General features: G+C 38.6%; 8 protein-coding genes and 1 pseudogene across 12 annotated transcripts; 4 read left to right on the top strand and 5 right to left on the bottom strand.

Moving 5' to 3' along the window:
* Positions 1-2,553: 2,553 nt before the first annotated feature.
* LOC121803547 lies at positions 2,554-7,329 on the bottom strand (annotated as a pseudogene).
* Positions 7,330-36,227: 28,898 nt separating this feature from the next.
* Positions 36,228-44,271, top strand: LOC121804537 (scar-like domain-containing protein WAVE 5). Its single transcript, XM_042204121.1, has 9 exons — positions 36,228-36,631; positions 37,128-37,291; positions 37,509-37,632; positions 37,708-37,840; positions 39,914-39,981; positions 40,122-42,999; positions 43,103-43,192; positions 43,676-43,783; positions 43,925-44,271. The coding sequence occupies exons 1-9, from the start codon at positions 36,477-36,479 to the stop codon at positions 43,970-43,972; spliced, it is 3,768 nt and encodes a 1,255-aa protein (XP_042060055.1). The 5' UTR covers positions 36,228-36,476; the 3' UTR covers positions 43,973-44,271.
* A 3,287-nt stretch (positions 44,272-47,558) lies between these two features.
* On the top strand, positions 47,559-48,188 carry LOC121803183 (cyclic dof factor 4-like). The gene has a single exon (XM_042202882.1). The coding sequence runs from the start codon at positions 47,635-47,637 to the stop codon at positions 48,076-48,078; it is 444 nt and encodes a 147-aa protein (XP_042058816.1). The 5' UTR covers positions 47,559-47,634; the 3' UTR covers positions 48,079-48,188.
* Positions 48,189-50,231: 2,043 nt separating this feature from the next.
* Positions 50,232-54,881, top strand: LOC121801876 (putative lipase ROG1). Its single transcript, XM_042201327.1, has 11 exons — positions 50,232-50,578; positions 51,468-51,636; positions 52,376-52,443; positions 52,684-52,754; positions 52,971-53,213; positions 53,301-53,464; positions 53,533-53,588; positions 53,674-53,726; positions 54,166-54,334; positions 54,419-54,516; positions 54,598-54,881. Exons 1-11 carry the CDS (start codon positions 50,419-50,421, stop codon positions 54,703-54,705), a joined length of 1,359 nt encoding a protein of 452 aa, XP_042057261.1. The 5' UTR covers positions 50,232-50,418; the 3' UTR covers positions 54,706-54,881.
* A 280-nt stretch (positions 54,882-55,161) lies between these two features.
* LOC121803077 (senescence-specific cysteine protease SAG39-like) lies at positions 55,162-56,290 on the bottom strand. The gene is made up of 2 exons (XM_042202786.1): positions 55,861-56,290; positions 55,162-55,769 (listed from the first exon to the last, which is right to left on the bottom strand). Exons 1-2 carry the CDS (start codon positions 56,288-56,290, stop codon positions 55,180-55,182), a joined length of 1,020 nt encoding a protein of 339 aa, XP_042058720.1. The 3' UTR covers positions 55,162-55,179.
* A 3,821-nt stretch (positions 56,291-60,111) lies between these two features.
* On the top strand, positions 60,112-64,569 carry LOC121803075 (uncharacterized protein YNL011C-like). The gene is made up of 14 exons (XM_042202785.1): positions 60,112-60,430; positions 60,802-60,918; positions 60,992-61,124; positions 61,275-61,371; positions 61,896-61,939; positions 62,157-62,313; positions 62,436-62,507; positions 62,751-62,834; positions 63,002-63,103; positions 63,259-63,306; positions 63,548-63,673; positions 63,868-63,960; positions 64,080-64,274; positions 64,359-64,569. Exons 1-13 carry the CDS (start codon positions 60,190-60,192, stop codon positions 64,197-64,199), a joined length of 1,434 nt encoding a protein of 477 aa, XP_042058719.1. The 5' UTR covers positions 60,112-60,189; the 3' UTR covers positions 64,200-64,274; positions 64,359-64,569.
* Positions 64,570-64,822: 253 nt separating this feature from the next.
* LOC121805468 (probable LRR receptor-like serine/threonine-protein kinase At3g47570) lies at positions 64,823-67,353 on the bottom strand. 5 transcript variants are annotated; one of them, XR_006051488.1, is made up of 3 exons: positions 66,811-67,353; positions 65,475-66,643; positions 64,823-65,376 (listed from the first exon to the last, which is right to left on the bottom strand). XR_006051488.1 is itself a non-coding variant. In XM_042205338.1 (3 exons), the coding sequence occupies exons 2-3, from the start codon at positions 65,509-65,511 to the stop codon at positions 65,027-65,029; spliced, it is 387 nt and encodes a 128-aa protein (XP_042061272.1). In that variant the 5' UTR covers positions 65,512-65,618; positions 66,811-67,352; the 3' UTR covers positions 64,823-65,026. The 5 variants fall into 5 exon arrangements, 1 of the variants encoding a protein (XP_042061272.1); XR_006051487.1 differs by having other exon boundaries at positions 65,475-66,666; positions 66,811-67,352; XR_006051485.1 differs by having other exon boundaries at positions 64,823-65,067; positions 65,238-65,376; positions 65,475-67,350.
* A 729-nt stretch (positions 67,354-68,082) lies between these two features.
* LOC121803753 (putative receptor-like protein kinase At3g47110) lies at positions 68,083-68,664 on the bottom strand. Its single transcript, XM_042203367.1, has one exon. It carries the CDS (start codon positions 68,662-68,664, stop codon positions 68,083-68,085), a length of 582 nt encoding a protein of 193 aa, XP_042059301.1.
* Positions 68,665-85,775: 17,111 nt separating this feature from the next.
* On the bottom strand, positions 85,776-88,968 carry LOC121805626 (protein CHUP1, chloroplastic-like). The gene is made up of 5 exons (XM_042205557.1): positions 87,435-88,968; positions 86,818-87,131; positions 86,625-86,736; positions 86,085-86,219; positions 85,776-86,025 (listed from the first exon to the last, which is right to left on the bottom strand). Exons 1-5 carry the CDS (start codon positions 88,668-88,670, stop codon positions 85,924-85,926), a joined length of 1,899 nt encoding a protein of 632 aa, XP_042061491.1. The 5' UTR covers positions 88,671-88,968; the 3' UTR covers positions 85,776-85,923.
* Positions 88,969-101,478: the final 12,510 nt, after the last annotated feature.

Here is a 101,478-nt window from a genome sequence, read left to right as displayed (position 1 = left end):
AAACTTCTCATATTGTAAATGTATAATTAGATCTCTGATTCCATATTCAGACTACGAAAGACGAGTAAAATATCATGTCAAATGAAATCTCAACGGCATAAAAAGATTCAAATTTTTTTTTGTTATAGGGATGTATTTTATTAACACCAGCGAAGTAAATACTTGGTTATAGTAAAATCATGCTAATAGTGATGTATTTTGTTAACAACAATGAAGCAAAATCATTCTAATAGTGATGTGTTTTGTTAACAACAGTGAAGTAAAATCATTCTAATAGTGATGTGTTTTGTTAACAATAGTGAAGTAAAATCATGCTAATAGTGATGTATTTTGTTAACAACAGTGAAGTAAAATCATGCTAATAGTGATGTATTTTGTTAACAACAGTGAAGTAAAATCATGCTAATAGTGATGTAATTTGTTAACAACAGTGAAGTAAAATCATTTTAATAGTGATGTGTTTTATTAACAACAGTAAAGTAAAATCATGCTAATAGTGATGTATTTTGTTAACAACAGTGAAATAAAATCATTCTAATAGTGATGTGAAGTAATTAATAGCAAATCCTTCATACACCACAAGCCCGATGGAACGGTTGAGTTCAAGAAGTTGGATCCGAGATACAGTTTGCGTAAGGATGTCACATTTTGTAAACAATCAAGAATTGCACCATGCAACTGATTCGCACTGAAACTGAATAAAGACAAGCTTTGTAAATCACAGGTGATGAAGCCTGTGATGGTTGTTGAATGCTAAATCCAACGCTTGGAGATTGACTAATCTGTTTAATGTACGTGGAATGCTCTCAGCGAGGCGATTGTCGTCTAAAGCGAGCCTGATCAAATCAGATAAATTGCCCATCTCTGCAGAGAGCTTCCCTTCAATCCGCATCCATAGGCGTTGAACTGTTGGAGACGGGGAGATAAGTTTCCAACGGAAGACGGAAGAATGCCGCCGAGAGGATTGTTGTTGAATCCCAAATTAATCAGTTTGTCAATGAAGTAATGAAACTCAAATCGGAAGTTGAATGCCGCCGCTGCAGCCGTCGTCGCCGCCGCATTTGTACAGGAAGCGGAGGGACGGAGCCAGTGTTCAGATGCTCGAGAGGGAGATTGCCTTTTTAGAGGTGAGTTTTTTTCTCCCCAAAATACCCCATGCAATTTTTATTAATAGAAAATGAATACTTAATTTAGTCATTAGATTAAGATAATGAGTGGCTGAGATTTGTTCTCTAGTTATACACTTAATATTAGTTATACTTTGATCATCTCCTTATATATATATATATATATATATATATATATACATATGATATCAGTAACGAAACTAGTAAGGGACAAGCCCCCGCTCCAGCGGGTCCTATTTTTAAAATATTAGTTTTATAATAAAATGTGAGTGAGAATGAGTTAGTGGAATGTGCGGCCATTACCAAAAATGGTAAAAGTGAAAGGTGACAAATTTTTAGGACGGACGAAAAAAGAAATAGGTGATAAATTTTCAGGGACGGAGGGAGTAGTAGTTTTATAATATAATGCGAGTGGAATAGTTAGTGGAAAGTGAGGTGTACCTACCATTTATAGTAAAAGTGAATTGGAATTCCTAATGGTCGACGGACTAAAATAGTAAACCGGGACTCCTAATGACGGACGGAGGAAGTAGTATTCTTTATTCTACTTTTTAAAAAAAATAAAATAAATAAAATTATTATTTTATTTTCAGCATCGGCTTATTTGATTTTCTGGTTCCGCCACTGTATGAGATAGAAAAAAAATGAATAGTACAAGTGAAGTTCTCAGCACGACTTGTAGATGTTAAGTAAAATGCTTACAGATAGGTGCATGGTGTAGTTGAAGTGTTCAATATTGCCTTTATATGCTGTTGATACTTTTAGTATTATTAAATACTTTATTAAATTCATTTGTATACTAAAATGATGATTTCAAGTAAATGATGCTATATCTTTTAGAATGATTAAATCATTAAGAATAAGTTTACCTCTATGTACTCTTAATTTGTATTCCACTAGATTAAACCTATAATTTGTTCATCTAACTATGTGTCGCTTATTTGTTTAATTTCTTTATAAAATGGACATCGTGGGATTTCAATTAAAATATTCGAAGGGAAAAATGTAAAAGTATTCGAAGGAGAAACGTATACTCCCTGATTTAGCACTCTGGCGTCATAAGCAAATAAGTATATAGTAAATAAACTAATGGTAAGCCTGAAAGTTATTTACAGGGGCCACTCAAATTAAATGATCTGATTATTTCGATAATAAAAGTTTACTAAAATGCTTATTTGTCTATACATAAATAGCAGATACTACGTAACCACACTACTTGTGCATAACACAATCTGCCAGATAGTCATCCGGTAGATTGTGTTATGCACAAGTAGTGTGGTTACGTAGTATCTGTTATTTATATATAGACAAATAAGCATTTTAGTAAACTTTTGTTATCGAAATAATCAGATCATTTAATCTGAGATAGTTATCCTCCTGGAAATGGCAATGAAATTTATGGCAACAACATATTACTACACACATATGTTCGGATTTGTATGTTGCTTGTTATTCAGAACTTGATTGCATTAACTCGATGGAATCCAATCAAGCAGAATCCAATTTTGATACAAGGCAATTCAAAAATGAAATACAAGATATATAAAAAGAGATTCTTGACGTAAAATTAAAATCTATGGCTAAACTAGAGGAATACTCTAGCCATAAAATTAAAGGATAAATAATTACAGCAACCTTTATTGCTCTTGGTTATATAGCCTGCAAATAATGAAAAGATTGAGCAATGTTATATTAATTCAAAAGTATATGTAATGAAGATACATGATTAACTTATTAAGTCATGATCACATGAGGCAATACCACTTATGATAAAAATGAATTAATTTCAAAATATATTTCGTTTACCAATCAATACATGCGTTCTACTCCACATGACGACACAATACTGAGATAACATCATAGAAACAATCACTAATTCTGATGAAGAGGGTATAAAGCAATTACATCAAAGAGGGCAACAGATTCAATTAATTATGTTTCAACTTTTATGTAATACAACTGTATTTGTTCACATGAGTTACACACCAATCTGAAATTTCTAATATTTCCATTTTCAAGCTTGTAAAGTTCTGTTACTCCAAAATACTTAATACACAGTCAAGAATTTAATTCCGTGATGATTAGTAAGTTTGAAACTCTATGGGTAATTGTAATTATCATGAGTTTAAACTATCATATTCATCCCTTTTAAAAAGTTTATGAAATGACAATGTTCGAGGAATATAAAAATATTAATGCTATGGATGTTCAAATACAATATAATATGATGGCACAATGCATCTTTTTAATCTTTAAAAAAATAATTTATATGATTTCAGCTGAATCACTTATTGCTACAAGTTATTGTTCTGGCTGCCTCACTGTGTATTGAGGGATATATAGGAGTATTAATTTGAATTCATCTTTATCTTAAACACCAATCTTCTTATTTTCTGTGATGGCCCTACAGGTCGGATCCTTTAATTATTGCATAAGTGACGAGTGTGCAACATTTTCGATTATACTAACTACTTTAATTTTTATGAGTTAAGGAAAGTGGAAAATCTAGGAAATAACTAATGACATGAGTTTAGTCATCCCACAAACCACAAATACCCAAACTACCTAAAACAAAAATGGCTCATCTGCAAGCCAAGTGAAGCGAAATTAGTCAAGATAAAGTTCAGCAGTCTAATTATATGATAATTATAAAAATAATCAGTGCAGATGATCAGATAATCATCATATTTAGTATCTCCACTACTTTATATTGAGATAGTTTAGTCTTAAAGTGGCTGCATGCTTCTCAACGTCTATACTCATGTGGGATATGTTGAAAAAATATTACTACTATAAAAAAGTATTCTCTTTACTTTGTTAATATATTGATCATTATATTAGCTAGTACAATATGTAGATACAGTCGGCCAAAAGTGTAATAATCTTTTTTATCTTAGAAGAAGAAAAGAGTAAAGACGGTATATGTATAAATAGATGTAAAAATATTAGTAGTCCATTTATAATGCAGAATGATGCTACGGACAAACGACATACTCGTATATCTGTTTCTATGAAAAAAAGAGGAAGATTGACATTAATGTTATACATTATATAGGCATCTTCAGACAAATGTACCATAAACTAAGGACTAGGTACTGTCAGCAAACATCTAGTAAAATATGTAAATTAATTAAAAAAAAATTTCTGAACGGTCGTTGTCTACCTGAGGGTCACACATACACATATTTGAAACATCAGTATGTGTTTTCCATGTAAAATCAGAGGGACATTATGATGTTTACCAGTAATTTCATGGGGTTCACAAGATCTCCCCGAATCCCAAAAGAGCCAAATTAATATTACTATTTTAAAAGGGCAAAATAGATCAACAGTGAATTGCATTATTTGAGCGAGAGAGAGAGGTGATACATTCCATCATATCAATAAACAATTCCTTTTTTTTGGAAATATGAAAAGACTTAAAGCAAATGTTCCCACATAGGTAAGGTCATCCACGGAGCTGCACTACATCATCCCTTAAATTACTATTCACGGGCTCCACTGTACTTTTTTACTCCATTCCTTAACTAAGGGACGGAATCTGCAACCCTCCGTCCCTTAACCGTCTCTTGAATTACTATTCATTCAATTTCATTTTATTTTTATTTCCAACCAAATTCAATTAAAAAAGCACACTTCATTAAAATAAAATAAAATTACAACATAAAAATACAACTTAAAATTCAAAAAAATAAAAAAAAGACATAATTAAAATCCTAAAAAAATAAAAATGACATAATTTAAAATACAATTTTATAGAAAATAAAAAAACTCCGCCGGTGAATCATCCCCCAAAGGCGGTGGAGGTGCACTGAAGCCGTGAGGAGGCGGAATGCCAAGTTGTGCTGCTATAAACGTAATTTCGTTAAGTCAGGCTTGGTATTGGGCGGACGTCATGCGGGAAGTGTCTGCCATTGTGGCGGTCATGTACATGGCCATAAGGGAGTTGGGGGGTCCCCCCGAGCCCGAGCTCGCCTGGCTTGATTCGGCTCGGACCCTACTCCCTTTAGCCGTCTTCGCCGCATTTCTCCCTTGCGCCCGACGGCGCCCACGGGAGGATCCCCCGGCATCGTCTGCCGGGGTCTCAACCTTCTGCGAGGCAAACTCTTGTGGTCCGCTGCCCGAACCGCCCTCACCAGACGAGTATTGGCCACACGTCGTGTGCTTCGTGCGCTTCGAGGTCGAGCCCGTGCTGGACCCCACACCGTCGGCCCACCTTTCCTCGTCCTTGACGACCTCCCAAACATCGACATATTTGAATTGTTTACCGGTGTCGTCGAAGTAGACCCGCAAAGCCGACCTCAGAATGTCGGCTCCCGTGGCTCCGCTTTGGTAACGAGCCGCTTCATTCTTGTGGATACCGCAGAATCGTTTGACCTCTCTGTCAACTCGGTCAAACTGAGCGCGGAGCATCTTATATGTGCGGCGGAGGGACCCCTTCGACTTAATCTGGTGGTAGGCCTCGGTGACCTTTTCCCAGAAGCACTTCCGGGGTTGTTGATTCCCGACGATGGGATCGTATGAGATGCTGATCCAGGCGTTGTACACCGCCAGCGTTTCTTTGGGGCCGTACTGATGCAGGCCTAGATCCTCCTCATCCTCCTCGTCCGCCTCTGCCCAGGAGCTTCCACCGCCTCGGCCTCCTCCCCCACCTCGGCCTTCTTCCGGAGTGGGTTCAACGGAATAATTCTCCCGAATCTGGGATAATCCATGCGAATACCGCGGGGCGGAGGGACGGGCGTATACATCCTCGTCAAAATTGGGTGGTTGGTACCCCCGGCGTCGACGAACCGGAACCACCCAATGTGTTGTACATGCTCCCCCAGTCGTCGAACGCTTTGAGATCCCACCCGCCGGAGCCGCCACCGCCAGAGTTTCCGTCGCCGGACATTTTGTGATGAGATGTTAGATGAAAATTGGAGAGGAAATGGAGATGATTAGGGAAGAATATATGTGTAGTTGTGTGTGAAATGAGGATAAATTAGGAGTATTTATAGAGAAAAAAAATAAAAAAAATGGAAAACGACTAAAACATTACCGTTTCATAATTTTTAATTTTATTTAATTCAAATTTTTTTAAAAAAATGAATTATTGCATCAGCGTGACGATGCCCACTCGCGGGCCGGTGAGTGGGTGTCATGCATGGCGCCGGGGCGCGCCACGTCGCCTCGGTGCGTGGCGAGACGTCTCGCCATTCATCACGCCGTGACGTAACACGGAACGGGCTAGGGACGAGACGGGGGGCCGCAACGCGTCACGCCGCCGTCTCGTTCCTTCGTGACGGAATACGGGCCACCTGCGTGACGCGTTGCGGGTGGTATTAAGTTTTTCACTAAACACTCAGACATGGCTCAACAAAAGCCCTCACAAAATTTTAGGGTTTTCTTCCCATATTTTGGGGATTGTCTGATCTAGGGTTTCTTGTTTTGTTAAACATTCTTAAAAATATTTCAATTGTTCTACTGTGGTCCTGCCCTTTCTTCATGTCTAAGCTTCTTCCCTCATTCATTTGTCTCTACATAAATAGTCCTAATTTTAACTCTTTTAGGGTAGATTTATAAATACATACTCAGATGAATTGAATCAGTACCTTAATCAAGAAGAATTGTTGATGAAGCTGTCATCATGCAGCTTAAGAGGGTGATGAACGACCCTCTTCTTCTTCTTCTTGTAAGGAATCCCTCTAGCTTTGGCTTGGGAGTCCTTGACCTCCTTCAAGAAAACCTAATCGCGGCATCCGTGAAGGGGTTGTTCTCGGGGGAGGAGGCGTGCTCGTCGAAGGCAGCCCTGAGGCGGCCAATGAGAGCATCGAGGCTGCCCCAGGCCTGCTTGAGGGGGCAGGCGCAGGGGGCGGGGGGGTCGGGCTGGCCGAAGAAGACGCAGGGAAGGAGATGGACCTTGGTTTTACCAAACTGGTCGAGGTAGCGGAGGAAGGAGATGACTTGGGTGGAGTTGGAGAGGGAGATGGGGATTGGAGGCCTCTGGTTTTTGAGATATTGCAAGAAGGTGTTCCAATCTCTTCTTTTTTGGGACTCGTAGCGGCTCGGGTGCTGCTGCTGGCTGCCGGATTCCTTTGACATGGTTGGAAAAAGAAGGGAAGAGAAGAGAGAGAATTAAGCTTCTTTTTAATTTGGGTGAGTGGAGAAATGAAGATGGAGATTTTTCACAGTTTTATTGAGGGGACAAGAGATGGCCCCCTCTTTGGAGGTGCTTTTCTTCCAGTAATAAATAAAGACTGCTTCATTATGTTATGGGTCTCTTAGCTAGGTTTTGTGATCAATAAACCGATAATTAACTATGAGATAGTTATTGGAATAATAGTAATCTATGATGAGTAACATCAAGAATTTAATTCGAGAAGATGAATTTGCGATCACCCAAAAATAGGGATCGATTCGAGTTACAATACCAAATAAACTACTGTATAAATATGTATTTAGTCGTCATTATTAAAAAAACACGGTGTTCAAATTATCGCTTAGGACTACTTAATACGGCAGTTACTACTACCTTTTGAATTAATATGTGGTCATATTTTATTTTTATTAGCATATTTAATTTTATAAGCTTATCTAAGAGTGATGTGGTAGGGTTTGGAATTTTGGATGGTTGGCTTTTATATCTATATGTGTTAAAGTCGGTAGAAATATTCATTCTTATTCACCGAATAGTATAATACACAGTTACATATTTATAGGCTAGCTATTCTTTATAAAAGGTAAACCTAATTTACAATGAATGATACTCTATTCTTGGCATGATATACTCCCAAATCAATTACATATTATTTCCCTGATTCTATGCGATCTCATTCCAACACTCCCCTTCAAGCTAAGTGACGGAGTTCCCGATACTTAGCTTGCACAGTATTTCTCGAAAAGACTTCGAGTCCAACGTCTTTGTCAAGATATCGGCCAGTTGATCTTCAGATTTAACACATGGCATCTCCACCACTTTTGCTTCAAGATTCTCCTTTATAAAGTGTTGATCTACTTCCACATGCTTTGTTCTATCGTGTTGAACCGGGTTCTCGGAGATACTTATGGTTGCCTTGTTATCACAGAACAATTTGCAAGGAAGGACCGATCGAAGGTCCAATTCCGTCATAAGTCGTCGTAGCCATAGAATCTCCGTTAGTCCACTCTTAATCCCTCTGAACTCCGCTTCTGCACTTGAAAGTGCTACTATCTTCTGCTTCTTGCTTCTCCATGTCATAAGGTTACCTCCTACAAAGGTAAAATACCTAGCACTAGACTTCCTATCATTCGGATTTCCTGCCCAATCTGCATCAGTGAAACCATGTATCTCCAAATGTCCGTGTTTTCCAAATAAAAGTCCATGCTCCGTTGTTCCCTTCAGATACCGAACAATCCTCAAAACTGCTTCCTAATGTTCCTCTTGCAGTGCATGCATAAACTGACTAACTACTCCAACTGCATACGCAATATCTGGTCTAGTGTGAGATAAATAAATGAGCTTTCCAACTAACCTCTGATATCTCCCCCTATCGGCCAATTTTGCTCATTCCTTCATTTGTAATCCGTTATTTTGCACCATAGGAGTGTTTGCGGGCTTGCAATCGACCATCCATATCTCTGCTAGCAAATCAAGTATATACTTCCTCTGATTTATGAAGATTTCCCTTTTTTATCTCAGTACCTCTATTCCTAAGAAGTACTTAAGAAGGCCTAGGTCTTTCATCTCGAACTCATGAAATAAATTCTTCCTTAGTCTGGCTATCTCCTCCTCATCATCTCCAGTAATGATCATATCATCTACATATGTAATCAAACAAGTGATCTTCCTATTTTTTTTCTTGAGGAACAGGGTATGGTCTGAATTACTCTGTTTGTACTTATATTTCTTCATTACTTCTGTGAATCTCCCGAACCATGCTCGCGGGGACTGTTTTAGCCCGTACAGTGTCTTCTTGAGCTGGCAGACTTCCCCATCTGAAAACTCTTCTGTGAATCCAGGCGGTGGTTCCATGTATACCGATTTTGATAACTCTCCGTGTAGGAATGCATTTGTCACATCGAACTGGTGGAGCGGCCAATCCTTGTTAGCTGCAATTGAGAACAACACCCTCACGGTATTGATCTTGGCAACTGGTGAGAATGTTTCAGCATAATCCACACCGTATGTCTGGGTGTATCCCTTCGCCACGAGTCGTACCTTATATCTCTCGATAGTCCCATCTGGTCTCTTTTTTATCATGAACACCCATCTACATCCGGCAGTTCTAGCTCATTCGGGCAATTTGTTCTTAACCCACGTACTGTTTTTCAAGCTTTCATTTCTATGAGCATTGCCTCCCTCCACTTCTTATGCTTCATTGCTTCTTCCGCTGACTGTGGAATCTCATCTTCTTCGTACAGTGCAGCTTCAAAAGCCCAGGCAATTTTTGTCGGATTTCTTTGCACAAAGTTTGCCACCCCATAGCAACTCTTTTTCCCTATCTTTTCAGGGGAATATCGCTTCGGCGGAATTCCCCGTGTACTCGTGGCAAGAAGCACATATCTCCCGGTGTCTCCATCCACGGTGTTATCTTCTTCTTGGCTATATCCACCGGATTAGTAATAATTGGACTTTCAATAGTACTTGGTTCAGGAATCACCTCGGAAATCGTCGGAGAAGGGTTGCTAGGGGGCGGATAAGAAGGCTCTTGTGGCAAGACTTGCTCGGTAGCAGTGACTATCACTGGGTCTGTTGGACCCTCGATCAAGGAGCTTGGCAATGGCACAACCCAACTTAGATAGTCCTCGGAATTATCTGGACCTTTCCCCCCCTAAGTACTAAGGTGGGTGTTATAGAAAAATTCGGTTTCAAGGAAGTTGCAGTTCATAATGGTGGTAATTTTTCGAGTGTGGGGATCGAAGCATCTATACCATTTTTGGTTCACCCCATACCCCACGAAGACATATTTGGTTGCACATGGTGACAATTTGGTTCTCTCATGCTTTGGGATATGGGTGTAGATGGAACAGCCTAAAACTTTGGGCTGGAGGTTCAAGTGTTCGGGTATCTTGGCTTGTTTGGACAGGGTATCGAGAGGGGTTTTCATGTTCAAGATCTTAGTGGGAAGACAATTTATGAGGTAGATGGATGTAGAAATTGCTTCTGGCCAAAAATATTTGGGAACTTTGGAGTCGATCATTATAGCTCGGGTCATTTCTAGGATTGTCCTATTCTTCCGCTCCGCTACCCCATTTTGTTCAGGTGTATAGACACAAGAGGTTTGGTGGATCACACCTTTTTCTTTGCAAAACTGGGTCATTTCACTGTTAACAAATTCTCTCCCATTATCTGACCTAAGGGTTTTGAAGGTGGTATGGAATTGTGTTTGGATTATTTTAAAGAAAGGTAAATCTATCAAACACATCAGATTTATTTTTTAAAAAATATATCCATGTCATTCTAGTGTAATCATCAACAAAACTCACATAATATCGAAAACCATTCCCACCAACAATTGGTGCAGGACCCCAAACATCAGAATGTACTAAAGAAAACATAGATTTCATACGAGTGTTAATAGGTTTAAAAGACTGTCTGTGGCTCTTGGCCAAAACACAAGTTTCACATGAAAAATCAGAAGAAATTGAAAGGTTCGGATAAAGCAATTTAAAGTAACCAGGAGAAGGGTGTCCTAGTCTTCGGTGCCAGAGCCAAGTTTCCTATTTTGTGGATCCGTGAGCCAACATTGCACTGCCAGATTGAGCTATCTCGTCCACGTAATAGTGTCCTTGCTTCTTAGTGCTACACCCAAGAATCCTCATCGTCAGAATATCCTGCAAAATAAAAAAGTTGGGATGCATCAGGAGTGTGCAATTAAGCTCTTTAGTCACATGACTAATAGACATCAATCTCTAGGATAAAGTGGGAACATATAAACAGTTCGTGAGCCGGAAAGTAGGCCATATTTCAATAGTACCCGACCCCACAACAGTGATAAACTCCCCATTTGCAGTCTTAATATATGATCTAGTGATATCATGTAGATCAATAAAATCACTCCTATAAGGTGTCATGGTATCGATTGCCCCACAGTCAAATATTTAATCCTTAGTATTTGTATTACTAGAAACATGAAACGCAGCGAAAATCTCTCGTAGGGGTGCAAATCGATTAACAGACACAAAATTGGGGCAGTTATGCAATTTCTAGACATATGTGGTTTTATTTTTGATTTTCAGGAAGTCAGGGGGTTCGATTTTAATGGAATGGGGTCTTTTTTCATAATATTCATTCTCTGGGGGGGCCAATACTAAAATCATATAAAGAGTAGTTAGGGTTTGGTTGTGCCCCCAACCCTTTACCTCCTTGTCCGCCGCCAGTTGGCTCAGTCCACTCTACAAAATTCCCACTCCGTCAGCCGGTGGACTCGCCTGATGCTTCCTAGTCCTCGGTCCAGTCGTTTCCCCATGGTTACCTGCTTCAATTCGTCGCGGTGCTCCATCGTTGTTCACTCCGACGGCCATCTTCGCCTGAGCTTGGGTAGCCCTAGCCTTCTGCATGTCCTTCCACCATTCTGGGTAGCCCAATCGCTTAAAGCAGGTCTCCCATGTATGTTTTTGCTTCCCACAGTGGGAGCACCATAATTTTGAGGTGTCGGGGCGATTTCCCGTCGGTCGGCTGGTGGCTGCGGAGCGCGGTGGTGGTTGGCTATTGCTGTGTGACGGGCGGTGGCTCTGTGCGGCGAAGTCGTGTCCAATTTCTCCCCAAATGATGAATCGGTACCTCCACCGTTGGCTTCTCCGGTGGGTGAGGACGACGTCGGTGGCATGATGCGACGTCGAGCCACCTCCTTCTTCACCCACCCATACGCCGCTTCCACTGATGGGGTTGGTTCCTCCTTCAGGACGTCCCGCCGGATCAAGTCATACTCTTGATTCAATCCGGATAAGAACTTAATCAGACGTTTACAGTTCGAATGGGTTCGAAATTGATCGATGCCCTTATCACAGCAGTTGATAGGTTGTTTCTGACAACGATCGATATTGATCCATAGTCCATGGACCCTCCGGTAATATGTCTCTAGATCAAGATTGCCCTGTTTGATGTTGATTGCCTTTTCTTCTAGGTCGTAGATGAGGTAGCGATCCGCCTTGTTCTCGAACGTGACCGCAAGACTGTCCATAAAGCCTTTGATGTCAGGTGATGCGCGAAATCGGCGACAATTTTGTTTTCAATGTTGTCGACGATCCACGAGAACACCACGAGGTCGTTCTCCTCCCACTCGTCGAACCCCTTACTGCCCGCTTCTGGAGGTTCATTCCTGATGTAGAAGTAAGCCCCTCTGTCCCCTATCTTGACCTTCATCAGTCGAGACCATAGGGGGTAATTCTTCCCATTCAACTTGAATGCTACGGTGATACTCTTGCTATTTCGTAAACTTTTCGTCTGATCTGGATTGGGTTTCGTCTCCTCCTCTGTATCTGACATATTTTTACTGTAGGGTTTGGTTTCTGGATTTGATATTGGCTGGAAAAAGGTCGAGAATTGGTATTGGCTATGATGAAATTTTTCTGAGCCTAGGATCGTTTCTGCTCTGATACCATGTTAAAGTCGGTAGAAATATTCATTCTTATTCACCGAATAGTATAATACAGAGTTACATATTTATAGGCTAACTATTCTCTATAAAAGGTAAACATAATTTACAATGAATGATACTCTATTCTTGGCCTGATATACTCCCAAATCAATTACGTATTATTTCCCTGATTCTATGCGATCTCATTCCAACAACATGAATTGTTAAAGGTGCTGAACATTTAGATTAAAAATCAATTCTCCTAGTTTTAATTTCCATTTTCCCATTGCATAGAAAATATTTCCACCTTCCCACAAAAGATAGTCTATTATCTTAATCTGAATTGTCTTAAAATTTTCTTTTACTATGTAGTCGTATATATGTTTGTGAAATGTCAAGTCGCAATTACTTGCGTTGGAAAATTTCAAAAAATAACGACAATTTAGGATGAAAAAAAATTGTTCATAAATTAAGAACAAATTAACTTAATCGTTTATTTTTTTTAGTCCGCTTCCATTTGCGTCATCTAATTTTATTTGGAATGCCAACAATAAAGACAATTTTTGAAGTGATAATTGTATATTTAGAAACACAAATTAGTGTCCTTAATTGCGTTAAAATTGTCTAGTGTATATATGTGACACAACATTTGATATTCATCATATATATTGGAAAATGTTACCGGATTGGTTTTATAATTTGATTGAGTAATTAACATGTCTGGCTTCTTTTTCAAAGTACAGAATATTAATGAATACAAACCTTTAGGCCATGTTTGATTGTCAGGATTCTGTCTGGGAAAGTAATCTGATTTCTTAAATTTTAAATTCTTATGTTTGTTTTGGTTTTTAATCAAACTGGGAAAGTAATCAAAATCCTAAAACAAAGAAAGTTAGTACAACTTTCCAGGATTCTGAATCCTAATTTTTCTTAGGTATTCTTTTTCCCAGTTTTAGGATTCTTACATATTTAATGCAATATAGTATAGTTTTATTATTATTATTATTATTATTATTATTATTATTATTATTATTATTATTATTATTATTATTATTATTATTATTATCATCATCATCATCATCATCATCATCATCATCATCATCATCATCATCATCATCATCATCATCATCATCATCATCATCATCATCATCATCATCATCATCATCATCATCATCATCATCATCATCATCATTTATTACAATGTTTTAAAAATAATTTAAAAGTATAAACCATGCCTAATTTCAGGATAATAAATAACTATAATTCAAATTATCATAATTATAACTATATTATTAATATTTATATTTAATTTTTATTATCATAATAATAATAATAATTTATTAAATAATTAAAAATAATTATAATTATATAATAATTATTACTTTATAAATTAGTAATTAACAATAAAATTGTAGTAAAATTTTAAATTAAAAAAATTATTCAATTAAAAATTTAGTAAATATAATAACAATAATCTTATTTATTATTATATTATTATATATTATGATGTATAATCCATATTTAAACTATCCATCGTAATAATAAATATAATAATATAATTATTATCATTTGTAATTAATAATTTATTAAATAATATGTATTATTATTTTGTATAAATAAAAAATGATAAGTATATTTTTAGTTTAGTATTTAAATCAAATATAAACTTTAAAATATTGATATTTTTCATACACGGGAAAGTAAAGTTATTAGGAATCATATTCTCGGGATTCATTTTTCCAGGAATCATTTTCCTTGCCAACTTTACTTTCCTGTCAACCAAACATGGCCTTAAAGTCACATCTAGTTACCCATAAATTGTTTAACTTAATAAATTGATGAGTTTCAGCTGTTTTAAACCACCGACAGGAAGGCAAGTCTTATATCTTTTCCTAAATTAAGGTTTATAACAGTTAGATGTAATAATAATGGTGCGACGCAATATAACTATAATTGAGCGTCTTTAGATATTTTTATACCTCAATCAGGGATGAAATAGACATCCAAAATTATCTCCGTTTCCAATAATTTCCCGAACGATTTATTTGCTTTAAAATTAACAAGCATTATGTCATTTCTTTGTTTCATCATGATTTATCATTACAATTATAAGACCACATATATTTAGGATTTTTTTTTATTTGAAACGTACGTAGTAAATCATTTCCGGTGCAACGTCAATTTTTGAGACCATCTTTAGATGTTGTGACACTGGTTTTATTATTACTCATAAACTCGCTAAATTATCTATTTTGATGCTAAATCGTCATACCACAGCAATGCTGAGGTGGCTTGAGTTTGAATTCAGAGTAATTTTGAAATACATTACTCCTATTTATATATTTAGCATCAATTTTATAGTAGTAGATAACCCAAAAAAAATTTTAGTAATAATTTGTACATTTGCAGTGAATGAACTTTTTTTTTAATAATACTTGAATTTTATTCGTAGTTATAGTTAGTTTCTATTTTATGTTATCTTGTTCAGTTTCATCCACATGATTGATCACTTACGCAAAATACTGGTTAAATTTCAATGCTATCAAAACTGTTGAATTAGAAATTAGACAGTCAGATTGGATTTTCATGACATATCAGTCTTAGATGCCCAAAACCGAAAACTAGTCTATTAATTATTGTATAACTTATCTACATATTAGACTGAAAAATAAGAGCAATATTTTAAGAAAATGGAAACCCTTTTTGGAGGAATAAAATTGGAATTTCCCATATCTAATAGACAATTAATTAAAACGTCACGCTAAACCCACACCTATCATGAGAGAGGCTATAGTTTATGTACGTAATATTTTCTGTGCATTTATCTGCTGCTTTAATATAGTTAATTTATTTACAGAGACTGACTCGAGTTAATCTCAAACACAGTCATTTTCAAAATCATCAAATAATGACGAAACACTTAACTCTAACACACACATATGTGTGTGTGTTTATTTGAATACTATTCAAACCATCACTATTGATCATATTAATTATATATGTACCCCATTCCGAAGTACAATATTGATTTGTCCTTTTCTTGCAATATTATCCAGAAATTTACACGAAGAAATGAGTTGTACCTTTTGCCATAGTGCTTCAAGATTTTAAGCTTAGAAGATTTGGTGAATTCTATTTGCATCAAATGAGTCGATAAATTTGCATGCACCATTTTTGAGTACGTGATGTGGGACTCCCAACTTTAATTTCTCAATATGGTATTTATGTTTTTGTATGTTTTCCATTTATTTTTAATGTTTTCGAGGAAAAGGTATTGTGGGTGAATTATTGAAGAAAGTATTCTTAGAGAAAGTATGCAAATATATGAATCAGATTCAGGAGAAAGACTGAGAAATTGGAGTCTGCAAAAAGATGATCATGTAGGAATATTTATTCCTATATATGACCTATGTAGAGATTGGTTTAATATTAAAGATCAAGTTTAAATGTATCAATTGGATTCTAACATGAAAGACGATACCGTGATGGATCGGTCTCGATAAAAGAGTTAGAATCGGGCGTATTGATAGCCCTCTTCTCTTGCCTTGAATAGATGATACATTATGTGTATATAAGTATGTAAATAAGATGGAAAAGCTGTAGGAAATATGTGGATAAGTCTGATGCATTTATGAAAAGATGTGAACGAACGGACACGACCCTTCGGAATGGTTGTGTGTTTGCCTATAAATACATTCAGAATTTACAGCTTTTAATACACAACAATTCTCTACATATTCTATATACAAGAATAAAGAAAAGTCATATACATATAAGATTCTTCTCCATCAAAAGAATCGAGTAAAGGAAGGCCAAGAGACGATAACATCAACCGCAGCTTATAGGGGAAACATCAAACCGTGGAATACTACCCTACATCAAATTTAAGCTATGGATGGAGGTTGGTAAATCATCTCTTATGTGTTGTATGTGTTATGGTTGAATTACTACGAATCTAGGATATGATCCCGGTATAGAGATCAATAAAGAATGGCTAACAGTTGGTATCAGAGCCAACCTAGATTTGTTTAAATCACCATATTGAATGTTCAAAATCAAAATATGAAAGTATATGTTTCATTTTGTGTTGTTTGATTCCGCTGCGCATTGGGTGATTGTTTCATGAAAGGTTGAAACATGAAAATCGAAGGGAGAAAACAGAGGACAGACGATTCGCCCGGTCGGGCATCATTTCGCCCGGTCAGGCGTTTCGAATGGGCGTGTCGTTTGAAACAACGCCCGGTCGGGCGTTTATGAGGTACGAAAATGCCCGACCGGGCGAACTTTCTGGAAGGTCGATATCAACGCCCGGTCGGGCATTTTGAAGGTATAAAATCACCCGACCGGGCAAACTCTCGGAACTCACCAATGCCAAAACGCCCGGTCGGGCGTTGTAAAGGTATAAAATCGCCCGACCGGGCAAACTCTCTGGACAAATTCGTGCATGTCAAATTTTAATCCTTTTAAGTTGCATGTTAATGTTATGTGACATGTTAATCACCAAAGTGGTCTTGTTATATGACATTATGATTATAGAAATGATGTAAAGTTGTTTAAATTATTGATCATGATTAAAGGATGCTAAATGACAAGAAAGTTGATTGATCAATAACTTTATTAGCTATATACTTGGAGATCACCCAAAGGTGGATCATTGTATGTATGTTAATAAAACGAAAAGGATTAATCTTGTCTACAGTATCACATGTAGTATGTATACCCAAAGGCAACATGCTTATTTGATATGTGTATGATATGATTGATCATTAAAGTATATTATAGCATCAAAAATAAAAGTATATGTGTTTAAGTATTGCCCAAAGGTTGCTTGAATACATGTTATTACAGTTATCTGAATCGGTGTTTAAAGTTCAAAGCTCTAATTGTAAGCATGTATAAATGTTGCAGCTTCATCTAATATATATGCATCTGCAAACTCTGTCGTAAAGTTCAATGGGCAGAACTATGGTGAATGGTCAGAACAGATCCGATTTTCACTGGGTGTTATGTCACTTGATCATGCCATACTTACGGAAGATGAGCCTACAGCCATTACAGCAGAGAGCTCTGAAACGGACAAGTCTCGTTATGAGACTTGGGAGCGATCTAACAGGCTAAGTCTCAATCTTATGAGGATGACGATGGCAGAAAGTTTCAAGCCATCTATGCCTAAGACAGAGAGTGCAAGGGAATTTATTGAAAAGATAAAGGAGTGTTCACAGTCGGAATTGGCCGACAAGTCAATTGTGGGAAGCCTAATGAGTGAGCTCACTACAAGAAAGTTTGACTGGTCTAAACCGATTCACGATCATGTAACGCACATGTCAAACTTGGCAGCAAGGCTCACGACCTTGGGAATGGAGGTTCATGAACAGTTCTTGGTTCAATTCATCATAAACTCTCTTCCTATTGAATTTGGTCAGTTCCAGGTGAATTATAACACCATAAAAGATAAATGGGACCTTAAAGAACTAAAGGCCATGTTAGTTCAAGAGGAAGGGAGACTAAAGAAGATGGGTGACCAAGTTGTGAACCTAATGGGTCATGGAGGAGCAAGCACCAGTAAGGGAAAGGCAAGTAAAAAGGACAAGCGTAAAGATTCTTCTTTTCCTAAAGGCCCCGAAAAGAAGATCCAAAAGGAAAGGAAGTGTTTCTTCTGTAGAGAACCGGGACACTTCAAGAAGGATTGTCCAAAAAGGAAGGCATGGTTCGATAAGAAAGGTAAACATGATAGTTTCGTTTGCTTTGAATCAAATCTTATTGAAGTGCCTAATAATACTTGGTGGTTAGATTCTGGTGCTACTACTCATGTGTCTCAAATTGAACAGGGATTCAGTACGATCCAACCTATAAAAGGAAATGAACAATACTTGTTCATGGGGAACAGGATGAAAGCACAAATTAAAGGCGTCGGGACCTATAGACTGATCTTGGACACGGGATGTCATATAGATCTTAAGGAATGTCTCTATGTACCAGATTGTGCTAGAAATCTTGTGTCTGTTAGTAGGTTGGATAGATTAGGATTTAAAATCAAATTTGTAAATAGTGTATTTACATTGTACAGAAATGATTACTTCTATGGAAGTGGTACATTGTTTGATTCACTCTACAGTTTCAATCTTGATGCAAAGTTTTCTGAATCATTGTTTAATGTTGAAAGTAGAGGCACAAAACGTAGTGTGTCAAGTGAAAATTCGGCTTTCTTGTGGCATCAAAGACTAGGTCACATATCCAAGGAAAGGATGATGAGGTTGGTAAAGAATGATATTCTTCCTCAATTGGATTTTAGTGATCTAAATGTGTGTATAGATTGCATAAAGGGGAAGCAAACTAAACATATAATAAAGAAACAAGCCACAAGAAGTTCTCAACTTCTTGAATTAATTCATACTGATATTTGTGGTCCGTTTGATGCACCTTCGTGGGATGGTAGAAATTATTTTATCACTTTTATTGATGATTTCTCACGGTATGGTTACATATATCTATTGCGAGAAAAGGCTGAATCCGTGAATGTCTTAAAGATATTCATAGATGAAGTGGAAAGGCAATTAGATAGAAAAGTTAAAGTGGTGAGATCAGATAGAGGTGGTGAATTCTACGGAAAATTTAATGAATCTGGACAATGTCCGGGTCCATTTGCAAAGTACCTCGAAAGCAAGGGCATTTGTGCACAATATACAATGCCCGGTACTCCGCAACAGAATGGTGTAGCGGAAAGGCGGAATCGTACTCTTTTGGATATGGTTAGATGCATGTTAAGTGGGTGTAATTTACCTCTTTCGTTGTGGATTTATGCATTAAAGACTGCAACGTATATGCTTAATCGGGTTCCTAGTAAGGCAGTTCCAAAGACACCTTTCGAACTGTGGACGGGAAGGAAACCGAGTTTAATGCATTTACGTATTTGGGGTTGCCCCGCAGAAGTAAAGTTATATAATCCGCATGAAAAGAAGCTGGATTTAAAGACGGTCAGTGGATATTTCATTGGCTATCCAGATAAGTCGAAAGGATATACATTCTATTGTCCTAACCATAGTACGAGGATAGTTGAGACGGGTAATGCTAGGTTCATTGAAATTAGTGGGAGTGATGAACCTCGTAAAGTGAACTTTAATGAAGTTCAAGAAAAGGTTGTTCATCCACCTTTTGTTGCACCTAAGATTGTTGTTCCTATTGAACAACATGAAGTGCATAACCCACCTATTGAGATTGAAGATGAACCAGTCATAATTCAAGAACGGAATGATGAACCAATAGAACCTTTAAGACGATCAGTAAGGGAACGACGATTGGCCATATCGGATGACTATGTGGTATATTCCGTTGAAAGTGAATGTGACTTGAGCATTGATAAAGATCCTATCTCATTCCAACAAGCCATGGAAAGTGACAATTCTGAAAATTGGTTAAATGCAACAAAGGATGAGATGAAATCCATGAGAGATAACAATGTTTGGGACTTAGTAGAATTGCCTACGGGTTTTAAAGCCATTGGTTGTAAATGGATTTTTAAAACAAAACGTGATTCGAAAGGTAACATTGAAAGGTACAAGGCTCGCCTTGTTGCCAAAGGATTCACTCAAAAGGATGGCATTGACTACAAAGAAACCTTCTCTCCAGTTTCAAAGAAGGATTCTTTAAGAGTTGTATTGGCTTTGGTGGCTCATTATGACTTGGAGCTTCACCAAATGGATGTAAAGACGGCCTTTCTTAATGGAGTACTAGAAGAAGAGGTATACATGAAACAACCCGAAGGATTCATGATAGAAGGGCAAGAAGACTTAGTATGTAAGTTGAGAAAGTCAATATATGGACTCAAACAAGCTTCCAGACAATGGTATATAAAGTTTAATGATATCATTGTTTCATATGGCTTTGTAGAGATCATCGTTGATAGATGTATCTACATTAAAATCAGTGGGAGCAAGTTTATCATATTAGTCCTATATGTTGATGATATTTTACTAGCCGCAAATGACATGGGTTTACTACATGATGTCAAGAAGTATCTCTCTTTAAACTTCGAAATGAAGGATATGGGTGAGGCGTCTTATGTGATCGGAATAGAGATATTCCGAGATAGATCACAAGGATTGTTAAGCTTGTCTCAGAAAGGCTATATCAATAAAGTTTTAGAGAGATATAGAATGGATAAATGCTCCGCAGGAATTGCTCCAATTCAGAAGGGAGATAAATTTAGCTTAATGCAATGTCCGAAAAATGAATTGGAGCGTAAGGAAATGGAAAAGATTCCCTATGCATCAGTGGTTGGGAGTTTGAACTATGTTCAAACGTGTACACGACCAGATATCACCTTCGCGGTTGGTATGTTGGGTCGTTATCAAAGTAATCCCGGTATGGACCACTGGAAGGCTGCAAAGAAGGTTCTCAGGTACTTGCAAGGCACCAAAGAACACATGCTTACCTATAGGAGATCCAATCATCTAGAGGTGGTTGGATATTCAGATTCAGATTATGCCGGATGCGTTGATACCAGAAAATCGACGTTTGGATACTTGTTCCTTTTAGCCGAAGGAGCAATATCATGGAAAAGTGGAAAGCAGTCTGTCATTGCTACTTCTACTATGGAGGCAGAGTTTGTGGCGTGCTTTGAAGCCACAGTTCACGGATTGTGGCTGCGGAACTTTGTTTCGGGACTTGGAATTGTCGACACCATAGCCAAGCCACTGAAAATTTATTGTGATAATTCCGCAGCTGTCTTCTTCTCAAAGAACGATAAGTACTCGAAGGGTGCTAAGCACATGGAGTTGAAATACTTATCGGTTAAAGAAGAAGTGCAGAAACAAAGAGTGTATTTTGAGCACATAAGAACGGATATGATGGTAGCAGATCCGTTAACTAAAGGACTACCACCCAGTATGTTTATTGGCCATGTAGAGCGTATGGGTATTATAGATAAAGCCTTGCTATTTTAGTTGTGGACTCATGTATTGTGTAAACACTCTTGTGAATTCAATAAAAGTTGTGTTTCTGCTTGTTTATATGTTATCATTAAAGTTGTATACAGTATGGTTGTTTAGATAACATATGTTGTATTGAGAATTAGAGTACATCTCAATGAAAGGTTTGTTCATATAAAGTTAGAATTGATTTGTGATACATGGAAGGAATCATGTCGACTAAATGAGTGTGTGACCTCCATGATCCAATTGAATCTAACTTTATAGGTATTTAAAGGATATATGAACTTGGTTGTAAAGTGCGCAAAAAGGTTATTAAACCATTGAAAGCTACAAAGGTCAAGTGGGAGAATGTAGGAATATTTATTCCTATATATGACCTATGTAGAGATTGGTTTAATATTAAAGATCAAGTTTAAATGTATCAATTGGATTCTAACATGAAAGACGATACCGTGATGGATCGGTCTCGATAAAAGAGTTAGAATCGGGCGTATTGATAGCCCTCTTCTCTTGCCTTGAATAGATGATACATTATGTGTATATAAGTATGTAAATAAGATGGAAAAGCTGTAGGAAATATGTGGATAAGTCTGATGCATTTATGAAAAGATGTGAACGAACGGACACGACCCTTCGGAATGGTTGTGTGTTTGCCTATAAATACATTCAGAATTTACAGCTTTTAATACACAACAATTCTCTACATATTCTATATACAAGAATAAAGAAAAGTCATATACATATAAGATTCTTCTCCATCAAAAGAATCGAGTAAAGGAAGGCCAAGAGACGATAACATCAACCGCAGCTTATAGGGGAAACATCAAACCGTGGAATACTACCCTACATCAAATTTAAGCTATGGATGGAGGTTGGTAAATCATCTCTTATGTGTTGTATGTGTTATGGTTGAATTACTACGAATCTAGGATATGATCCCGGTATAGAGATCAATAAAGAATGGCTAACAGATCAATCAAGAATCTAGTCCAATTTGTGCCACAAACTAATTTTAGCGGTTGTACATATCATGATAGGATATAGTTATCCTATTGTTAATGGAGCACACGAATTGGTGATGAAATTGAGCAAAATATAAAGGTTTGTTGAGAGTGAGAGCAAAACAGAGAAAAAAAGATGTTTATTCTTATTTCACAACTACTCGATCTAATGTCCTCCTACTTGATTCGGACTTATGACTTGGGAAAGAATCAATAAGAAAACCCAAGAAGATTTGAGTCTACCTTAATTAAATATTCTCAAATAAGTAAATATTCAAAAAAAAAGGAAAATATAAGATATGGTAAATCGGACTAATAAGGAACAAAATCTCCATAACGATTTGGTGGATTCCTCTTCCTTCTCGGACGTCCTTCCTCAGCTGTTCATCGTGTTCCAGCTCTTGGTCCTGCATTTCCTCTTCATCTCCGGACTCCTGCGAGCTCCTATCATAGACTGGCAATGTATCTGTATCGGTGTCCCTATCAGGCCATCTGCAACGCTGTCTCTTATCCGTTTCTTAACCGTCTCTTAAATTACTATTCTTGAGCCCACTGTACTTTTTACTCCATCTCTTAACTAAGGGACGAAACCTGTAACCCTCCATCTCTTATCCATCTATTAACCTACATGATGTCGACCATACTCTCCATAAACCACGTACGAGCCGGGGCTTTGATAATGTTGAAGCGCGCTTGGAGAACCCCGAACGCCCTCTCCACATCCTTGCGAGCAGACTCCTGCTTCTGCTAAAAAAAGCCAGCTTTGCGTTCACAGGCCTGTTGCACGTCTTCACGAAGGTTGACTACTTTGGGTAGATGTCGTCGGCAAGATACTACCCCATTTTATACCGCCGGTTGTCAGCGATGAAGTTGATGGCCGGCGCTTTACCATCCAAAACTTTGGCAAAAGGTCGGATTGGTGGAGCACGTTTACGTCATTGTTCGATCCGGGGACCCCGAAGTACGCATGTCAGATCCATAGCCGGTAGTCGGCAACGACCTCGAGTATAACGGTGGGGTGGGTGCCTTTGTGGCAGCTCGTGTACGACCCCCTCCACGCCACAGGGCAATTCTTCCATTGCCAGTGCTTGCAATCGACGCTGCCAATCATCCCGGGGAATCCGTGCACTTCTTCGTGAAGGTGGAGCAGAAACTGGTGTCGTTCTTGGCTTTCGGAGAAATTCATCGGTGAAGGCTGCCCGGACGCCTTTGCAAAATTGGATCAAGCACATTCTCCCAATGCTTTCTCCAATGTGGAGGTATTCGTCGAACACATCCGTCGTTTGTCCAGTCGCAAGCTGACGGATTGCTGCAGTACATTTCTACAGCGTCGTGTGGCTGGAACGGCCGACGGCGTCGAACCTTTCTTGGAAGAACTCTTCCCGGGCTGCCAATGTATTTGCGATGTGGAGAAATAGCGGTTTCCGCATGCGGAAACGGCGACGGACGTAGGTATCTCCCCAAACCGGGTTATCGCAGAAGTAGTCGCGTACTAACCTTGCGACAGCTTCCTCCCGGTTACGATGGATGTAAGTCCGGGAGCGTCTTTGGGGCGGCGCGGCTTCCTCCGCTTCCCGGCGTCGATCTTCTTCAAGTGATTCTTTCATTATTCGACGCATTTGCTCATATGGATCCATTAGATCTATTAACTTTGGGGGAAGAATAAAAGAGTTGATTTGAGATGAAAATTGGAGTGGAAAGAGAGATGATTTGAGAAGAATAGATGTGTGTTTGTGTGTAAAATGAGGATGAAATAGGAGTATTTATAGAGTAAAAAAAATGTGAAAACGGTCACCGTTTTCAAATTTTAATTTTTTTTAATTAAATAAATCATTTTTAAAATGATTTATTGCGTCAGCGTGACGAAACCCACTCGCGGGCCGACGAGTGGGCGTCACGCATCGCGTCGGAGGGCGCCACGTGGGCGTCACGCTTCGCGTCGGAGTGCGTGGCGAGACAGCTCGCAGGCTGTCTCGGCGGGCTGGGGACGAGACGGGACGCTGCAATGCGTCTCACGCCAGTCTCGTCATGGAGGGACGGGATTTGAGCCACCAGCTTAACGCGTTGCAGGTGGCCTCGTATCATATGTCAAACGAGGGGTAATAGGAGTAATGATTATTTTTTTAAAAGGAGTTTTCATTTAATAATATTCTCGAAACACACATATATGTCTATACTCGAATCATGATACCTTTGGGCCTAACATGTGCTTTTTTCTATTCGTCCAAGAACTCACTGGCCCAGTTGAGATTGCCTTGTGTTTAAGCCCTATGTTGTACGGCACTTTATAGAGAAGTTAAATTAACTTAGTTGGTAAGAATGATTGTCCTTTGGTTAATAGATCGGAGTGGAGGAGTTAGCATAACTACAACCTAATATTAATCCAAATAAATTTTAGTGGATGATTGATTGATCAAATCATAAAATTGCCACTTTAAAATAACACAGACGATTCGACTATGAAGTTATATTCTACCTCATTAGATAATATTTTTTATAATGGAGTACTTAATTAACATTTAGAAACATGTATTACATGAAATTCATTGTCGGAATGTGATATTTCTGGGAATAGTAAAAAATACAGTGTTAGAATACTCTGGAAAAAATAGATTAATATATTCTCTCTTTCTTAATTAACTTTAATTGTTATAACTAATTTAAGGCTTCAAGCCTTCAACCATACTCATTTGGCTCTCTGCTTTTGTGTATATTTTTTGGAGAAATTACTTTTAGTGTGGAAATGTGGATATATGATTCTTTATATTTTTATTCTAGAAGACTCGGCCCGATAACAAAAGGCCCAAATACTTTGCTACATTTATCTCATACTCATGGGCCGGGTCCGTAACCTTATAATCGGCCCTGACAATGACATTCATGTGACTCTTCTGGTTCAACTCATAATTGTAGGAAACAATAAAAATTTACTCCATAATTAGAACTATTGAAATAATAATAGTCACAAATTTTGTTACCAAATTTACCATCAAATCTGCTAAGATTATTGGGTTTCTGTTCCAAATTTACTCTCAAATTCCCAAATGGATAATCAAAGTACAATTACGGCTTCGTTTGGTGATTGTCGGACAATTAATAGAAGCATGAAAGGTCACCAATCAGTGTACCGCAACAAATATCGCAATCGAATTAATGAGTACTTTATAGGAGTAGTATATATTTTTTTGTTAATGTTCAATAAAAGTCATATGCTTAATAAGTAAGATAGGTAATTCAACAAATTTGGACTTTTATAATTTCAATGGTCAAATGAATAGATTATAATGACCTTGACATAAGAATAGGATTAAATGATTAATATTCCGAATACTAACACTGATTTATGATATGATATGATACGATTTGGGGACATCCAATTATAATGTTATCAAAATCTGGTCCCTAATTTCTACCTCAACGACCTAACATTAAATGTGAATAACCAACCCCCTTGGTGTGGTTGCCCGCAGGGGCGTAGCGCAGTTGGCAACGGAGGGGCAGATCTTGCTACTATGAGCCTGAGTTCGAATCTCACTGCTGTCATGTAGTTGCTTCCATCTCTCAGGCACAAGTGTGAGGCATTGGGAAATGAATCTCACTGCTGTCGTGTAGTTGCTTCCATCTCTCAGCCACAAGTGTGAGGCCTTGGGAGATGGGCTTCTGACAACCAGTGGATTAAGGTCTCCCCCTTAACGGGCTACTGCGTACCCTGATTGAACCCCCTCACATGATGTCGGCCGGAGGTTAAGGGGCCGGAGGTCTCTCCCTTAACGGGCTACTACGTACCCTGATTGAACCCCCTCACATGATGTCGGCCGGGGTGTGGGGGCCGTCAAGGCGACAGAATCGCCTTTTTGCTGCAATGAATAACCACCCCACGTGCTATTAGCTATTGCGTTAAAACTTATACTCTCATGAGTAGTATTTTTCCTCCTTGAATAGAGTATAATGAGTTTGTTTTCACAAAGTTTTCCGAATATGATTTATTTCTTTTGTGTGATTCACAGATCATTATGATCCAAAGTGCATCCTATGGTAACGACCGTGAGCTTTCTTTGTCATCGTATCAATATAGAAAGCTCGATTATGATCGATTGCGAGCTTAAATTGATGCTAACATGTTAGAAATTTGTATCTTTCAAAGAAATATAAAACTAACAAAAAACATCAATGCAAAATATTTTTCCCATTAACATGTAATAGTTCCTAGGGCTAAGACTAAGACCATAATTATAACTGACAAAACATATCATCCAATTATTTATTACATTTTTCAATTTAATTAATTTCTCTTTTTTTCTGGATCCTCAATATTCATTCAATTACCTAATTATACATCATTTTAATGGTTTATCAATCTCCACTCAACCACATCATTGTATATACTCCATCTGTCCCATTAAAAATGAAACGTTTTCCTTTTTGGGTTGTCCCATTAAAAATGAAACGTTTCCTAAAATAGAAATAACTTTATCTCTACTTTTCTTTCTCTCTTACTTTATTCTCTCTTCTTTAACTCACAAAACAACACTACATAAAATCTCGTGCCGAAAAGCAAACGTTTCATATTTATTGGGACGGAGGGAGTATATTTTTATATTATTTTTTACTGATAATATAATTACTTTCAATAAAGGTGATCAAGGATTATATTGTTGCAAAATTTATAAAAACAAAATATGACAAAATATAAAATATAAATAAATAAATCAAAAACATAAATTATAATAATTAATATATGAATTATTGAAAATGCATTGATGCTAAACATAAGATGCAATTTACATATTCGAGTACCATTTTTGAATTTGTAGATGAATTGATGATTTGGAAATGAGAGAATGAGTAATTTTAATCTTCTATAGTAAATAAAAGTATAGTACTAAAAAAAGAAAGATTATAGGTGGATAAAAGAGATTTCTGTATGTGTAAAACTATAGCAAATTTTATCTCTGTTATAAAGTACTAGTATGAATTTTGGCATAATTTTACTCCTTTTTAATACTACTATAATATATAAACAAAATGTATGAAATAATTAATACTCCCTCCGTCTCAGATTACTTGAGTCATATTCCTTTTTGGGTTGTCACAAGTTATTTGAATCATTTCCTTTTTTGACTAAAAACAAAACATATAATCTCACAAAACTAAAAACAATTAATGACCATAACTATCTCCTTATCTTTATTTATAATTACTTATAATTACTCTATAAAATAAATATTAGTATTACTATGGTCTCTCTATCCTCAACTCAAGTTAGCCACCCAAGAAAATTAGGTTGTCATCCTCTCTCTACTACTCTCTCCGTCCCACGTTACTTGGCATTTCTTTTCGCCACATGATTTAAGAAAGTTATGTTTAGTGAGTTAAATAAAATAAGACGAGAGAATAAAGTAAAAGAAAGAAGAGATAGTAAAGTAAAAGAAAGAAGAAAATATGTGAGATTAATAATACTTAAGATAGTAAAACGGTTATATCCAAGCTGTCATCAAACAAATTGGGTATATGGAATTTTGTAGTATTATATGATGGAACACATTATTCATCCACATTTAAATCAATGTACGTTTACACATATTTATGATAGTTATTGCGAAATGTAGCTCCAAAATAAGATAATTAAAAGACTTTGTATTATGATATAGAAATTAGTTAAGAAGGCTTAGATCATTGGTGGACGAGCTCGCGGACGAGCGACCGGCGAGCCGCTAGTCCACCATTAGGCGCGGCGAGCAGCTCGAGGACGAGCCAGACGGACGAGCGCTCGTCCGTCGTTTTTTTGCTCGTCCTCGCGCTCGTCCACCACTGTTGGTCCTCGACGGACGAGCGCACGAACGTTCGACCATTTTCGATTTTCTTTTTCAATACTCTATATATACGGCTCGTTGTACTCCATATTCATTTGCACCACTTGTTTTTTTAACGAGCTTCTCTTCTTTCTCTCTACATTTCTCTCTGATGGCTAGTGGTAGTGGTAGTGGTGGGGATGCTGATGACGTTAGGCGGCGAATTAACGAAGAGTTGCGGGCCTATACGTCCGCGGAGATAAATCGGTTGATACAAGCGCAATTGCAGCTGGCACAGCAGGCGGCGGTGGTACCTCTCCCCATCCAACATCGAGCGTATATACCCCGCGACCACGTTGCTGCACACCAACGGTTGTTTGACAACTATTTCTCTGAGCAACCGCAGTTTGGGGGCACGTTTTTCAGGCGGCGTTTTCGGATGCACCGGACTCTATTTATGCGTAACGTGAACGCTTTAGAGCGTCGGTACACGTATTTTCGGCTCAGGGAGGATGCGATTAGCAGACACGGTCACTCGCCTATACAGAAGTGCACTGCCGCAATCAGGCAGTTGGCCCCTCCGACATGTTCGATGAGTACCTCCAAATAGGCGAGACGACTGCCCACGAATGTCTCATGTATTTTTGTCAGGGCGTCATTGAGATTTTCGGGGGTACGTATCTCCGAAAGCCTACCCCCGAAGACTGATTTTAATAGATATGCATGGGTCGGTGTACGGGTTTCCCGGGATGTTAGGCAACATAGATTGTATGCATTGGGAATGAAAGAATTGTCCCACCGCCTGGAAAGGGATGTACACGACCGACTTCAAAGGCAAGAACCCGACGATGATCCTCGAAGCCGTGGCTGACTACCGACTATGGATTTGGCATGCGTATTTTGGGGTAGCCGGGTCGAACAACGACGTCAACGTCCTCCAGTCGTCGCCCCTTTTCAACGAGCATTGCATGCGTGTTGGTCCGGCCGTCAGTTTCATCGCCAACGGCAACGAGCACAACATGGGCTACTATTTGGCGGATGAGATATACCCTAGATGGCCCGTCTTTGTGAAGACGATCAGATGCCCATTAGATCCAAAGAACATCTACTTTGCAGAACGACAAGAGTCGTACCGCAAAGATGTGGAGCGGGCTTTTGGTGTGCTCCAGGCACGATGGGCGGCGGTGAAGGGTCCAATACGTTTGTGGTATGAGAACTGCATTGCTGATGTCATGTACGCATGTATTATCATGCACAACATGATCGTCGAACAAGAAGGTCCAGAACTGACTAATTGGGCTAATGAAGATGTTGTCGCTGCCGGTCCAAGCCATGGCGTGGCCACCGCCAATGTACGAATGGGGATGCCTCATGATGCAGCCGGACGAGTCCAAGCATTTGACGACATGCGCCAACAAGAAGCCCATATTTGACTCCAGAAGCATTTAATTGAAGAGTTGTGGTCGCGTAGGGGTGCACGTTGATAGGAATAATGTAATTTTTTTTGTTGAACTATGTTTTAATTTTTTTAACTATGTTTTTTTTAACTATGTTTTTTTTTATTTATTGAAATTATGAATACATTCCCCCCGTATTCGTGTCGAAATTTAATTCCGTATTTGTGAATTTGTGAATTTGTTTGTTGGGATGTCCTAGTGCTTGTCCACTATTGTGCAGTGGGATGTCTTTATGACATGGCAGTGTAGTGAGATATCCTTATAACGTGGCAGGAGGTGTTTTTGGGATGTCCTAGTGCTAGTCCATGGAGATATCCATAGCACTGTGGATGCTCTTAGAGCATTAGTAATGGAAGGGCCCTCCCAGGCCCTTCTATTTTTAGTTATTTCCACATCATCGAAGGGCCCTCCTATTTTCATTTCATTTCCACATCGTCATTTTTTAATTAAAATATATATATATATGCAAACGGCCTACGATCAGCCCTTCCTCCACAATGGAGGGCCTATCAAAGGCCCTTACTCATCGTCCAATGCCGATATATCGGCCCACATGGAGAGAGAAAGAATGGCCTATCATAGGCCCTTTTTCCATTATGGTTGGCCGATGGGGGCCGATCGGGAGAGCCTCTCCATCGGCTAACCATTGCTAATGTTCACCCTACTACATGTTCCTTACAACATGAAAAAAGGTGTAGTGTATGTACAAACAAAGAGCATAGAATCCAGGATTCCTGGAAATAATAAAAGCATATAAATATATTTGTTGAAAAGACAAGATGAATCGAACGATCAAGAACAAGAACAAGTATTGAGATGAAGAAGAAAAATATTTGTGAGAGAGTTTGAATCCAAATCTTATTGAATGACAATCCGAGAGGTGTTTACAAAAATGAATGAATCACCCTTCTACAATGAGCTAACTACACTACTTATACAATCACTGAACTAAACTAGTGAATGAGGACTTCACTCAAGAAACGGTTGTAACCGAATTACTCAAGACTCCAACGGCTAGTAGCCGTTAGCTCAACTAACTTTCAAACTTCTTTCTCGATTTAGTGGTGTGCTCTCCATCTTAAGCCTCCATGCACTTGCATTGCTATGATCAGCCATTCTTCGTAACAATATTGATGCTTATAAAACGTTTTCATTTACTACTACTATTTTTTTCCTTGAGTTGTTATGCGGAGGGTATTTCATTGTAATTTATTAAGCTTGGAACTATTTTTGCATTTGTGATTTCCTTCTCGTGTAATGAAAATGATCAAATTCACTGAATATTAAAAGTTGAGCCTGATTTGCAACAATGCCCAAAATATGATTAGAAGAATTAAGTATGGCTAACCCAGGCCAGATTAGTGTTTTGGGTTTTGAGCTAATTAATTGCAGTGGTCATTGACTCACAATTCCTTGTATTGTTAGGCCATCCACAACGCTGTTCCTATACCGTTCCTATACCGTTCCTTAAACCACTATTTGAGGGCCCCACTGTACTTTTTTACTCCATTCCTTAACTAAGGAACGGAACCTGCAACCCTCCGTTCCTTAACCGTTCCTTAACCGTTCCTTAAATTACTATTCATTCAATTTCATTTTTTTTTATTTCCAACTCAATTCAATTTAAATAAACACACTTTAAAAAATAAACACACTTTATTAAAAACACACAACATTAAAAAAATTACAACTTAAACGTAAAAAAATAAAAAGCACACAATTAAAATCCTAAAAAAATAAAAGTACACAATTTTAATAATTTCATCCGCCAAAATTTGCCCAAATGTGCTCAATTAGATCATGTTGGAGTTGGGTGTGGGCACTAGAGTCGCGTGTCCTTGCACGAATAGATAACCGTTCTTGTATAGACGGATGCGCTCCACTTCGAGGCGGACTACTTGCGGTTGAGCTTCCGGAGGATTCGTCGTCGAACCAATTTCCCGCCTCGGGTCCTTCGTCTTGGACAATCATGTTGTGCAAGATTATGCACGTATACATGATGTCGACCATGTTTTCCATGAACCACGTACGAGACGGGGCTTTGATGATGTTGAAGCGCGCTTGGAGAACCCCGAACGCCCTCTCCACATCCTTGCGAGCAGCCTCCTGCTTCTGCGCAAAAAGAGTCTGCTTTGGGTTCGCAGACCCACTGCACGTCTTCACGAAGGTAGGCCACTTCGGGTAGATGCCATCGGCGAGATAGTACCCCATTTTATAAAGCCGGTTGTTGGCGACGAAGTTGATGGCCGGCACTTTACCATCCAAAACTTCGGTCAAGAGGTCGGACTGGTGGAGCACGTTTACGTCGTTGTTCGACCCGGGGACCCCGAAGTACGCGTGCCAGATCCAAAGGCGGTAGTCGGCAACGGCCTCAAGTATAACGGTTGGGTGGGTGCCTTTGTGGCCGCTCGTGTAGGACCCCTTCCACGCCACCGGGCAATTCTTCCATTGCCAGTGCATGCAATCGACGCTGCCGAGCATCCCGGGGAATCCGTGCACTGTTTCGTGAAGGTTGAGCAGGAACTGACAATCGGTCGTGCTTGGCCTTCGGAGAAATTCGTCGGTGAAGGCTGCCCGGACGCCTTGGCAGAATTTGAGCAAGCACATTCGCCCAGTGCTGTCTCCGATGTGGAGGTATTCGTCGAACATGTCGGTCGTTTGTCCAGTCGCAAGCTGGCGGATTGCTGCAGTACATTTCTGCAGCGTCGTGTGGCTGGGACGGCCGACCGCGTCGAACCCTTCCTGGAAGAACTCTTCCCGGGCTGCCAAAGTATTCGCGATGTGGAGAAATAACGGTTTCCCCATGCGGAAACGGCGACGGAAGTACGTATCTCCCCAAACCGGGTTATCGCAGAAGTAGTCGCGTACTAACCTTGCGGCGGCTTCCTCCCGGTTACGATGGATGTACGTACGGGAGCGTCGTTGGGGCGGCGCGGCTTCTTCCGCCTCCCGTCGTCGATCTTCTTCAAGTGATTGTTCCAATATTTGACGCATTTGTTCATAAGGATCCATTAGTTTGATTAAATTTGGGAGAAGGAAAATATAGTTGATTTGAGATGAAAATTGGGGTGGAAATAGAGAGGAATAGATGTGTGTTTGTGATTGAAATGAGTATGAAATAGGAGTATTTATAGAGTAAATAAATAAAATAAAAATTTAAAAAAAAAATAAAAAACGGATATAAAAAAAACGGTCTCATTACCGTTGAATTTTTTTTTTTATTAAATTCGAATTTAAAAAAAAATAATGAATTATTGCGTCACCGGACGAAGCCCACTCGCGGGGCAGCGAGTGGGCTTCACGCGTCGAATGGGAGGCCGCCACGTCGCCTCGGCGCGTGGCGGAACGTTCCGTTCCGCGTTCCTCCGGAACGGAACGCGGCACGGCATAGGAATGGCGACGGCACGGAACGGCGACGGAACGCACCCCGCAACGCGTGCCGCCGCGGAACCGTTCCGCCGGAACGGCATAGGAACCGCAACGGCACAGCGTTGCGGGTGCCCTTAGTATCAATAAACAAAGTATCTTAGCTATTAAAATTTCAGAGTGGGTGACATTAATGACAAGATTCCAAACAGCTAAACTATGTCTAAGAAATCTCCAATTAACATAACAGTAACACAGTCAAAAGTCAACTATGTACACTGACTGACATACTGCTGCTGTCTCGTTTTATAATTTTGTTTAATTCATTACTAATAATAGTAATATTTTTCTAATGTTAAATTAGTTAGAGTCAGATCTGTTAATCTAGTAGTGACTAGCTACGGCATGTGTGCCTGGATCCAAACAAGAGCAAATAGTACAAGATCTGATCCATCCTTTAGTTTTAAATTTTGCAGAATTGATAGTTGCAAAATATTTTAATGGGACAGAGATCTATTGATATAAAATAATATTCCCTGTGGGTCATTATAGACAAAATAAAAAGTATCAATATGTATGGCTTATGTGATTCTTTATCTTGCCTTAAAATTTTTTAATTTAATTATCTTAGTAATAGTAGGTGAGACTTACATACATAAATCTTACAAATGTTACTACGTATTAGATTTAAGAAGATGATGTTATTTGGGATAATAGACTAATGTGACCTCCATTTGTCGAATTTGATGTTTAGGGTTTAAACACTTCCGTTAAAAAATTTCAAATAAATTAAGTTACGTTGAAAGACTTGCGAAATATTTGAGTTAACAATAGAGATAATATATACATAAATACGACAGACATTTTTTTTCAATTGGAAGAAGACTATGGAGCAATATTTTATTTTGACTTCTTGATTAAGCCGTTAGGACCACTTAATTTTACGAGGACTTTACAATATTCTATTTTAAGATTGTTTATGAAGAGTGGTGCATCACGGAATTTTGGTTTTTTTTATAAGATAAATAATTAATGATTTGGAGCCTTTAAAACCCGACAGGTCATCTTCTTTTTCTTGAATATATTTTAGTTTTTTTTATCATGAAACTTCATGGTATATGAAATGTGAATTACTTAGTGTTATTACTTAATTAGATGAAAAAAAAATATCTATCTTTATGTTTACACTAAAAGTATACCAAAACCACTTTTTATAGTTTGAGTTATTGCATTTAAGTCCAAATCAATTAATATTTATCAAAATAGATGAAGAGAAGGAAGAGAAATCAAAATACAGAGAAAGAAAAACTTACAGAGAGAAGCAGCGGCGGGATGGAGAAGAAGATGTGATAATAACCTAATCTTATTAATATTTGGTTAGTTATTAAATAGTGGGCTAGCCCATATTAGTATTATTCAACATAATTGGAAAAAAATAATTTACTTGTTATTTTCTTAACAAAGAGCCGTTCCGATATAGAGAAACAAAAAATAGTTAATTTATTCAAATTTATTCAAATAGCCGTTACTTTATGCTATCAAATATAACAAAAAATAGTTAAACATCAGTAATTAAAACGATACATAATATGGAAAGTCTAAAATAGAGAAACATAAGCCAAATATATAATATTTTTTAATACTATTTTTATTGTATTTAAATTTTCTAAATTTTATAATTTATTATTAATAAATAATAGATTTCATATTTAGTTATATTAATTAATAAAACTTATATTATACTATTTAATTTAATTTAAGATATTGATAAAGTGTCATGGGATTAGTGTATAATTTAGATAAAATATATAGGTATGATTGAAAAGTATAAAAAGTTAGTGGGTGAAGAATATTCTTTTGGGTTTGAGTTTAATGTAAATGGTTGGAGCAAAATCAATATTTAGGGTGTCATTTACACTAAAACGGGTTTGAGTATAGTGTAATGGTTGGAGATGCTCTAAGCATGCAAAATTGCATATTATCAGATAATTTCCAAAACAATTCACAAGTCATACATATAAATCAAAACTTACATAGACGGATAGATATTGCACCAATAACCAGAAACAACGATGATATTTTTGTATAAAAATATCGAAAATGCTTAATATTATGATATCTAAAATGGTCGTCAACTTGATTTGATTTAATGACCTAATGGCCCCACCTATCTCGATTAGAGATTTTCGAACGAAATTTTGTTTTTGTTTGCAAGATTGAAATGTCGTCAAAATTAATTTGAGATTCGTTTTAAGGCCAGTGATATTCCATTTTCGTATATACTCCAATATATAAACAAAAGAAAACAGGTTCGTATAAAAACTGCTGCGTGTTTTTGTTGAATCGGATTGATAACCGATTAGGTTGCCATACTCCATTTTACCAAAATATAAAAACTAAATAAAGGTAGAAGAAGGAGAGGAATATGCCAGTTGTAATAATTGGCCTTGTCAGATTTGGTTGGCCACTGCACACCAATAAGGAGAAATAAATTCCTTCCTTTCCTTAAATTTATTTTGTGAGTGCATCACAATTTTTTTTTACTACATAGTACTATTTCGTATGAAAACATCTCCACCTACCATATAAATGCCATTGATATTTATATGTCGATTCTCAATTCACTAACGCCATACTACTATTTAGGTGAAGTTGGAATATAAATTGTTAGCAAAACTAAATAAAATTAAATCTTCAATAATTATAAAAAATAAAAGTTATTTATGCAAATCATAGTTTAGTAGGAGTGCTACTGTGCTAGTAGTGATTAGTTTATTATCTACTAGGTGACATAAAATAAGCAGCGGCGTGACGAGTCCTTCACGGCGGAATAATTAAATTCCGAAACAGCCGAGACCATGAGGGTCAGTTCCGTCATTTACTTCACTCATAAAATTCACAAGCCTATTTCCGTCATTCTCAACCACTTTTTTCTTACTGTGCGCGCCCCCACCCAGGAATGGCTTGCAGGGTTGGCAATCTCTCTCTCTCTCTCTCTCTCTCTCTCTCTCTCTCTCTCTCTCTCTCTCTCTCTCTCTCTCTCTCTCTCAAGTTATATAGGAATAGTTGCAGTAGACAGATAAGGCTTTTCTCTCTCTAGACATCACTCTGTCAGCAGTTACGCTGCTGTAATCCCCTAACCTAATCTCCCCCTCCGCTGTCTCTTATTATTCCCTCATTCAATTCACCTGCCATCATTTCGCATTTCCTTTTTATTCCTGCCTCAACAATTTCGGAGGAGTTCTCCTTTTTCCTGTTTACTTGCGATGCCGCTCCTGAGAGCGGAGGTCAGGAATGAGTACGCGCTTGGAGCGCCGGAGCTCTACAGAGAGGCCAATAAGGACGAACCCAAGGATATTCTCGAAGGAGTCGCCGTCGCCGGCCTCGTCGGCGTCTTACGTCAGCTCGGTGATCTCGCTGAGTCAGTTTCCTTTTATCTTTTCTGCTTCATTGAGCCGGCTTGGGTTCTAGTGGGGGTCTTATGTGCTCATTACGGGAATTTGTGTAGTTTTCGAGTCTTAATTTTGGGCAATTGTTATGTAGGCTCACGATTTGGTTTTTGGTTAAACAATGTGATGCTAGGTTACAAGTGTTGTAAGTTGTGGGAAGGGAGAGTTGTTGCTTACCTTCAGTTAAATTAGGAAAGGGAATAGTTCCCTATTTACCGCAGCTTGGTCAAAATCGAGCTAAGTAATTTTTCTGCAGATTTAGGCTTGCAAGTGTATCTACATTTACGCGAATTCATGGATACGGGTGTATAGGGTAGTGAATTGATTGCATATGTAAATGTCGCATAAATGCAATAAAATCGATTCTAGAAAGAATGGAAAGAAACAATAATGGTTATATTAATAAGTTCCCAAAAGTGTAATATATAAACGAAGCTGATACCGAGACAATGTCTTTGCATCTGGTAGGTTTGCAGCAGAAGTTTTTCATGGGTTGCAGGAAGAAGTGACCATTACAACTGCTAGAAGCCATAAGTTGATGGCACGTGTTCGACGAGTTGAATCTTCCCTTTCTCCGCTTGAGAAGGCTTTACTGGCTCAAAGGAGTCACTTACACTTTGCCTATACGTCTGGTAGTCTTAAATTTCTGGCCTTGCAATTTCTACCCTGTTACCCTTTACTATTTTTAAAGTTGTGTTAAGTGATTTTTAGCAGCTATAAGTCAGCTTCTCGAACTTATGCTCGAGCTGTCTCTTGACGTTTTGTACTAATTTAAAGTTGCATGAACTGATAATTCCTACATAATTGCTCTGCCATTCCTTTGGTCCTTACAAAGATAATCTTCTGTAGGTTCCAATTGGCATACGCGGATCCGATGTGAACAAAATCATTTTATATACAGTGACGTGCCCCAATTCATCACAGAATCTTATGAAGACTGCTGTCACCCACCTTGTTTGCATATGCTTGATAGGTATGGCCAACTCTTAAAATTTTGATATAGATTCCAGTTGTTGGCCATGTGGATAAATCTTGTGGCCTTTTTTAGGTTTGATGCTGGTGGTCCTGGATCATGCTTGAAAAGGTATTCAGATCCAACTTTTTTTAAGAGAGCATCAGTGACATCTGGTGAAGCTAGTATAGACAAGATTTCAAAAGAAAAGAAGGCTCGCAAGGCTAAGGTAATGTGCTGTAATTCTGTAAAATCATTATATTGCTGTAAATAACTATATATAAACATAGTATTTTGCTTTGACTTAATGAATGTGATGCATACCTCTAAGCCTCCACAATTAATCCCTCAATTCAAACTTGATCCTATCTTTTGTGTGCCTTTCAACCTTATATAAGCTCCCAATTTGCTAGACATTGTTGAACGGTTTGATTAGCAGCATGTAGATAACCTTGATGAAGGCCTGTGATAATATTTGTTCTGACTTCTTCTGGTTCATAAATTATGAAGCACATAAGATTGAAAAAACATGTCCGAATTTGGCCTAGTGGCATAAGTGAAATGATGGAAACAGAGTTATTGCCTGATTTTAAATTTAGTTTACTTCATAAAACTTGAAAGGTGACCTGTACCTGTGTTGGGTGGCATTCGATCCAAGTCATTTTGTAAGTACTCGGTACTCCTATAAGTGAACCTTGCGAAGGTTCCAAGAATATACTCTTTTCAAAGTATGTTTGTGAGGATTTTCTAAAATTATCTAAGATACATTCAGATTGTCCTAGTCATCCAGATATAGAAGAACTACGGATGCTTGGCCATTTCTCATGTTTTCCAATTGAACCCGGTGATGATTTTGCACCTGAGTAGGCTTGATAGGGCAATCAAAGTGATGAAAGTTTCTCCTTTTTTATGAGTTGTTTAATTATGTCACGAGGGAGGAAGCTTATAGCTGAGTCATGATAGAGGAAAATGATAGCACCCATTGATTACATAGGCCCCAGTTGTTAGGCTTGATAAGATATGAATGCTATCTGGCACATTCTGGGTGTTTGGTAGCCATGTTCTGCATTCTCGGTGGCCCATGTTCGGCTTTCAGCCCGCTGAAGCCTGCACGGAGCAGTGCCCTTTTTCGATATATGGGTATCGTCTGCATTGGTAACACAATGGTGACAAGATGGCGAAATTACCATTAACCCCTCAGTCATAGCTTTGTCCACCTTTTTACTCTCAGCGAGTTCAAATAGGTTGAACCCTTGGTGGGAGCTGGAGTAGCAGAATTTTTCAGAGAGGAAGGCATCGTGGAACCCTCCTGAATGATCTTGTTTCTTGGTGTGGTCACAGACGCGATCTGTTTGCTGGCGTCAGGCAGCCGTTGGAGCATACCTACATCCGTGTGTCACTTCCGGCAGCTTACAAATCAGACGAAGGCAGCTCTCTCCTCGCTCACTTTTGTGCCGATTGTTTTTATTAAAAAATAGTGGTCGCATTTCAGCTACCATTGAACACAAAGATTGAATGCTCTTGTTGTTTCTGAGTTAGGGATTAGAATTGGATTTTGATTTTGATTTCACCTTTTATGGACCAAAAAAATCTATGTATGACATATGATAGAAATTGTGCGAGGAGAAGGAAGATGAATATCTTGGGATTTTGGGTGTAAGCTAGGCTCTTCACTCTCTATTATGAGCTGTTCAACCAAAAACACACAGCTCCAAGAAAGGGTCGATTAGGTTTTCTTGAGAGCAGCGTTAGAGCAACTTTGATTTTTGAAGCAGGGGTAAAGGGACACCACACGCGTTAAAAAACGAATTAGTTAGGATAAAATGTTCTTTTTTGCTTATTACACACTGCACAGCCACGTTTACCAAACACTTACTTTGGCTACTGGTTTAAGATATCTATGCTACCAAACAGGTGGCTTTTTCAGTTATAATCTGTAACAAAGGTGATGCATTGGTTTTGCTATCATATCCATCCTTATCATGACTCACCTAGCAAAAGAGACCTTAATGTTTTTCAGTTGTGTGGTAATTTGGATCTTTATGGGTATGTAATTCTTGTCAACTGACTTGGCTAGGATTTATGTTTCCTATTGTTCGCTTGAGTAGAGTATATAGGTTTATGAAGAAGTATTGCAATATTAATATAAAGATTGTGCCATGGTGGAAGGAACCAGAAATGCAAAACTACTTAATTTAGATATATTTATACCTTTTGACTTTTGGCGTTGTTTCTTATTCTTCCTTCTCTGTTCACATTGTTGCTTATCTTTTTGTCTTGCTTGCATGTTCTGCTGGAGCAGAAAAGGAGGTCACGTCCCAGGAATGAGGAAATGTCAAGAGATGCATCATTTTCTTGTAACAATACCAGGTAAAAATGTATGATATATCATGAAAAAGAAGGGGTCGGAAGTTGTGGTGAAAGCATGAAAGCCATGTGTGATATACTATTAAAATGAACAATTGTGATTGTCCATGATAAAGACTAACATTATGATGCAAATATTACAGAACACCATTCACTCAGCAGAGCATTGGTGGTGGACATATTTCCCCTACTCAAACAGCATCAACATATGATACTATGATTAGATCAGATTTGGGTGAGCAGTCAAATTTGGATTTAAGAAATCGGTCTGGCTACATTGAAGGTGATTTCCGTCCAAGTTACTCAGTGGAACCTGAATCAAGAGATTCCATTTCTTCTGCAGTAAAGAGGCACGAGAATGATTTTCTAGATTACAGTTTCCTTGAGGAAAAAGTTACAGATGTGTATGATACTATTGAAGTGGGCACTCAAGAGCAGCCTGGATGTAGTTCATCTTCTATCGCTTGGGAAGAAAAGAGAAAATCATTTGAACCTACATTACAAGAGTTGAATATTGATGGCGTGGTACAGGAATATAATCATAATAGACAGTTAGAATCATTTTCTCTGAATTTGGACATGGAAACGCTTGGAGTTGGAGATAAGTGTCCAGATTTTGAAATTGTTGACCAAATGATTGAGCAGTCTTTTAATGAAGCTGATGGTGAAGCAGAAGAAGAATCCGGTAATGTTCATCCAGATGACATAGAAAGTGAAACTGATAATTTTATGGATGCACTTAACACCATCGAATCTGAATCAGAAACCGATTTAGACAGCACAAGAAAGCAAGTTGCAGAGCATCAATCTAAGATGAAGGAGAAAAGAGAAGATGATGATGAGTGTGGGCTCAGAAGGCTCGATTTGGAATGCCAATCTTCATGTCCAGAATCTGATGTTATGGCCAGCAGTCCTCTGATCAATGGTAATCACAGTTCTCATGGACATAGTATAATTCCAATGCCTCAAAAGTCCTCTTATGCGACTGACTTTATTGATGATGCATCACCAGAGGATGATCTTAACTCAGTATCCCTGATGAACAAGGACTTAGAATCATCTCAAAGAAGTGGCGGTTCAGCCACTCCAGTCCGCCCCAAGAGCAATGATGCTCATGGCAATGATAATGTTGATGCTGAAAATTACAATGAAGTTGTTCCATCCACTGTATCATCTAACTATGGAGATGGAAGGCCAGCCCCGATTATTGATGAGACAGCGAAAAGTCTGAAATCTCAAAATCATGGAAGTTTTGAGCTTAATTTGGAATGTCAACCTTCAAGTCCTGAATCTAATGCTGTGGCGAGCAGTCCTCTGGCCAATGGTAGTTGTGGACATACTCTCATCCCAACATCTCAGAAGTCTCTTCATGCAACTGACTGTGTTGCTAGTGAAGCATCGCGAGAAGATGATGTGAACACAATCCCCGAGATGAATAATAGTTTACAATCATCCCAAAGGTCAGAAGATGCTCTGAGTTCAGGCCACCCAAAAAGCAGTGGTTCTCATGAAAATGGTGTTGTTGGTGCTGGCATGTATGTCGAATCTGTTTCATCCACTGTATCATCTAACTTGAGAGATGGAAGGCCAAGACCGGTTACTGATGGAACAAGGAAAAGTTCAGAATCTCACGGACATGTGCCAGAAATTTCTAATGTCACTCCAGTTTCATTCTGGACAAATGGTGGCTTGCTCGGACTCCGGCCATCAAAACCGCCAGATTGCAGTGTACAGAATGCTCTTCCTCAAGATCCAGAGTATAAGAAGGATGTGAATAATAATTCTTCTATCCCGCATTTCATTCGTAGTGATAGTTCAGGTAAACCAGATCAACTAGAGACATCCAGAAGCATTGAAGAGGACCTCGAAATGGATATTTCCAGCCATGAATACCATGAAAGTGGTATGAATGTTAGAAAGGCATCTTGGAAAATATCACCTGCCGACTTAGAAATTAATCTTGGAAAGTTCGGTGATTCACTTTATCAGCACAATGCCAAAACTACAGGATCAAATGTGCCCGCACCTGGAAGTTCTATGCCTGCAAATTCAGCTCATCAAGAAAATAGCACAAACTCATGTCGGATATTTGAACTCAGCAATAGATTGCTTACGAATGGATCTAACCAAAAATCATTGCCTGGTGGGAGTGGCAACACTTATTCTGCAGGCTCCAAAAATGCTAATGATTTTGAGCTGAAAAATTATCGAAGTGTGGAAAATGACATGTTTTCTGGAAGAAGTAAAGAACTCTTTGGTGGTAAATCTCCTATATTATCACCATCGTCATCACCTCCACTGGAGCACATGAAAATATCATTCCAACCAATAAATGGATTTGAAAGTTCGAAGCTGAAGTTGAAATTCCCTGATGGGAAGAATATCAATGGAAGTGGTAGTGACATATACCCTTCATTTCAGTTGGTTCCAGATGTGTCTATTCCTCGGTACAATGTTGGTTCGGACTCTGATGCTGACACATTCTACCGATCATCACCTTCATTGTCAGATGATTGCCAAAGCAATCAGTCAGAATCAAATTCTGAGCAGTGGGAGTCAAGTGAATCTCCAACTAGCAAGGACCGTGATTTATATGATGCCCTTCACCGAATCTCCCTGACAGAATCTGTTTCAGAAGATGGGAAGGCAAACCAGGAAAATATCCCTGCCAACTTGGGAGTTCAATTTCCTTTCATCGATAATGGGGTTCAAAAGTCTGAGTCTTGTCGTTCATTTGATCTTCAAAGTTCAAGTACCATAAATAACTCGTTCAGAAAGGAAAGGATTGATACCAACCCTAAGTACCTTGTGGAGCCACAATTCTTGCCTTCTTCTGCTCTACCGCCTCTCCCTCCTTTTCAGTGGCGAGGTACGACGTCTATGGATGACAAGTCTGATGCAATGCCTGAACGCTCCTACTATGCTCTTGATCTTACACGCTCAGCCTCAACCATATCTCAGCCGAAACCAGCCCCCTTTAGTGAAGATCAAATTGACACCACTAATTTGCAGAAAAGCAAGGTCTGACATCTCTATGTCCCTTCTTCCTCTACTAATTCTCCTTATCTTCTCTCCATTCTTTTGTTCGATGGTTATTTATGATCAAACTATTTGTGCTTAGCAGCTCAGTTCACAAAAGTCAAATGGACAAAGACCAACAAGCCAGAGCAAGAGCACAGATGAAAATGACTTTCTGCACCAAATCAGAACAAAAGTGAGTCACTATTGCTAAACTATTTCTTATGTCATTTCCTTCAAATTTGATTTGTTTGGGAACGTAGTCGTTATTAGATGCAGTTTCAAGCATGCTTTGCAAGTTCAGACACTTAAATTTACCTAAAATATTGGAGTAGTATTATTTAGATTTTGTTGAATTTCACTTCTGTTTGCTTTTTTTGTAGTCATTCAAGTTCAAGTTTTGCTGTGATTTAATATTTACTACCTCGTGTGGATTGTCATCTTGGCCATGGCTGGCTTTGTAATTGTTCATATTGTCTCTGTTTTCATGATATTGGTTTACCTGCATCGTGTGCTCACATTATTCTTAATCCAGTATCCTTGCGCTTAGAGATTCTATTTAGAAAAAGAAAATATGATAGAGAGTTGTACCATAAAACTTAGCTGACTTGCATCTTTCCTCTTAACTGACTTTTGGTTTCTCCTTTCTCTTTTTCCCATTTGATCATTTTGGTCTCAGTCTTTTAGTCTGAGACCAACCATGACGACAAGATCAATCGCACCATCTGGGGCCCCTGCCACTGTCCAAGTCAATGCAATTTTAGAGAAGGCAAACGCAATTCGCCAGGTCTCTCTCTCTCTCTCGCGCGCGCGCGCGCACCACAGACACAGTACACACCACCAATAAGTAGAAAAGTCTTTTTTATGACCTGAAGATACCTCTGCCGATCTCTGTTATTCACTATGTTACTTCTGTTCCCTTGTTCAGGCTGTTGCAAGTGATGCTGAAGATGATGGAACATGGAGTGACGCATAATAATCTCAATTCATGATATAAACTGGAACTGAAACAGTCCATCGGCCATGAAATTTTGATGTAAGAATTCGACAGCATGGTAAATATTTGTGAATAATCCATCTCTGTAACTAGTTTCTAGGTCCTTTATATGTATGATAAAAACATTGTTCCTTTGTTGCTCAAATTATCTTGTGAATTAGGTGGGGAAAAGAAAAAATCTGATGCCGGTTGACTAGTAATTTGCATACATGCTTGGATGTAAATTGCTATACTTTTTATTGAGTCACCTATTTGTTATACTTTGTTTCTTGTTCCAATTCTCAGTTCCCTTGAAAAAGCCATTTTTCTCAGTTCCAATTGTAAATCGGTTTGCTTTTGTTGCAATGCATCAAGTGTCACAGTGATATTATATTTTCTCTTGGGAAACCAGGTCAACTACTACTAATAAATTCAAGCTTGGGTAGTTCACATATTCAGGTAGTTAAGCTCGGCAAGCCCTCGTGCTCAAGCTCGTTAAAAGCTCATGAAAAGGCTTGCAAAATATTCAAAGTATGCCCTTGATCAAAGTATTACTCGAGCTAGACTAAAGAAAGACTCGATCGAAGGTTCAATTAAAGGCTAGCAACCAGCTCGATTTAAGACTCGCGAACAAACTCAAGAAACATGTTTGTGAGCCCAACAAATCATTGAGCTCGGGTTGTTTAGTATTGAGTCGAGCCTTAGGCAATCCTTTTTCAAGTCGAGCCTCAAATTTTTGGGAGCAAAGCATATCGTAAGAAAGAAAACAAGTTTTTGGGAGCAAATCCATGATCCATCTAGTTACCATGTGGCAAACATGATAACCAGTTTCCTGCTATTATTAGAATCTATTAAGCAACTAAAAGGATAATGATTCCACAGTATTATAATATGATGCACACTCCCACCTTTAATCCGCTCCTTTTTTTCCTAGTATTATTATACTAATATTTTATTTGCCTATATCGGATTGGAGATGATTATGTTATTCGATTTCAGTGTTAGGTTGGCTGTGATTTGCATTTCTCTTCCCCTTTTTTATTTCAAAACACGATTTCACGCGAAGAAATTTTCTGTTACTTTAAATGCTTTACCTTATTATATATACTTGAAGAGAAGTAATTATCATTTTCAATTTGTTTTTTGTTTCGTAATTTTGTTTTGAAAATACCAATCTATAAGACTATATTGAAATATTGATTATGAATATTTTAAAAGGAAAATATAATTAATTCCAAAGACCAATTTAGTCATCCGAGGAGTTTTAATTCATTAATCATCCCAGTTTTTCCAAGTTGGGATTAATCTCATACTCCTACTATTTCAAAACTATTTAAAATATAACTTGCTTTGCTTAATTTATCATTTTTTGAATGCGCGAATTTCCCGGTAGATTCTAGAAGTTGTGTTTCCAACTTGGCCACTTGGGAAAATATATTGTGACAAGCACAGCTATTATAATTTTTTGTTAATCCATAAATATTAATCTCTAAATATATAAATTAATAAATACAAAAGGAAGGGGACTTTCTATTATTCTCCTCATTTAAGTTGAGCAAATTTGAATATTAGCCATATGCCCATTCACTTTTCCAACACACCCGGCCTGCTATAAATAGAATATTATTAATGCAACAAGATATTTTTGGGTTTGATTTATTTGAACCTTTTCCATTGAGTTTACTCAAGCTTGGCGGAATAATTATGCCTTTTCTTTATCACAAAAAGAAGATAAACATAATGAATTTAGAAATAATCTTCAAGTTAATAGAAATCGAGGATAATTATGTCATTGGCAAGTCATGATGTTCAAAAACGAGCAATTAGCAAAAAGGAATTAGCCATTTAAACAAATGGATCATGTCCCCCTTTTTTAAAATAAACTTTGGCAATTAAAGAAAAGGAGTAAAGAAATAAAGGGTGTATCTTTCCAACTAAACCACGAAAATGGTTGTTTATGAGTGAGAAAAGATTTAGGCTGGAAATGGAAATGACTACTTTTCATTTATTTAATCTTAAAAGGTGACTTTATTAAAGTATTACTAGTAATACTAACTTAATATAATGAAAATCCACCCGGACCAGTCAACAACATAATTCGTGAATGAATAGTGGGAAAAAAGCAACAGATACCAGATATAAATATTGCACTGCGTTTGGGTATTTACTAGCATATGCTATTTGTAATTTACTCTATACTTACTTCGAAGACAAATCTCGTGTTAAAACTTGCACAAAAACACACCATCCCTAAATTTGACAGATGTACAACTTTGGACTATGGTTGCGCAAAAAATACTCCAATTAATATAAAAGATATTCTTCAATCTAAATTTAAATGATACTTACAAAAACACATCATTCCTAAGGAAGAATCTTGTGTCACGTCGTATAACAAGTCAAATATGACATACAAGTTATTATTCCAATATACTACTAAATGGTATAGTTGATACATTTTTTTACACAAAATTTAAAAATTAATGTTTAAAAAATTAAAGTGAAGAGGAAATATTTAGGATAAAGAATATGAGAGCAAATAAAGTTTTTTGCCAAAAAAAAATAACTCAATTACCTTCAAATAGTCGAAATTGGTTAATGAATTACAACTCAACTACATTAGAATTCTTTCCACGTGAAGGCGCATCAATTCTCCAAAATCATTTTTTTATGTTTTTCTTTCCGAATAACTTGAAATGTAGTAATATAAGCATTTTTAAGAATAAATATATCAAAAATTCAAGCTAGTTCTTTTTGAGGATTTATGCAAAACAGTTTACTTGATCTTGGATTGATTTTATATGTATGATGGAAAAAGGAGTGAACCTTGATTTTAGACGCAAAACAGTTTTACTTGATCTTGGATTAATTTTATAAGTATGATAACAGATAAAATAATGTTTTCAGTTTCTATTTCTCTTATATTGGAGCTTCGTTGCTAAGAATTAAAAGCACATAAGAAAGTACGTCTAACACAAAAGAAAAAAGTACTCCACTAAAAGGGAAAAAGAAAGACGAACATTGATTAGAAAAACATGGAAATGGATACATTTTGGTAATTATAAAATTTAATTAAAATGCTTTATATCCCTTTAATCTATAGCTTTATACTTGTACTTTTTTGAACACCAATCCACCTGTTCCATGGGCCCCACTAACTCAACTAGATAGTGACGTAGACAAAAAGTTCAACCTTAACTTTCCTTCTTTTGCTGCTGGCGGCTCTCTTTGCTCCCAAGTCCATGCACCACACCACACCAGATTCGTTTACCTAATTTACTAGCAGTGGAGCATAAAATAAAGACTAATCTTTTCAAGAAAACATTAATTATGTCATTAATCTAGTAACTTAAATTTGTCATTAATAAGATAATAACGACCATGGGAGTGCATATTTATGTTATGCCTCAATGAAATCAAGAAATTGATGGTGTGAAACAGTGTCATGGATATCATCTTTCACTATTGTATTGTATGTATGAAGAATAATTCTGTTTTGTACGTATTTTAATTTTCAAGGTCTATAGAAAAAATGACATATACATATAAAGTAAACCCTGTGTTTCCGGTTCACTTTTTCGCTTTATTTGAAGCATATATTCACACTTACATTCCAACACAATAATTTTCTTCACCAAGCAATAGCAATCATATAGCATAACATGGCTCAACTTCAAGAACACAACACCCCATTATCAATCAAGCTATTCGGAGCCACAATATCGCCCAAACAAAAATCACAGACAAAGATCGACCACGATCACCAGAAACCCGATCTGAAGCGGCCAGACAAGATCATCCCGTGCCCGAGGTGCAAGAGCATGGAGACCAAATTCTGCTACTTCAACAACTACAACGTCAACCAGCCGCGCCACTTCTGCAAGGCCTGCCACCGCTACTGGACCGCCGGCGGCGCCCTCCGCAATGTGCCCGTCGGCGCCGGCCGCCGCAAGGCCAAGCCTCCGCCCTTTTCCCAAGGTTGCATGTTAGATCCCTCATCGCCCGCGCGACCCACCAACTCGACTTCCACACCGTGGGGGACTGGCACGCCGGCGGATTCCGGCATCTATTCCCCGGGAAGCGCCTCCATTAGTCAAAGTAGTTGATCATGATCTCTATCTTTTTTTTAATTTGTCATGTAGTACAACATAATTGATAAATAAATGTAGATAAATATTTTATTAACTAATACAGCTTCATTAATTTCTGTATTAAACAGTCTGTCGTAGTTTATGATTTTTTTAAAAACTTGATTGTGTTTTATGTCCCCGACCTGAAGTTTTTTTCGAAAAATATTCCAAACTTATGGTTTTTTCTAACAAAACATAATTGATTTATGTGTCACTTACATATATTTTGCCTATGAAATAATGACTCAAGTGGAATATTAATTATTTGTATTAGCATTATAAATTCAAAATAGGGTAGGGGCGGGCCGTAGGGCATACAAGACGTCTTTGATAAATTCTATTGGCATGGGTCATTGCTAATATGCTACTCCATAATGTTTTTTGAATAGTTAATGTAACTAGGGGGACTTTAATTTTTTTTGTACTCCATAAAATTCTTTAATTTAATGAAAGACTAATTGATTGCTGATTATTACTCTTGGTGTTTGATTTTTCAGCATGGTTTCATGACACCGAAAGACAACACTTTTAATAGTAGTGTTAATTCAGCTCCCTTCATTTTTGAGTTAAGGATCCGCTAATTATTAGCCTATCTAATTGAAACATAGATAGTCTACCAAATGAGGCCATCAGGGTTAGTGTGCCTATAAAATGACCATCTCTCTCTCTATATATATATATGCGTAGGTGATAGGTATATAGTATACATATGAATTTATGTCATGAACTAGAATGCTCTGGTTTTTCGATTAGCTTGAATGCTCTGCTTTCTCGATTTAATTAATTTTCTTCCAACTAGGAAAGTCTTTCGATTAATAATAATTCGAAAGATTGAGTAGCATCCAATTTAAAATTGATTGGAGTTGAAATGGGTTAGTAATAGGGCTGACAATTTTTGATTCGACACGAATCCACACGAAAATATTGGGTTTGTGTCAAGCCTTATTGTGTTCGTGTTCTTATTGGATTGACCCGTTAAGAACCCGGAAAATTCGGGTTGGGTGCGAGTTGGATACGGATAACCCATTAAGAAATAATATTATTATTTTTATTATTTATAAAAAAACAATGAGTTACAAATTTGTTGTAAACCAAGATTAAATAGTGCAAAATGATTTTTTATCATATAAATCAAGTTTAAAATTAGGTTAAATCATGTAATATCAGGTTTTAATCGTATAATATCGGGTTCGGGTCGTTATCGTGTCGTGTCAACCCATATTATATCGTGTCGTTAACGGGTTCGTGTCAGGTTCAGATCGTGTTCGGGTATGAGGGTAGCAGGTCGGGTTCGTGTTCGGATTGACAGTTTCCTTAACAAGTTGGAATCGGGTTAGACCTTATTGGATTGGGTCGTTATCAGGTTGACCCGATAACGACCCAATCCGCACGATTTGCCACTCCTAGTTAGTAATATATCAACAAAGTATACCTATATTTAAAATTTTTGTGAAGCATGATAATGGAATTAGGATCCGATCCCACAGTAGAAATAATTCTAGAAGAAGAATCAAATGCCAATAAGGCAAAAGTTGTTCTATCTTCATCAATACGAATTGCGGCAAGATTTTAATACGTACATATGCTGATATGCATGTATAGTTTTGATTCACTTTGTAGTTGAGATTTGTGCAATTTGTAATAGTAGTAAGTTTCTAAAAAGAAATGATGAAATGAAAGCGATTAAGAGATTAAGAGAGCAAAACACATTATACATTAGAGCAATCAAACCGTGACACCATCGGGATCGAGCGCAGGTCGCACCCGGCATAGGCTGACTGAGACTGTTGATGAAGGTGCAATATGGCGCCGGCCAACACAACAACAATTCTTATCAAACTTAGGCATTTTCTCCCCTCTTCGCATTTCGCAATCGATGTATTATTTGTGGCATATATACTTATATTGGTATATAACCTCTCTCCTATTTATTTTGAAGTAAAATTTTAAAAATTTAACCCTTACTTATATTTATTTCTGCGTCTACCGCTGTCCATACATTTAAATAAATTTTTTCAAGCAATTCGATCGATGAATGAAAGTTTTGAATTAAAATTTCAAATTTTATAAGAGTACAAATGAAATAAATTATTTCGCCAATAATTGATAAGAATATAAACAAAAAAATGACAAAAATTTGCAGAAAAAACAAAAATAGAGTCGTCTTCCTTCGGCAGAGAGAATGGGCGCTGGTATGGCACTACTGTCTCTCTCTGATACAATGTGAAGATGGGGCGGAATGCCTCTTCCTCTCTCTCTCCATTCTGCTGACTTTGATCTTACCCTACTTACTATAAATAGTATTTTCGCATACAAATGGCGCCTTTCTCTTGCTCTTACTCTCCCCAATTTCATGCTATTTTCAGCCCTATTTCCACCAACAACAATTTATCTTGCTCTCCTTCCCCCTATTCTTCTTATCCCAATCATTCGCATCGTCGGCGCCGCAATTACCTGAATCTCGCACCCTTTTCCGGTAACGTTTTCACTAATTCCTCTGATTTATTCCCTATGGCGATGAATTTTTCAATTCTATTTTAGCTGAAATGAATACGGAGCCGTGGGGATTTTGATATTGGTGGCGTTTGTTTCTGCAAATACTGTATTGATTCGCGCTGTTTATGCCTTTAATTTTGTTGTTCTTGATTTTAAATCGTGGAATTGTGTTCCGTACTCGACAATGAGTAGAAATGATCAGTTAACTGCCGTTGCCATCTGTTTAAACTGTAATATAATTATGGAGCTCTTTCTGAAGGAAGGAAACGAAAAGATGTTTGTATTTGATAGTATCACTTTTTCATTGAGCTGGTGCTTACATTGGCTCAATCATGAGAACTGTGGTAGGCTTTGATTTGTTAAAATCAACGACAAATATCCTAGACGATTTTCAACATTTTTGGCGCTGAATTTGAGGTCTTGTCGTGTGTAAATCTGTAGGTTAGCTTCTTTTTCTCTCCTTTTTTTTTGTGTAGATTTGAACCATATATTTAATGCTTATCTCTTTTCAGATAATCTTCCCCAAGTTGTTTTATTTAATTTATTCTTTACCTATCTCTGGTAAGTTAGTTTGTTCGCTTAGCTAGTTTTTTTACTGTCCACCCCTCCAGTTTGCTTCCGGTCCTATCCATTTAGTTTGAAATCCCTATTGATAGTTTTACTCTAAGATTACTCTTCGCCTAAGATTCTGTTAAACTTTAATCTGAATAGTAAAACCATGAAGTTTGATATAGCTTTGGTCTCCTAAATTTATGTTCAGAATTGCTTAATTGCTCCTAATTTGTCTTTGAATTCGGATACTTTTTTGCTGCTTTAATTTAAAGCAAATGTTCATGATTCTCACTTCGGGTTTAACTTTTACCAAGCAGGGTTGAAGAATATCTTGACGAATCAGAACCTTACAGCTCAAGCCATGAGTACATCTCAGGGAAACCTGGCTTCGAATCTTGCATCAAAGGTTGCCTCACCACGGCACATTGTAAATATAGAGCATAGACCTGATCATCTTCTTGTTCTTGTACATGGTATCTTGGCAAGGTAAACATTTTCTTGTACATGAAACTTGGTTATCTGAAGTTTTACTCTGTTTATGCAATCACCAGAAATTAGATATCGACATGCTTCCAATTTTATTGATAAAATGTTGTCTCCGAATGAAAATGTCTGCAACTGAGGATAAGACAGAGGTAGAAAGTAGTGATATATATTTTGAGATAAAACCTTGAATTGTTGTCATCTCTTCATTTCATTTAAGGCCTCAACTCCTTGTGTTTCTTTCTCCATGGCATACATGTTTTGCATTATTGACTTCTCTAGATGAGCTAGGCTTTTGATAAAGAAAATATGTCGTAGTATGATTTGATTCCAGAGAATGCACCTTGTTAGGTGAAATGTATTACCATTCCTAAAAAGAGCATTGATGTAAACTTTAATAGGTACCATCTTGAGAATGCTAGTATTTAGTAGTATTACAAATACTATGGACATCTTCAGTTTACTTGGGAAAACCATGATATGAATTCCTAACATTAAGATCTGGTTCATCTAGACTTGTGCTGTATGTAAAATCAGTGGAGGCTTCTCACCACATGAGCTACTAAGAATCGTTTAGGAGTACTTTTTTCATGATAATTGCGCTACTTTCTGGACGAGGCTATTTCATTTAACTCCATCCTCTCCTTACACAATGTTGTAGTCAATAATAATTCACTGGAAATAGAGGGTACTTCACTTACAATGTTGTATTAACATTAATAGAGGTTTCCAACTATTGCAGCCCAAGTGATTGGACGTATTTTGACACGGAGTTGAAGAGACGGGTAGGAAAGAAGTTTTTGATTTATGGTATGTTGTTTATGCATTGCCAAAATATGATGTTCTCTCAACTTAGACAAGATCCAATTTGACCTGTTCAACATTAACCACACAAACACATTGGTGAAATTATTTGGATCTAGTTCCTCTCATATTATGCGCACTGCAGCAGGCAATGCATAAAACATTCTTTTTTTCCCTGTGAAAGTGTGTTTTTTTTTAAAATAACTGAGCTGTGCAAGCATTTGAAAACTTGCTTATTACGTGCAGCTAGTTCATGTAACATGTACACTAAGACTTTCACGGGGATTGATGGTGCTGGAAAACGACTTGCCGATGAAGTAAGTTTTGGGAGGGAATCTGTGTGCCTGTCGTATCATTGCTGGAGTGTCTTAGTGTAGTTATCATGGATGAACTGTTTCACGAGGAGTCAGTTCATATGTGTCTTTTTCTGCTTATGTTAACATGTTCTCAGATCCCCTTCTTCATTTTCCTTTCCAATCTCTAAAATTATTAATGTAGATTCTGCAAACAAAACTAATTACCCCAATAAACAGGTCATTCAGGTTGTGAAAAAGACAGAGGGACTAAAGAAGATATCCTTTCTGGCCCATTCACTTGGTGGACTATTCGCAAGATATGCAATCGCTGTTCTGTACACTCCCGGTGATGTAGTTGGGACTCAGGCTTCGGCATTCCAATCCTCGGGCTCTTCAAATAAAGGTTTGATTGCCGGGATGGAGGCGATTAACTTTATCACCCTGGCAACACCTCATCTTGGAGTGAGAGGAAATAGACAGGTACATTCCTTAGCAGACAACTTAGTTGATTGTCATTGATTTTATGGATTTGATTCACAAACTCTATAATTTACTCAACGATGGCAGCTTCCATTCCTTCTTGGTGTACCTTTCTTGGAGAAACTTGCTGCTCCTATTGCCCCTATATTTACTGGCCGAACTGGGAGTCAGCTCTTCCTCACAGATGGAAAACCCAGTAAACCCCCTCTTTTATTGAGAATGGCATCAGATTGTGAAGAAGGAAAATTTATGTAAGTTCCAAGTGTATAAACATGGGATTTCCGCAAAGTTGAATCTTATTGGCCGACTATTTTTACAGATCAGCACTCGGTGATTTCAGATGCCGAGTCCTTTATGCTAATGTCTCTTATGACCGTATCCTGAATCCTGATGCACCCAAAAAGAGTATTTGAAAATCTGTGATTTTCTCTGTTCAATTAATTATTCTTAACAAACACAGATATGGTTGGTTGGCGCACATCATCCATACGAAGAGAAAAGGAGCTTTTCAAGGTATGTGAAATAATTTTTTTTACTGAGTAGTTGCTTATGAAGACGAGAATGATAATAATCTGTATTTTGTTATATCAGTTTATATTTAAATGTGTTTATTATCGGCAACTGGCAACTTTGTTTCCACAATAAAATAGATGAGTGTCTTCTAGAATCCTTTTTGTTAAAAATAAAATAAAATTGTGCTGAGTGTCAATTTAGATCTAGCAGCTTGCATGATTCAGTTCGAGATGTGTGGATAAAAAATACATGGATATAGATAGTAAATATAATTGCTCTTCTTGCAATTCTGATTCGCTTAAAGTTTAGCCTAAGCTGTAGAAGACTGCTTCTACTCCCTCTCTTTCTTTATGTTGTCTGAGGATTCTATCAAGAAATTAGATAAAAAGTTGACAAGATTCCATGCTATCACTCTTGTGAGGATTTTGAACTTTGACAGCCTCCTAGGCGATCTTTGGATGGCTACAAACACGTTGTTGATGTGGAGTACTGCCCTCCTGTTTTATATGAGGCTCCACATTTCCCACCAGAAGCAGCGAAAGCAAAGGAGGCTGCTAAAAACGAACCCAGCGTACAAAACACAGTAGACTACCACGAGATCATTGAAGGTACATACATATTAAATGGTAACTGAAGCAGCTAGACAAATATCTGTTAATATGAATACTAACTTCTTTCCTTTCTTCCGACAGAGGAGATGATCCATGGTTTGCAGCGACTAGGGTGGAAGAAAGTTGATGTCAGCTTTCACTCATCATTCTGGCCCTTCTTTGCTCATAATAACATCCATGTAAGAACACGAGACTCCTCAAACTTCTCGTAACTCATATGTGTCACTCGCCTCACATGTGATTTGTTAATTCTCAATCAGGTAAAAAACGAGTGGTTTCACAACGCTGGAGCTGGAGTGGTGGCTCATGTTGCAGACACCATTAAGCAACAGGAAACCTCCTCTACGTTCATTGCTGCTAATTTGTAGCTCTACAATTGCAATATGCTTCAATATATGCTAACTAACTTGTATATCTTCTCTCAATATTTGTTAGAACGACATTCTATATAGTAGTATATAAAGATGAGTGACAAGTATACGAAGTTTTTTTAAGATCTTCATAGTTTCATTTAATCTAGAAAACTTGTTGGTTTCTTTACTAATAAAGCAGATGGTATAATGCCTGATAGATTATTATCGTGAATCACCAGCCTTTTTGGTCTTGGAAGATTTGACAACTCTTGCATGATATTTTTCTATTTGATATGAAGATTGTGCTCAGTATTATATTTAGCTAATCTAGGATATTCTTGGATGAATTTCATCAATTAAAAGTGTTGGATATGAGACTTCTTCGATTACAAGTAATTCTTGGAAAGTAGGTAATTTACATATATTAACATATGAATCCATATACACGTATCACTATTATAATAAGCTTGCACAAACTTCATCCCAATATCAGGCTGTTGGATAAGAAGCTTCCATGGCGATGCCACAGAGGCCTTCTGCAGCTCCAACATCCCTCTGCATTCTGATGTATCCATCTTCACCCCAGCTAGTTCCCCACGAGTTCTTGACAATCCAATACTTGGTGCCATCACTAGCCACGCCATACCCAACTGCAGTCACACCATGGTCTAGCTCGGTCCCACACTCTCCAGTGAAGACTCCACTTGAGTAGAACTGGAAGTCTGAACCACTAGCATCAATGGCCACGGATACCGGTTGGTTAACCACTGCTTTGAGGAGTGCTGATTCACTGTTGGATGGCACGTCCTCGTACCCAGTGATCTTGGCTGCGTCAGATGATTCCTTCTTCGAGTTGCACGTGCCATCCACACCTTTGTAAGGGTAGTTGGATTCTGTTGTGAGGCCTTTGTTTTTTATGATATACTGAAATGCATCATCCATAAGTCCACCGTTGCAGCCTTGATCTTCACTCGTGTCGCAGTCTACAAGTTGTTGTTCGGATAAAGAAACAAGTTTCCCTGTATTGATTTGGTTGATACCTTCCGTGGCTGCAACTGCTGAAAACGCCCAACAACATCCTGCATTTTGGTTTTAAACAATAAGTATATATCAAAAATGCAAAGAAGTAATGTTTGAATCATGAATTAGAAATGTGAGAGAGGGAGTTACCACATTGGCCTTGATCCTTAACAGGAGTAACAGCTCCCTTCTTCCTCCAATCAATGCTGGCTGGAGCTGCACTCACATTCACATATCTAAACGGAGACGAAACAGAAGCCTTAGATCCCCCTCTGTATCCATTTCTAGAGTTGTGAAATTCAGCATTGGTGAGATCAGCAAATCTGTTGACAGCAAGCTTGTAAGGCTTTGAAGCTGCTTCGTTGAAGGACTCGATATACTCAACGTTCTCCTTGAATATATTGAATCTCTTCACCTTCTCCGCCTCATCTTTGTACACACGACCGTTCTCCACCATCCATTTCTCATGCCTCTCCATCATCGATGCATCAGGGGCCGTTCGAGCTGCAGCTAGAGAAGCGCAGAGGTGTAGCAGCACGGTTGCTGCAATGAGAAACTTCGAAGAAGGTGCTAGGGCCATTTCTTGAAAATGTGTTGGCTATATTTGGTGAAGATAAGTGTTGGATTTATGAATGAAATGAAAATGGATAGTGTATTTATAGAAGAAAATAGCAAATATGCATTTGAACGTCCATGTCTACCTGAGAAACACGGTGAGCATCTGCATAAATAGATTCAAAACTGTGTTTCGTGAAAGGGAAGCTCCTCTACTTCATTTTAAAGACATGAATTTTGTACTATATCTGTTTATATGAACTAACTACTTGGCTAACTGCTGTTGAATTTTTATGTCAAAATCAATTTAAAAATTAATGGCGTAGCGTCTCAATTCTCAAGCACCAGATCACACTATTGACTCATAAATAAGCTCTGCCTTTTTCAAATGAGATTTCATCATTTGGGCCTTTTACTTGCAGTCTATGGCTTATAATCATTTGGGCCTTTTTATTTTATTTGCTATACAACATTACAGCCCATCCCTATATTGCAGCACTATTTCACAACAAAATAATTAGGTCTTAGGGTTTGGTTTAGGTTAACAAAGAAGATGATTTACTTATAAGAAAAAGGAATGAAACTTTATTGACAAGTCGCACGATTTTACGAAATAATGTGGTTCCGTTTAATATTTTGTAAAGACATTATATGTTATTTTAAAATACTTATATCTTAAAAAATTTCATCGAATTGTTTAAATTTCTAATTACATCACTGACTAGACTAATCATCAACGTTCTTTTTCTTAGCAATTTGAGGTTAAAAATTAGGCCTGGTAAACTGAATCTAGACTCGACAATTCCAATAAGGAGTCCAAATGTTGATGAGAAAGATACCTCTCAACGAATAGTAGCTAAGTCAACTATAAAATATAATTGAAACCCTATGTCTTCATTCAAATTAATTATTGATTATCAAGAATCTGATGTCAAAGTGAGTAGTTTAGGCGGCAGTTGACCAAATATGGTATACTAATATCAAATAATTTCACTTGATTCAACTTCATTTTTGAAGTAGAAAAATTAGATAATGGCTAAAAGAGTATGAAGAGAATACTAATGCTACTAATTCAAAAACAAAAGAATTCACAAAAAAGTATTCGAAGCTTTATAAATATGGATGGTATAAATGATGCTTAAACATTGAGTCATGGACTCATGGGCCATTATTACGCCATCACAATTCACAATTATAATATATAGTTTTAAAATTCAATTTGTAATTTTCTCTTTAAATAAAATTAAAGAATGAGGCCGTATATGATATTACTGGAGTAATTTAACGAGCAGTATTAATCAATTTTTTTCTGCGTCATAGGAGAACTTAGTTGTTTTCAATAAATTGGCAATAGTAGATATCTCTCTATGACATAGGAGTATTGAAATGGAGTAATGATTGAGAGGTGAGTTAATTTTACCAAGTTTTTAACTCAATATTTTGTGGAAATCGACTTGTTTCATTCTTTGAAGATTCTTATATTAGTGACAAGCAAATACTAGGAGTAGTAGATAATTGTTGGAGCAAAAAAAAAAAATTTTACAATTTTCAGTAATAAATCAAAATTTAGTTATTAATCGGTTATTACCGAAAGTGAATCTAATTGAAAAATATTGTATATAATATCGATTATAGGCACAAAAAAATTGGTTTTTACTATTACTCCTTGTTTCGATCAATAACCGATGAACCGAATAATGAACACGTACGTATCTAGTTAACTGCAGTTAAAAAATCGCTGTCTTACGTAACCGATATTAGTTGACATAATTTTTGTATTTTTAAGCTCCAAATGCAATATAAATTTCACACAAAGTTAGGATCTTCGTTTATCCCCCTTGGTTTCTTCAATTTGAGTTTGCAAAAGATTTAGAAATGCAGGAATTCGACACCGTCAACTAGTTCTGCGTCTTCATCCACTTCACCTTCTTGATTTTGTCATCCCTCCTTCATAAAATTAAAGCAATGTCCACGATAATCACAATCCCCTCACTTGCAACCCTCAAAATTCAATCAAAAATGCTTGCTTTCTGGTTTTCCCTCGCCACTCGACCCATAAATCCTATTTTCAAGTTTTTGAAAAAACTTTCATTTTGTGTTGACGCCTATTTTTCAGAAGTTCTTGAAGCTTTATATTAGTGACTCAAGATTTTTACTTTTTATAGTTTAGGGGCTGCTTTGACTCATGAAGCATGTGTTATTTGTGGCATGCTCTGTGCTGATATCTTGGAACGAATATTATTTGTCTTGATATTGAGATTTTTACATTTCAATTTAACTACACTGTTAAGAATCTTGTAGTATGATGCAATGTGAGAATGAGTATGGTTTCAGCATTGAGTCTGATGTGTGTCAGTATCAATCGCTGCATAACTCCAGTATAAATGTTGAAAAACGGGGGTGTTTGTCTACGCCTGTTAAGCAGTCTTTGGTGTTGGATGGTGAGAAGGGGGAGTTAGTCAAGGCTTGTGGGAGAGAGGGGAAAAGAAAAGGGGTTTCGGGGACGAAGACAGTAGAGGCTTTGAGGAGTCATAGTGAGGCAGAGAGACGGAGGAGGGAAAGAATTAATGCACATTTGGAGAGCCTCCGTGAGCTTGTACCGAACAATGAAAAGGTCCATTGTGTTAATGTATAGATGCTTGCTTTTGAATGTTGATTAGTTCTATTGTTGATTACTAGTGTGCTTTAAGATGTAGTTTTAGAGTTTGTTTACATTTTCCATCATTATTGTGGATTGTTTGATTGGTATTACTGACTACTTGTGTGCTTGTTTAGGCCCGTTTTGATGATAGGCTAAATGCAAAGTAGTAGGAAAAGACCGAGTTTTTGATGAACTAGGGATTGATTGTCTTCACGGAATGTGGAAAGTGAGGCTGTACTTTGATGTGAATGAATGATGCTTTTGGTTGGGTGGAAGGCTAACTACCTGCTGATGTGGGTGAGGATTGCATTTTATGTTTAGTCTCACAAGTCAATTTCTACACCAATTATTTGTTTCAGTGCTGATAGAATATGATATATAATATTCATAGTTGGATACGTGAAGACATTTAGTTAAGCGAACTGATTGTGATTATTTGAATTGCACCAATAATTCAATTTAGTCAAATTAAATCCATAAATAGGTTATATACAAACAAATTTATATTTTATGAGAAATCGAAACACAAGAGCTTTGACAGCACAACCTAATTTCCGGCTTTTGCCAAGACTTGACTTTTTATCGGTAAATTCTTTATTAGCACTAAAAACATTGCAACTAAAAAAAGTTAGTATCATATTCACATAGATTACTGTTTTGAATTTAAGTGGAGTAATACTACAATATAAATCTCTCAATCATTATTTAGACAAAAAGAGTTGAATAGAAGTATTGTATAATGTATGTAAATAAACATAAATTAATGAAAGCAAATAAATATGACAAATAGAAAAACTTAGGGTTGAATCAATTAGAGAAGGGAATTATATTGGTATTGATTTTATTGACTTTTTAATTACTTCAATTATAAATGTAACCTCCGATTAAAGAAGGGAATTCTATGGAATTTGTGTGTAAAAATTAATTAACTAATAATATTGGGTTTCCATTAGAGTGATATCCAATATATAATCGGATAATCTAGATTTTTTCGAAATATAAGTATCTAAACCCGATCCGATATTTAAAGGTATCATACACAATACCCATATGAGTTTTGAATCAAATCGAGAAATATCCAATGCTCGATATCCGAATGAATAGCCTCTAACAGAGGCAGTATTTCAACCTCAAGTCTTCAATATTAGTAGTTTTTATTTAAAGAAAATGCATTTCAAAATTAAAAAAAGGCAAAAGGTTTGAAAGGTAGAAGATAAAATTAGAAATAGAAGGGAAAATAGGAGATAGTACTGAATTTCAGGTGGAGGAGAACTACAGTGATTATGGCGGATACTTGTTTGGGACCCCCGCCTTTCATGCCTCCTCATTCTCTTTTAAATACCCCAAATCAAATCCCATTTCCCTTCCTTCTTCTCTCTCATCACCGTTCCTCGCCATTTTCCAGAAACCTCTCTCTCATGGCGCCCTCTTCTAATCCCATTCCCACCCATCATTCTCACTGCTCTTCTGCTTCCACCTCTCCAAAATGCCTCTCTTCTCAGCCCTCTTTGCTTGTCTTTTCGGGTACGTCATCTTTTTTTACTTTCTTGCTTATTTCTTTATGGTTTGTTTTTTGAGGATATGAAGAATTGGGTGTTTTGGATTTCGTAATGCTGGGATTTCAATGTAATTAAGCCTTAATCAATGCCTAGTTAGGATTAATGAACAACATATTTTTTGTATTGTGATTCTGCTCAACTGCTAACCCGTTTTTGCATTTTAATCAACCAATGTGATTTTAGCGCTGCCATGTTAATAAGTTTGAAATAAGAAAATGGGTGAATTGGAATCTAAGGTTCATGTAGTTGTAGTGGAGAATTCGATACAAAACCTGCATTATATCGATGTGAAATCTTTCGGTGTCGAAGCAATATTGAAACTTTGCAGTGTTGCAGGAGGAACTGCCTTCAATGGTGTTGTGGAAGAGCTTAAGAGCTTAACAGTCCATGTGGCTCATGTTCTCCCTGTTTCTGATGATGGAGGGAGCACGGCAGAGATTGTTCGTGTTCTTGGTGTGTTGTATATTGACCCTGTCATTTCGGTTTTGAGGAATCATGTGATACTGACATGGATTCTTGTTTGCAGGAGGGCCAGCTGTTGGAGACATTCGGTCGAGATGCTTGAGACTGTCTGATCCGAGTACATCTGAGGCTCTTGCAGTGCGGACATTGCTAGGTCACCGGTTGCCCCTTGAAGCACAAAAGGCGAAGTTCGAATGGTAGTGAGAGTAATCTTGTTTTAGTGATCCCGTTCCACTGGATCTTTATTTTCCTTTAGGCTATTTTCATCTGAAGTCTTGAGATCTTCTTGTGAAGTTACTGTATGTTTGAACAATGATTTCTTGTCTGTTAATTTGATGATTCAACAGGTATGATATTGTAGAAGGAAACCATTCTCTGTGGACGGGTGTCTCGAAACCATACAGGGAGACTATTCGAGCATTTTTGGTTTATTTCCAGGATCAGGTCCGTATTAGTCCTGAGCATGTTTCTCTTATTAGTTACTATTACTCAGGGCATTCTCAAGCTTGCATATATCATTGTTCTAACTTAGAGGGGGTAGCTATGACTAATTATCATAAGACTATCCATCTAGGATTAAGTTGTGGAATTCAATTTTATGAACCTAACACAATACATATTCAATCATGAAATATAATCTTACAAACCGAACAGCCCCAAAGAGTATTGATTCGAGTTAGCATTTCGTATAATAGCTTTGGTCACTAATTATGTTTTGAATCTTTTGAATAGTATTTCGTTTGAATGATCTGTTAAAATGTAAGGGCTAATTGTCTTTAACCATTGTCTATTTAGTGATTTTATATATGTGCCAAATTTGGTGATACCATCTAATATCCTTGATGCTGTCTTTGGAGTATGCTGAATTTTCTAGAATAAATAGTCCACACCAGTATTACCACGTTTCTGTTTTAGTGGTTTATACAATTATGCTCATTATAAATATAGGAAAAAACTATAATTTGCAGATCCTTAGAAGGTCGGATGAAGTATTCTGTTTCAGCAACGGAAGGTACTCAGTTATTTCTGAAAAATTCCCCAATATGCATATTCTTGTTTTGAATGTATTACTACTGTCTGTCTATCTCTGGATTTCATTGATTGGTAGAGTTTCCTTTGCAAATTATCATTCAATGCAGGATCGAACCAACATGCTGTATATGTGTTATGTTTGCTCTTTTTACTTCAAAACCAAAACGAATATCAGCTCATTCTTCTCTTACTTGCAGCATCGGAAATTTTTTCTTTGCTGGAGCTCGGATATTCTTTCAGTCTCTAGATGCTGCAATTTTCTTGTTTTCACGTGTCTCACAAATTCCAACAGAAAGCCTGGTCCTACCAGTTATATCCACAAATGATAGGCTTACCTTGGGTTGTGAATTATGGGTACGAATACATGTATTTCGCCATAGGATGCTTTCTGACATCACACCATGCCAAGCTTGTGAAATTTAATTATGAGTTGATTTCACAAGTTAAAATCTACACTTTTTCTGATCGATTTCTAGGATGGAACCATAATACGGGGTCAGAATGAAATTTCACATCCAACCAGTGGATCTATGGAGCCTATAAATAAGGTAAATATGATTAAAAGTTCACATATGTTGATATCCCTCTTTAGTTCAACTGGCTGGTAGTGATTATTTAAATCCCTCAAATTTTCGCCAGTATAGCACTGTGTTATCAGTTCATACGATATGAGGTTTTATTATTGGACAGGTCCTGGTCTTATTTTTCAACTCATCTTCTATTTTTCTTTGGTTACTGCGTCACAGTGTAAATTCCTGTATGTTTGATTGAAGAGGTGGTTTCTTCTACAGAGTCACTCTTCAGCTCGAACTCTTCCTTCAAGAATAAAGCGGGTCTTTTACATGTCTAGCGAAGGCAGTAATTTATTGCATGAGGTAGGAGCTCTTTTAACTTATATCATTGGATCAGGACTCATAATTTAAGTTTGTGATTATGCTATATGCACATGTTACATCCTTCTAATAACCAGACTTAAGGCCTACGAATGAATGCGTTCTCAATTTGAAATACTTTCTCTTGATTTTATATGTTTTTTTTACAGGTATTTCCTTCTGCAAATCCATCTGTCTTAGATCAGCTGAACAGCGTCGACTGCATTATCTATGCCATGGGTTCTCTGTTTACTTCGATATGCCCATCTCTTGTAAGCACTTGTCCCTCTCTTGTAAACACCCTCTTTTGGGTTGTTTATATGTTATGCTTAAAATCTTGTCACTATTTGTGATCCTTCTTTTGAGCATTGAGAACATAACTTGAGGCCTTCTTTTGAACTACTTTGTTGCTTGTGCTTCTTTTCAGGTTTTACGTGGAATTGGTGAAAGTATTTCTTCAAGATCATGTCCCAAGGTATTAATACATTTTTAAGCTTGAAATATCTTGATCATGCGTCCTTCATTTTTCTTGCCTAATTAATATGATTTGATATCTTTAATTGACTTTTCGGCTGTGTGTAATGGGTTTTACCATTATTAACTTTTTTTTTGCTATAGACATATGTATATGATTGTATCTATGCTATGTCCAGATGATCTCATCTTCTCATAAGTTACAATCAATCATGTCTTGAATGCTGTCGTTTTTTTTGAAGGTGCTTCTCTTGAATGGTACGCATGATAGAGAAACTGGCGGCTTTACAGCTTCCTGCTTTGTGACAGCTATTGCCGATGCTCTGAACAGAACGCATGGCGATCCCCATAACAGTCTTAACAGTCCTGTAAGTATCCCGACTTTCTTTTATAAAATTGTTTATTTTATTTTTTATTGTTGCTTAGTGTTCTGTGAAACATGAGAAACTCTACTTGAATTTTACTCGACTATCTATGTTTGATTCTACCTCATGTAATTATGTGAGTTGTGCTATTTCGACCCATAAAAACTCAAATATGTTAAACCTGAATGTTTTTGCAGCCTAACCAATACATCAACACAATATTTGTGCCCAAAGGAGGTCAGATTCTCATTGATACTGATAAATTGGCCGCGCAAGGGATCTCTCGTGTGGTATGTGTTCTTTGATGCAATATATACACGTGAACTAAAGCTACTAAACAGCGTTGCTTTAGTAGCATGTGAATTGCTTCCGACGTGTTAATCTTTTGTTGGTTATCTTGAAATTGTAGGTAACTGTTGAATCAGTACACGATGCAGCAGCGGGCATAATCTATGATCCGACATCCCTAATACAGTCTATGGCGAATCTGTTGACTGAATCCACGCCAAAGGACATAACTTCAACTTGATCTAGGTTCAGTTCCAATTTCTTCGCGTTCCACACAGATCATTATCTTAGTTTCTGTTGGGCCTCTTCTGCTGAGGTGAATGCTTCAAACCTCTTCCGTTGCCAGTTATGATTGATGCTTTATTCAGTGTTTTGATTGGAAAAATTTATCTGGATGAAGGTATTGGCTGGAGCTCATTTCTTGATTTTTTTACCGGATGATGGGTGGTATTCACTCAATTCTAGTACAACATTTGTACATGTATTTTTTAAAGATTGAGATGTGGTAGGAAACTGTAGTAGATATGGGTTGATGTAATGGCTAGATTTGCTATACAGTCTGAAACCAAGAATGGGCACTATAGTATACTACTCTACTTCTTATTGAACAATCTTCTTTTAAAGCTCCTTCAATTGAAACAATCAAGCTTAAAGATGGAAATATTTTTGGTGTTGGAGTAGTTTCCACTATCTTAATAGACTAATTTAAAAATTGCCATTTCTTCATTCAAATTCGTTCTTTTTATGAGTCAATAAATCCATTTCAATTCTGAACTACTTTTGTACTATCATAAACTTTGAAATAGTAAATAATAGGAGTATTTATTTCAACGCCCTTTCATCATAAGAATAATTCAAAGCATAAAACAGGGAGAAATTTCAGATCTCATTGGTGACAATGTTTGAAAGCATAAAATTTGAGGTAGATAAAGATGAGTTCAATGAATAAAACATACTAGAAAACATAAAACAAAACTGTCAATGGAATTACACAACAATGCAAAGCTTATAAATATGTCGGACCCTCTCTGCATTTGCTTTACCAAATAAGGTGTTTCCCTCTTTGATTTAAGCTTCATCCAAAAAGCCACGTTGGATTTTCTGCAGTTCTGCAAGAGCTTCTTTCATATTAATCCTTTTATTAGGGGAATGTGCAGAGCACTTTAAAGCTAACTCCAATAAGGATGTTGTCAATTCCACAAATTTGTCACCATTTTCTTCTTCAACATTCATTACTAAGTTGGCATCTATAACTTGATATGTGAATTCTGGAACTGACCTTTCGATCCAACTCTTCAAGCTTAGATCTCCAACAAACATGTCATCACTTGCCCTTTTTCTCGTGAATACTTCCATCAACATCACACCATAGCTATACACATCGCACCTTGTGGAGACTAGTCCTTCTGAACCATACTCTAAAATAACAAAAAAAAAACATACTATACCAGTCAGTAAACATAATTCTTCATTTATTAATAAGTATATACATAATTAATGTAGAATAACAATGTACCTGGAGCAAATGTTCCTAGGGTGTTGGTTAACACCATGCTATCCCAAAATCGCTTACATGGCCAACCATATCTTCATCTAACAACACATTACTTGGCTTCAGGTCGCTTTGAACAATAGGTGTTGAACAGCCATGGTGAAGATACTGCAAAGCAGATGCAACATCAATCATTATATTCAATCTTTCTATAAAATTCAAGCAGTGGTTATGGGAATATAACCAAATATCAAGGTTTCCCTTGGGCATATATTCAAGTACCAATGCCCTGAACTCTTCATTGGAACAACAACTTAAGATGCTTGTCAGACACCTATGTCGAATGCTACGAAGTATCTCACATTCGACATCAAATCTCCTCAAAATGCCTTGTAATTGAAGATTGAACACCTTAACGGCGACAACATTCCCATTGTTAAGAATGCCTTTGTAAACAGAGCAAGAACTCCCAATTCCAAGCAAATTGCTCTCACTGAGTTGTTCAGTTGCTTGCATAAGCTCATAATAAGATATTCTTTCTGGCACAATGGATATGAACTCATCAACTTCTCTAGTTCTCTTATCTTTCCTTTTGCATCTAATTAAGATAAAAGCCAAAGACACAATTGAAACGAAAGCCACAACTCCGAAAGCAACAAATAAAGCGCGCTCCACCTCCTTCCTCTTTGATACATGATTAGAAACTGCAGGGCAAATTGGGACATGGAATCTCGGGATTCCACACAATGCCTCATTGCCCTTAAAGAATCCATAGTAAAGTTTCTGAAAGAGCCACCACTAGGAATTTCTCCACTCAAACTATTGAAAGAGACATTGAAATAGTTGAGGTATTGAAGCTCTTCCAAAGACTTTGGAATTGAACCAGAGAGGTTATTACGGGACAAGTCAAGAGTCACCAAACTGATCATGCTTCCCATGGAAACTGGAATAGAACCTTTTGCCAAATTCTGCAACTTTCCAATAGTGTCGGGAATAGACCCCGACAACTGATTCATGGAGAGATCAATAGATATTGATGCTCCTAAGTTACTTGTCTCTTGAGGTAAAAAGCCAGTTAATGAATTTGAGGACAAATCAAGATTGAGCAAATCTTCAAGGCCCCATAAGTTGGATGGTATACTTGAATCGAACATGTTGGCGTTTAGAAAAACAACTCTTAAAAATGTTTGAACCTGTTGGCGTTTAGGAATTGAACCTGAGAATTGATTTCGGCTAATATTTATATGAACGAGGTTGTATAAATCACATACAACATACGGAAAGGGGCCTTGCAACATGTTAGCACTAAGATCTAATCCTTGAAGGCCACGCAAATGTTTGATTGAGAGGGGAACATTACCAGGTAACTCATTGTCAGGGAAACTCAAGATCGCCAAGCTTGTTAAATTGGCTATTTGAGCAGGAATGGTGCCGTTCAATTTGCAACCACCGGCATAGAATTGTTGGAGTGAGGAAGATAAATTCCCAATAGAAGGTGGAACGACGCCGTACAGAGGATTATTACCTAAAGCCAAACGATTTAAAGACCTGCAATTTGACAATGAAATCGAGGTTTGAAGAAAGATTGTTGCTGAACAGTTCAAGGCGTTGGAGAAATCTTAGGTTGCCGAGATCAGTAGGTATATAACCACTGAATTTGTTTTCATTAAGAGAGAGAAGTCTGAGTTGAGAACAATTGGAGATAGAGTTGGGTATTGGTCCAGAAATGAAATTTTCGCCAACAAAAAGCTCTTCAATGATTGGAATGGCTTCATCTTGGCACAAATTGGGAGGAAGAACTCCAGAGAGGGCATTCCCAGAAAATGAAAGAACTTGAAGAGTAGAAATGTTGAAGAGGGCGTGTGGAATGGAACCAATCAAGTAATTTTCATCTAATGTTGATCTATCCAGTTGGTATAGTTGCTCCATTTCAGTGGGAATAATCCCTGCAAATTAAATTGTACTAGTAATTAAAGATATGGCGGCATGAACAATTAATTAAATTACCTGTAATGTAGTTATGGGAAATTGATAATTTGGTTAGCATTGTAAGATTTCCAACATCCTTTGAAAGATTCCCAGTGAACTTGTTTCTCCATAGTGTTAATTCTTGAAGAGAAGACATATTCATGAAAATACTAAAAGGAAATGAGCCCCCAATCTGATTGTTTTCAACACCAAAAAAAACCATGTTGTGAAGGTTGCCAATCTCAGCTGGTAGTGTACCTGTAAAACAATTATGACTATTCAAACAAATTTTTAGTACATCAATATAGTGTGGTAAGAATAAAAACAATACCATTCAAATAGTTTCCACCGAGGAATAAAGTGTGAAGAGATGTTAAGTAGCCGATTTCCGCAGGTATCTGCCCAGTGAATGAGTTGTAGGAGAGGGACAGCAGTTGTAGCTCTGAACACTTGTCGGAATCGCGCCACTTAGCTGATTTTTAGAAAAATAGATCTGTACAAGAAATGGAAGATTGGTGAACATGTCTGTTGGAAGACTTCCACTCCATTCATTCCCTGTGAACCCTATAGACGACACCAGCTTCGACAGGACAGGTTGAATATCGCTGATGGTAGTATAGCCCCGGAGAGACGATTCCAACTAATATACAGAGAATCTAGATTTTCAAGTCTGCCTACTAACTCTTTTGGAATTTCTCCACTTAGAGAATTGTAATTTAGGTTGAGGAATTCCAGGCTTGTTAGATTTGAGAGGGATTTTGGGATGGAAACCTACAAAGCTGTTGTTGCGTAAATTCAAGTACTCTAGCTCTGGTAGATGACCAAAGATAGGAGGAATCTCTCCTGTGAAGTTGTTAAGTTGGAGAGACGTGAACTTCAACCTGTGAAGGAAAGACAGCTCGTGAGGCAACGCTCCACTGAAGAGGTTGCTGGTGAGGTCGAGGGAGGCGAGGAAGGACAACTGCCCGAGTTGTGGTGGAATGCTGCCTGAGAGATTCATGTAAGAGAGATTCAATGCAGCTACTCTATGGTGACGCAAGCTGCAAGACACGCCAATCCAGCTGCAGACGGAGCTCGAATTAGTCCAATTTGCTGCAAGTGTATGAGAAGGGTCAGAGATGATGTGTTGCTTTAATGAAAGAAGAGCAGTTTGATCAGTGGCAAGGCTCATTTTGGCTATACAAGGTGTTTGAAAGGTTATGGTGAGGAATGCACATGCAGGAATGCAATAAAACTTTTTCACCATGTCTACAAATTGGAAGGTATGGAGAGGGAGATTCTTCTACGATAATATATGAGCCATGTACCATATATATATATATATATATATATATATAGAGGATTGTATTCAATGTCGAACTAATTTTAAAGACCGAACTAGAGAACAAATCTCATCCACCCCTTATTTTAATCTAACGGTTATTTCATTATCAATTAAATCTAATTTTTTTATTTAATTAAACTTGCAAAAGGGTTGTTTAGGAACTCCAAAATTGTAGCGGTTATTTGGTTACCTTAATTCATGCAACTTAATCATGGAAAATATATCAGCATCTTTTTTTTGTGATTCACGATTTTTTTGGAATTGAATCTGTTAATATACTCAATCTCAATCTTCAATCAATTCCATTCAATCACAATCTTCAACTATCGTCTCTACTTGTTCTTTTTATTTGTTATACTTTGATTTGGTTGTATGGATTCTTCAGGCACCGTCTAGAGGTCAGTCCCGGGTTGAAATTCACCCGCAACTCGGCCCCAATGTATTGTGCCACCGCCGCCGCTGCTACAATGTCGCCGTTCAATCACTTCATCTTATAATTACTGTACTTCATCTTATAATGAAATAACTTCATCCGAGAAATGGAAACATGTCGGTTAAATGAACCAAATTTTAATAGTCCAAAACAAATAACTTCATCTTATGATATAATTTCTTCATCTTTTTACGAAATGACTTCATCTTATAATGTAATTAATTCACGGTATATAGTTAAAATGAACCATCAAACAAATCGAAACTCAAATCTTGAAAATCAACTCACCACAAAATACACTAAAAATGAATCGAAATTAGAAATTAAGGTATCCAATCACTTCATGTGGTGAGTTGATTTTCAAGATTTGAGTTTCGATTTGTTTGATGGTTCATTTTAACTATATACCGTGAATTAATTACATTATAAGATGAAGTCATTTCGTAAATAGATGAAGAAATTATATCATAAGATGAAGTTATTTGTTTTGGACTATTAAAATTTGGTTCATTTAACCGACATGTTTCCATTTCTCGGATGAAGTTATTTCATTATAAGATGAAGTACAGTAATTATAAGATGAAGTGATTGAACGGCTAAAGTCAAAAAGGGCTAATATTAATATTCAAGTTTAATATAGGCATTTTATCGAACAGTTTACGTCCCCATGGTAATGTTTGTCGATAGAATCACAAAATTACTCAGTAGATAATCAGAATTCATATAATTTTTAATTGGTGTTTGATTCCAAACAAAATCTTGAAACAGATTTGAATCCAGCATTTCTCGCAGGAGGCTAGGGGTGAGCAAAAAAACCGGAAACCGAATATCGGAACCGAACCAAACCGAAATTTTGAAATTCGGTTCGGTTATTTCGGTTTTTCGGTTCGGTTCGGTTTTGAAAATACAAAAATTTCGGTTTTTCGGTTCGGTTCGGTTCGGGCGAAGAAAAAAACCGAATAACCGAATTATAATATATATTCTATTAATTTAATATATTATATATAATATATAGTATATTCTTTTAATAAATTCTACTATATTATATATATTATATGTATTATTAATTTTATATTATATATAAATATTCTATTAGTATATATAAAATAAAATAAATTGCACACATATATATATTAATATTATATTTATTTTTTCGGGTTTTTCAGTTTTTTTCGGTTTTGTTCGGGTTTTTCGGTTTTTTAAGTTCGGTTTTCGGTTTTTCGGTTTCGGTTTTTCGGTTTTTCGGGTTCGGTTCGGTTTGGATTTTGAACTAAATTCGGTTTTTCGGTTTTGGTTCGGTTTTGACAAAAAACCGAACCGAAACTCGAATGCACACCCCTACAGGAGGCACATGCACTCTCTATATTTGGAATTTAGGATTAATCAAAAAAATCAAACTAAATAAACTATCACGTGAGTGAAATCAAACTAAATAAACTATCTATTGATTTACTCTAAATTCATTTTTACCCAATTACACTCATTTACATAATGACTAAGATACCCTTTGGCTGAATAATTTATTCACAGGATGAATTACGAATTTATGATGTAGGAGCTCTAATCTCAACCACTAAATTAAAATCCATTGGCTAAAATTTAGTCTCTAGTTCTACACTAAGAAGGTGTTGTGGAATAAGGGGACCCTATATATATATATATATATATATATATATATATATATATATATATATATATATATATATATATAGGGATGTATTCATTTCCTTTTTACATATTTCCTCCTTTATTCTTCTTAATATGGGCCGTTAGATCTCATTCATCAACGGTCCAGATGATCTGCATTATTACACTATAATGGTGCATTATTAGTCGGTGTGCATTATTCAACTGAAAATCTGCATTATTACGCTATAATGGTGCATTATTAGTCGGTGTGCATTATTCAACTGAAAATCTGCATTATTACGCTATAATGGTGCATTATTAGTCGGTGTGCATTATTCAACTGAAAATCTGCATTATTACATGACACGTGACATCAATCTAACCGCCGGATGACAAAATCGTGGGGCTGAGATCAAGAAGGAAAAAAGAGAAAATATGCAAAAAGGAAATGAATACCTCCCTATATATATATATATATATATATATATAACTCTTGGACATATATATAAGCAATATATAGTAGTAGCTTGTAAGTTGACATTAATTAAAAACTCCTTGCCAGAGGTAATGAGTTGTTAAAGAAGTGTTCTGTCTTTAGTGCATGTGCAGGACATATATACAAGTTACAACATTATAGGAGGTAACTAATAAGAAGAATTTTCAACGTGAGTTTTAGATTAAGATATTAAATATGTCTTCTTGGAAATAAAGTTGGCTTTACATAAATTATCAAAAAGGGCCTGTCTGTTTATCATCTATTTGTAATATTAGAGAGACTGATCTTAACTCTTAATTAAGCTTTACTAATATCTGATGAAATAACAGCAACTCACCAAGATCTGTTCAGAACCAAAGACTGTACATACACCAGAATTGATTTATAAAAATAATGGAATAAGTACTAGGTTGACTTCCATTGTCATATCTGAACAATTCATCACAAATTAAAGAAAGCCAACACAAAATATAACATATAGGATTGGAATATATCTAGAATAACAATAGTTAAAAGTCAACTTGAAATTAATGCCATTACGTGGAAAGGGATCACAAAGTGACAAGATTGGATATAAATAAATAAACATAAAAATTAATACCATTACGTGAATATTAAGGTTCAATGCATCTATATTAATTGTATCTCCCCTGGCTAGATAAAAAATAGATTTTGATTCAAATCCTAAAGGTGTAGGGAAAATTTTGTTCTCTTCCGTAATGACTCAATTAGTCACAGTTTGTGGACAAAACGGTTGGAATCCATGGTTAGTAACTATAGTCTACAGAAGAATTTACAAAACGGAAATAGAGGTTTGAGATCTTGTAAAATGATAAGTAATCACATAATACATATTCAGTTAGAAGAAAATAATTTGGGATTAGTGTTAGAGTGGACGTCGAAATCATCCTATAATTAAGAATTAAAGATATACTGTATAAAATTAAAGGATTTAGATCCACACCAAATCAGGATCTCAAAAATAGAAAAGGAGAAATAATACTGCTAAATGCTAATAATATGAATCTACTACACTAGAATGAACATTCAACTAACATGGGCAAAAGGCAGTTTAGAGATGTTTAGAGATGTCAATCGGGTGTCTGCTAGCGGTTTTCGGACCAACTCTATTCGGATTGCGGGTTAATCAGGTGTGAGCTAATCAATTTATATTTTTATAGGGTTAATAAATATTTAACTCACCATAGAGTTATGATCAACGTCGAACCAATTTTAAAGATCGAACTGGAGACCAAATTTAGGTCATTAGATTTAGTTTTTAGATTAGATGCTCTGTTGTGTAAATTATTTCGGTCTTCATTACAAGCACATTTTACTTCATTGCATTAGGTTTATTACTTCATTGTATTAGGTTTATTACTTCATTCTGGTACGTAATACCTTGAAACTATAATATGTTTTTACTTACTTTCAATAGGTTTTGAAATGATTCAACACATGCTTCATTCGAATTCATTGACCTGTGTTTTTACTTTATTCACTTTTAAAAATGCATTTTATTCTAGTAGGTTTATTACTTCATTCAGAAACATTATTACTTCATTGGAAAATGTTTTTTTACTTCATTCCATTAGGACTTCAAATGCTTCTACACATACTTCATTCAAATAGTTTATTACATCATTCCATGTGTTTATTACACCATTCAATTAGACTATCATTCCAATTTTTTTCAGTGTCGTGGCGGCGGTAATTCACATTGTAGAGAGAAAGAACGGTACGCGATGGCGAAACCGCCTTTACGTACTGGAATGAAGTAAAACCTACTGGAATGAAGTAATATATTCTGGAATGAAGTTAAATCTTCGTAATATGTTAGTATGACTTATTTTCCCTGGGATGAATTAAAATAGGCTCGTGATGAAGACGAAAATAATTTATAAATTTGAGCATCTCATCCATAAAAAACTAGATCTAAAAACCTTAATTTAGTATGGTTCTGCGATTCGGCAATAAGGAGTGGATTTGCTATAATGGGACTCTTTAACCATAACCCTAAATATTTGTATTCCATGCTAGCCCAACGAGCTAATCGGGTTGCTACCGATAAAATTAACATGTGATCAACCCAATACATGATGAAAATTAGTTATATTTATAGAATGTAAAATATTTAATAATGATAATTTTGAGATATATGCTTGAACTCAAATATGTAGTTCTTCGTCCATCCCTCTGTAGCTGAGTCGTATTCCTTTTTTGGGTTGTCACATTATAGCCGAGTCATTTACTTTTTTAGCAAAAAGTAATACCACATTTCTTCTCTAATTACCCTATACATCTATTTACCTTTTTCCATTCTATTTTATTTTCCCTTTACTTAACTCATTTAAAACAATTCTATGTTGGAAAGAAACGCTTTAGACTAGTACAAAGGAACGGAGGGAGTACTAATTTAAAATTTGTATAGATAAAAATAAAACATAAACATATTTTGAAAATCTTTAAAATGTGTTTTAGAAATTAAAATATGTCTTAAAATTTGAATTTTCTAATTTATTATTATATTTAAAAAATTTAACATATATGTATATTTAATACAATTGAAGGTTCTTAATGTTTATACACTCAAAGATTATTACTAGTATTTACATATTGCATGCATATCAGTTTGAACTAGGCGAAGCAAGTAAAAAAAACTTGAATTTTGTTGGTCCCAATCATTTTTGGCATAAAGTTGACCTAATCAAATTGCTGAAATATATATTTTGTTGATTATAAGAGTGAGTAAAATAAAGGAGTGAAATGATGAGAAAGAGTAGGCTTACCAAAACCTCTCATCAATCCAACGGCCAAGACTCACAAATCGGCAGCGAACCGACGGTGTCTCAGGTAAGTGGGCCATATATAAAAAATAATGGGTCATCTCCATTCTCCAATACGGGCCAAGAATACACCACAACACAGGGGATTAGGGATTATTAGCTCAAGCACCGCAGCCAATTTTATACTACATCATTTCATAGAGATGGAGATGGAGATGGAGATTGTCACGCCCGCATTTCCTAAGGATAGGAAGTACGGTGGACCGCGACTAGGGGAGGAATAAAGAAGCGGGGAAGAAAGGGGAGAACAGGAATATTTGACCCAAAAACATTTATTAAAAAGAAGTTCACTTCAAACATTGTACTAAGAAGACATTACTAAAGTTAATATAAACAGAGTTAAATAAAAACAATGTATCGGATTACAAAGCAGCGGAAAAGACCAAAAGACAGATGATGCCGGGTATGACGACACGACACCATCCAAAAGACCAAGTAAAACACTCATTTGGCTTTCACTGCTCAACATCCGTCATCCCCATCGCCGCTCAACCTGCACATTAAGAAAACAACATGCAGGGCTGAGTACTTATTGCACTCAGTGGACACACGCCAAAATCATAGTTTGTCATGCCACATCAGTGTAACCTTGGGGTTTTAAGTGTAAGAAAATAACCCAAGTACACAAAATATATTTCATAAATTCGACTGCGCAGTCATTTTCAGATATTGCCACCCTTATTCCCACCATCATACACTATCTGATCCAACGGTGACAAGGGGCGTGGCCACACCCCAGGTCAACTAGACCGGCCAACTTGCTCTCAGATGGCTCCCGGTCTCGTGTACACTAGCCTGAGGGTTCGCAGCCCAACAGACCCGAATTCGATTAAACATATGTGGTAAACCACTTCAGATAGGTTTCAAATCAAAACAATTGGCAAGACAAACAGTTCACCTCCATAAACATTTCCGGAACAAAGTCCGTATTTAAAGATAACCCACATAAAAGTAGGGTAGAAAAGCCCACCTCGATTGCTTAGCTTTTAAAACAGTTCCCTTCAACCACACTTTCCTCGTAAAAGATCACCCTTTTGAAAGATAAATAAATATCATAATTAGAGTCAGGGTAGACGATGTTTAACGACAATGCATGATTCCTACTTGGATGACTTCAACATCTAGCACGTTACCCGTATACACACTTAACAACATGTTATAACAAACACACAAAAAAACACGTCCGAAACACACCACGCACGCACCCGACACGCATACCACGTACCCAAGACGCGCACACGACACAAACACAACACTCAAACTCCCGGAACACCCACACCGCACAAACGGCTCACCTGGCTCGGAACAGGTTCGGGAAAAAGGCTCGGCGTCTCGGCCTGGCTCGGTACCTCGGCCGGCTGTCTCGGCCGCCTGTGTCTCGGCACCTCGGCCGACCATCTCGGCCGCCTGCTCGGCACCTCGGCCGACCGTCTCGGCCGTCCGGCTCGGCACCTCGGCCGACCGTCTCGGCCGTCCGGCTCGGCACCTCGACCGACCGTCTCGGCCGTCCGGCTCGGCACCTCGGCCGACCATCTCGGCCGTCCGGCTCGGCACCTCGGCCGACCATCTCGGCCGCCTGCTCGGCACCTCGGCCGACCATCTCGGCCGCCTGCTCGGCACCTCGGCCGACCATCTCGGCCGTCTGCTCGGCCGCCTGCTCGGCACCTCGGCCGACCATCTCGGCCGTCTGCTCGGCACCTAGTTTACACCCCTTTTCCTCTGACCCCCGATTCTCAAACCCTATACGACAAATACACCACGCATTCTACATCCCAAAACACACCCAAACACCTGGGATCATCCCTTCCAGACTCTCCACAAATCTGCCCTAGGCTGAACCCTACAACTCTCGGCCAACACACACGAAAACTCTCGAACCAAACACTGATTCCTCCGAGCCATCTCTTGGCCAAACACACCCACATACATCACAAAAGCACAACACTCAGAAACCCAACCATTGCACATGAAAACATCTCCCAAAAACATACAATTCGTGAATCTGCGCAGTTTACTTGCAAAAATCATAATAAAATCATACGACATCCAATGAAGCTGAAATTTACACACCACACTGAAGACACATCCAAGTTCATACAGTTAAAAATTCGTACCAAAAGAAGATCGTTTGCTCAGTCAAAAAGGGGTCGGAACCCACTGTCAGTTACCATCAAAAACATGCTTCACACAAACACATAATCCCACAACTTATTCAGCATCTAACCCCTCCAAAACGTTCTACATGCATGAATTCGAATTAAACGAGAGTTGAGGCCTTGTGTTACCTTTCCCGGATAGTTCAACGTAGTGAAAAAGCTTTACTTCCTCTTACGACTCCGATTCACGACGAAGGGGGGTATCACCTTGAGGAATCCAAGACGATGATGAGAGGGAGTGAAAGGGGAAAGGTAAACCGAGAGGGAGGAGGGCGAGAGAACTTACCGGTGAGAGAGCAACTTCGCGAAAGAGAGAGATGAGAGATTGAGAGAGACCGAAGAGAGAAAAAGATTGGAAAAAGGGGAATGAATCGGTTAAGAGGGAGTGGGGGAGGTTGAGAAATTAGTGGGGAGAGAGGGAGGGTTTTCGAAAAAGAGAGAGGGAGAGGGAGAGAAAAACCGAGAGAGAGGGGGGGGGTTTAATTTATTAATTAAGATATTAATTTGCTTTTCAAATGACCATAAAACTAAATATTCACACCCATAAATAATATAAAACAAATAAAACATACCACACCATATCTTAAACAAGATATACACAAAAAGCAAACACCCCTTAAATAAAAAAAAACGGACATTACATTCCTCCCACCTTAAAAAAAATTTCGTCCTGAAATTTGTTAGATTACTCAAACAGTTCTGGAAACTTCTCTCTCATCTTATCTTCTGATTTCCATGTTGCTTCTTCGATTCCATGATTCCTCCACCGTACTTTCACCGAAGCAATTGACTTATTCCTCAATTCTTGCACTCTTCGGTCCAAAATGGCCTCGGGCTTCTCCTCATAGCTTAGATCGGGATTTAGGACCATCATCTCTTCTTGGTGAACGATGTGTGTGGGGTCAAACACGTACTTCCTCAATTGTGACACATGGAAGACGTTGTGCACATTTCCGAAGCTTGGTGGTAGGGCCAATCTGTATGCTACCATGCCGACTCTATCCAAAATCTCGTATGGACCGATGAATCGGGGTCTAAGCTTTCCTTTCACTCCAAAACGAGTTATTCCATTAGAAGGGGAAACTTTCAGAAAGACCTTTTCTCCGACCTCGAATTGTAAATCGGTCCTTCGAACATCCGCATAAGATTTCTGTCGATCCTGTGCCTCCTTGATCCTCCCACGGATTTGTCGGACAATCTCTATCATCTCTTCTACAGAGTCTGGTCCGAGAATTCTTCTCTCACCCACTTCATCCCAATAAAGTGGCGACCTACACTTCTTTCCATACAATGCCTCATATGGAGCCATCTTGATAGTCGCCTGGTAACTATTATTGTACGCGAACTCTACCAATGGCAGTACTTCTTCCCAACCCCAGCCTCGATCAAGCACCACGGCTCGTAGCATGTCCTCCAAGGCTTGTATCGTTCTCTCCGACTGCCCGTCGGTTTGCGGGTGGAATGCTGTACTGAAATTCAACTTAGTCCCCAACTCGCGCTGCAGGCTTGTCCAAAATCTAGAAGTGAATTTAGCATCACGATCAGATGTGATTGTCGCTGGAACTCCATGCAAGCGTATAATTTCCCGTACATATACCTTAGCCAACTGATCGGATCCATAAGTGGCACGAACCGGCACAAAATGGGCAGATTTGGTGAGGCGATCTATAATCACCCAAATCACCGTGTTCCCTCGCTGGGATTTTGGCAGTCCTACCACAAAGTCCATTGCAATATGTTCCCACTTCCATTCCGGAATCTCGAGGGGTTGCAATTTCCCATAGGGCCGTTGGTGTAGCGCCTTTACTTGTTGACATGCCAGGCATCTCTCCACAAATGCCGCAACATGCTTTTTCATACCGTTCCACCAAAACTGTCTTTTCAAGTCTTGATACATTTTGGTGCTCCCTGGATGAGCAGCGTATGGGGTTTCATGTGCTTCTCTCATGATTTCCATCCTCAGGCCTTCATCCTTAGGCACACACAACCTTCCCTTGTATGTGAGACCATTATCCACTGCCTCACGAAAATTTCCGAGTTCACCCGTCCTCACTTCTGAGCGAATCTTTTCTAGTAACGTATCTCGCCGTTGAGCTTCCACAATTCTGGCTCTTAAGTCGGGTTCCATCATCAACGTGGCTACTATTTCTTCCACAGTCTCGGGCATTCTCACTACTTCCAACCGCATCTTACTGAACTCTTGGATTAAACTCTCCTCGATAGTAAGAAAGGTGGCCAGCTGAGATTGAGACTTCCTACTAAGAGCATCGGCCACTACGTTTGCTTTTCCCGGATGGTAATTTATACCACAATCGTAGTCCTTCACCAACTCGAGCCACCTACGTTGGCGCATGTTCAACTCCTTTTGCTCGAAGAAGTACTTTAGACTCTTATGGTCCGTGTATATTTCACAACGGACTCCATAAAGATGATGTCTCCAGATCTTCAAAGCATGTACCACGGCTGCCAGTTCCAAGTCATGCGTCGGATAATTCAGCTCATGGGGCTTCAATTGTCTCGATGCATATGCAATCACTTTCCCCTTCTGCATAAGCACACATCCAAGTCCCACCTTCGACGCATCCGTATACACCGCATAGTCAGTCTCTGGCTCTGGCACGGCTAGGATTGGTGCGGTGGTCAATTTCTCCTTCAACAACTGAAAGCTCGCCTCACATTCTGGTGTCCAAATCATCTTGACTCCCTTTTTCAGTTGTTGCGTCATTGGCCTTGCTATCTTCGAGAATCCCTCGATGAATCTTCGATAATAGCCCGCCAGTCCTAAAAAGCTTCGGATTTCGTTTTGTGTAGAAGGTGACTTCCACTCCTGCACCGCTTCCACCTTGGCCGGGTCCACACGAATTCCATCTGAGGTTACTACATGTCCAAGAAAATTTACTTCCTTGAGCCAAAACTCGCATTTACTGAACTTGGCATATAGTTTCTCGTCCCTTAGAGTTGCTAGGACGGTTCTCAAGTGCTCTTTGTGCTCCTCCTCGTTCTTTGAGTAAACAAGCACATCATCGATGAAAACTAGGACAAACCGATCCAGAAATGGATGGAACACGCGGTTCATAAGGTCCATGAACACTGCCGAGGCGTTCGTCAGTCCAAAAGGCATCACAACGAACTCATAATGACCATACCTTGTTCGAAAGGCTGTCTTGGGTACATCTTCTCGCCGAACCCTCAGCTGATGGTACCCAGACCTCAAATCCATCTTAGAGAAGACTCCTGCCCCTCGAAGTTGGTCAAACAAGTCGTCTATCCTTGGTAGTGGATACTTGTTCTTCAGCGTCAGTTTGTTTAGCTCCCGATAGTCGATGCACATCCTCATCGTTCCATCCTTCTTCTTGACAAACAACACTGGTGCTCCCCATGGCGACACGCTAGGTCTAATAAATCCCAATTCCAGCAGCTCTTGCAGTTGCACCTTAAGCTCCTCCAACTCTTTTGGTGCCATTCTATAAGGTGCTTTGGATATTGGTGCCGATCCGGGCTCCAGATCGATCGTGAATTCTACCTGCCTGTCGGGTGGGGGTCCCGGCAATGCATCAGGGAAGACATCGGGATATTCACTCACTATCGCCACATCTTCTATCTTCCTGTCTTTCTTCTCCTCCCCATTCAAATAAACAAGGTACGCTGGACATCCCTTCCTCATCATTGTAGTGGCTTGCAGCGCAGAGACAATGGACTTGCGTCGGCTCAATGGGATTCCGTGAAACTTCGTCGGCTCCTTTCCGGGGGTTTCAAACGAGATTTCCCTTTCTCTACAATGAAGGGTAACGTGGTTCTCCGCTAACCAATCCATACCCAAGATTATGTCTACGCTACCCATCGTCATTATTTGCAAATTATGAGCCAACAAACTGAGTTCACCTATTCCAAAGTTCACACATGCACAAGATCGGGATATATCTATAGTCCCGCCTACCGGTGAGGTCACACTCATAGTGGGTTCGGTCTTAACAGTAGGTAATTCCAAAGTATCCACACAAGACGTTGATATAAAGGAATGCGACGCACCCGTATCAAACAAGACAACTATAGGCATATTGAGAAGTGTGCCCATACCTGCCAAGTTTCCTTGCCCAAAGGTTTCTTTCCCGTTTGCCGGCTGCTTCCCCTTCAAGGCGTAGGCCCTTGCTTGCGATGGTAATCCTTGGCGGCGTTGTTGCGGTGGAGGTGCAGGTAGTGCCTGAGATTGTGGACGGAAGCCTAGCTGGTTCTGTCTCGTTCCCGTTCCCATGTTCTTATTTGGGCAATTTCGGAAGAAATGGCCACTTCCACCACAGTTGAAGCACCTAGGGTCTCGACACTCCCCGGCGTGGTACTTGAAGCACCTTCCACATTGAGGGTTCCTCGGCGGAAAGTTTGCACTCGGTTGGAAAGTATTTTGTCTCCCGCCATTGTAGGGTGGGTTCCTCATGTGTTGTGGCCTCTTACCACCATACTGAGCCTGGTCACCATCCCACCTCCTCTTCTCTTGGTGGCCTGACTGAGCTTGTAGGGGTGTCGCGTTTGTTGTTGCCACAACTCTTGGCTTAGGGAGTGCATCTTCCACGTCCAGTGCACAAGTCAAGATCTCCGAGTAGAAGAGTTCTCCTCGACAGGCCAATGCGGCCTTTATCTCATCTCTGAGCCCGGCCCGGAACTTCACCGCCCATTTCTCATCGGTGTCCATCAACTCGGGCGCATATCGTGCCATCTGCGCGAGGGCTCGGTCATACTCGGTTACAGTCATTCGACCTTGGCTTAGCGTGTGGAATTCTACCACCTTGGCCAGTCTGTACGTCTTTGGGACATACTTGTTGTCGATCTCTACTTTAAACTCCTCCCATGTTAGCGCTTCCAGGCGTGCAGGATCCATAGTTCTCTGCCGAGTCTCCCACCAGTAATCGGCAGCACCTGATAATTGAAAGGTAGCGCCAGCAATGCGCTCCCTATCTGTGCACTCCATGACCCTGAAAATACGCTCGAGACCGCGTATCCACTCTTCCGCTTTTGATGGATCTCCTTGTCCATCAAATTTTGGGGGATTCTGCCTGGAGAACGTAACTATGAATCTTTCTTGTTGAGGCGGGGGTGGAGGTGGTGGTGGCGGTGGTGGTGCCTCCACGTTGGATCCTTGTCGTGGTTGGCGTGCACGTCTTGGCGGCATTCTGATTCAATATCCAAAAAGTGCTACTACAATTCTCATCCAAAATTACCACTTTCTCAAAATTTTCTTATAAAATCTTCATGTAGTATAAGATGCAACACATAGGATATATATATCAAAATCCAAATTCTCATTAAAAGAAAGGAGGTCAAACGTTGTTCTCAAGAGCAGATCGTACTGAAAACAAAAACTGAAAAGACAACGAACTATTCTAATTCTCGACTACGACTCTATCATCCTCATCCATAGGCCCTTCCTCTGGGTCTTCGTCATCGTCCTCCTCGGGGTTCTCTTGCAGAGCCACCTCGGGATTCTCTTGCGGAGCCTCCTCGGGTTCTTCCCCGTAGTCGCCTTCAAACCCTTGCTCATCCTCGTACATGCTCACATACTTGTCCTGATACGCAATCCTCTCTGGCACATCCTGTGGGGGCTGTTCCTCTCGGGAGTCTACCAGTGCACAATACACGGCCTTCCGAAAGCCAGCCATGTCACCCACCATGTCATCGGTAGCGGGCTCATGCCACGTATACCTCCTCGCCGTTCTTTCGGCCCACTCTTTCCAGCTGTCGGGGAGCAATTCTATTAGCTTCTCAATGCCGTCATGCTCTGTCACTCCGAACTCCTGAGCTGCCCTCCAGAGGGTATCGAAGTGTGCCACGAACTCGATCAACGGTACGTGATCCTTCTTCTGGTACACTCTATAATCTCTGAGCACCCTCTGTGCCCTAAGTCTATCGCGATCACTCCGTCGCGGGGTTCGGAACATACGCGCCATCTATAGAAAAACAGAATCAACCGCCTCGCGTATAAAAACAGAGTGCATAACCGAAAAGAGGGAGATATGTGTATGCAGACGTATCGATGTTCTAAATCCAAGCCCGCTGGTGTTCGAAGGCCAAAAGTCCTTGTCTACTATAGGTCCAAAAAGCACTAGTGAAATCCTATCACGTCTAAGTTCAAACATTCAAAAGGCCAACACATTCTCCCATAAAAGCTCACATCAACATTCACGTCCTCATATCATCATACATCAGCTACATGCTTTCAAGTACATTCGACACACAAAAACAGTTCATGACCCACAATAACAATTCACCATTCAAATAATTTCCAACTTTTCACACCAATTTGCACCCTTTTACATGCGTCAATATTTACTTAAACTTTCCAAAAATCATTTTCTCCAAAACAACCCACACACAAAACCATTCCACACTTTTTCAAAAACTCAACTCTTTACATCCACGTTCCAACGAAACCCAAATTCACAATTCCCTCCACTTACATATACTTTCCAAAAATTCAAAATTTTCATTACCTCATTTCAGGTTGAGTGCGATGAGTCGGATGTTGAGCCAATGACACTTTTGGAAACTTACACAATTATTTATTTTGACACAGGGATACAAACTAAATCAAGACAGAAGAGACTCTTAGGTCCAGAGCAGAAAGAAAACCTAGGCTCTGATACCACTCTGTCACGCCCGCATTTCCTAAGGATAGGAAGTACGGTGGACCGCGACTAGGGGAGGAATAAAGAAGCGGGGAAGAAAGGGGAGAACAGGAATATTTGACCCAAAAACATTTATTAAAAAGAAGTTCACTTCAAACATTGTACTAAGAAGACATTACTAAAGTTAATATAAACAGAGTTAAATAAAAACAATGTATCGGATTACAAAGCAGCGGAAAAGACCAAAAGACAGATGATGCCGGGTATGACGACACGACACCATCCAAAAGACCAAGTAAAACACTCATTTGGCTTTCACTGCTCAACATCCGTCATCCCCATCGCCGCTCAACCTGCACATTAAGAAAACAACATGCAGGGCTGAGTACTTATTGCACTCAGTGGACACACGCCAAAATCATAGTTTGTCATGCCACATCAGTGTAACCTTGGGGTTTTAAGTGTAAGAAAATAACCCAAGTACACAAATATATTTCATAAATTCGACTGCGCAGTCATTTTCAGATATTGCCACCCTTATTCCCACCATCATACACTATCTGATCCAACGGTGACAAGGGGCGTGGCCACACCCCAGGTCAACTAGACCGGCCAACTTGCTCTCAGATGGCTCCCGGTCTCGTGTACACTAGCCTGAGGGTTCGCAGCCCAACAGACCCGAATTCGATTAAACATATGTGGTAAACCACTTCAGATAGGTTTCAAATCAAAACAATTGGCAAGACAAACAGTTCACCTCCATAAACATTTCCGGAACAAAGTCCGTATTTAAAGATAACCCACATAAAAGTAGGGTAGAAAAGCCCACCTCGATTGCTTAGCTTTTAAAACAGTTCCCTTCAACCACACTTTCCTCGTAAAAGATCACCCTTTTGAAAGATAAATAAATATCATAATTAGAGTCAGGGTAGACGATGTTTAACGACAATGCATGATTCCTACTTGGATGACTTCAACATCTAGCACGTTACCCGTATACACACTTAACAACATGTTATAACAAACACACAAAAAAACACGTCCGAAACACACCACGCATGCACCCGACACGCATACCACGTACCCAAGACGCGCACACGACACAAACACAACACTCAAACTCCCGGAACACCCACACCGCACAAACGGCTCACCTGGCTCGGAACAGGTTCGGGAAAAAGGCTCGGCGTCTCGGCCTGGCTCGGTACCTCGGCCGGCTGTCTCGGCCGCCTGTGTCTCGGCACCTCGGCCGACCATCTCGGCCGCCTGCTCGGCACCTCGGCCGACCGTCTCGGCACCTCGGCCGACCATCTCGGCCGTCCGGCTCGGCACCTCGGCCGACCATCTCGGCCGTCCGGCTCGGCACCTCAACCGACCGTCTCGGCCGCCTGTTCGGCACCTCGGCCGACCATCTCGGCCGTCCGGCTCGGCACCTCGACCGACCATCTCGGCCGCCTGCTCGGCACCTCGGCCGACCATCTCGGCCGCCTGCTCGGCACCTCGGCCGACCATCTCGGCCGCTTGCTCGGCACCTCGGCCGACCATCTCGGCCGTCTGCTCGGCACCTAGTTTACACCCCTTTTCCTCTGACCCCCGATTCTCAAACCCTATACGACAAACACACCACGCATTCTACATCCCAAAACACACCCAAACACCTGGGATCATCCCTTCCAGACTCTCCACAAATCTGCCCTAGGCTGAACCCTACAACTCTCGGCCAACACACACGAAAACTCTCGAACCAAACACTGATTCCTCCGAGCCATCTCTTGGCCAAACACACCCACATACATCACAAAAGCACAACACTCAGAAACCCAACCATTGCACATGAAAACATCTCCCAAACATATACAATTCGTGAATCTGCGCAGTTTACTTGCAAAAATCATAATAAAATCATACGACATCCAATGAAGCTGAAATTTACACACCACACTGAAGACACATCCAAGTTCATACAGTTAAAAATTCGTACCAAAAGAAGATCGTTTGCTCAGTCAAAAAGGGGTCGGAACCCACTGTCAGTTACCATCAAAAACATGCTTCACACAAACACATAATCCCACAACTTATTCAGCATCTAACCCCTCCAAAACGTTCTACATGCATGAATTCGAATTAAACGAGAGTTGAGGCCTTGTGTTACCTTTCCCGGATAGTTCAACGTAGTGAAAAAGCTTTACTTCCTCTTACGACTCCGATTCACGACGAAGGGGGGTATCACCTTGAGGAATCCAAGACGATGATGAGAGGGAGTGAAAGGGGAAAGGTAAACCGAGAGGGAGGAGGGCGAGAGAACTTACCGGTGAGAGAGCAACTTCGCGAAAGAGAGAGATGAGAGATTGAGAGAGACCGAAGAGAGAAAAAGATTGGAAAAAGGGGAATGAATCGGTTAAGAGGGAGTGGGGGAGGTTGAGAAATTAGTGGGGAGAGAGGGAGGGTTTTCGAAAAAGAGAGAGGGAGAGGGAGAGAAAAACCGAGAGAGAGGGGGGGGTTTAATTTATTAATTAAGATATTAATTTGCTTTTCAAATGACCATAAAACTAAATATTCACACCCATAAATAATATAAAACAAATAAAACATACCACACCATATCTTAAACAAGATATACACAAAAAGCAAACACCTCTTAAATAAAAAAAAAACGGACATTACAGAGATGGAGATGGAGATGGAGATTAGAGAGAGACTTCATTTTTTTAGGATTGGCTTATAGTGTAAGATACTTGTGAACAAATATAATTGTCCTAAAAAAATGGAACAAATTATAAGGCCCGACCCAAAAAGGAAAACATGTATTCACCTCCCGCTCTTCTGAAACTAGTACTATATATATTGCTCAGTTCATTGTCAAATTTTCATTTATTTTCAAATAATTAAATATATTTGGATCGCAAGTTAAGTGTATTAACAACAAATCTGCATATATCCCATTTTTGAAGTCTATACAACAACAAAAAATAAGCCATTTTCTGAAGCTGAGTTTGCTACAGAATCAGCAAATAAATTTCCGTTGATGTTGATTTTGGCACAACTGAAACTTGTCCCTCAGTTCTTGAAACGCCTTCATGGTCTCCGCGTCGAAACCCCCAGCAAACTGAGAAGAGAAAATATTAATCTCCGCGACGAAACCCACAACCATAAAAATATTCTTACCTGATGAACTCGAAAGGCGAACTTGACGCCTTGGACTATGAGATCCTCTTCTTCAGGAACACCGGTTACCATTCCCAGCTCTGCCGTTACTCTCTTCATGTACTTCATTGCCAATTTCACTGATGCCAGTTTTATCTGCAAAGTTCAAATGCCATATAAATGATAAGAACAAATTGACAGATCTCTCTTGTTGAAAATGTGGCAACAACATCATATGTTATATTGCATAAATTTATAAATATCAGTTTATAACAATCAACATAGCAGCAGAACATATACAAATCATGGTAGGTAGAAATAAAGAACCAGATTCCCTCCCAACTGATTACTAAAAAAAGTACTACTACTGAGAAGCACGTGTGGACAATACAAAATTAGGCTTAATAAGACAAAAAAACTTGTCAACCCCATTGTCCTCTCTACCTAAACTGAATCATTCACACCCTTTATTTAATTTATTCTTAACACATGTTTTGCCTAAATAATTACCAATTTCCTCTGTTGTGCACACACCACTAATAAGTTGCAAACAAGATTCACCTGACTCACAAAGCCGGTTTCAAGCATCCAATCCATCGGAATATGGTGAAGTTTGTACCGATTAGTAGCCACTTCTCTCAACCTCGACAAATTGTAAACACTGTGCTCCAATCTGCATTAAACAATGCACCAAATTTGAATTACTACTTGCCATCTTATAACCTTCAAAATTTTTAAGTGGCATTTTACATACTTGTCGAAGAGGGACTGCATTTTCTTGAGAGCAGGAGCACAATGCAGCCTAGAATCATCGCGAAACGACAAAACTTCAAACTCCAGCTTCTTCAGATCAGAGTAGCCAAAAGCAGCTTCTCTCAGTGCATCAGCCTTCTGCTCCGGCCAGTTGAAGTGCTTCAGCACAGCTCTCTCATCAACCAGATGTGAGAGCTCATCATCAAGCCATTTAACAAACGGGACAACATCTTCAATGTCAGTGAAAGCAGCATTTTGAACTTCTTTGATCAAGAAACTAATGAAATCTCCTTGGGTCTCCACATCTGTCTTGATCTGCAATCAATTCATGGGAGAACATTAGTAAATATAATTAAATCAAAATGGTTGAATTTAATTAATAGAGTCATAAAAGACCACATGGTTTCATTCAATATGGATTTTGAATTCAACCCCTTTTTATCTTCAAAATGAAATTGACAAAATCCAGTAGGGAAAAAAGCATTGCAGAAGTCCAAAAAAAGACAAACAACATAACCCGTGTCCGTGAGAATGTGACATGTTAGTAAATCTATTTTAGATAAGTGGCTATTTTTTCATAAAAAAATAGTACTAATAAAAATAAGTAAAAAAATTTACCGCAAGTAAATGTGAAGAGCGGTTCTCAATTTCTCCAATCATATCCTTGGCCGCAGCTCCGGCCAATATCCCATCGGAGGAGGCACCGGAATCGCGTCTAAAGCTCGAATCCCTCCGCATCAGCGAGTGGTAAAACTCAACAACCTCCGGAACTCTCCTGACCTTTGCCAACGCCGCCTTCGATTTACCCCCCTTCGGAGGTGGTGGAGGAGGAGGAGGCGCAGCCACCTTGGATTTCGCCGGAGGCGCTGGCGGAGGAGGAGGCATCGCAGTACCCCCCTTCGGAGGTGGTGGCGGAGGAGGCGGCGCAGCCACCTTGGACTTCGCCGGAGGCGGTGGCGGCGGCGGAATGTTGGAAATCTCCGCCAATGTGCGGTCAGCTGAATCAGCAAGAGAGGCGGATGAACACTGAGACGACGACGGCAGCGGTGGCGGCTTCGGAACCCGCGGCGCGCGGGATCGAATCGCGATCATCGCTTCGGAAGTTCCGTGAATCTCCTCGGAATCGAAGCGGGAACTCCGAGGCCGCTCGGCGTTCTCCGCCGTACCTCCAAGATCATCCTTCTTCAGGCTCGCGACGGACTCGCGGAAATTCGAGGCAATGTTACTCTGCGTGACGCATTTTCGCAAAACCTTGGCAGAGAAATTGGATTTGTGGTAATTATTGGTGACATCAGCGAGATTCGGCGGAGAAGACGAAGACGAAGAAGACGTTGTTTCCTCGTGCTCGGCGAATGCTCGTTTAATATCGCACAATTCGGCCTGCATGTATTTGATCTTCTCTTCGTAATTGTGATTCTGGTTGGTCAATTCGATGTGCAGAAACTCGTTGTCATTCCTGAGCCGCTCATTCTCCATCTCCAGGCACTCGATCTTCTTCCTAAACCGCTCAATTTCACAATCCTTGTTCGAAATCTCGCTCTCCAGCATCGGCAGGATCGCGACGGACTCCTTCAGCAGCTTGTGCTCGAGGAGCTCCGTCTTGAGGCGCGACTCGCTCTCGCGCAGATCCTCGACCAATCGGATGAGTTCGGAGACGTCCGGCGGCCGCGGCTGGACCTGCGCGGAGGAGCGCGGGAAGTAGGCGCCGAACGAGCGGGAGAAGCCGTTGCCGGAGCCTTTCTGTCCTGTCGGCTTGCCGGATCCCGGCGGTTTTGGCGAGGCGTCGGGCTTAGCCTTCGTCCGAGCAGGCGATTTCTGCAGTCCCATCGCCGTTTTGACTTTTGCGGCGACCATTCTGTGTTTCTGGTTTCCAAAAACTGGGAGCAGAGACGATGTTTGAATTGCGTAAAATTATTTACAAATTGTGAATGGAATGGGAATGTGGAAAGAGTAGGACGAGAGTAGATGGGTCGTTTTCGTTATGACTGTATTTTGTAGATTGGTTATTATGGCGTGGTCGTGAAAGCAGAGCAGAGAGAGAGAAGAGTGAAGAGAGTAAGGGTTTGAGATGGAGATGGAGATGAAACGAAACGGTCTTCTTTTCTTGGATCCTGTCTGATAAACAGAATTCAAATTTTGATTGATCCACGCGCTCGACTCTTTATTCGTATATGGAAAGTAAAACAGCTAATGGTACACTATATAATGACAATCGTATAAGAGCATCCACAACCGTGCTCTTGCCAGCGGCACGGTTGTGGGCCCGGGCGGTACTATTCATGCCTGCTCTCTGGCAAGAGCACAACACCCACAACTGTGCTCTTCCGCAAGGACGAGCACAATTAATATAAAATTCAATTACACAAAAACATTTTCATAATACTAAAATTCATTAAAAAAACCACAATAAAAATAACAAATTACAAATAAAATAAAAAGACATAATTAAAATCCTAAAAATTAAAAATTACATAATTAAAATACTAAAAATTAAAAATTACATAATTAAACTCCTAAAAATTAAAAATTACATTGGCTAATATAACCCGAGGAAGACTACGCATCCGGCGGCACCAACCCCAATTGTTTTTGGAGACCCAATATCATGGACTCGTGCGTTTGAAGTTGCGTGGGGGTCATAGTTGACCTATCGGCCATATTGAGTTGGGCCAAAAGGGCCCACAACGAGTTGTTCGGGGGTGGAGGTGGAACATAGGGTGCGGGTTCGGGAGCAGGGGTAGATGGAGTCGCGGCGCGACGTCGTTCGGCCGCCGCCTTCTTCCTACCTTGCGGTCGGCGTCGGGAACCGCTTGGTTGGGCATCGGGGCTACCCAAGTTAGCTTCGGCGAGTTGGCTAGCCACTTCTTCGCCGGCGTCGGATAGGGATGCCGACCGTGAGCGTTTGGAGGAGCCGCTAGAGGAGGATGTTATGCCTCCCTTATACTTCGGGTGCGTCCGCGTCTCCTGCCAAACGTTAAGATATTTGAACGACTTACCGTTCATGGATTGGTAGGTGCTCAGCGAGGCGGTGATGATGTCGACCTCGCTTCGGCCGCTCCCGGCATTCCGGGACTCCTGGATGAAATAGCCGTTGAACTTGCCAATTTCTTCGTTGGCTCGGCCGATGCAGTTGCGCACCATACTCTCGTTGCGCTCGATCGTTCCCGGCGGCCGGTGTGCATTGTACCGGCTAGAGACGCGCCACCAAAAGTGATCGCCGGATTGGTTCGTTCCAACCACCGCATCTTCGGAGATTTCCAAGTACGCCTTGAACAATCTTTCCATCTCCGCCGGTGAGTACGGTGTGCGGACACCGGCGCGAGATGGAGGATTCGGCATTTGGGAAGGGGCGCGAGGCCTAGGCTCCGGTGTCCACCCGTAGCGCCCATCGGAGGCACCTTGATCGTTGATTGGGTATGGCCGGTAGCCACTCGGAACGCCCGAATCTTGGGTGAGAGGAGGGGCCGAATATTCCGTTTCCGGACTATGAAACGGTTGCGAACCGAACCATTCGGGGTTCCAACCGTGAGAGCCGCTTGGGTTGTCGTCGTTACCGGACATAGTGGTGTTGTAGGGTGTGAGAGGAAGATGAAAATGGATATGAGAGATTGATGATGAGAATTGTGTAGTGAAAGTGTGAATTTTTTGGAGTGAAATTGGGGGTATTTATAGATGAAAGTGTGTATTTTTGGGGTAAAAAAAATAAAAAAAAAATTAAAAAGTGGGGAAAAACGGTTATAAACGGATATAATTTTTTGGGGAAGTGAAATTTTTTTTTTTTTTTTTTTATCGATTTTTTAATAAAAATCCGATTTTTTAAAAAAATAAATAAAAAAATGTTTGAAACCAACGGCTATGCCGTTGGCGAATGGGAGACCGCCACGTGTGCGTCCGCTGGCACGGACGTGCTCGATACATCGAGCAGCGCCGTGCCAGCGGCGCGGTTGCAGCGGTGGCGGTCCTTCGCCTTGCCGCTGGCACGGACGGCGGTGGCGCCAACCGCCACCGCTGCGGATGCTCTAATGTTCTTTTAAAAATTACTAAAAATTAAAAAAGAAATAGTTTTACATAAGATTTATAATATAAATTAACTGAAAGTTATTTTACTACTAGAATAACAAAAGGAGCAATTTATAGTATTGTATTTTCACGAAAAATTTAGTTAAGTACTTCAAATATACCTTTTTTCTAATTATCAACTTTATTTAAGCAAGAACAATGTTTAATGCAATTCTTAACTTGCGCCATAGTATTCTCCTGGAAATGTGTTTAATTGGATTTGTTGCCTTATTAATTAATATTAGGATCTAGTGATTTGATACCCCTCAAATGGAAAATAAACTAATACAGTAGAAAAATATTTTACCTATTCAATTTTAAAATATAAATAATTCACAGATATACATAAAATAAAAGTAGTGCTTCTTAATGGTAAGCTATTACCACGCAATTTTTTATTCATTTTTTCTATTATTTTCTTTTTTCTAGATTGTACGAAAACATATTTAGCACTTACTATGTTGATGCGTGTGAAAATCGGTATTAGAGATTGAAGAACTTGTAGGGGTTGAAACTAGAGAATTAAACGTACATTAATTGTTGTAAAAGATTAATTTGTAAGAAGGAGAAATGCTAAAACGAGGAAGAAAAAAGTTTTATATACAATGAATATAAATATAATTTTAAGTTAATTTATTGTGTTGTGCTAATTTTATATCTATTCAATTTTAAGAAAATATGCTCAATAAACTGATTGTGTTGGTGTACGGGGTTAGGGTTAGTACAACATGCGTAATGTTGGTTAAACAGTTATGCTAATATAACATTCGAAACAACTGGAATATAATGCCATAAAATGTTATTAATACGATGTACTCCCTATAACACATTATATTACTTAAGCAACTATAATATTCATAATTAATAAATTGTAGTTAAGAAACTTTATAATTTCGTATATATAGTAGATTATTATTTAAGTAATTAAGTATTACTGTTTTTTTATACGATGTACTATATCTCATACACATCTATTAGACCATCTGGGTAGTGATAAACGTACATAATTGTACGTACATAATCAAATTTTTTAACATTTTACATTGAAAATCGGTTTATAAACATTAATTGATTTAAAATAAATTTCATACTAATCATTTTGCAACACTTCTAAAAAATATTTAAAATTTTTACTTAAATATTTGTATATTTAAGCAAAAAAAATATTTTCTTACTGAATATTGTATAATTAATTCAAATCAAGCTCGAAATCATGTTACGATTCGGCATAAAATTTATAGTATATCACTTCTTTCTTATTACTACATATAATACAATAAATAACAAAATAAATTTTTAATTAAATTCACTTAAATTTAAAAAAATTAAGAATATTATGTACATATATAATATATTTAGATTTATCTTTTCTCCGTCTGTATTATTATCAATGCTATAAAGTATAAACTAATGCATCTAGATATGGTAAAACTTCTTCATCCAGATATAATAATAGATTATAATATTCAGAGTTATTATAACTTTGTGTTGTCATGATGTAAGTATTTTTAGCAAGATTCGAAAAATGATAAGAGTAAAGGTTAACAGTTAATGGACGTCAGATTCGAAATTAGTATCTCATCTATTAATTCCATCTACCCAACGTTATTCACACGCGCTGGTGCCGTTGGTGGTTCTCCATTCTCAATTGTTTCAGTTATTGGTTTTTTGGAATTTGTGAGATGAAATTCAAATTTACTGTTGGCAAAAGTAATTTAATAGTAGTAAGTACTATTGCATTAAAAGTTTGAAAGTTAAAAAGCGCCAACGGTCGGCTTATCTTGAGATCTTGAGATCTTATTTTGGTATACTATTCTTTGCGGCTTAGAGAGGGTAATTTGTTTGAATTAAATTCATATCTGCTTTTCCATAATATAGATTAACACAACTCTTTTATCATATTGAAGCATAAATAATCATGTTCAAGTCCAGAATGGCAGAATGTTTGTCGGAAGCAAAAACTATATTGTTTTTTAATTAATCATAAAATTGTTTTAGATATGTATGAACAGTGTGATGTTTAGATATTTTAAGTTGTTGTTTCGTATTTAGAGCATCTCCAGTAAGACTGGACGTCAAATAGCCCTCACATAGCCTTCACACTGCCACATCATCAGCACTACAATTCTCCTGCCACATCAGTTTGCCACATCAACTGGACATCAAATAGTCCTCACATAGCCTTCACACTACCTATCCACATCACTAATAACAATTATATAATTTAATTTACACTCGTATCAACATACGGAATTTAATTTACGAGACAAATACGGAAAATTCGAATAATAATATTAAAACTTAAAAAGTACATTAATTTTTTAAAAAAAAGTACAATAATTTGGGGGCGTCTGAGACCATCCCCCGGGAGTCACTGGAGTACCTTCGTAGTTGTTCTCCATTGCTCGTTATTGATCTTGAACAGAAAGTAAGGTAGAGAGAGTACTCGTTAAAACAAGTGGTGCGAATGAAAATGACGTTCAAAGCGCGTATATATAGTGTTTTCAAAAGAAAAAAAAATTAAAAAAAATCTGACGCCGGTTTGACGCCGATCCGGGACCCACAATGGCGCTGTGAGGATCGGCGTCGGAACCGGCGTCATCGCGCGAATCGGCATGGCCACGCCGATTTTGACGCCGATTTCGCCGACGCCGGTTCCAATGGTTCGGCGTCAGAACCGGCGTCGGCAAAAAATCGGCATCGCGATTTTGACGCCGGCATTGGAGATGCTCTAAACAGAAATAAAATCTTAATTACAAGATATGTTTGCAAATATCTAATCTCAATTAATAGAGTTTATAGCACAGACGAGTCTGGAGTCATTTAAAAATACAATCTAAATATTAGTTTCTTCTGTAAAATATAATGAATTTAGGTGAAATTTATATTTTAGTCACCAATCGAGAATTTGGCCATAGACCACCCCCAACGGAGTGTAGGGGCCGGGGCCGTGGGGATAGCGGGCAACACGAGAGCAGGGTCACGCCGTCGGGGTGGGGTCTATTTTAAATTTTATTTTATATTTCAAATTCAAAATAATAAAAATATAGTAATTCTTTTGTCCCAACTAAATTGAGTCGTATTCTTTTTCGGGACATCCCAATAAAATTGAGTCATTTCTTTTTAAATAAAAAATAAAAAATTCAATCATTTCTATTTTATTTCATCACTTATCTTATTTTCTTATCTTTCCTACTTTTTTCCCTATCCTGATTTATTTTACTTTAATTTAATATGTTCAACACAATTTCTTAATCTCCGTGCCCATAAGTTTTGTAAAAAAGGATTTGTCGTCCATTTCTTTTTGAAATTCACTTCCTAGGGACGGGAACACTGAGAGGCTGACGGAATGGGAAGTCAACACATATGTTGTACTCCTTTATTTGTTGACGGGGTCGAACAACAATCATTACCAGTTGTTGGTGGTGAATACTAATGACTACGAGGTTAGGTAGATGGAGATGAGGCTAGGCCGGGGGAGGAGTGAAGGCAAGAAGTCGGTGACTGGGCTAGGGATGAGCTAAAAAGGTACGTCGTACGCATCAACAACCAAAAGTTCCAGATATTTTGGGAACGGGCTTCCGAGAAGTACAACGTAGGTAGGCCGAATGATGCACACAAGCGTGATTGCCATGGGCGGATCTACCAATAGCTCATAAAAGGCATTTGACCCGCCTCATATTTTCCAACCATATGTATATATATTACCAACTAATTTATTTCTTTTAATTTCTCACTAAATGTCCATCCTCAAATTCTTAAAATTCCTTCATATGTAAATTTGTCCCCCTCCCTACAAATTCTTCGCTTCGCCCCTAGTGATTTGAACATGCTAAGGCAGATTTGGTCCACGATGTAAATTTGTCTCCCTCCCAACCAATAGTTTGCTGGCATCTTGGCCAACGACGACTACTCCACGAGTTGGGGAGGTGCATTCATACGAGGGAAGAACCAACCTCGTCTCCAAACATTTAGCGTCGTCCAATGGGGACTAAGACAGCAAAGAGAAAAGTGAGAGGAAAGCCTCCGACATATTCGATCACTGGACCACCCTCACCCCTATATATCCAACCCGAATCTAGACTGAGTTGTTTAGTCGATAGGCGAAATGAGTCTTACTAAGTGGAACGGCTGATCCAGGGGACTGAGGCCACCCGCAACGCGTCACGCGGGTGGCCCGTAATCCGTCACGCCGGGACGAGACGGCGGCGTGACGCGTTGCAGCTCCTCGTCTCGTCCCCAGCCCGCCGAGACAGATGGCGAGACGTCTCGCCACGTGCCAGCGCAATGTGGCGTTCCGGCGCCATGCGTGACGCCCATCGTCACGCTAACGCAATAAATCATTTAAAAAAATCGAATTAACAAATAAAATAATAATAAAACGAAAAACGGTAATATTACCGTTTTTTTTATTTTTTTACTATATAAATACTCCTAATTCATCCTCATTTCACACACAAATACACATCTATTCTTCCCAAATCATCTCCATTTCCTCTCTAATTTTCATCTAACCTCTCATCATAAAATGTCCGGCGACGGAAACTCTGGCGGTGGCGGCTCCGGCGGGTTCGACATCAACGCGTTCGGCGACTGGAGGGCATGTACAATGTCCTGGGTGGTGGTTCCGGTTCGTCGACATCGGGGGATACCAACCACCCCATTTTGATGTGGATGCATACGCCCGTCCCTCCGCGCCGAGGTATTCCCAGGGATTATCCCATATTCGGGAGGATTATTCCGTTGAACCCACTCCGGAAGAAGGCCGAGGCGGTGGAGGAGGCCGAGGCGGTGGAAGCTCCAGGGCAGAGGTGGAGGCGGAGGCGGACGAGGAGGAGGAGGATCTAGGCCGGCATCCGTACAGTCCCAAAGAAACGCTGGCGGTGTACAACGCCTGGATCAGCGTCTCGTACGATCCCATCATCGGGAATCAACAATCCCGGAAGTGCTTCTGGGAAAAGGTCACCGAGGCCTACCACGAGATTAAGCCGAAGGGGTCCCGCCGCCGCACATATAAGATGTTCCGCGCTCACTTTGACCGAGTCGACAGAGAGGTCAAAAAATTATGCGCCATCTACAAGAGTGAAGCGGCTCATTACCAAAGCGGATCCACGGAAGCCGATATTCTGAAGTCGGCTTTGCGAGTCTACTTCGACGACACGGCCAAATAATTCAAACATGTCGATGTTTGGGAGGTCGTCAAAGACGAGGAAAGGTGGGCTGACGGTGTCCGGTCCAGCTCGGACTCGACCTCGAAGCGCACGAAACACATGGCGGGTGTCCAATACTCGTCTAGTGAGGGCAATTCGGGTAGCGCCGCACAAGAGTTTGCCTCGCAGGAGGTTGAGGGCACGGCAGACGATGCCGAGGGTCCTACCGTGGGCGCCGTCGGCCGCAAGGGAGAAATGCCACGAAGGCGGCTAGAGGGAGGAGGGGCTGAGCCGAATCAAGCCAGGCGGGCTCGGGGGCACGCTCGAACTTTCTAATGTCCATGTACATGACCGCCACAATGGCGGACACTTCCCGCATGACGCCTCCCCAATATCAAGCCTATCTTGCTGGAATTGAGTTTATGGCAAGACAACTTGGTATTCCGTCTCCAGGTGGCTTCAGTGCACCTCCACCGCCTTCGGGGAATGATTCGTCGGCGGAGTAGTTTTTTTATTTTTTATAAAATTGTATTTTAAATTATGTAATTTTTATTTTTTTAGGATTTTAATTATGTGTTTTTTTATTTTTTTGAATTTTAAGTTGTATTTTTATTTTATGTTGTAATTTTATTTTATTTTATGAAGTGTGTTTTTATTAATTGAATTTGGTTGGAAATAAAAATAAAAAATGAAATTGAATGAATAGTAATTTAAGAGACGGTTAAGTCCAGAGCCTTTGTCCTAGCGGCAAGGAGCTTAAACATTATTACATGAGGCGCCGAGTTCGAGCCATCTTGACATCAGTAGCAATTTCCTCCTATCTATAGTATATGAGTTTATTTGTAATTTCCTCCCTTATATAGGAGTTAATTTTTAAAAAAAAATTCAGAGACGGTTAAGGGACGGATAAGAGAGTTAATTTTAAAAAAAAAATTTAAGAGATGGTTAAGGGACATACAAGAGATGGAGGGTTGCAAGTTCCGTCCCTTAGTTAAGAGATGTAGTTAAAAAGTACAGTGGGGCTCATGAATAGTAATTTTCCTATCTATAATATAGGAGTTTATTTGTAATTTCCTCCCTTATATAGGAGTTAATTTTTTTAAAAATAATTTAGAGACGGTTAAGGGACGGATAAGAGATGGAGGGTTGCAGGTTCCGTCCCTTAGTTAAGAGATGTAGTAAAAAAGTACAGTGAGACCCATGAATAGTAAGTTAAGGGACGGATAAGAGACAACGGCAGTCAACGGCAGCACTCACCATTAATCACCATACTCATAGTCCACATTAGGTAAAGTAATTATGAAAATTGAAGTGCCATTATTTGTGGATTTTCAAGTACCATTATTTGTGAATTTTTCAAGTGACATTATTTGTGGTAATTTAGGTGGGGATGAATATACAACTAAATTTACAAATTAAATAAGAGATATTGATATATCACTATCAACATAAGGGGGGTCTAGTCTAAATGAAATGCCAATGGCCAACCCTACCCTTTCTTTTTCACATCTGTGTTGTCTTAACTTGCTTTTGTCCCCTTTGGACAACTATATATCTAAATGATAGTAGTACATTATAAAATTAATGCTGATTGTTTTGGGATACCCTTTTTAAAAGATTATATTACTATTTGTTCATTGCTTATCTATTTTAGCGACGAGGTACACTACAAAACAAACGCAAATTAGTGACGGAATTAGTGACATCAGCGGAAATTTCAAGAAGTAGTGATGGATAAGTGACTGAAAAGCGTCAATCACTAATTGGTGACATGATAGTAAGTCACTAATCCGAATTTACCATGGCGGCCTCCTTTGATTTCCGTCATTGTAACTTTTGTGACGGATTTTTCCGTCGCTAATATTTTTTACTGACAAACTTTGTATTGACGGATTTTGTTGATACCTAACTTGTCACTAAATCTGTTAAGTGCCTAAATATAGCGGATTAGTGACGGATAATTCCGTCACTTAATTTGCGAGGTTTTTGTAGTGGTAAATCCAAAATGAACAATGTATAGATGAATACCTATATCGTATATATAGGAGATGCATGAATATAATTTGAGAGAGCTAGAATTAGGAATATTTAATGATTATGAAAAGTGTTAAAATTTTGGCCTCTGGATGCGTTGATAGATGACATGCATGGTATGAAAACTGATGCACTTCAGTGTAAGTATAAATTTAAAACTTCAATTAAGAGGTAGTATAATTTTTAAGATACAGTCTATTTGTGACATTTATGAAAATCAAGGATTATTATTATTACTGCTGTTATTATTATTATTATTATTATTATTATTATTATTATTATTATTATTATTCCCTCAATTTTGGAAAATATGATATACTTAGTGAATGACATAGATATTAGGAGGTGTACAAAATAATTGAATGTAATACTCCTTATATAGTAAAACGGTGATTAGAGAGAAAAAATAATTAAATACATTTATAATGATTTATTTTTTATAAAAAAGAAAATGTGGCACTGATTATAGGGAAAAAAGCGTAACAATTTTTGTGGGAACGTATTGAAAAATAAGTAGCGGTGTAATGTACAAGAACAAATTGTGTATTGCCAATGAAATGTGATTAACTTTCTTCATTAGTAGACAATGATTAATTACCAACTAGAACTGGGCCTATTGGCCGAAGCCGAATATTTGCTTGAACATTTTTACCCAAAACAGCAAGACGTGGTTCTGATAATTAATCATCAATGGCGGATGAAATTTGGAAATTAAAGATCATTATTTGAGAGAGGTGATAGACAGCATTGGGAATAAATGGTTGGCGGTCCTTTGATAGCTCCTACACATGCAACTATGCAACATCCTTACATATTACACCTACAAACACATGCAACATCCTTACCCTTGCAATTAATTTGTTTGCTGGATTATATTATTGTATCAACAATTACTCCTTTGGAATAATTATAAAAAAAATTAGATGAGTCTATTATTGTCTATATATTTCTCCTCTATCACATTATATTCATGCTCTCAACTTCCCTCTCACACATGGTGATACGAGTATATCTTCGAAAATATCTCTCATATCTCTATTATTATGTTATCATGTCTTTTCCATATCGTTATTATCTTGTTTGCCTAGTTAGGTTATTCATAGGAGTATTATAAATAGGAATATTGTTATTTTCTGCGACTTTATTTATCTTTTTCACTTGATAAGGGTTTTTCCCTTATCAACTGGTGCTTTTATTGAGAGCTCACCATCCTGACTTCCAACGATGAAATCTATCTATCTTACCTATGTGACCAGATATTGGTTGTCTGCAACAGAATACACAAGAAGCTGGACAAGTATGACGAGTTTCTCTCGCCGAATACAACTCTGGTGATTTCCTAGCACGAACAACTTTCTTGGCATGTTGCAACTGATGTCGTGCAGCCGCGACCTCCACCAGGCCTGCCTAACAGACAGCCGTGGAACTACGTCCAGTCCGGTCCCGACCAGCAAGTCCCGACCTATGGTCTCGTGTCGGTGTATGATCCTGAGCTTTACCGCCACCAGTTCAACCCTCCCGCAGCCGCCCTACACCTACACGAATTCGTACGCGCTGCTGCGAATTCCTTATGTCGGACCTCGGAATCTACCGCTGCCTCCGTACAAGCCGGACAGAGACCAATTGCACCATGGCCACCAGCCCATCGCCTATCAACAGTCACCGCTGACAGCAGCTGCCGCCACAAACATACCCCACCAAAACTACCAGCCCGTTGGACAGCAGCGCTGCACCGGGAAGCCCCCACTCGGCTGGCCACAGCCACCCCCGCAACACTCACCGTCCTGCTGGTGTCCACCGACAGCCACGCCGCTGCCTACTGTTGCTGTCCCGATCTCAACCACTGCCAATGGGTTTGTTGAAATCCAACATTTGCCGCGTCCGCCGCAGCATGCCCAATTTCAGATTTTCGCTGAACCTATCTCCGATTCCAGTGACGTAGAGATGTCGATCATGGAAGAGGTTCGGACAGAAGAATTGCCTTCGATTGAGGTGATAGACAAGGAGGATGGCTCAATTGAGGATGGATTTGATTATTCCACCGAGAAGATTCTTGATTCTTCTGCTGGTTTTTGTGGAGTTGAAAGGCTGAGAAGGAGCCGAAACCCAGTTAGGATCACAAGCGTGAGGAGGACCAAGTTCAAGGGCAGTTTGAGTGCTCGTTACAACTGAATGTTTTTCCAATCAAGGTTCTTCAAGCTAAGGTTGATTTGGGTAATTCCATGAGGTACAACGTGTCAATGGAATTATTGAGTGATTCATCACATGTTAAGAATGTTGCAAATATGAATCATCGATTAACATCACTCGATGCCGATGCCTGGTTGATTCCTCCGCAAAATGACACTCTATGCTTGAGCATTCATGGACGCATTCACAAGATTTTAGAACTGAATTATCATGTCCATAAGGGTCATCCTTTGTGATTTTTGATGGAGATGATGCAGGGAGACGCTCAACTATTCGGTGTATGTTTGACCCAGGAGGATTCCTCGACACTTATCGTTGCTTCATGGTTCCCACCTTGAGGACGAGGTGGATTTCAACCGTGGGGGAGTTGATACGAGTATATCTTCAGAAATATCTCTTATATCTCTATTATTATATTATCATATCTTTTTCATATGGTTATTATCTTGTTTACCAAGTTAGATTATTTATAGGAGTATTATAAATATGACTATTGTTATTCTCATTATTCAATCAATGAAATTATAATTATTGTCTTTTATCTTTATTTAGTTTTCCGTTTAGAATTTCCGATTGTCGACAGAGCACGATTTCTCTGCGACTTTCTTTATCTTTTTCACTTGATAAGGGTTTTTCCATTATCACATGTTAATTCACTTGTGAACAAATAACCATGTCACATTTGTGTTATAATATTTCCCTTCTTCAAGTTCTTCAATAAATTCAAAAATTGACATATTTGAGGTCTTGTGAAATAAGTAATCGCCCCAATCTGGAGAATTAATTAATGGTCCTTGTGTAAAATGGTTTGGTTTTTCCTTCATTGGCTAAGAACAAAGCTAGCAGATCATCAAATCAAGTACACAGTGGATTAGTCTATATAAAAATTAAGTTGATATATACAAGTGTTTTTTGGCATTATAGATTAATCTATATTAAATTTAGAATTTTCCTTCACTGATAAAATTAACTTTCATTTGTACTATGCGCTATATTATTTATCTACAGTAAATGTAATTTCAATTGAAAGAACAAAAAAGAAAACGGAAATAGGAATAGTAATTTTATTAGATGTGGAATGATTAGATATGCCCCCACAAATAATGATGATTTAGCGAATTTTTGATGGGAATAAATGCAAGTAATAAATGAAGATCACAACACTGAAAATTACGTGGTTCGATTTACTGAGGTAAATCTACGTCCACGGGAAGAATAGAGGGCAAATT

Source organism: Salvia splendens, chromosome 5 (assembly GCF_004379255.2).
Source record: "Salvia splendens isolate huo1 chromosome 5, SspV2, whole genome shotgun sequence".
NCBI lineage: Eukaryota > Viridiplantae > Streptophyta > Magnoliopsida > Lamiales > Lamiaceae > Salvia > Salvia splendens.
The sequence above is the reverse complement of the archived record's forward strand: the minus strand, read 5'-3'. Positions and strand labels throughout refer to the sequence as shown.

Coding starts and splice junctions, on each gene's coding strand:
- LOC121804537 (XM_042204121.1), top strand. CDS start 36,477: ATGCCGCTCCTGAGAGCGGAGGTCAGGAATGAGTACGCGCTTGGAGCG. Junction 39,982..40,121: donor TTTTCTTGTAACAATACCAG/GTAAAAATGTAT, acceptor CAAATATTACAG/AACACCATTCACTCAGCAGA. Junction 43,784..43,924: donor AGGCAAACGCAATTCGCCAG/GTCTCTCTCTCT, acceptor TCCCTTGTTCAG/GCTGTTGCAAGTGATGCTGA.
- LOC121803183 (XM_042202882.1), top strand. CDS start 47,635: ATGGCTCAACTTCAAGAACACAACACCCCATTATCAATCAAGCTATTC.
- LOC121801876 (XM_042201327.1), top strand. CDS start 50,419: ATGGCGCCTTTCTCTTGCTCTTACTCTCCCCAATTTCATGCTATTTTC. Junction 50,579..51,467: donor GAATCTCGCACCCTTTTCCG/GTAACGTTTTCA, acceptor TTTACCAAGCAG/GGTTGAAGAATATCTTGACG. Junction 54,517..54,597: donor TTGCTCATAATAACATCCAT/GTAAGAACACGA, acceptor ATTCTCAATCAG/GTAAAAAACGAGTGGTTTCA.
- LOC121803077 (XM_042202786.1), bottom strand. CDS start 56,290: ATGGCCCTAGCACCTTCTTCGAAGTTTCTCATTGCAGCAACCGTGCTG. Junction 55,770..55,860: donor TAAGGATCAAGGCCAATGTG/GTAACTCCCTCT, acceptor ACCAAAATGCAG/GATGTTGTTGGGCGTTTTCA.
- LOC121803075 (XM_042202785.1), top strand. CDS start 60,190: ATGGCGGATACTTGTTTGGGACCCCCGCCTTTCATGCCTCCTCATTCT. Junction 60,431..60,801: donor CTCTTTGCTTGTCTTTTCGG/GTACGTCATCTT, acceptor GCAGTGTTGCAG/GAGGAACTGCCTTCAATGGT. Junction 61,372..61,895: donor TGGTTTATTTCCAGGATCAG/GTCCGTATTAGT, acceptor TATAATTTGCAG/ATCCTTAGAAGGTCGGATGA.
- LOC121805468 (XM_042205338.1), bottom strand. CDS start 65,511: ATGGTGTTAACCAACACCCTAGGAACATTTGCTCCAG. Junction 65,377..65,474: donor CCTAGGAACATTTGCTCCAG/GTACATTGTTAT, acceptor TTGTTATTTTAG/AGTATGGTTCAGAAGGACTA.
- LOC121803753 (XM_042203367.1), bottom strand. CDS start 68,664: ATGGTGAAAAAGTTTTATTGCATTCCTGCATGTGCATTCCTCACCATA.
- LOC121805626 (XM_042205557.1), bottom strand. CDS start 88,670: ATGGTCGCCGCAAAAGTCAAAACGGCGATGGGACTGCAGAAATCGCCT. Junction 86,220..86,624: donor AAACCGGCTTTGTGAGTCAG/GTGAATCTTGTT, acceptor TGAACTTTGCAG/ATAAAACTGGCATCAGTGAA. Junction 86,026..86,084: donor TCGCCTTTCGAGTTCATCAG/GTAAGAATATTT, acceptor TTCTCTTCTCAG/TTTGCTGGGGGTTTCGACGC.